At 42.5% G+C, this 144,179-nt stretch overlaps 5 protein-coding genes across 5 annotated transcripts; 3 read left to right on the top strand and 2 right to left on the bottom strand.

Moving 5' to 3' along the window:
• Window positions 1-24,172: 24,172 nt before the first annotated feature.
• Window positions 24,173-47,366, bottom strand: LOC308297754 (vang-like protein 2). The gene is made up of 9 exons (XM_080741316.1): window positions 46,713-47,366; window positions 36,519-36,767; window positions 35,630-35,756; window positions 34,086-34,543; window positions 33,512-33,661; window positions 29,053-29,189; window positions 27,642-27,777; window positions 27,147-27,393; window positions 24,173-26,290 (listed from the first exon to the last, which is right to left on the bottom strand). The coding sequence occupies exons 2-9, from the start codon at window positions 36,587-36,589 to the stop codon at window positions 26,030-26,032; spliced, it is 1,587 nt and encodes a 528-aa protein (XP_080597442.1). The 5' UTR covers window positions 36,590-36,767; window positions 46,713-47,366; the 3' UTR covers window positions 24,173-26,029.
• Window positions 47,367-50,564: 3,198 nt separating this feature from the next.
• Window positions 50,565-93,334, bottom strand: arhgef11 (Rho guanine nucleotide exchange factor (GEF) 11). Its single transcript, XM_080741308.1, has 41 exons — window positions 92,987-93,334; window positions 91,669-92,062; window positions 87,103-87,194; window positions 86,853-86,957; window positions 86,270-86,319; window positions 85,145-85,202; window positions 84,687-84,892; window positions 83,668-83,739; window positions 83,331-83,438; window positions 83,099-83,147; window positions 82,869-82,906; window positions 82,148-82,255; window positions 81,413-81,481; window positions 81,112-81,216; window positions 80,348-80,446; window positions 80,122-80,164; window positions 79,405-79,501; window positions 78,627-78,749; window positions 77,743-77,766; window positions 77,321-77,450; window positions 77,125-77,218; window positions 76,181-76,210; window positions 75,408-75,531; window positions 74,070-74,294; window positions 73,416-73,463; window positions 71,709-71,857; window positions 71,171-71,311; window positions 68,504-68,580; window positions 66,577-66,702; window positions 65,796-65,913; window positions 64,706-64,854; window positions 64,165-64,243; window positions 62,672-62,854; window positions 61,731-61,812; window positions 61,374-61,454; window positions 61,220-61,275; window positions 60,560-60,712; window positions 59,983-60,225; window positions 56,911-57,260; window positions 55,850-55,982; window positions 50,565-55,095 (listed from the first exon to the last, which is right to left on the bottom strand). Exons 2-41 carry the CDS (start codon window positions 91,701-91,703, stop codon window positions 55,046-55,048), a joined length of 4,302 nt encoding a protein of 1,433 aa, XP_080597434.1. The 5' UTR covers window positions 91,704-92,062; window positions 92,987-93,334; the 3' UTR covers window positions 50,565-55,045.
• Window positions 93,335-101,068: 7,734 nt separating this feature from the next.
• LOC308298336 (myeloid-associated differentiation marker homolog) lies at window positions 101,069-101,923 on the top strand (the record flags this gene model as incomplete). The annotated part of the gene is made up of 1 exon (XM_080741919.1): window positions 101,069-101,923. One exon carries the CDS (start codon window positions 101,069-101,071, stop codon window positions 101,921-101,923), a length of 855 nt encoding a protein of 284 aa, XP_080598045.1.
• A 12,645-nt stretch (window positions 101,924-114,568) lies between these two features.
• ltb4r2a (leukotriene B4 receptor 2a) lies at window positions 114,569-118,320 on the top strand (the record flags this gene model as incomplete). Its single annotated transcript, XM_080741444.1, has 3 exons — window positions 114,569-115,171; window positions 115,883-116,109; window positions 118,008-118,320. 3 exons carry the CDS (start codon window positions 114,569-114,571, stop codon window positions 118,318-118,320), a joined length of 1,143 nt encoding a protein of 380 aa, XP_080597570.1.
• A 7,224-nt stretch (window positions 118,321-125,544) lies between these two features.
• On the top strand, window positions 125,545-133,422 carry LOC308297877 (uncharacterized protein; the record flags this gene model as incomplete). The annotated part of the gene is made up of 6 exons (XM_080741443.1): window positions 125,545-126,047; window positions 126,706-126,979; window positions 128,470-128,795; window positions 131,377-131,838; window positions 132,296-132,569; window positions 133,024-133,422. The coding sequence occupies 6 exons, from the start codon at window positions 125,545-125,547 to the stop codon at window positions 133,420-133,422; spliced, it is 2,238 nt and encodes a 745-aa protein (XP_080597569.1).
• Window positions 133,423-144,179: the final 10,757 nt, after the last annotated feature.

The following is a 144,179-nucleotide window of genomic DNA, read 5'->3' as shown; positions in this document are numbered from 1 at the left end:
CACCCATTTTCAATATTGAACTATGTCATTAATATACCTTAGAGGAGTTGTGTGGAAATAAAAAAAAAAGTTCCCCCTCTTCTGTGTTGCCTAGAACTGGAGGATTGATTTTGGGGTTTGTAATGTAAAGTACAACTTGATGACATCACACATTGTACTTTACAATACAAACCCCAACATCTATCTTCCAGTTCTAGGCAGTGGCGCAATGGTGATTCAATGTTTGGGGGGTCGCGAACGTACACCTACAGGTCTATTGATATGCATATAGGCTTGTTTCTTTGTTAAAACAGTTGTCGAGGTGTGATCTTGGGGGGGGTGCGAGACCCCGGCTCAGAAAAGATATGGGTCGTCAGGGGCGCGCTACCCAAGACCACGGCAACACTGGTTCTAGGCAACACAGAAGGGGGGGAACTTTTTTTTTAATTTCCACCCAACTCCTCTAAGGTATGTTAATGACATAGTTCAATATTGAAAATGGGTGGTCTTCCCCTTTAAGTAAAAAATGTGAGTACTATTTTTCATCCACTGGAGTGGAAACTGTACAACTAATACAGTAGTAAAAACCTCTGTATAGGAACATCTTATGCTGTTCTAATGGCTCCACCTAGTGGCTAAAACATGTAGTAACATTTTGAGTAGCCAGCATTGAAGGCTCCCAGCTACTTCATCCCTAGCCTTGGATCGCTTCCAATTTCGGGCTTTTGATCCGGTCGGGAGCGGAAGACGTCCTACGTCATTTTGTATTCAAAACGGACTACAATTTGGCCGGAACTACCGACCGGAATCAGTTTTAACCTGGTTTTGCGCATCATGTGCTAACTTGGATAAAACTGATTCCGGTCGGTAGTTCCGGCCAAAGTGTAGTCCGTTTTGAATACAAAATGACGTAAGATATCATCTGGTCTAGACCGGATCAGACGACCTGTTTAGTAAACGAATACCAGGCTTTCTCTCAGGAAAGCCTGGTGAGGCGAGGTTAATTCATCCCTGAGTGCTGAGTTGGCATCACACTGCATCTGGTTATAATTTCTTTTCCCATTTCATTCTCATTGAACACACTTTAAAAGTATTTGCCCATTACACATGACTGAAAACTTTGAACTATTCAAAACCATCAAACTTCAGTCTAATTAGTATTCTTCTAAGCTATAAAAAAAATGGCTACCTGCAATTCTGGAAAAGAAAAAAATAATAATGCAGTATATCACCACAAAACATGTGCTTTACATTAAAAATAATACAAGAGGGAAAAGATATTTAGAGGAAAATCTTAACCAAAAAATTAAATTTGATTCATTGAATATTTTATTAACAGTTTTCATTTAGTACAGTGGTAGGACTTTACAATGACGCTAAAAGGATATAGTCAGGTTCATTATATATTTTTGTCGGATGTTTTTGGAGATTTGTAAAACTATACATTTTTGGAATCTTCAGAGCATGGGGAATCCAAAAATCAATGTTCCCATTTGCACAGACACCGGGAAAGCCGCCATTTTGGACGTTCAAAATGGCCGACATGAAATACATAATTTGTGCTATCTTGGCCTCTAGACAACCTAGAAACTTAATTAAACATGCCAATCCTATGTTTTCTGGGTCAAGGAATTGAATGAGTAAATGATGGGTGTAAAATGTTCCGGACCCCCACCCCCTTTCTGGGGGTTATCTATTTTGGGACCTCCCAGAACAGTACGCCAGCCAGTTAATTTCCTTTTTTCATAATATTAGTTGTTTTGTAGGTTTTAAAACATCCTGAATTCATTTATTACACTTTTAAAGCAGCCAGAATAACCCTTCTGACTTTTGGTTGGGGTCTTTCCTCACCTGGGACCCCCCAAACAGACCCCTGAGCCTATCTCAGTAATCGCTCTGCTCCTGCTCCAGAACAATGTTAAATTAGATCATAACTGAACCATAAAAGTTGTTGTAGCTGGGCTCTAAAAACAAAAAGGAATAGTAGCAAATAACAGGGGTCTTCCACAGGGGGTCCGAGACCCCTGGGGGTCCTCAGAGTTACTACAGGGGGCCCGACAAATCTTGATGGGATCTTTTTTTTTTTTTTTCTTTTTTTTTTACATTTGAAACTTTTAATGATTTTTTGTATTCTGGGTTTTTGTATTGTACTTTGATGGTTTATTAGTATTCTCATTATTATTTATAACGGTTTTGTGTTAGACAGTTATGTTTGACAGCTGTTACTTACTGCAGGATTTGCAATAATTAAGGTATTGCAACATCTCACTTTGGGCGCGCAGAACAACGTGTCCATTTATTGCACTGCACTCACACTGACAAGACAACACACACACCTCTTTGTTATTGTCACCCCCAAACCCCCACCCTATCCTCTTAAAGAGCCCATGGTCAATTATGCCCAAAGGGATTCACTATACAGTAATTTCAGACATGCAGGATCTATTCATCTTTATCATCGTCATCTTCAATGTCCAACCTAATAGTGTTGACACAGTCTCCACCATAGCATAGAGTGAAAGGCAGGTTATCTGAGCAGCTGCACCGTCCCTTGCAACCTGCTTTACAGCCACATTTGATGAGCTCAAGTATTGCCTTTGGAGCAGGGATGGCAGGACACTTGACTGGAACATAACCTCCACTCTCTGATTTCCATCTATTTTCTTCGATTGGTGGAGCTCAGGGCTCATTTGTCATGTATGATTTATCCCGCATTGTGACATAGTTGGCATGTCTTTTTGGAGATTCTAAGAAATGTTCTTACCCAGTCAGCACCAGAAAAACTATGTAGGCTGTAACCCTTGAGTTTTTTGTTGTACCTTGGATTTGACTGTTGCAAATTTCAGAGAAGTATAAAGCAGTCAGTGTCGGGTGACCAAAAACATATGTCTAGCAAAGCACCATAAGCAGTAGAGGCAAGGACTTGATGAGGAATCAGGGTATCAGTCTCTTCATGTGTACAACAATACAAACATAACGGTAACAGCCCTTAATTAATCACAGCTAAAGAGACGGCTCACCTAAACAATATCAGCTGGGGAGAAATTGGAAGTAAAGTGTCACTGCAAGAACATCTGCAGGAACACAAAAGGTAAAAATACATCAAGCCAGGACCAAGTGTGGAGAGAAGGGGTCACAGGTGCAGCGCACAACTTGGTTGGTGAGTTGGTGAGATGAAGGAGAGCTCCAGGAAGGAATAACCCCACAGTACTGGAGAATTCTATGCACCTGTGTCACCTCAAGACCTCAGGAGGGACCTACCCAATACCTCCCCAGAGGAGCCTCTTGTTGGGAAAAAAAATAGAGCAGGAGAAGAGAGTTTAGCCTTGGCCAGGAGGAGGAGATGGGCAGCGATTTGGCCACCACTGTCAACCCTGCCATCACGAGGGTGTAGTTCAAGGGTCGAAACACCTGATGATCGATGGTTACCGCCTGAAGACATCACATTTTCCTTGCCAAGGCTACATTCACCAAACGTGAATGGAGGAGAAGCATTGTTAGATGTAATTACAATCATGTGCCGTGCACTTCGTCAAAATCATGTTCCTTGATGAAGGTATCATAATTATGATGCCTACTTTTTCATACCTGACAAATTCCCCTGAGCTTCCATCAATCGACGAAAATAGATGGAATTCAGAGAGTGAAGGGTATGATCCAGTCAGTTGTCTTGCCCTCCCTCCAACAAAGGCTTTTTTTATTGATTTGATTGAAGTATTCATTAGAGGTTTTGCATAGGAAAATGTACAGTTTCATGACAGCACAGTTCACTGATACAAGGTCAACAAAAAGTAAACTCAGGTAAGGCGTAAGACGTTGAGGTCCTTCGCTTTAACTCATATACCGGTACATATAGGCAATACTTGAGCTAATCATATGTGGCTTTAAAGCAGATTGCTAGGGACGGTGCAGCTGCTTAAACAATACAAACAAAGACTGTCAACACTATTAGGGAGGACATGTATTGTAATGAATCTCTTTGGACATAATTGACCATGAGCTCTTTAAGAGGATAGGGTGAGGGTTTTGGGGTTATGATAACAAAGAGGTACGTGTGTGTTGTGTTGTCAGTGCAATAAATGGACACGTTAGTCTGCACACCCAAAGTGAGAAGTTGCAATACCTTAATTATTGCAATCCCTGCCGTAATACCTGTCAACCATAACTGTCCAACACAAACATTTTATACACCAGTAAGACTCCCTAATCGGGAGATAAGCGACCGTTGGTCGCTTATCTCCACAAATAGGCCAAAAGTTTGTTTTACCAATTATCAAGACATACGGGCAGTTGACAGTTTGCCATGGTTACTCATTGAAGTTGAATCTCCATATATGGAGATAACCTACGCATCACACTAAGTCTGACCTCACCAGCCCATATTTGGGCAACTTATGTCTCCATATATGGAGATATGATGACATCACACAGTCCTCAGCCGATGATGTGGCGTGATGTCATACAATACACAAACGAGCCCTACAGTATAAAGGGGCAATTCTTGCCAGGAAAGAAGCATTTCTTCGACTCAGACCTTATCGCCAGGGTTGGCTTATAGCAGCTGTCGGTAGGACCATATATGGATTCTGTTAGTGTGGATCTCCTAACAGGGCATCATCTGGGATACAATCCCTTTTATGCCCATATATGGAGATCCCTAACAGAATCCCTTTCATGCCCATATATGGAGATCCCTAACAGAATCCCTTTTATGCCCATATATGGAGATCCCTAACAGCATCCCTTTTATGCCCATATATGGAGATCACTAACAGCTAACAGAATCCCTTTTATGCCCATATATGGAGATCCCTAACAGAATCCCTTTTATGCCCATATATGGAGATCCCTAACAGAATCCCTTTTATGCCCATATATGGAGATCCCTAACAGAATCCCTTTTATGCCCATATATGGAGATCCCTAACAGAATCCCTTGTATGCCCATATATGGAGATCCCTAACAGAATCCCTTTTATGCCCATATATGGAGATCCCTAACAGAATCCCTTTTATGCCCATATATTATGGAGAAATCCCTGCTCTGAGTATCTGACATCAGTGTGATGTCACCTGTTTATGCCCATATATGGAGATCCCTGCTCTGCGTATCTGGTTGCTATGGTAAACAGTTGGTTGCTAGGGTAAAAAAACATGGTTGCTATGGTAAACAGTTGGTTGTTAGGGTAAACAGTTGGTTGCTAGGGTAAAACCATGGTTGCTAAGGTGGTTGCTAACGTACACTAACAGACCAGCAACAACAGACTGTTGCCACAGCAACGTACACAAAGGTTTGTGTACACATGTGGTGTGATGTCATACTGATGCGGAGATATGAGCAGGGCAAAGGTGTGACGTGTGACGTGTGACGGACGGACGGACGGACGGACGGACGGACGGCCGGTGGAGGTTTTCATAGTAAACTGCTCCCTGACGGTCGCAATAATACTGAGAATACTAATAAACCATCAAAGTACAATACACCAGTAAGACTCCCTAATCGGGAGATAAGCGACCGTTGGTCGCTTATCTCCACAAATAGGCCAAAAGTTTGTTTTACCAATTATCAAGACATACGGGCAGTTGACAGTTTGCCATGGTTACTCATTGAAGTTGAATCTCCATATATGGAGATAACCTACGCATCACACTAAGTCTGACCTCACCAGCCCATATTTGGGCATGAGCAACTTATGTCTCCATATATGGAGATATGATGACATCACACAGTCCTCAGCCGATGATGTGGCGTGATGATGTCATCACACAGTCCTCAGCCGATGATGTGGCGTGATGTCATACAATACACAAACGAGCCCTACAGTATAAAGGGGCAATTCTTGCCAGGAAAGAAGCATTTCTTCGACTCAGACCTTATCGCCAGGGTTGGCGATTACCAGGAAAGAAGCATTTCTTCGACTCAGACCTTATCGCCAGGGTTGGCTTATAGCAGCTGTCGGTAGGACCATATATGGATTCTGTTAGTGTGGATCTCCTAACAGGGCATCATCTGGGATACAATCCCTTTTATGCCCATATATGGAGATCCCTAACAGAATCCCTTTCATGCCCATATATGGAGATCCCTAACAGAATCCCTTTTATGCCCATATATGGAGATCCCTAACAGCATCCCTTTTATGCTCATATATGGAGATCACTAACAGCTAACAGAATCCCTTTTATGCCCATATATGGAGATCCCTAACAGAATCCCCTTTATGCCCATATATGGAGATCCCTAACAGAATCCCTTTTATGCCCATATATGGAGATCCCTAACAGAATCCCTTTTATGCCCATATATGGAGATCCCTAACAGAATCCCTTTTATGCCCATATATGGAGATCCCTAACAGAATCCCTTGTATGCCCATATATGGAGATCCCTAACAGAATCCCTTTATGCCCATATATGGAGATCCCTAACAGAATCCCTTTTATGCCCATATATTATGGAGAAATCCCTGCTCTGAGTATCTGACATCAGTGTGATGTCACCTGTTTATGCCCATATATGGGGATCCCTCCTCTGCGTATCTGGTTGCTATGGTAAACAGTTGGTTGCTAGGGTAAAAAAACATGGTTGCTATGGTAAACAGTTGGTTGCTAGGGTAAACAGTTGGTTGCTAGGGTAAAACCATGGTTGCTAAGGTGGTTGCTAACGTACACTAACAGACCAGCAACAACAGACTGTTGCCACAGCAACGTACACAAAGGTTTGTGTACACATGTGGTGTGATGTCATACTGATGCGGAGATATGAGCAGGGCAAAGGTGTGACGTGTGACCGACCGACCGACCGACCGACCGACCGACGGACAGCCGGTGGAGGTTTTGATACTAAACTGCGACCTACGGCCGCAATAAACCCAGGATACATACCAGTAAGACTCCCTAATCGGGAGATAAGCGACCGTTGGTCGCTTATCTCCACAAATAGGCCAAAAGTTTGTTTTACCAGCCCATACTTGGGCATGGACGACTTATATCTCCATATACGGAGATGGCCATATATGGAGATACGATGACATCACAGAGTCCACAGCTGATGATGTGGCGTGATGTCATACAATACACAAACAAGCCCTATATAAAGGGGCAATTCTCACCAGGGAAGAGAGCATTGCCTGGAATGTTGAATCTCCATATATGGAGATAACCTACGCATCACACAAAGTCTGACCTCACCAGCCCATACTTGGGCATGGACGACTTATATCTCCATATACGGAGATGGCCATATATGGAGATACGATGACATCACAGAGTCCACAGCTGATGATGTGGCGTGATGTCATACAATAAACAAACAAGCCCTATATACTGATGCGGAGATATGAGCAGGGCAAAGGTGTGACGTGTGACGTGTGACCGACCGACCGACCGACCGACCGACGGACGGACGGGCGGCCGGTGGAGGTTTTCATAGTAAACTGCTCCCTGACGGTCGCAAAAAACATTCAAAGTTTCAAATCCCATCAAGATTTGGCGGGCCCCCTGTAGTAACTCTGGGGACCCCCCCTGGGGTCCCGGACCCCCGTGGAAGACCCCTGGTATTTGCTACTACTCCTATTTTTTTTTCAGAGCCCAGCTACAACAACTTTATGCTTCAATTATGATCTAATTTAACATTGTTCTGGAGCAGGAGCAGAGTGATTACTGAGATAGGCTCAGGGGTCTGTTTGGGGGGTCCCAGGTGAGGAAAGACCCCAACCAAAAGTTATTCTGGCTGCTTTAAAAGTGTAATAAATGAACTCAGGATGTTTTAAAACCTATAAAAGAACTCAAATATTATGAAAAAAGGACATTAACTGGCTGGCGTACTGTTCTGGGAGGTCCCAAAATAGAAAACCCCCAGAAAGGGGGTGGGGGTCCGGAACGTTTTACACCCATCATTTACTCATTCAATTCCTTGACCCAGAAAACATAGGATTTGCATGTTTAATTAAGTTTCTAGGTTGTCTAGAAGCCAAGATAGCACAAATTATGTATTTCATGTCGGCCATTTTGAACGTCCAAAATGGCAGCTTTGCCGGTGTCTGTGCAAATGGGAACATTGATTTTTGAATTCCCCATGCTCTGAAGATTCGAAAAATGTATAGTTTTACAAATCTCCAAAAAAATCCGACAAACATACATTTCTTAATATAATGAAACTGACTAAATGGTGGATCTCTCATTTTACAGATCAGTCCAACATGGCGGAGAGACAACAGCTACTGAGCAGTTTTGAGCTGTCACAGAACATCCATAACCTGAGTGAACAGAAAGACCAGTTACTGAGCAGTTTGGAAAACCTTGAGAACAAGTTAGAGGTCAGGTATGCAGGGGTGTCACACCAAATTCTGGGCCCTGGGTACAAGGATTCACTGCAGATTGGGAACGCATTATTAAGCATTATTTTGTGCTTTAACTATTGAAAAATAGCAGATATACAAGCTCACATCGATTTGTGCAAGTCTTTGAATATTTCAAATCCTTCTAAGGTTTTTTTAAAAAACCTACAGGTATATGTTTCTTTTTCTTTTAGATTTGTTTTTGGGCTTTTTATGCCTTTATTCGATAGGACAGTAGACTGACAGGAAATGGGGAGAGAGAGATGGGGAATGACATGTGGCAAAGGTCGTCAGGATCGGGAATCGAACCGGCGACGCCAGCAGGCATCATAGCCTAGTATATGGTACGTGCCTTGACCACCAGGCCAGCGGGCGCCCCAAAATAACCTATATGTTTCTATGTCAGTGGTGCTCAAACCTTTTCATGTGAAGGACCCCCAAAATGATATGAATTTGGCCACGGAGACCCATCTCAGAAGCAAAATTTTAGTTGCAAATGTTCGCTTAAAAAATACATATATTCAAAGATTTTCACACATTTTCACATTTGGTGCCGCGCTGTGAGCTTGTAGATCTGCTATTTTTCAATTGCTAAAGTATAAAATAATGAAGGTCCCCTATAGTAACTCAGACCCACTTTTCCCCCCCTTGTGACGCCCCTGCAGGTATGAAAAGCTAGAGGCCAGGCGTGACAAGTTGGAGACCACCCTGATTGAAGAGCGAGAGCAATTCCAAACCGTGATCAATGACCTGAAGATGAGACTCTGTGGCCAGTGAGACGTCACTGTTTGTATTCATTGTTACATCATGTTGTTCATTGGTCATTCAATGTGCACTAATGTGTCATTTGAGCCAAAAGAATAAAAGAAAAAAATGATAATATATATATATATATATATATATATATATATATATATATATATATATATATATATATATATATATATATATATATATAACATTATTGTTGTGTTGTAAGAATGGCAAGAATTTGACAGAGGTCTCTACTGTTTTATTTTTAGAACAACATGGATTGTCATTTAGTGATGGTCTGTGTTACTACATCTCTACTGAGAAGAAAACCTGGGCGGAGAGCAGACAGTGGTGTCGAGACAGACAAGCCGACCTGATGATCATAAAGAGCAAAGCAAAACAGGTATATGGTGTGTGTGTGCGTGTGTGAGTGCGTGCGTGCGTGCGTGCGTGTGTGCACATTGGTGTATGTACATCAGTAACCAGCAGCTGTTCTGTCCAGGACTTGGTTGCCAGTTTCAACAAGAGAGTGTGGCTGGGTCTGACCGACAGAGAGACAGAAGGATCGTTCCAGTGGGTGGATGGATCACCAATGACCACACCAACGTAAGACTGATCATCTTCATTTTACCTTCATATAGTGTACTGTTATTAAATGTTTACAAATCTACTGCACTGTCACTAATCTACTGCACTGTCACTAAGACTTCTGAGTCTACTTCACTATCCAGTTAATGTGCATCTAATATCTAGAACAGTACTAGAACAGGGTGTGTCGTGTCGTCCACTGATGAGTCATGAGCAGAGTTGGGCAGTAACAAGTTATTTACTGTAGTAATATATTACTGTAATATACTTTCCCCAGTAACAGTAGTGTAATATTATTATTATTACATTACTGATCCAAGTAACTTTGAGTTACTTCCAGGGCTAATCCAGGGCTGGATTAACCCTTTTTGGTGTCCGGAGCTACGACACGTTTCATGCCCCTGAAATGGGTCACGATGAATTGAGTACAATGGACCACAATGGAAACAAGCTCCCTGTGGCTTTATGTGTTATCATTTTAACATAACCTTGACTTTACGACCTGTTCTAAAAACAATCCTGTTAATAAATTATTCAAACGATCAATCAAGCCTATATTTGGTCCGTGCGTGGCTCAAAAATGAAGCCACCTCCACATAGAACACAAATACAGAAATACTTTAACATTTGGAAGTATTGACATTATTTTTAGTTTATTTCAGTCAAAGACACAGACATTGTTGTCCATTGTAGAGTTTGTTTTACTCCTCCTGTAAGGATCATTAATTCTTATCTGTCTGGCAGAAACCTTGTATCTCCATATTTTAACCTTTTATATTTTTATTTCCTACTTCATTATACAAGAAAGAGGGTCTCACAAAAGTAGTGAAAGTAGCAGATCTACAAGCCCAGAATTCATTGTGATACGTTGTGAGCTTGTAGATCTGTTATTTTCACTATTTTAAAAGGTTTTTAAATAATAATGAAAAAGGAACAGTTTTGGACACCTGGGTTTCCACCTGATAGCAACGATATGGAATATGAAGAAAAACAGGAAACACAAGTAATATGTAATATATATATATATATATATATATATATATATAAGTTTATTCCTCTTTATACCAAGTCAGATAATTATTATAGGAGTAACAAGTAATTTAGTTTTGTAATTATGCCCAACACTGGTCTTCAGATGCAGGTGAAACTATATGGATAGTTATTCAGAAATATAAAATAAATACAAATAATTGTGTTTTTTATTTAATTTACTATATCAGTACTTTGCGTGCATTCAATTCTCAATCCAAAATAATCTTTTTTATATTTTATATTAATCTGCAAAGCTCACAACACTACAAGCAAACTTGTAGATCGTCAAATTTCACCATGAATACTGTTGTTATATTCAGTGGTTTGAAAACCACTGAATATAAAATGAGGTCATGATTAAAAATTAACACCTGTGTGAACTGAGCGGTGGAGGCCTGCGCACCTTGAGGTATATGCAGGGGTTGAGGTATATGTAGTAGAAGTAAAACTGTTGGAAATACTCAAGTAAAGTACAACTACAAATACCTTAAAATGATCTAATCCAACTCTCTTTTTTATTCCAACTCTCTAAAGGGCTAGTGAAATTTGTGTGTGTGTGTGTGTGTGTGTGTGTGTGTGTGTGTGTGTGTGTGTGTGTGTGTGTGTGTGTGTGTGTGTGTGTGTGTGTGTGTGTGTGCGCGCGCGCGCGCGCGCGTGTGCGTGTGTGTGTGCGTGTGTGTGTGGGGTCATAAGAGGTATTGCCAGGTTACAGACATACACACAAAGTGAGCCAGCCAGCCACAGACATAGCGAAACAGAGGAGCGCTTCCACCGCTCAAAAACAAACGATTTAGAGTGAAAAGGCATCCTTGTAAAAGTACTGTAATAATGATATGTTCCTACAGGTACTGGATGTCTGGTCAGCCTCATGCTGAAAGCGACAACAACCCTAATGCAGAACAAGACTGTGTTGAGTATTATGATGGGTCTCAGTCTAGCTTTCCTAACAGAGGATGGAACGATGCACGGTGTTCTATCTCTAAATACTGGATGTGTGAAAGAAGTTATGCATCTATTTTCTCACCTGTTTTAATTGAATGAATTTACATTTTATTTAAATCTTGAGGTCTCAGTTGGAACTGTTACCCCCGCGACCTGATTCCGGATAAGCGGTTGAAGATGGATGGATGGATGGATTACCATTTAACCACTTTCTTATTGATTGATTATGTGCTTTACATAACCATTTAAACCCTATGTTGTACTTCGGCTATTAGAAAAGAGCAGATCTACAAGCTCACCATGATGTGTTCTTGTGTTGTGAGGTTGTAGATCTACAACGAGAGCTTTTTGTGTTATCCTTTTAGCGTCATTGTAAAATCCTACCACTGTACTGTTAATAAACTGTTTATAAACTGTACAATTCAAAACTGAACAGTGGTGCAAACTGTTAATAAAATATCCAATCAAATGTTATTCTTTTGGTTAAGATTTTCCTCTAAATCCTTTTCCCCCTCTTGTAATATGTTTAATGTAAAGCACTAATTACATGTTTTGTGGTGATATACTGCATTATTATTATAATCATTATAATTATCATCATTATTATTATGTCTATATTCATTATGAATGAACACTTTAATGAGACAAAGCTTTCATATGCAAGACCGTTTATATCAATGTTTATAAAGTATAGGTCGTGGGCATGTACATAATATTCTCACATAATTACTGTATGCTCTAATGTGAGCTCTCTTATTATGGCGCTTTAACAACAAGGAAATGATAGAAGTACTCTAGCACCACCTTGTGGATGTTGAATGTTTCACTACGTACCAGATGAAAGAAGAGTTTTGAATTGATTGAATTTATTAGAAGTTTGCAACAGGAAAAAGTACAGTTTCATTACAGCACAAATTACCGGTACAAGGTCAACTAAAAGGAGATCCTAGTAAGCTTTAAGGCTTATTTACTCAGGAAACACACAAAGTAACTGACAGAGTAGGCCTACAGCATCTTGCAATGGGCCTGGTGTACCTGACAAACTACTTCCTAAAGGTCAAGGATGTCCACGATCACAACACCAGAAGCAGCTCCACTAATCATGTTCAACCTAGATTTAACACTATAAAAGGCTGTAATTCGTTCTCCAGCTACCACCGACATGTGGAACGCCCTTCCGCAAGCCTTAAAGGAGTGCAAATCCCTAGCCTCCTTCAAAATTGGTCTGAAAAGTCACCTACAGGCGGCTGCTACTCGAGACCTGTAAATAGACTAAAGGCCTGTCCATACTTTGACCGAAACCGCCCTTTTCAGTCAAAAGGTCCTTTTCGGTCAAAAGGTCCTTTTCGACCATAAAATTATGTCCCTTGCGACTTCTGAAAAGCATTAGACCGAATGAGAGTTCATAAATTTGCACGTCGGAAAACACAACTCACCGAACATTTCAGAGAAAGTATGAACAGGCCTTAAGCCCCCATGTTTCCACCCACCCTTTTCTGCTTTTGTAATTGATGTTATCCTATGCAAAGTATTCTGTTCTATCCGTTTGTCTTTCAATGTTATATGAGATATATGCGATTATATGAGTGGTTCCTGCGTAAATAAGCCGAAAAGCTTACTATCTCCCTTTAGTTGACCTTGTACCAGTTTGTGCTGTAATGAAACTGTACTTTTTCCACACATATACATATATTTAAAACACCCATGATTCGAACCCAGGTCTCCCACATTAATGTCCAATATCTTAACCATTGATCCAATGGGACATCTATGTGCACTGAAGGAGATACTAGAATTTTGACGCCATCAGGTTGAGGCAGTGAGACGCCCCACTACACACACACGCACACACAAACACAGACACACACATATATATATATATATTAGGGCATTAACAAAAAAGTCGACAAGTTGACTGAGTCGACTTCATTACACAAGTTGACTCCCACCAGAGAAAGTCCAAGTTGAAAAAAAAAATCTTTTGTATTTTTTTCTATCATTATTTTTGCTCCATGTGTGCGTCTGTACAGCATTCAAACAGTATAGGATTGCTTATTGTCAGGGACGGAATGATCCAATATTACAGTGCTACATTACATTTGGTATAACATGGTTCTATAGTGAAAATAGCAGAGAAAGCAGGGTAAAGTGGGTAAGTGGTTAAATTCAATGATATCTGTAGAATTATAAGTACTAGACCTTACCCGTTCGAAGATATGTGCTCCAAAATATGTCAAACGCACCCGGTGAAAGTGTGTGAGAGAGAGAGAGAGAGAGAGAGAAACATTCCTAACTGTGAGAGAAAGGGGTGTGTGTGTGTGGGGCTACAGATCCCATGGCCTGGAGGAACGGACCGTAACCCTGGCAACAGACAGCAGAGTTCAACAGAAGTGGTTAAGAAAACGCTAAAAAACTGCTTTAATTTGGGAGAAATGAAATTCGGGCTCCGTCAGTGTTGGTATAATGCTAATGGCCAATACCATGTGAACTTTGGGATCAGTTGCTGAAGCGAGTGAATAGATAAACGTAGATAAGCGTGAGCGTTAGAGCGTGAGTGAGTTGAGCGTTAGAGCGTGAGTTTGGAAAATTATATGTAGGATATAAATAGAAAACATAACTACCCACGGGGCTTTTAAGCCGTGACATCATTTTGTAGTCAGACCTCCAAGCAGATTTATTGTCAATATCTGTCCTTCGCTATTTCAACAGATCCGAGACAAAAATAACGACTAAAGTATAATTCTACCACTTTCCTTTCAACAACAAAGAGAAGAAAAATGAGTAAATAGTAAAAAGATTCGCTTTTTTGGGGGCCAAAAGTTCTCCTCTGCCTACAAAATGATGTCAGACTTAACAGCTCCATAAGCAACCTGAGATAGCTCAAAGTGTTAAGATACTGTGTATACAATCAAGAGGTTGAGAGTTTGAGTCTCATTCTAGACTTTACTGAAGCTTAACTTTGCAGACTGACTACCAGAAGAACAACTTCAAAGAGCACAGAAAGCTGAGCTAATCATGTTGTTAAGTTTATACAATGGATCAATCACATGATTTATATACCGGTAGAATACTATATAGGTGTGTACTGGTTCAAATCCAGTCACCTCCAACTAGTTTGAGAGAGAGAGAGTAGGCCTATACCTGCCAACCCTCCTGTTTTAGGAAGAAGTCTCCTGTTATTTGACCATGTCTCCTGTTCCAGAATGTACCCCAAAACAGGAGATTTTCACCCTTTTTCATTTTTGTAAGTGGCCTTAGTAGTAGTTTTTTCTTTTTCTTTTATCATTTCTCATTTCACACTTGTGTGATAAGTAGGCTAATGTGTCCCCTAAATAGAAATCTTGTTGATTCTGACATTCTTATGTTGCCAACCCTGCATATGGTCTAGTGGACTGATGATTGGTCTCTCAGATCAGAGCAGCCATGTTCAAATCCCCGCTGGTGCTTTTGAGTTGTTCTCTTCTATTTTAGCCTTGAAAAGGCCAAAGCACTACAGGAATGGATTTGAACATGTGACCTCTGGATTCAGAAGCTGATGTTTAAACCACCACACCATGTCCCACACCAGACTTTATCTGGTGCTTTTGAATAGTTCTTTTGTATTTTAACCTTGAAAAGTAACAACAATGATCTGTATGAGAACTCAGATTTGAAAATGAGACCTCTGAACTATTTGAACCTAGAACCTCAGCACTGAGAGGCTGATCTTTAGACCACTAGAGTAGACCATCTCTCATCAGAGCTATTAACTTTATTCCTAGTAGGACTCGGATTAGAACATATGGATCCTCTGAACTGAGAGTCCAATCACCTAAACCATAAACCAATACAGATATTTTGAGAAGTCCTTTTGTATTTTAATGTTGAAAATGTATTACAACAATGTGGGAGGACTAAGATTTGAACATGGGACCTCTGCACTGAGAGTCTGATCTTTATACAACTACATCATCTCTCACCATGCCTACCAACCCTCCTGTTTTAGCAACAGGTCTCCTGTTATTTGACCATGTCTCTTGTTCCAGAATGTACCCCAAAACAGGAGATTTTGTAAGTAGCCTTAGTAGTAGTTTTTTCTTTTTCTTTTACCATTTCTCATTTCACACTTTTTGTGTGATAAGTAGGCTAATGTGTCAAAGACCCACTGATATGCAGCCACTGCCATTATAATGTGGGGGGGGGGGGGGGGGGGGTATTTGATTGTTCTTTTTGTTGAAAGGTGTGAGATCTTGCTCTCTCTCTCTAAAATCAAGGTGAAAAAAGTGAGTCCTATCAAGGCGAAACACCCGGAGGAAAAAAAAACTCATGCGGTCCAAGTCAGCCTAGAATCTCTCGATTACAGACAGATTGGCCTTCTAGAGGTCTGACTTTTTTTTCCTCCGGGTGTTTCGCCTTGATGGGACTCACTTTTCTCCGGGTGTTTCACCTTGATGGGACTCACTTTTCTCCGGGTGTTTCACCTTGATGGGACTCACTTTTCTCCGGGTGTTTCACCTTGATGGGACTCACTTTTCTCCGGGTGTTTCACCTTGATGGGACTCACTTTTCTCCGGGTGTTTCGCCTTGATGGGACTCACTTTGCTCCGGGTGTTTCGCCTTGATGGGACTCACTTTGCTCCGGGTGTTTCGTCTTGATGGGACTCACCTTTTTCCAGGCGTTTCGTCTTGATGGGACTCACCTTTTTCCAGGTGTTTTGCCTTGATTTTGGGACTCACTTTTTTGGGGATATTTGGGTATTTTGGGACTCACTTTTCTCTGGGTGTTTCGCCTTGATGGGACTCACTTTTTTCCAGGTGTTCCGCCTTGATTTTGGGACTCACTTTTTGGGTATTTTTTGGTATTTTGGGACTCACTTTCTCCGGGTGTTTCACCTTGATGGGACTCACTTTTCTCTGGGTGTTTCGCCTTGATTTTGGGACATACTTAACAGAAATATTAATATTTCCCTGTGTTCTGTTACATTTTTTTTACATGTTTGATACTTTTATCAGGTTTGCTTTAGCGTGGGTACAATTTCAGCCTTAAAATGCCAAATGGTGTACAGATTTGATGCAAAGTAAGACATCTTGACTTCTCATCTTCAATGATTACTTAAGTGAATATGTGTATGATCTTCCATGCATTGCCAACACACCCCAAGCAGACACCACCTCGACCATGGCCAGATTTGAACAAACCTATTAAAGGTGTTCTACTTCACAGACCTCATTACTAGTCCGCTGCGCCAGCACAGCGAGGTTATCTCACAGTTCTTTCTGAACTGGTTTTGAAGTTATACTGCTGGTCTTTAAAGTAAGATCTTCCTCTGTATCATTAGATCAGTATCCTAACTCATTAAGCTACTTGTTGTTTGAAATCACCTTGTCTTTTTTCTTATTAGACAAACAACAAACAAATTGCTGGAGGTGTCAAACTCCCAAAATTCACCAGAACACTGGAAATTACATCTACTATGTTAATAGTAGACACCCCCCCCCCCCCCCTTAAAGGGTGGGGCCATTGCATGCCGTCATACACAGATATTCATTTAAGTCATGACTGCATTATTATTAAAGATGGGTCTTACATTGCTTAAGTCATCAAAAAAAAATCTGTGCACCTACTTTTTGCAGTCATGACCCCCCCACCCTCCCCCAAGAAATCTCCTGGTTTCTGACGGGCTGAGGTAGAAGGAAAGCTACACTTTGGCAACATATGCTGATAGCTCAATATTGGTCCGGGTACTACAAGGTGCTGGTTATAAGAACCAAAGGTTGAGGGTTTGATTCCCATTCTGATCTTTACTGTGAAACTATCCTTTACAGGCTGAATACCAGAAGAACAAGGCAGAATGGATTGTCCTGGTGAGCTGGCACAACGGATACATCATGTGACATCCATAGAATTCCCACATGAGCATGTGCCAGTTCAAAACCAGCAATCCTGAAATGGAAACAGATATATAGAGACATTTTTGAGCAAATTATTATTTTTAAGATCATCCAAGGCAAGATTAAATTAAGTACAATAAATGTCAGTGGTGTAAAGCAAAGTAGATTTTATTTTAGCAAATTTTGAGGTAATTGTACTTTACTTGAGTATTTCCGTCCATTGCATCTCAGGCAAATATTGTACTTTTACTCCACTACAATTATTTGACGACTTGTAGATTTCCAGCCCCATTGTACCCAGGGGGCAAAGGAAGGTGTGCTGCATTTGCCCCGACATACAAAGTTGTCCACCAGAAATATTATCTATGACCCAGTAGGATCACAACCTATATGGACAACCCGGTCAATTTGTACAACAAAGTCCAATATGGCCGCCTTTAGTTTTAATGGGGGGTGAATAGGGCAAAATTTTAAACTGAGGAATATTTCCACGAAACTTCACAGGTTGATCAATGGTATACATATGAACATTTTTTGTATTGCAAGTTTCCATGAAATCCAATATGGCCGCCACAATATGGCCACCATAATGTAAGGACCCAGAAAATAGGTTTTGCCTCTAACTTCTGAACCAGATGAGCTAGAAATGCAAACTTGGTGTCTATTTCATGGTGTCTGACCATGGGAAACTCAATGGAACAGCTAAGTTTATTATTGGATGTGTCTGGACCTTTATTGTGCATATTTGCAAGATGGTGGACTCCCAAAATAGAGCTTTAACATAATTTCTACCATGATTGTTGACTGCTTTTGCAAATACAAGCAATATGAATCCATTTGCTAAGATTTATGGCACAGAAGGGACTTATACCTATTAGTATTTATATAGTATAGTATTATTCTTGAGTTTGCCTGTTGTCAAAATGGCTGTAAACGAGATATTATATTTACTGTCCGATTCTACTGTATGTAGTTGTAGCAATGACTTCAGATAAAATCAGAGACCAAAACAATGTATCTTAGAAATTATTTTTTAATTAAAAAAAAAGAAATAAAGAGAGAGATTATCTCAATGAAATGAATGCAACTGCCTTTTTGGGCCTTTCACACATAGACATGCACATGCTTTCCAACAACTTCAGCTTCAGGGAAATTATAATGAACACATGATTAAAACAGGCTGCATTATAGTCACTATCACTGTCATGTGTACCTATCCTGCTGCATCTTGTCTCCAGTCCTTGGCAACGACACCCCAAGTAGCATGCAATTCCCTTCTTCGCACATGAACAGTTTTTCTGGCAGCCTTTGATACAGCTACATGATATTGCCTTGTCCATTGATATAGGCCAGGCTGGCTCTGTAGATGGACAGGGGACTGCCTTCCCATCACTGAGAGACCATCCATATTCAGTGAAGCAAGGGATGTCTGGCTTTGCGATGTGTGCAGTTTTATCTATTATGGCTGCTAGAGCAGCTCTTTTCAGGTGCAGGCCAAAGGCATTTTCTGTAGGTGGCAGCAGCTTCTACAGGGTTGATCGGTTATTTAGGAACTTGTACACTCTCAGCTTTGCCAGGTCAAAGTCCTCCGAATGGTCAGCTTTTGATGCATATACAGCTATTGTGAGGTCTCTAGCCTGATTCTTGACATCCTCTGAGAGGGAATAAGAGGAATTTTCACCTAGGGATAGCTGGTGGTATCTCTGCCACTCAGGCTGTGAATAAAGGGCAGGGCACGACACTGTGCGAGTCCAAGGGCTGAGACCATGTGATGGATAGGAAGATATGCATCCTGCTCTGTTCTCACCCACAGCTCTGGAAGGTCTAGGAGGTGGGTGGCAGCATGATATAGGCACATGATGATGATGTCTGTGTCATTAGCATGGATGACAACTCTGTCAACTTTGTGAGCCTGGACACTGTAGATGGTGTGTAGAATTACCCTTGTGTCGGCCTCCTGTTGTGTTGACTCTAGTGCAGGGACATCAACAACACACCCCTCCTTGATCACCACACTCCTTGTCTCTTCTTTAATTCCTCCACTCAGGTAAAGATGGGTTGTACCAAGAGCAGACTTAAGTGTCTCATTTTGACACCATTCTTCACAGAGGAATCTTAGAAGGTTTGCTTTGTTTTCAGAGACAGCAAAAAACTTGAGGATCAGGAGCTGTATATTGTGCAGAGACTTCATATTCTTTTGCAGGTTTTGAATGGACATACCTGTGTTCCTGCTCAGCTGTCTTAAGACTGTGTCCACTGTACCGGTCACAGCAAAAGTGTATGATGTCTGTGTTGGCCGGCACATCCTTTAACAGTAGACGTTGGTACCATTCAGCGATTGCTCCAAAGGCTTCACCTTTCTTCAAAGTTGACAGAGTTGTCATCCATGCTAATGACACAGACATCATCATCATGTGCTTATATCATGCTGCCACCCACCTCCTAGACCTTCCAGAGCTGTAGGTGAGAACAGAGCAGGATGCATATATTTCTATCCATCACATGGTCACAGTGTCGTGCCCTGCCCTTTATTCACAGCCTGAGTGGCAGAGATACCACCAGCTATCCCTTTTTCACTGGAAAGAAGGCATGGTTCAAGACCAGCATGGGTCTAGATCTCCCTGCACTTCAGGAGTTTGGTGAAAATTCCTCTTATTCCCTCTCAGAGGATGTCAAGAATCAGGCTAGAGACCTCACAATAGCTGTATATGCATCAAAAGCTGACCATTCGGAGGACTTTGACCTGGCAAAGCTGAGAGTGTACAAGTTCCTAAATAACCGATCAACCCTGTTGAAGCTGCTGCCACCTACAGAAAATGCCTTTGGCCTGCACCTGAAAAGAGCTTCTCTAGCAGCCATAATAGATAAAACTGCACACATCGCGAAGCCAGACATCCCTTGCTTCACTGAATATGGATGGTCTCTCAGTGATGGGAAGGCAGTCCCCTGTCCATCTACAGAGCCAGCCTGGCCTATATCAATGGACAAGGCAATATCATGTAGACAAGATGCAGCAGGATAGGTACACATGACAGTGATAGTGACTAGCAATTATTTGCATTATAATGCAGCCTGTTTTAATCATGTGTTCATTATAATTTCCCTGAAGCTGAAGTTGTTGGAAAGCATGTGCATGTCTATGTGTGAAAGACCCAAAAAGGCAGTTGCATTCATTTCATTGAGATAATCTCTCTCTTTTTTTCTTTTTTTTTTAATTAAAAAATAATTTCTAAGATACATTGTTTTGGTCTCTGATTTTATCTGAAGTCATTGCTACAACTACATACAGTAGAATCGGACAGGAAATATAATATCTCGTTTACAGCCATTTTGACAACATGCAAACTCAAGAATAATAGTCCTTCTGTGCCAATCCAATGGATTCATATTGCTTGTATTTGCAAAAGCAGTCAACAATCATGGTAGAAATTATTTTAAAGCTCTATTTTGGGAGTCCACCATCTTGCAAATATGCACAATAAAGGTCCAGACACACCCAATAATAAAATTAGCTATTCCATTGAGTCTCCCATGGTCAGACACCATGAAATAGACACCAAGTTTGCGTTTCTAGCTCATCTGGTTCAGAAGTTAGAGGCAAAACCTATTTTCTGGGTCCTTACATTATGGCGGCCATATTGTGGCGGCCATATTGGATTTCATGGAAACTTGCATTACAAAAAATTTTCATATGTATACCATTGATCAACCTGTGAAGTTTCGTGGAAATATCCCTCAGTTTAAAATTTTGCCCTATTGACCCCCCATTAAAACTAAAGGCGGCCATATTGGACTTTGTTGTACAAATTGACCGGGTTGTCCATATAGGTTGTGATCCTACTGGGTCATAGATAATATTTCTGGTGGACAACTTTGTATGTCGGGGCAAATGCAGGTTTCCTAAAAAAAGGCTGGTTTGCCCCCTGGGTATTGGTTAATATGATGTATTTTCTAAAGCACTTCTCTCTGTCCACTGGGGGGCACACACACTCAGCGTACGGACGCCGTCCATGCGCCGTCTGATCAGGACCTCCATACGACGTGGAAGCCAGACCAGCGCACACAACCAGCAGGCACGGCCGTCCTACCAGGACGCCCATACGACGTCGCTACGACCTCGTCCCAAAAACAAGCATTTTTCGCTGCTTGGTCAGGCTCTCACCACCAGGCAGCGGACGCCAGGTCGTGTGCCCCCCAGTGGACAGAGAGGAATGCTGCAGAAAATACATAATTATTAACCGAAATGTAGGCTTGATAATTAAAATCTACAAAGTAACTAGTAACTAAAGTTAATTGTCAAATAATTTTAGTGGAGTACAATATTTGCCTCTGAGATGCAATGGATGGAAATACTCAAGTATTAACCTCAAAATTGTAGCCTACTTAAGTACAATACATCTACTTTGCTTTGTACTGACAACAACTTCACTGATTATTGTTTTTCATTTAATCTTGCCTTGGATGATCTTAAAAATAATTATTTGCTTGACTTTATGATCTATCAATCAATAAAAGTCTCTATCTACCTAACTCTGATTCCATTATTGGATTGGATTTGAACTGGCACACTCGTGTATGAGAATTCTATGGATGTGTCTCTTGATGTATCCACTGTGCCATCTTACCAGGCCAATTTGTTTTGCCTTCTGTTCTCATTACAAGTTGTTCTTCATGGTATTCAGCCTGCAAAGGATAGCTTCCTAAAATGGGGTTCGTACCCTTGACCTCTGGTGCTTATACACAGCACCTCAACATGTTCAGCTATCAACAGGTTGTCAAATCATAGTTTTTTTTTTTTTTCTGATTTGAATTTCCATCCATACTCTCTCTCAAACTATACAGTAGGTGGAGGTGGCTGGATTTGAACCAATACACACCTACATGGTATTCTATATATACCAGTACATGTATATGTCATGTGATTGATCCATTGTCCCAACTTAACATGATTAACTCAGCTTCCTATGCTCCTTTAAAGTTGTTCTTCTGGTAGTCAGCCTGCAAAGCTACACTTCAGCAAAGTCTAGAATGGGACTCAAACCCTCAACCTCTGGATGTTATACTATACACAGCAGTGTACTTCACTCCTTATACTTATCCTACAGATATCATTGAATTTAACCACTTACCCACTTTACCCTGCTTTCTGTGCTGTAGTCAGTCTGCAAAGGAAAGCTTCACAGTAAAAAGGACAGGCTTTGAACACTTGACCCCAGGATCAGGCAGTCATGGAACCTCAGCACTGAGAGTTTGATCTTTAGACTACTGGACCATCTCTCCCGCTAGGCGACTACAGAACTCTTCAGGTGCTTTTGAGTAATTCTTTTGTATTTTAACGCATGGAGGGGAGGCACTTCTCATTTCAACTTTCATTTATTTAAAACATTTAATTTGTTTCCTTTAAAATCAACTCAGTCCTAAATGCATCAAATATAAAAAAAAGAAAGAAGAAAAAAAAGACAAGCAATTGTAACAGCAGTACAATATTTTTACAAGACATTCTTTTAGAAAAATGGGTTAGGAACTTGGGATCAGTAAAAATAATACTTTAAAAAAAGTTTGAATTCAAATGCGCAATGCTATTTTGTCAGTGTTTTTAGGAAAATGACAGTCAATTATTATAGAAAAGACATCTTTGTCTATCAGAACAATACATATAAAAGTGCACACACCTGTGCCTATACATCACACGCACACACATGCACTCACACACTCTCTCAATCTCTTTCTCAACTATTAAACAAATACCAGTCACTTGTGTCAAACAATGCTACCATAGTTGTTGAGCTGCCAACAAGACGCACATTGGCCAGACTTGACAATTGTGCTATAGATCGAAAGATGTCAATATTAAAGTCCTACTTATATTTGGATAAGCAAACGTATCCACCACCAGTGTCTATGTATGTACAGCAGGTCACACTATATTGTGGCACATTGGTCATACTTGAGAACTGTGCTGGAGAGAGAAGGAAAAACAAAAGGTGCCAGCGACGGGTCTAATTTTACACTCTCAGAGTGTATTCTTCCTGTGTACGAAGTTTGTGCTTCTCAGCAATGCTGCAATCACGACATTAAATCAATTCTGCGTTCAAAAACTGCAAAGTCATATCCGCAGTGGCACTGCGAGCTGAGCAAACAGAATAAAAAGAAACTATTACAATCACGTGTTTACAATTGTTCATCCAGTGTTGGAATTTCTCTGTGGTGTGACTGTTCAACAAACACATACAGTTGATTTCAGAATGACACAAGACATTCAAAACCTGAATTACCCTGATGCAAACGTCTCATTTAGGACAATGAAGTAATGCATTTTAGGCAATGAAAACTGGAGGAAGTAGTGCTTGAGCATACTTCAGCTTTAACCCTATTGGGGAACCAGGGTTCCCCAATAGGCGGCCCGCAGGGGTTACTGTCTGGCCCCCACCAACCCCAGTAATAATGGTGGTATAAGAGCAGCAACAACACTAGTATATCGTCGTATCTCCAAATTTGTACGTTCTTTCGCAAAGCAAAGCCCTGCTTCATCATACAAGGCTGTCGCACAAAAGTAGTGAAAACAGCAGATCTACAAGCACACAGCGCCTCGCACGTGCGAGGCGTTGTGTGCTTGTAGATCGGCTGTTTTCACTAGTTTAAATCATTTTTAAAATAATAAATGCAGAGTCGTTGTGTGCTTGTAGATCGTCTGTTTTCACTAGTTTAAATCATTTTTAAAATGATAAATGCAAAACGAACGGTTTTGGACATAGGCCTACAAGATTTTCACCCGACAACGACGATATCTGAACTGTCGCTGGAGTAGCGGGAATGCCACTGTCGCCCCCTGCAATGTTGCGGCCCTTGGCTTGGTACCCTAGACATAATAATTCAGCCCTTGGGGAAAACTAATTGGGGAACCCTGCTATAGACTGTGTAAGTGGAGTTTGCGTTGCTAGGGAACAGTTTGGGTTCAAGTCGATTTATTTTCAGCTATTGGTATTTACTGAGGAAAGAGGAAATAAACTTGGAGCCATTTTTGTTTGGAATCTTTACGTTGAGTGAACTGGTCCATGAGTTCATCTCTATTGGTGTTACCAGGGTAATAGTCAGGGCCAGACAGTGCACGAAACAAAACAGTGCCAAAAGCAATACAAATTAAGCTACACACGTAAGCTTTGAATGAACAATGAATGTCGTAGCGTATAGGCTATGTGCTATTTGGAGTAGCACTGGGCACATTCTTATAGTTGCAATAGGATATTTGAATGACACATTGTAACTAACCTCAACAGAGACAGGAGACATTTTGCATATTTCAGCTTAAGGGGTCATGTCCACAAAGTATTCTTTGTATCTATGTCATTAGTAGTGTTGGGCAGTAACTAGTTACAAGTAATATATTACTTGTAATGTTATTACTTTACCCAGTAACGAGTAGTGTAAGGCAGGGGTCTTCGACGTTTTCAGTTTACACGCCAAGGACCCCTTAGCCGAGAGAGAGATGAAGCAGGGACCCCCAAACCCATAGATACCATATAGTTTAGTTTCATCATTTGACAGCACAATCATCAGTGTATTTTGGGTTCATCTAAATTTGTGTTTCCAGATATTTAACCACTTGAACCGAAAAAACTTAATAAACTTGACATATCACTCTGTACGTAGTCTGCTCTTTTTCCCCCTCTACACAAAACCTCTGTGGCCGAAAACAGCCGATCTACAAGCTCACAACGCCTCGTGCTTGTGAGCTTGAAGATCTGCTATTTTTGGCTAAAGTTCTCAGAATATGGATGCTAGGGTTCAAGTGGTTAATATGGTTAATAAGTGGCACAAATAGCCTATATAGCTAAAACAACAGTAAACATGGACCTTCTCATGGTTGTGGTAACGATGCAATGTCAGGCCTTAAATGAGTTGTCAGACACAGCCAGGAGGATTAAATGAGACATTGAACTCCTCTCCAAAAGCTTAACTATTTTCAGTTTTGAGCTGCTTGGGCAGTCCCCAAACAGTCTGTTTGCAATGCGGGAACTGAAAGCTGCAAGCAGTGCATTGTCGTGGTAAACAGGAGAACCCAACGCTTCAAAGTATCAAAAAAGGCACACACAAACAAAAGAAATGACAGGACATCAGAGTGGATCGAGGTCGGTGCCGCGGACGTCCTCCAGCTTTTTCTAAACAAACCACGTCTGCTTTCTGTTCCACACATGGGAGATGCACACACACACAGTCTCACACCTGGAACTTCTTCACATAAACAAAGAAACAAACAGACAAACCAGATCATCCATGAACTAAACTGATCTATTTAGTGATTGATTTTAGATGTATTTTGTCCTGATGCCAGCAAATGGTTTTACACGTTTACAGGGGCCAACGGGTGTGAAGAAGGAAGGTTCTCATGGCAGCATCGCAGACGACTCACACAAGCAACTTTGGCCTGCGTGTATCTACACACCATACCGCGCTTCCTTCTCACTGTCTGCCTACTGTGCTCGTAATCTCAAATCCGCCACCTCCCCTCCTGCTCCTTCTCTCGCCTACACGGAGGTCTCTGACTGCAATCTCATGACGAACTTGTGGCTCTTGGGGTCGATAAACTCTTCCCCTAGTCGCAGGAAGGGGAGGGGCGTCACCGTGACGACCAGGGAGAAGTCGAGGCGCCTCAGCGAGAAGACCAGGTCCTGCCGCAGGGCGGACGTCACCGGCTCCTCGCTCACCAGCGTCCAATGTCGCCCCCTGTCGTTCTCCTTCTGGTACTGCAGGGTGGGGCCGGGTGTGAGGTAGCGCTCAAGGAAGGCCTGGGAGGTAGTGGGACACACAAACACACACACACGCACGCACACACACGCACGCGCACACACACACACACACACACACACACACACACACATACACAGCCCATGTAAACACATAGAAACATCCATCAGATCCATCAAAAACCCACTGGTGGGTTTTTGCACTAATTGTAAATAGTTGATTTACCATTTGAAAATAGCCGATAAGATCACAAAGCATTGCGATGCGATCACAACGCTTTGTGAAATGTTGTGGGCTTGTAGACCTGCTGGTTTGAAAAAAATATTTGAACAACCCAAATCTTCCCATTAAAAACGGGAAAGCATCCGTGTAATTTTAGATTTTAGCATTAACTATTAAAAAAAATAGCATATATACAAGCTCAGAGCGCGTCACTTGGTGCCGCGCTACTAGCTTGTACATCTGCTATTAAAACCCATTTAGGCCTAGAATTATTGAATGCTTTAACTATTGAAAAATAGCAGATATACAAGCTCACAGCGCGGCACAGAGTGCTGCGCTGCGAGCTTGTAGCGAGCTGCTATTTTTGAAAAGTCGTAAACATTTTAGCAAATCTTTGAAATGCGTCTTTTTAAAGTGAACATTTGTAACTCAAATCTTGCTTCTGGGGGTCCTTTGAACTAAATATTTTGAGATGGGGGTCCTTGACACGAAAAGGTTTGAGAAACACTGACATAGAAACATGTTGTTTTTTTTTTGCATTAACTATTTTTTAATAGTTAATGCATAAAATAGTGGTTAAAGTGGTTCAAATCTCAAGTGACACAGATTTGCGTTCAGGCCTAAATGGCTAAAAAGTGAGTAGAATGGGCCCCTGGTGAAAGTGTCTCAGCTCACCTTGGGGCTCATGTTGTGGGTGATGCAGAACTGCAGGTGGTTGATGATGCTCTCCATGCTGTGGTAGGGCTGCTGCCGGGTGGTCCTCAGGAACTTCTGCATGGCGCGGGCCATGGGCGCGAAGATGGCCTGGGCCGCCTCCCGCGGGTCCATGGCCTCCCGCGGGTTCTTGGCCGAGGACACGGCCAGCTCGTCCTCCTGGAGACGCTTGATGTGGGTGAAGGCCTCCTCTACTGCCACCACCAGTCTGGGAGGAGAAAGGGCAGTGTCTAAATCTGTGTGTGTGTGTGTGCAGTCTGTGCACTTGGTGTGAGAGTCTGCGCTGCTGTGGATAGCACTGCTGACTCTTAACGACGTCAGGCCTAATTACAATCAATGTAAACATATTGTGCAGTGTGTGTGTGTGTGTGTGTGTGTGTGTGTGTGTGTGTGTGTGTGTGTGTGTGTGTGTGTGTGTGTGTGCGCGCGCGCGCGCGCGCGCGTGTGCGTCCCTACCTGGCCTTGCGCTTGCGGACTCTGCGGTCCAGCTCAGCCTCCTCATAGTAAAACTCGTTGTGGGAGTTGTCTCGTCTCCGAGCAGCGGCGGCGATCATGGCTCTGGACTGACCGGTGGAGTTGTTGGTGCTGCTCTCTGCAGACACAAATGACACAGTGCTCAGCATTCAGCCCACAAAAGCCAGTTTTCGACTGCAGCTTTAGCACCACACCACACCGCACCACACCACACCACACCACACCGCACCACATAAAAATATCCACATTTTCCATTACACAAAAGTACCCCTATCGGTAAGAAACAAATTGACCCTTTTAACTGTGATTATAATACAATATAAATGTGTATTACAACTATCCTAAATTATAATACACTATAATGGATTATAACTCTATTATCATGTATTACAACTATATCCTGGTGGTCTAAATGAAAAGTCAGTGAGTGATCAGTCATTATGAAGTGTTTGGCCCTGTTTGGCCTAGCTCAGACCTGCTCTAGACTGGATACTTTTTAGTACCCTGTTTAATACCACTTTCACACCACTCTACCCAGTTCCTTGTAGTGGAAAACCTGACACAAGTGGGCGGTGTGGTGTGGAGTGGTGTGGTGTTGGGCCTGGGCCTGTGGAAAATGCGCTTTAGTGTTGCAGGTACCAGGATATGGCACCAAACAACAGATATATATGTACCTGGAAAACAGGTTGAAATGCTAAAAAGAAGTGGAGGCAGCAAACGTGTTGACTGTTTTTCACCGTGAGTCCTCGGGTTATGAAAAGGAACAGTGCATGCACCATACTACACTCAGGTGAACCAGTTCTCAAACATGGAACAACACTGCCACCTATTGACCAAAGGTTGTTATTGTTTTAGGAAATAGATTATAATGGCACAAACTGGGGTTTTATCAGGAAAAACACTTTGACACATAAAACAATCACACTAATTGTGATCACACTTAGGGGCATCACATTAGTTCAGATTCAAGTGCATTTTAATCAAATATAATACAGACGAAAGTCTCTAGAGCACTGGTTCCCAAACACTGGGCATTATGCATGGGACCCTTTATTTTTGGTTTCCTACATTTCGTTTTTAATTATTGCTATTTCAAAACATGTTTAAAAAACATTCCCAAAAAAGCAAAATGTTTAGATGAATTCAAATGATTTTCCGTAATTTCATGAAGAAATGAAAGAAAAAATTAATCAGAAAACAAATGTTTAAGAGCTTGTGAAAAAATAGCCGATCTACAAGCTCACAGCGCTGCGCGAAGCGACACGTTTGTGAGCTTGTATATCTGCTATTTTTACTGGTTTCAAACGTCTAATTTCTCTTTTGGGTGACTTGAGCTAAAAGGTTTTGGGACCGCTGCTCTAGAGGGAAGTGTAGAAGAGACGGTGTGGCTCACCTTCTCCGAGATTGTAAACCTTGAAGCCGGTCATCTTCTTTGTGAGGATGGACTTTGGCAGATTGAGCAAGGCAGGGTTGTAGACCGGGAAGTCACTGTAGTACTGGTCCAGGACCCAGACCGCAGCACGCTGGATGCTGCATGGAACAACAGAGTAACACAAGAATTGTGTGTCAAAACTTCCACTCGTCCTGGACAATTCACCCTCCTGGCCCCCAAACTGTGGAAAAAACTCCTTGTCGCACTTCGAACAACACAGTGGCATCGGTTCAGAAAAAGCTACGGTATGGCAACATGACTGGTGTCTTGCACGTGCGTCTTCACGCGCGCGCAAGACACGAGTCATGTTGCCATACCTTAAGAAGTATATTCTATATTTCCCCCCGTTTCTACGGTTTCTTGGGCTGGATATGGCAGCCTGGAATGGTTGTTCAAGTGCTTGGGATGTTAGTAAACGTGCCACAATACCTTGTTAAAGTGACCATTTTGTAAAATGTTGTAGTTATTTTACTGTAATTTAACAACATAATACAGATAGTCAAAGAGACATTCATATTTAAAGGTAACTTTTATTTCCCCCCCTGGACCCAGGCCAGTGTATGGCAGCTGCATACCCCTGCCATACCCAATTGATGCCCCTGGAACAACAGACTCACTCCCTAGCTTCCGCTGTGGCCTGAAGACTCACCTCTTCAGACTCCTAAGCCCATAGCACTTACCGTAGAACTCGCCTACCCCCAATGACCATACATGAAAGCTTAATTTTAGGTTTTTATGTAAAACTTTTTACTGATTAGGTGCTCGGTCTGCCAACGATATTTTGTCTAGATTGATATTTCTATGCATTTGATGTATTGATGTTGTTGTATTGATGTATTACCTTGCTTATTGTAAATCGCTCTGGATTAAGAGTGTCTGCTAAACGCCTAACTGAACACACCAGAGAGCAGGCAGTAATTACCCATCATTGGTCACATAATGTCCTATTAAATGTGTGCTGTGAGCACCCTTCACATCAGAAACAACAACGCGGCTCCTCTGAAGTATGAACATGTTTGAACAGGAAGCGAGCCCGCTCTTCCCTACACCACTTCACGTAGCCCTTGCTTCCCCTGCCTCCCCGTTCGTTCGCCTTCCCCGTTTGTCACCATACAAAAACATGACACAGTCATGGCGCAAGATTAGTAATTGTAAAGGAAATCATTGTGATTAACACATTAAATGTGTTTTGGGCATTGAACATTGGAACATTAATAAGTAATACTAATAATTTAACTTTTACAGAGTGAAAAGCATGAACCAAATGGACCTGTAAGGTGATCCTTGCAAATAAAACGTTTGAGAACCACCACATGTCTGCATTATTTAAATACATCTCTCTATTTTTGTCAAAGATAGATATAGGCTACTGTATAGCGAATATTAGAGCCATATAACCCCCCAAAGGACTATACATGCACCTAATTGCATTAAAATTGCAATATATATCTCCATTTTAAATTGTTAATCACACAATTTCCTTTACAATTACATCTTGCATTGTGACGGTGTCATGTTTTTGTATATTGAATATTCTGCCCTTATATTGTATCTGTAAAATACTAGACAGATAGTGAACAAAAAAATCCACTTCTCCAAAGAAGAGGACAACGCTTAACTTTTCTTAAACTTTACTCGAAGAATGTCAGATCAAATCCGTAAAAAAGACAAACGTTTCCAAGGCCCTAAGTTTAAACAAAAAACAGCATATTGGCAGGAGAAGGAAAACAAAACTGTGTGGCTGGAGCAGTGTGACTCAAGTTACTTCTACTGAGGAAAAAAAATCCCACCTGCTACTTACTACTGCCATCGCATTTGTCACACCTGTTACTAGATGAAGACCAAAGCTTTGTACATTTGTATCCATAATACCAAAAACAGCCACAAGAGGGAGTTATCCTTACAGAATCATAGTAGGTAAATAAGAAAACATATGAATACAATAAATGCATGGAAAATAACAATTATTAAAGAAAAGGCATCACAGTGACAGACGGGGAAGACGAACAGGGAGGCGGGGGAAGCGAGGGAGCTACGCAAACTGGTGTAGGGAAGAGTGGCTTGTCCGTGCAGGAACTAGCATGACCACAGCTGCAGGGTGTGTGGTCAAGGAGTCAACTATACACAGTGGTGGAAAAAGTACTCACATGTTTTACTTAAAGGAGCCATAGTCAACTTTTTCTTGAAAAACGGATGCTAAAATAAAAATAATGTTTCGAAAATGTTTTATAAAAAAATAAGCTTCATATATGTGTTTCAATTCAAAAATGACCACAAAAAGCGAAACATTATGATAAAATAATCATTGTGGCCATTGTCGGGCCGACACTTTGTTTACATCCTAGTCTAACACTATCAAAGAATAGACTAGAATGTAAACAAAGTGTCGGTCTGACAATGGCCAAAATGATTATTTTATCATTATTTTACGTTTTTTGTGGTCATTTTTTAATAGAAACACATGTATGAAGCTTATTCTTTTATAAAATATTTTAGAAACATTATTTTTATGTTAGCATCCGTTTTTCAAGAAAAAGTTGACTATAGATCCTTTAAGTAAAAGTATCAATACTGCAATATAGAAATACTCTGTTACAAGTAGAAGTACGGAATTCAAAATGTACTTGAGTAAAAGTATAAAAGTATTGGCATCAATAAGTACTTAAAGTACCAAAAGTAAAAGTACAAAATGTTTGAAAATATATACCGTATTTTCAAATATCCCTGGTATAAAATAGGGCTGAAGTGGATTAATATATGTTTTATAATATAATCATTTATATCTAGGAGAGCTGTGGGTGGGTCAAATCCTTCCACCGGTGACATCATCAATGGGAAATGCAAGCTAAAAGAAACTGCAGGCTTTCTATTCCTGAAAAGTTGCAATGTTAAAGTTGAAGCCATTGTTCTCGTGATCTTTTTTTTTTTTTTTTTCAAAAATATTGTTTAAAAGAAATCTGTCAAACGATGATGTCACCAGTGGAAGATTTTGACAGCTCTCCTATGAGACCCAGACTGAGTAGGAAAAAATTGTGATATTTTATTATGAACATTAGTGAGGACCTATTATATGAAGACAGGTTGAAAAGTGGTGAAGTCCTCCTTTAAGTACAATAAATGTACTTAGTCACTTTACACCACTGGCTGCTGGGTGTGGTCAAGAGATACACAGACCCGACAGTGAACTCTGCTCTGCAGACCAGCAGCAGTGTAGAGTAGACTATAGGCTAATGTTTCAACTCCACTATATACGTTGTGTTGTTGTTTGTTCTTGTTCTTTTCAGAACTTGGTACAAAGACAACAGGGAGATCAGATGTCATGAGACGGTCACAAAATGCATGAAACCAAAGCACATAATAGATTCATGACGCCATGTATGAATGACCACATTTCTAAAATTGTACTTTCAGAATGCCAATAATTCTAAAACATGGCGGGCAGTAAGAAAACAATGCCTTGCTCAAATTGCACTGCTGTACATTGTATATCGTCGTTGTCGTGTGAAAACCCTGTATGTCCAAAACCGTTCGTTTTGCATTTATCATTTTAAAAATGATTTAAACTGGTGAAAACAGCAGATCTACAAGCACACAACGCCTCACGGTGCGAGGCGTTGTGTGCTTGTAGATCTACTGTTTTCACTACTTTTGTGCGACGGTCTTGTATGATGAAGCAGGGCTTTGCGAAAGAACGTACACATTTGAAACTTGGAGATACGAGGTTTCGTTCGGTTTTGTTGTCCAAAAGTGCTGGAAATAAACTAAACTGAACTGAAAACATAAACTTGCAATTAAATACACACACACACACACACACACACACACACACACACACACACACACACACACACACACACACACACACACACACACACACACACACACACACACACACACACACACACACACACACACACACACACACACACACACACACACGGTTCGTGTCCCAGTCCCAGCTGTGTACTGAAGTGTCCCTGAGCATAACGTTTGCCGCTCTGACATCACGCTCTGGCTTCACTGTGATGTCACACTAACAGAATACATATATGGTCAAGACAGATGTCCTAGACAGCCCATATCTGTGTGGCTGGTTCAACAGACAGGGATCTCCATGTATGGGCATAAAAGGGTATGATGTCAGATGTCATAGACGTCATAGGACTTTCACAAAACGAATAACTGAGTGAGCATGTTTGGGCTCTCACAGCATATCTCCATATACAGTACATGGATCTCCATTATGGGTAGCAGGGGTCTCCATATATGGGTAACTGGTCCGATGCATGTCGCCCTGAGGCGTCTTACTAGTGGTATAGTGGTTTAAATCTAAAGTGAAACAGATTTGCGTTCAGGCCTAAATGGCTTAAATCTAAAGTGAAACAGATTTGCGTTCAGGCCTAAATGGCTTTTAACCAACCTGAGATGGCCCACGTTGTAGAAGCGGCTGGCCCCGTCGGTGCTCCTCACCACCTTGAGGCAGAAGGCGGGCTGCAGGTGCCGGACCTCCAGCAGCACCAGCGCCAGGTACTGGATGAAGAGCAGCGCGTCCACCAGCGACGCCGCGTACCTAGAGGGTCGTCACCATTAGGACATTTTACATGACGATTCATTGTCACTCAAATAATTCTCGATTTAATTGTGTTTTTTGTCGTTGACCATTACATTTCCGTTTGGCTTGTAGTCTTTGAAGTTGCATATGGCAGATATGACACATAACCTATATACAAAGAAATTACTAACATATTTGACAACTTTAAACTTAAAAAAGAACATTGATAGTGGAAATAGCCGATCTACAAGCTCACAACGTGTTGCATCGCGACGCATTGTGAGCTTGTAGATCTGCTATTCCCACTATTTATTTTTTATGTTTGAAAAAATGAACATTTTTCAACATGTAAACAATTATGACGATTATGGCTAAACAATTGCGAATATGTCAAGTAATTGCGATTAGACGATTGATTATGTAATAATTGTGACAGGCGTACCCCACGATCCCCCGGTAGTCGCGCTCCCGGGGCTCCAGCACGCGCACGCCGTAGAAGAGCCAGTAGGACGCCACGAACAGGAAGACCAGCGCCGCCAGCAGGCAGCGGAACACGAAGAGGCGCGGCAGCGCGGCCCGCGGCGGCCGCAGGAACAGCGCCCACGTGCTGATGAGCAGCACCAGCAGCTTGAAGGCCAGCGAGACGTATAGGCCCTCGCACGGCGTGCCGCACGGGTCCAGCGTGTCACGCCACAGCAGCTGCGGCAGCGCCAGGAAGGCCAAGGGGGTGACCAGGGCGAAGAGGCCCAGCACGGCGCCCAGCGCGGGGCCCAGGAAGCGCCGGCACTCCAGCGGCGAGGACTCCTCCAGGTCCTTGGAGAGGCGCGTCAGGTCCTCGTTGGAGACGCTGTCCACCGACGTGCCTGTCACCACCGTGGTGGTCTCGCCCCAGTTGTCATCCTGCAAGGGGGGAGAGGGTTTAAGGCACTCTTCATGCATAGATTATCCCATTTGGGCCTAGGATTATTGACTGCTTTAAAGAGGTGGTGCCATGATTCCCCCCCCCCTCTAAAACATGATTATCAGGTATTATGATTATACTAGGAGGAAGATTTTTTCCAAAAAAGTATACAGAAAGAGTTCAAATTGGGTTTTTATGTGGCCACACCCCCAGTTCATTAAGTATGCATGGATGGCATGGTGGGTGGTGACCCAGCTGATATAGCCACACCCCACAGTGTTGGGTGAATGGAGGAGTTGATACTGTGACACACTTAGTATCTGTGTGGCAGCCTCCAAGAGAAAACAAACAAATACTAAGAGAATACATAATTTCTCAAAAAAAAACACATCAGGTGGTCTAATGAAGTACTTTCAACCTCCTAGACACATGAAAAACAGAAAAAGTACAAAACTATGGCACCACCTCTTTAACTATTGAAAAATAGCAGATAAGCTCACAGCGAGCTTGTAGATCTGCAATTTTTTGAAAAATCATGAAAATTAGAATTTTGACCCGATTCTATAAGTGTCGTTTGACTCCTTCCAAGATTTTTTTGAAAAACCGATGTTTCTATGTAAGCAATCTGGCCAGCCATCGTCAAAGAAAAGGTCCTTTTCACTTAACTGGAGCTCAGTTAGTCTGTTCTTGAGAGACTACCATGTCAGTGGTTCTCAAACCTTTTCATGTGAAGGACCCCCAAAATGATATGTATTTGACCACGGACCCGCATCTCAAAATATTTAGTTCCAGGGACCACCCAGAAGCAAAGTTTGAGTTACAAACATTCGCTTTAAAAATACATATATTCAAAGATTTGCACACATTTTCACGACTTTTTCAAAAAATAGCAGATCTACAAGCTCGCAGCGCGGCACTCGGTGCCGCGCTGTGAGCTTGTATATCTGCTATTTTTCAATAGTTAAAGCATTCAAAAGCAAACAATGTGTGTGTGTGTGTGTGTGTGTGTGTGTGTGTGTGTGTGCGTGCGTGCGTGCGTGCGTGCGTGCGTGCGTGCGTGTGTGCGCGTGCGTGTGAACTCTGACCCTATCATCTCCTCTGGTGGACTCGGTGTCCAGCAGGGGCTCTCCGGGTGCCTGGATGGTGACAGACTTGTCCCCGCGGACGCTGCTGCCATCTCGGCTCTTAGAGCGATGCTTGTCCCTCCTTTCCCTGTGGAAACACACACACATAGTATTAGTCACACAACAGTGGGACACAAATAGTCAAACCCTATATTAAAATATATGCACAGTATTTTGTATTTTCTTCATGTTATTGTTTTTGTACACAACAGTAGGGAGATCAGAAGACATTAGATGGCCGACATTTAAAAAATTGCCTTTCAGAACGCCAATAATTCAAAAACACACGCATAATCATACAATCAAGGGAAACAATAATAGTAGTCAAAACCTATAAACCCTATATACTAAAAATCAATGTGAAAGTGCTGTATTTTGTATTTTTGGCTTGCACCCTCTGCTATTTTCAGTAGATCTGCTATTTTCAAACATTTTGTACTTTTACTTTTGGCACGTTAAGTACATTTTGATGCCAACACTTTCACACTTTTACTCAAGTAGTTTAGGCCGTGACCCCCAAAATAAACATATTTGAACTGGGGACCCCCACCCTGACAAGCACTTGGAATTGTAGGTATTACATTTAATGTGACTCGGTTACGCAGATAAATATTGTGAAAATAGCAGATCTACATGCTCACAACGCCTCGCAATGTTCGCCTCATGCTTACTTAATTTTTGACAGTTTGGCCAGTCCTGTCGAATAATCGACAATTCGAATACTTTGAGGTCGAATAATTCAAATACTAAAAATCACTATTCGTGAATGCCCTAGTGTACGGACACGTTGATGACCCCTGCCTACAGATCTTGTTGTTGTTGTTGTTGTTGTTGTTGTTGTTGTTTTTACCTGGTTTTGCGGGAGCTCCGGGAGTGGGAGGACTTGTAGGAGTAGCTGGAGTACGTGGACTCGTTGTCCATGTCGGAGGCTAGCGTCGGCGGGCGGGCTTTGCGGCCTCCTCCGCCCTTCTCTCCGAGCGTGACCCTCAGCTGGCTCTCCCTCTTCTTCTGCTCGATGGACCTGGAGAGGGGCAGCGGGAGGCGCAGCAGCTCCACTTTACTCCTGAGGGAATCTATCTTGGAGGTGCTGGAGTAGAGCCTGCATGTGCAAAAACAAAACAGAATTAGGGATGGGACGATATGAAAATTTCATATCACGATTATTGTGACCAAAGATATCGCGATTTACAATCAAAATATCCCCAACATCCATTATCCTGGGGGGAACATTTGCCAAAAAAATGTCGATCTACAAGCTCACAACGTGTTGGGGGAAATCTCGATATTTCGGCTTCCCATTAGTCCGACAAAGGGTTAGGGTTACGTTTAGGCATAGTTTTACTGAGGTTAGGGTTAGGTTTAGGCATAGCAGCATTCACCAGGTTAACATTCACCACGATAGCATTCACCAGGTTGGCATTCACCAGTGTCGGCAGGTTAGCATTTCACCAGGTTAGCATTCACCAGCATCGGACTAATGGAACGTCCTACTATCGAACGTCGCTTGTAGATCTGCTATTTTCACTAGCTTTGTGTGTGTGTGTCTAGTATGATGAAGCAAGGCTTTACTTTACCAAAAAAAAATTGAAACTTGGAGATACGACAGAGACAAGTTAGAAACAATAACCGAGAAGCCCTTTTTTGGTCTTATACTGTATCAATGGATCGATCAACGAATTGACCAAACGTCACTCACTAGTCACTATATATATTTACAGTAATGGACATCAAACTACGGTTTGAAATAATCCTGAAACTGAAGCCTTATGGCCCAGCCCTCGGTGCTGGAGCGAGGGGCGGGGTAAGAGGGTGTCTGTGGGGGGTGAGGGAGAACAGAGGGGAGGAGGAGGAGAAGAAGGGGGGAGGAGAACCAAGCCTGCATGCGAGAAGAAAAGAGGGGAAGGGGGTGCAAGATGGAGCGGGAGAGATAGGGTAGAGGAGGAGGGGTGAGGATTAGGGGAGGTGGGTGTGTGTGTGTGTGTGTGCGTGTGCGTGTGTGTGTGGGGGATGTAAGTTGGATGTTGGGCCAGGTGGAGGGGGTGGAGGGGCATGTATGAGCGAGCGAGCGAGCGAGAGAGAGATAGAGAGAGAGAGAGAGAGAGAGAGCGAGAGAGAGTGAGAGTTTGAGGAGGAGAAAGGAGAGATGATTTGTCACATCAGACAGGCTCTGGATAAAACAAGAGGCTCTGAATGAAACAGTATGAGTGTGAGTGAGTGAGTGAGTGAGTGAGTGAGTGAGTGAGTGAGTGAGTGAGTGAGTGAGTGAGTGAGTGAGTGAGTGAGTGTGTGTGTGTGTGTGTGTGTGTGTGTGTGTGTGTGTGTGTGTGTGTGTGTGTGTGTGTGCGCGCGCGCGCGTGCGTGCGTGCGTGCGTGCGTGCGTGCGTGCGTGCGTGCGTGCGCCTTTCGAGAATGACGTAAGTGAAAATGGCCAGGGCGTGCATGGAAGACTGCAATCACTCTCAATGTTCTGATGATTACGCAGGAACAGACCCAAGTTCAACGGGGTCTGCTCCTGTCTAATATGTTGCTCTGAAATGATATTAAGGGATAAAGGACGACAGCAGCACACCTCAGAGTCTCTCGCACACACACAGCAGCAGCGTTTCACAACAGGGCAAAATGATATCTAATTTATTTTCGCGTGAGCTAAGCTTGTTTCTCATCCACTCCCCAAATGTGCATTCCTGCCCTTCAGTGACACACACACACATATACACGCACGCACAGTCGCTCTCACACACACACACACACACACACACACACACACACAGTCGCTCTCACACACACACACACACGCACACACAGTCGCTCACACACACACATCACATACTCCTACCATCCCTGTGGTCTCTAGGGGCAACAGAGCACCGCTATTACAATGGAGATGAATGGGAGGCTATGGGGAGGGGGGTTACCATGGGAACCGGAGCATCAACTCCCCAACCATCTCCTCCCCCCGTCTAGGCCTGTATCCCCCGTATACCACCCCCCCCCACTCACACATACACTCAATGTGGTCACATGTGATACAATGATTATTTATTAACAGTTCACTTGAAAGGTGGTGTGGGTGATATTGTTTCGTTAAAACAAAGGTTTCATTGTGTGAAACTGTTAAAAGCGTTACATTGTGTTAGTAATCATTGCTATACGGTGTTTGTTCAGTAACAGGGGTCTCCCTCTGTCTCTCCAGCTCTTTAAACTGAATATACATTTTCAGGTGGGTTGCCAGTGCCATCCAATCAGGGGAAAGTGCCTGTTTGGCTTCAATTTTATACGGTTTCGTTACACTTTTGTCTGCTCATTTCAGTAATTTCTTTGTTTCATCACTTTTAATTCCAATTTCACTTGTTTATCCCCTATCCTGTGTGAGTCATCTCAACTGGCAGGATAAAATTGGCATCCTGGCCTGAAAATGCATTTTCTGTTGCATCAACAGAAAATGATGGGGGAAGACCACTGTTACTGAACAAACAATTCAAAGGAGCTTTACTGGCACGAGAAGACATAGAGTATGTTTACATTGCCAAAGCAAGTGTCATATAATATAACACACAACTTCAACGTTTTCAGGCCAAGGACCCCTTAGTTGAGAGAGAGATGAAGCAGGGACCCCTACAACCTTTTCATAGATTCTATATAGTTTCATCGTTTGACAGCGCAATCATCAGTGTATTTTGGATTCATGTTAATGTGTTTTCAGATATTTAACCACTTGAACTGTCAATACTAAATGAACTTGACCTTTCACTATGTACTTAGTCTGCTCTTTTTCCCCTCACCAAAGCTCTTTGCCGAAAATATTTTTGGCTAAAGTTCTCAGAATATGGACGCTAGGGTTCAAGTGGTTAATATAAAAAAGGAGAAAAAAAAGGTTTCTATCACTCAAAGATTTGGAGGACCCCCTGTAGTAACTCTGAGGACCCCCTAGGGGTCCCGGACCCCCTGTTGAAGACCCCTGACATAGAGTATGTTTACATTACCAAAGCAAGTCATCATATAACTATTAACAAACAATCTATAGCTATGATTACAATCAGAATGTTGAGCTATTTAACTCGTAAACTCAGTGACTGCACCTTTCTTGAAGCCCCTCACCTCAACTTTTACCGGCCGCCTCCCCATTCAAGCTGTGGTCCCCACAGTGTGCGTTTCTGAACTGGAGAGCCAGCGCAGTGGCTTGATCATCAGGCAGGTACTTTCCTGAATCTAAATAATCCTAATCTAATATAGGCTAACGACTATAACCACCTCGCGCTCACTATTTTGGTCTCCCTCTGTCTCTTGCTCTCTTACAGGGACAGCATGATATGTTCCTAGTCGGGACAACAACTGCTTTTTGGATGTTGTAATGAGTTTCATGTGAGTGAGTGAGAGACACAAGACATTTGATTATAGCAACGGCGTGCACGCGCACACGTGCTGCTAACTTGCACATGAATGAGGCCATGAATACATGTTTACACTTGCGTGCGTGCATCATGTGCTTGCACGCACGCACGCACACATGTTAAAGCACAGCACAACCCTCATAAACATTACTCTTTGTGCCATGCATGCTTCAGTGTGTGTGTGAGTGTTGTCACTGTTGTGTACAGTACATAGTGGTCATGTGTTTACAAGTACAGTCAGCCAGCCTGTCACTTATGTCAACAACACTTGCAGAAGTCTTTAGGGTGGACCCTGGCCTGAACAGATCGAGTCAAACTAAATGTAATGCCAACTCCTACAATTCGAAGTGCTTGTCATTTGGGGGGTCCCCAGTTGAAAAGGTTGAGAACCACTGATTTTGATTAGATCATCTTTCTGTCATTACGGCTGACAATACTTGCTATTGCACATGTGCAGCTCTCAGCAAAGACTATAGGAAGGAAGAGAGGTGGCTCACTCCTTAGCTTAGCTACAATAGCTCCAGGGGAGAGAAAAAAACATTTAATTCAGCACGTTATTCAGCAAGTGTGAAAATAACGAGTGATCAGTTGCCAACTACTTAACAAGTATTACATTTGTTGCCAACTTCGATTTTGGTCATCACCTTTGTGACTGTGTGCGTTCTCACAACATTTCTTGGCATGTTGTTCATTGAGTTATTTTAATGTTATTTCTGAAATTGGCCACATGCGTCCGGAGGCTTAAAAACAAGTCTTGTGCAGGCTGCACCAATGCTAGGCACATTCACGCAGTAAAACATACTCCATTTGTGGGGAGCTTGCTGGCCTAGCGTCTAGGCGCATACCACTTAGGCTCTGATGCCTGACAGCGGAATGCAGGTTTGAGTCCCGAATCCCGATCCCTACGAACTTTGCTGCATGTCACTCCCCATCTCTCTCTCCCCATTTCCTGTCAGCCAACTGTCCTATCAATAAAGCATAAAGCCCCCCCCCCCCCCCCCCCAAAAAAAACATACTCCATTGGGTTTCTCAATTACCCTTTGATTCTCCAAACAGGGAGAAAACCACACTGTGCTGGTACTACTGTACATACAGAATAGAACAATCTAACAGTTACTTAAGCAATATTTAAAAAAGTAGTAGCTCACCAAAAACAATTACTTCTTTCATTCATTCATTCCTAATCTGATCATTCGATGACTGGCGGAGTCAAAGAGTTTCCTACTGCTTGACAGATGACCCGGTCATCAAATTATTGTCTCAAGATTGGAATGCGACGAAAAAATAGACTGCTCTCAGTCGAGGCCTGCTGTGCGCCCGCAGAGCGTGCAAGTACTGCGATCGGCGCTGGGTATGTGACGACACTTGGTGGGTGGTGACGTCTCTCGATGACCTCACATCTACAGTGAGGGTTATTTACTGTATACAGGGTTCCCACAAATGTTTACCAATTAATTTCCAAAACTTTTCCAAAACTTTTCCAGAATATTTAACCCAATTTCCAGGACTATACAATAATTGAGCTCAATAACAAGTCGCTTACTCCTATGCGCAATGCCTAAAGACAGGTAGTGTATGACAGTGGTTCTCAACCTTTTCAGGCTGTGACCCCCGAAATAATCATATTTTAATTGGGGCACCCTGACGAGCACTAAGAGTTGAGGAATTTTGTTGCGAGGCGTTGTGAGCATGCAGATCTGCTATTTTCACAATTTCTGCCTCTAATGACAATTTGGCCAATGTTTAATTTGTCATTTCTGAGCTATTAACAAAATCAATAACCAAAGACAATGCATAACTATTTTTTCCAGGACCTTCCAGGACCCTTGATACACATTCAACTCTGATCTGAATTAGTTTTTAATCCAAAAGCCAAAGATACAGTATAAAAGACAGACCTAAAGATGTCAAGAAAGAAATTACTTGAGGTCTTGAATGTCTGCCCTCCCAAGTCGTCTGCAAACTTTTAATTGTCTTATTATGAAGGGAAATTATCCTGGTCAGGGAGCCAACGCTCCCCAGTGTATGATGCAGGAAATTAGCTCTGGTTCATTAGTGTCTCTCTCACAAGACCGATGCCCCCACTCTATTGTACCAGAGGGAAATGTATGCTGGCAACGTGCCACTGACTCGCAACTGAGGCAGGCTACTGAAGCTGTCAATCACAGAAGAAATGTGCATGTTGAATGCCATAGTGATTATGCCACTCATTTTCAGAGTCACATAATATGCTGTTCATGAACATTTTTGCAAATCTTTGAATGTACAGTATATTTTTCAAAGCGAACTTTTGTATCTCAAATTTCTGCTGCTGGGGGGTCCCTGGAACAACATATTTTGAGATGGGGGTCCGCTACCAAATTTTGAGTGTCCACTGACATGAAAAGGTTTGAGAACCACTGATTTAGAAGAAGGATTTAGAAGACATTTATAGAATCAGGTCAAAATATTCAAACACTTTTCATGATTTTTTCAAAATAGCAGCTCTACAAGCTCGCAACGCGGCACTCGGCGCTGCGAGCTTGTCTGCTATTTTAATAGTCAAAGCATAAAATAATAGTTAAAGTAATAATGCGTTCCAAGTTCTAAGTGGGTGCGGGGCACTGAGTGGTTGCCAAGAGATACTGTACCATTTCATTTGGGGTTTGTATTGCAAAGTACACCGTGATGACATCATCATGGTGTACTTTGCAATACATGTTTTTGTGGGCTTGTTTCTAAAGTGTAGTTGCTTATTCAGACTTATTTCCTAATGTTTAAACCTATGGTTCTCAAAAATGTTCACATCAAGAACCCCCCCAAATTAATACATATTTGTCCACAGACACCCAATCTAAAAGTACGTGCCATATAAGTTTAAAGTGCTGCTCATGTGTTACTTATGTAGTCGCTTCTTTTGTCCTTGTTTTCCCAGACCTGGTTGCTTTTAGTTATTTCTCTCGCAAACTTTCAGTTTCTCCTCACCTGTGACTGGAGAAGTGAGAAGTGTCAACCAGCTGAACCTACACACAGGACAGATAATCTCTCTTTGTATCCGTGTATGACATTCACACCGGAATGGTGTTGGTAGGCCAACCCTAATCCCGCCTGCATGAGAAAGCAAAGCATGCTTGCCAAAAGAAAACACCCTCACTGTTTTAGTAATCTGTTATTATACTTTTATTACTGCTCCTGATATTGATGATTTCCTGTATAGTATTGCATGTCTTTGAGTCTTGATGAATTGAATAGGACACAGGATCACAATGGAAACAAGCCACCATGCAGGGCTTTTTTTTTTGTTTTCCCTTTTAGCATTATTGTATAACTGTAGTTGTACTTTTAGCAAACTGCCAATAAAGTATTCAATCAGTCAATCAATGAAACAATTGATAACGATAGAGGCCCCTGCCTGGTTACTATAGATGGTATGCGCATGCATGAAGTGAATCGCAAATCCAGTGGCAAAGTGAGTTCAACGCCGTTGTTGAGTGTCCATCGGATATGACTTTTCTGTTTGGATGTATGGGCTGTCAAAGACAGAAAGTATTTTTTTGCCACTCAGTAGGCGTTCCTGCATAACTTCTGGTATAATGATGATATCACGTGCATACCCTATATAGGAAATACCAAATGTATATCGAGACAAACTTTTGGAGGTCATATACAGTATGTCAATGCAGAGTTGTTGTATAGTAGCCTACGAACCCTACTAACTAACAGACATGGTGGGCTACTCAGTGATTCTCTTTGGTGTGAAACTGTGAATGTCACAGTTGTCAAAGAACATCAGAATCAAAGTGTAAATAAACATGCAAGGCCTGTGGCCTTCCGCCATGTGTGTCATGGGGGCAACACACACACACACACACACACACACACAGACACACACACACACACACACACACACACACACACACACACACACACACACACACACACACACACACACACACACACACACACACACACACACACACACACACACAAACACACACACACACACACACACACACACACACACACAGTGCCCCGCATTGTTTTCCATTCCAAGCAGGAGGCCAGTGCAGTGGTGATGGTAGGAGTGGTCATGGGAGTGTGTGTTGTGGTGGATATTAAATTTCCTATTATTCTCTCCATTTCCTCCGACCGGGGCAGGTCTACATGGTGGAACGCTCCCCTCCCTGCAGACAGGCTACATTGTCACACTTGACTTTAATGTGCAATGTTTACCATCTACCGCTCTGTGCTAATGATAAACCCCTATAACCACAACACACACACATTCACTCTTAATTAAGATCAGTTCCACTGATTGCAGTTGCAAGCCTGCTCGCCGCCCCAATTCGCAACTGATTGATTTACATTGTTCTGCATGTGCACTATTTTGCAGTGGTTCTCAACCTGTAGGGGGGGTCCCCAAATTATTTTGGGGGTTCCCCAGATGATTAACATTGTTTTCTCACTCAACAGTAAACAAACCAACATTTATAACGTGTAAGGTTATAGAGGGAACTGCACATTTCTAAAGTATCAATTTAAGGACTTTAATTACAAATTAAATATTGGTCAAATTGTCAATTATGGAGGCAGAATAAAACGCTAGGCATTGTGAGCGTGTAGATCTGTTATTATCACAATAGAACCGTGTTATACAAAATGTAATGCCTCAGCTCTTAGTGCTCGTAGGGAGGGGGTCCCCAGACCCCCAGTTAAAATATTATTATTTTGGGGGTCGCCGCCTGAAAAGGTTGAGAACCACTGCACTATTAGACACTTTGCGCGTGCGTTATGAATACGACGCGACCAAAGTTGTGTGACTTTCACTTTTTATTTTTTCCAGCCAGGTGATAGTGCATGGTTTCTGGTCTTTCACGCACAAAACGTCCGAGGGCCTCGAAAGCCTCGGGGTGGCGGCGGGCCAGTGAGGCGTGGCGAGCGAGCCAAGCGTGACTACTGTAGGAAATCGAACCCCGGGCTTTGAGGCCTTATTCCATTACGCACTGGCTCTCTGTCGCCGCGGCGCCGACACCCCCTCCTGCCCGGCCTCAGCACATTCAGAACAACCGCAGTCTGCAAAAAAGCCTTGATTTCTGCTGAAACGAGCCCTGTGTTCACGATTTAAACATAGAGTAGCCTAGCATCCCTGGGTAGGCTTTGGGCTATGCGCACACGACACACAAAACAGCTGCGCCGCCGGTATGTATCGCAGAATGCAGACAGCAACAGTTTACAGACAGAGAGTCTGTATCCTGTATGTATGACTGGTAATATGACGCTTTCAAATTCACGTGTGTAGCCTACAGTACGCACAACTCCGGTGTTTATTTTTCCTAAACTGATCCATTTGGAATCCGATGCGTAAAACAGCAACATGAAGTGCATACAGTCAAAAGAAAAGAGTTAAAGCGACCCGGAGCTGCAATCTCTGCTGCAGATTCACACTGATGTAAACTGTAACTTAACAATCTTCTCGTATCAGGCGATCGGAATACTAGTCGGGAATCTATCAACTCACACAAATAAGCAATCTCACGGTGTAGCCAGACAAACTTGATTCATTGTCTAAAGCTTTCACACAGACATCCAGGGGCGGTTTTTATAAACTGGGGGCTCCCCACAAAGGTAGTAAAAGAGGCCCCCCCCCCCCATGAGCGCGCGTGAAAAATAGATATGCGTGAAAAAAAACATTATGCGTGCGTGCGAAGTGCAGGAATTAAAAATGCCACCCTCCAACTCAATACCTATTCTGAAAAAGTGATGATTTAGCATGACAAGACGATGAACTTGACAAGACAATGAAGAGCAGAGGCAGAGGAAGCCTATTTGTTGTCATTATGGTTGGTTTTAAATACCTAACCACAATCATTTTGGATCTATTTGATTAATTTAAGAAGAGTACAGTAAGGTAGCCTATATAGAGTAGGCCTATATGTATATTTTTATACAGGACATATTTGATGCAGGACAATAATTATTTTAATAACAATAAGGGAATATCAGTGAATAATAATACTTTAAAATTATATTTTAATTATTAATTATTTTATTTAATTATTATTTTTCAAAATTTTGATAAAATTAAAGCTGCAAGCAGCAATGACCGGGCCCTCGCAGCTCTACCCACGTCACAAGGGGCAACAGCCAATCAGAAGAGGGGACAGGACTAAGTTAAACCAATTAAGGTGAAGGACTCTTGATGAAGTCATATGACACCAGCCACAAGTCTGTACGACAAACGGTTCATGAGATATAGAGGCACTTCCTGTTTGGCGAAGGGCACTTCCTGTTTGGCGAAGGAAGCACCAATTAAGGTTAAGGACTCTTAATCAAGTCATATGACACCAGCCCCGAGTCTGTAAGACAAACGGTTCATGAGATATAGAGGCACTTCCTGTTTGGTGAAGGGCACTTCCTGTTTGGCGAAGGAAGTTTGATCTCTGTGTGAAACCTATTGACTCCAGTGAGCAGTTGGTCAATTCTTTAAACAATCATAACTTTTGACAGGAATGGGCTAGAGACTTACTTTTTTTTCCTAAATGCTCAGAATAATGAGCCCAACAGGGGGCCCCCTCTGCCTTGGGGCTCTACGCAGTTGCGTAGTCTGCGTAGAGCAAATGCCCGCCCCTGCAGACATCCACACTACAACAATGTTATTACGAAACAAAACTCACCTTAAAACGCGCTACCCGAACTGAAGAACATTCAATGGGAGCACAAAGGACCGACACAACAGCGCCGAGTTGAAATCCAAACCGCTTCCAAAAAAACCTCTCCTGAATTCAATTGCACCCTCTCGTTGCGCCCGGTTGGAGTTCAGCCCAAATAATAAGAGTCAATTGCAACTCGACTTCAGAACAATCTGCTCGTTTTCAACTTCAACTCGACAAGGATCAAACCATACAAAGGCACTGAGGTTGAGACGCATCCTGCATCTGTTGTTAGAGGAGCCCCGCTGCGCGGCTCCGCTCCGCCAAGCTGCGAGGCTTTGTGCCGCGTTTGGAAACAAAACTTCAGCCGGGTCTGCAAACAAACTCACAGTGCTGGAAAAAAATGTTTCAGTTCCACTTAAATTAAATTAAGTTCGGGAATGTCAGTGTTCCTTTGCGTGCTCTACAAATCCTCAGAAGACATGCAACAACACGTCGACTCCGGGACAATAATTATTGGACCCCCCTCTTCGCCCAAAAATGAAGAGTGAAATCTGGTTTCTTTCCGCTTTCGTTCCTTCGGCCAGGCGCTTTATGTTCTGTTTGTTGGTCCACTTTTAGTCAGACGGTTAGGGCTCTGCGCTTCCTGGTCAGAAATATACCAAAATTCAAAAGAAAATCCCGTCTCTTCACTCACTGTCCCGACTCCCAACTCCAAATGAATGGCCACACTGTCTCTCCCCCATTCGGTGCTCCGCCCCTCACATGAAGCCCCCTCTCTTCTTCCCACCCCCTCCCATGGTCCCAGCCCTGTTCACACCTTCCCATGGAGGCTAGTACAGTAGGCAGCCTAGGCTACAATAAATGTGGATTCAGGGACCGTATTCTGATTCTCTAGTTTGGCTCAGTAGCAGCACAACGCCAATTCTCTCATATTTGACCAACACACAAGTTCAGCCTGCCACCTTCCTTCAAACACCCGGCATCTGATCTCGGATTCTAGCAAATGTAAGATACTGGGTGTGGCAGGTTGACCTTGTTTGTCTTGGGATGCCCAGTTTGATCCCTATTCCTGTATAGTGTATTCCATATTTTAAAGCGGTGACTGGAGTGTGGTTCAGCTGCCATTAGTTGGCTTGTGGTGGACATTTTTGTCAAAATTCACATGTGCACATGAACATGAACTGATAATGTGCCATATAGAGTCATAGTAAATCTACAGTGTCATACATATGCTGAAGAACCAGGAGACTTATGCTCAAAATAAGAACATTATAGACATAATGGTGTGTAAAACAGAAAATCTAAAGTGTGCCATGGACAGGGCCAAGTCTTTGCCTCGGACACATTGCGTACAGACATAATTCATGACCTGTGGTTGGTTTCCCACATCTACAGGGCCCACCAACTCTGCTAAAAGTGCCCTTGCTCTTGAGCAAGGCAATGTAACACATGCATTAGCCTACTGCTGACTCTGCTTTGCAGATGCAAAGATGCAGGGCATACTATGTTGTTGCTGACACCTCATGATCACGTCCTGCATTGACATTCACAGCCTCTTTTGTTTTCCCTTGTGGCTGTCATCACAGTCATTGAATGTGTTCTTTCACTTTCAAATACAATTTCCAATCTTATTTACGGACGTCTTTCCCGTAGATCTAAATGCAAGGTGTGACTTTTGTCACTTTTCACATTGAAACACTCGCCAGTTGAGCAGCCTTTTGTGACTCCTGCCATCCCTGCTTTGGCAACAAACCCTCTTTCAGTCACTTGGATTTTTGAGGCTCGATCCACATTCAAGGTCCACTGGACCTGTTCAACAACACTATGCATAGGACAGACACAAACCACGGTAGGCTGTTGAAATGTAATTGATTCATTGTATCCTCATTCTGGATACACCTGTATGGAATAACACAGTTATTGTTTCTCCACTGTTATTTTTTACAGTCACTTAAATTGTTAGACGCCTCAGGGCGACACGCGACCTCCCCCTAAAGGGCAAGGTCACGCCAATTCTTGGCCATCTGGCCAGTGATGTACAGTAAATCGGACCAGTTACCTATATATGGAGGATTGGAGGCCACATACCACACTAACAGAATCCATATCATTATGGCCAAGATAGCCCATATCTGTGTGGCTGGTTCTACAGACAGGGATCTCCATGTATGGGCATAAAAGGGTATGATGTCAGATGTCATAGACGTCATAGGACTTTCACATAACGAGTACGCATGTTTGGGCTCTCACAGAATATCTCCATATACAGTACATGGATCTCCATATATGGGTACCAGGGGTCATCATGGGACTTCATTCTCATATGAAGTACTGTTAGATATGGCCTTAATATTGATGACATCAGGGAACTCCATATATGGGCATAAAAGGGATTCTGTTAGCGTGACATCACAGTGAAGCCAGAGCGTGATGTCAGAGCGACAAACCCATAGAACCAGTGTCAGGCGTGACAGAGATACATACATACATAAGGACAAGCTGTGACCGTTTACATACTAATCTGCGACCTATGGTCGCAATAACTTCATATACTCATTGTTGACTAGAATATTCATTCATAGGAAATATATACAGTATAGCAACAGATGTATATTCACTGAACATTTATAAAGGGTTCATATTCAGAGATCTAGGGCCAGCCTCTAATCTAATTGTATTTGTTTGATCCATCTTAAGTTTGGTTGCCGTTTGACATACCAAAATGAAAAGAAAACATACCATAACCTATGTTCTGTTGCCTACTTGGTTCACTTCACATGTTGACATTGTAGGCATTTAGCAGACAGCTAAATCCTGAGTGATCTATGACTAATTTATTTGAGTATAAGTGGTTCAAGACAGTATGACAGCATTAATAATTCAGCATGTCCTTATCCATATTGACTTTTACAGTACATGGACAGAGGTTGTAGGGATTGAATTACAGCATAACACATGGCAGTTCAAAGTATATAGGTTATGGGACATAATTTCTGAGCGGTAGCTTATTTAGGCCTAGAATTATTGAATGCTTTAAACAGTGAGAAATAGCAGATATACAAGCTCACAGCGCAGCACTCTGTGCCGCGCTGTGAGCTTGTATATCTGCTATTTTTGAAAAAGTCGTGAAAATGTGTGCAAATCTTTGACAATATGTATTTTCAAAGCGAACGTTTGTAACTCAAATTTTGCTTCTGGGGTGGTCTCTGGAACTATATATTTTGAGATGGGGGTCCGTGGTCAAATACATATCATTTTGGGGGTCCTTCACATGAAAAGGTTTGAGAACCACTGACATAGTAGTCTCTCAAGACTAGCAGAGCTCCATTTAAGTGAAAAACACCTTTTCTTTGACGATGGCGAGCCAGATTGCTGACATAGAAACATAGGTTTTTCAAAAAATCTTAGGATTCAAAAGACACTTATAGAATTGGGTCAAAATTATAATTGTCCCGATTTTTCAAAAATAGCAGATCTACAAGCTTGCAGTGCGGCACTCGGTGCCGCGCTGAGCTTGTATATCTGCTATTTTTCAATAGTTAAAGCATAAAATAATGATACACAATGTGTACCCGTTCCCAAAAATGCCCACACCAGGCATGTGTTCTTACAGGTAGTAGACAAATAATTAAAAAAACAGAAATAAACATATATGAAATATTTAAATAGAAGAAATGTTCAGATCTGAATGTAAAATCTATTTAACAAGCAAAACGGTCACCTAGATGTGCAATGCATTCTTTTAAGTGTACGCAAAACCCATCTGCACTGAGCAAATCATTTAAAATCAACCAACTCAAGCCTTTTGACCATTCACTGTCTATTTACACAGAGACAAAAACACATTTCAAACATTTTTTTTTGTATCCAGTTTTCTTTTTTTAATTTCACAAAACACGTGAATCCGAAACACGAGTTCATTTTTCCTTCTGTGCAGCTATCAATCTCACCATTTTTAAAAACAGGAGAAGAAAATAATTTACACATCTCTTAAAAATCATATCTACAAAAATAAAATCAAAAGATGAAGACTAAGGCTTTACAGAACAAACAAAAATGAAACCCAAGAAAACAAATGAACATGTATAAAACAAGTGGGGCTGGACTCTATATTACATTAGTGGACAAGATTGTTTTCTCTTTAAAAAGAATACAATGAGATGGGAGGTTAAAGACATGTGTATGCATACAGTAGTTTGCACTGTGCGGGGGAAGGGATTCTCTGTGCAATATTTTACAAAAAAAAAAGGTATAAAGATGTTATTTAGCTAAGTTATAGCTTCAACTGTCACATCATTTTAGAAGATAAAACTATAGAAAATAAAAGAAAAACACTGATGAGTATAAAGTTAAGCGAAAGAGGTAGAAATTCCAAAAAAATGAAGAATGCTGTAGGAATGAGAGGAAAATAATGGAAAACAATGTACATAATATGAACTGTGAAAAAAAAAGGATGCTGGTTTCCAACAGAATCTGTGCGTTTCAGTATGGGAGACACACAGCTTGCATTGATTTTCAACACAATGACAGCTTGAGACAATGCATATTTAGTCCTTTGTTAAAAAGAAAAATCAACCTGACATGACGGAGGAGTTGCTCGATATTTAGCAGCCTTAATTGTCCACTGACTGAACTCTCTTCAACTGATATCTCATTTAGATAAAAGTGTATTTATTATTCTAACTTTGTAGTGCATGCAGGTCTAGTGGAGTCCATGAGTGATCAAGAGCCAATACAGGCTTTTCTATTATTATTATTATTTCTTTCGAACCTCCTCTGTAAGTCATTTGAACTTGCTTGGGTAATGCATATTTTTTAAATGGTCCCTTGTTTAGTTTTTTTTTTCTTTCTTTTCAACCAGCACACATTTTTCTCCAGCGATTTACGTTTTTTTTTATTACATCTTAAAGTTTTTAACCACATAGCATTTGTTTTATCACAATGTGTGCAAAAATGAAACTCACTACAAATCTTGTATGCGCTAACAAGGGATTCGGAAGGGCGTTAGTGTCAGTTAATTTTCCCTCTCCTCGGGGCAAAAACATTCTCTACTCAAGCGAAACATCAGCTGAGTGACTGAATCGGTGATCTGATTAAACTCAGATAAGAGAAGCTTTACCTTAATTTTGGCAGTAATGTTTCCAGTTTCAAGGTTGGAAAAAAGAGCCTAGCTTAGTCAATAACTGTGCTCCTTTCCTCTTCAAGATATTTGAAACCAGTTCAAATGCAGAGTTAGATGTCAGTGTGTGTTGGCTCAGCTAGATGATGACAGTGTGATCCTCAACTTAGGACTTACAGACTAGAACCATGACAAAACCAAAAGCATATAATATAGCCTCGGTCTGTATGATATGAAATCCAAAAGTAAACATCTGAAAGCACACTGGTTGCAAAGACCCCATCGAAAGGCCTTACAAGATGACTTACACAACCTTCTTCTCAAATTCAAAGAAACTGCACACTGTGTTCCGCTCCAATACACGACGATACAGCAACGGGTACAATTAAATGGCAATTCAAATAACTTGTGCTGCTCCAATACACGATACAGCCCAAGTACAACGAGAAGACACTTCAACCAGTGCCGCGGATCAGAACAGAGCCATGCCATTACTTTCCCACATGTACAGACTCTCATCAAATGGAATCTTTCAGACTTGTTATCTCTGTACCGATCAGTGCTAAATGTCTTGTGCACACTACCAGTAGGCTATGTTTTTTCTTTGAATATATTATTAATATTGCTTTACTTTTTTAGAACTTTAATTTTACACTGGAAAAGTCGATGAAAACTTATGTGAACCGTTGCTCAATATGGGAGATGACTTCATAGTAACTGATGTCGATAAGACTGGCCACATTTCCTAGCGGAGATAGGCGCATGCACATTTCAAATTTTTTTTCGTCCTTTTCTCCCAATAAATATAAGTTGTTCTGTGCGCCAGGGGGAGAGGGAGTGCGTTGCTACAATGCTACTTGAAATATAACAGTCCCTTCATGGTTTTCAGGCTTGGGGCGAGAGATGCTTAGAGGAACATAAAACGCTATATCTATAGACAGTTGTGTCCCAACATGTGACATGGCGGGCGGGTATTCATTCCAACCAACGAAAGGCCCCACCAGATAAAAATCCCAGGTGCTGGACAGTGGAACAGTCCAAAGAAAAGGACATTTATATATCGTCGTTGTCGGGTGAAAACCTTGCATGTCCAAAACCGTTCGTTTTGCATTTAAAAATGTTTTCACTGGTTTTCACTACTTTTGAACGTACACATTTGGAACTTGGAGATACAAGGTTTCCACCCCGACAACGACAATATGCATGTATTTATAATATTTATTTATATGTATTTATTTTGCTGTTAATTCAGTTAAAACCCACCATGTCACATGACTGAATACCACTGATCTACCGGTATGCCTATTGCTCAGAGGGATGGCTGGTTCACATTTTGTTACACTCAATACAGTAGAGACAGGCCTGTCGCACAGGCAATTTCTAAGACAATGCTGAGATTCTACTTTTGACTTTTTTTGGCAAGCTGTTTTTTTTTTACTCATGGTAAAACCTGCCTCAGAGGGTTAAAGTTTTCAAGTTTTTTAATATATATATAAGCCTCCCCCATTCGGTTTCTAAGCACACTTAAAAATTACCTGTGTTCCATCTACCTTCTTAACAACAAACAAAACAAAAATAATATGATGCATACGACTATGTATTCACTGAAACGGTTCCTTTGTTGTGGTAATCCCTGTCGGTCTCTAGAACAGCGCTATATGGAAGGAGGGCCACACAACAACACAGCTCTTCAGTAGCAAACAGCGCAGTAGTAGCAGTAGTGTTTTCTTCAATAGTCTCTCGAAGTCAGACTGTCGACTCCCCAAAAATGTCAAATGCTTCCGTCATATACAGTCTGTGCAATGGAATCTCTGAAAAGCAATCCGGGAGTAGTTGAAGCAGATGTCCCGCCTACTCCCCCGTTTCCGTTTAGTCTTTGCATTTGCACAGATTTGTCCTAATGTAAATCTAAATAATCAAAGCCTATATAGCTTGTTGCTATATAAAAACATTTAAGATATTTTAAATATATTTTCGTGAATGGAAATGACGGCTTCCTTGCTTCCAGCTTTCGGGAGGTGTAGTTCCAGACTCTATAATAATAGCATTCTGAGATTGTGGAATGGTTGTCTGGCTACGCGAGACTATGTTTTCTATAACTTACATCTGTGATCAACAGGAGCGATATAGTGATCCATGTTTTGCACTGACGGCCAACGCTGACATGCGTAAAGCGCTTGTGTCCACAACGTCAGCGCGTTCCCAAAAATAACACACAAACAACATTTTTAGTGTCTCTGCCTACCACAGTGCTTCTCAAAGAGGGTTCCAAGGAACCTCTGGGTTTCTCAAGGGGGTTTCCAAATGGACCCTTGCAGGTCTGTAACTCAAGAGTGTACAAGATGGAACCTTAAGGTTCCATTTGTACACTCTCAGTCAAAAGGTTTGAGAACCACTGCTCTACCAGTTGTGAGGGAGGGGGAGAGCAAAAAATGGGGCCAGGGTGCGTGAATGACAGACAAAACGATGCGTGGGTGTTGTGTTATATTGGTATCCTCAACGATGACCCAGTGCAAATAACCTGAATTATATACAGACACAGTCCTTCGGCTTCAGCGGCAGGTGAATTCAGTGTAAAAGCAACTGGAGGGGGGGGGGGGGGGGGGGGGGGGCTAGGGATGCATAATTTGTGGGTAAAGTGCTGGGATTGCGGGGTCCCTTGGTTTATTTACTTGAACAATTCAACACTTTCCTGCTCCCGTTTTCCTTCAACCAGCTCAAAGTACGCGAGTCCTCCATCTTTCAAAATGTCGCCCACGGTTCTCCTTCATGAACCTCCCCCCCCGCACGCGCACACCTCTATTGTCCAGTCAAGGGTTCTTCCATCCTTTCCCCCCCTTGCTCTTCTAACAATCTTCCCTTCGCCGTTTCAACATTTCACTTATCCTTCTTTCTCTTTTTTAAGCGTTTTTTCCTTCATGTCCATCGACCTGGACTCCCTTTGCCTCCACGAGTGCAGGTGGTCATTGGGACCTCTGCGATCGCGCGGGGGGTCAGCCAGACTTCCTGGTATATCCCAGCACAAGGGACACGGTGACGTCAGCAGTCCTCCCTGGGTTGTGTTACAGTAGGTGTGCATGCAGAGGCTGGGGGAGGAGGGGGGTGCAAAGGGGTGAGGCTGAGGTGCCCGAGTCTGATCGCCAGGTACATACTGTATTATGTGCGTGTGTACGTGTTCTCTTCACGCCAGCGATCGAGAGTGTGTATCTGTCAGTTCACTGACAGTGAGGTGATGTCAGAATCCAGTGGACTGGATCTTGCGTTCTGCTGGACTGCCCTCCTTGCCTGGATTGGATTTAAAACAATAATAATCTGTTACTGTGTAAATTATATCAGCCCTTCTTTCTCAGATATTATCTATTTAGCAATTCTTCATTTAACCAAAGACAATCAAGTTAAAAAGGTTTGTAAAACAGCATACATAACACTATTTCTAGAAGGCAAGACAAGTCATTAAATAAAGTAATATTGCACAACTACAGATGGAGAGAACAGGCAAAAAAACTAAACAAACAAGTCTTCACTTCCAACGTAAAACATGTCTTCACTTACAAACGTTTAATGAATGCAGAAGGTTTCGGTCACTGACCTTCATCAGCTATCTGATGATACCTGATGAAGGCCAGCGACTGAAACAAGGCCTAACTTACGTGCCGTGCCAAACCCAGGTATAATATTTATGTCACAGAACCCCAACAACGTTATTAGTGTGGTTGCCCCTGCAGAGCAACCACAATATCTTTCCATCCACGTCAGATAAACTTTATTTTGCCGCACTACTCCTCCCACAGTTTTGATGGCACGCACTTGGGGCCATATGTCAAATCGACCGGCTTTATTGGGATAGGGTATTGGGATATGTATTTGTGAATTAATTTTCCCCATTGACTTGAATGGGGAAAATTCAAACGGCAAGTGTGACTCGCGTCACGGCATTGACGGCAACCACACTTGCATTTTCCAATTGCATCTTTCTACTTCACAATTGTTGCAACATTCAAACATAGACACGGTGAACTTTGACCCCCAGCCCACTCACCGTCCCCTGAGCCGCGGTCCAGAGACGGCGTCCTGGAGACGGTGGTCGGGGTGCATGGCTGCTCCTCTAACTCCTGATTGGCTGGGGACTCTCGGAGGGTCTTAAGGAGCTCCTGGTGCGCCATCTCTATATCCTGGGGATGGAGGGATGGATGGAGGGATGGACACAGACAGTGAGCTTAACCACTTTAACCATTATCTTATGCTTTTAACACATTTCTTCCCTTTTTCAAAAATCGCAGATATACAAGCTCATAGCGCACGCTGCAAGCTCATTGATCTGCTATTTTTGAAAAATCGTGACAATTTGCGCAAGCCTTTGAATATATTGACCCGATTCTATAAATGTCTTCTAAATCCTTCTAAGTAGGTGTGGTTCTCAAACGTTTTCATGTCAACGACCCCTAATTATATGTATTTGGCCGCCGACCCCCATCTCAATCATATTATGTATCACTGGGGATTTTTCCCCCTTGGGATAATAAAGGTATCTATCTATCTATCTATCTATCTATCTATCTTAGGGGTGGGCGATATGGTGATAATTATCGTTGTGACGATACAATGTCTCCACGATATGCCTTTTCAGAGGTATTGTATATATCGTGATACAATTGAGGAAGCCTTGTAAAAAATCCTGTTTAATCGTTAATACAGAGATTCATTGCAGATTTCAATTTAAAACTGCATTTTGGTCTAAATCAGTAGTTTTCAAACTTTAAAATGTCAAGGTCTCCACTTAACTCTGACAGTATACAAATGGAACCAAATGGACCCATAAGGGTCTATTTGGTTTCATTTGTATACTGTCAGAGTTACATAATTGTAAGGTTCAATTTAGACCTCCCAAAAGGAACCCAGAGTCTAGTTTTTGTCAAGTAACTTGAAAAATAACCATAAAGACCAACGTGAAAAAGAATCGTGATAAAATCGTGTATCGTGATACAGCTTGGGAAAATATTGTGATATTGTATTTTTCCATATCGCCCACCCCTAATCTATCTATCTATCTATCTATCTTTTGTCCAGCGCAATCGCGCAGCAGCACCTCACCCAACTCACCCTTAGCTGGTGCAACTTGCCCATCAGCACCTCGATGGTCTGGAAGATCTCGTCCACGTTTGTGATGACGTGACTCTGCGGGCCCGCCTGCTCCAAATGGCACAGCTCCACCTCCTGCTCCAGCTGCGTGGGGAGGTCCGACAGGTCGCTGTCTGCAACGCAGGCGGCCGTCGCTGCTGCTTCCTCCTCCTCCTCCCCAGGCTGGACCGGCGGCGGCGGCGGCGGTGGCAACGACAGCGCCTCCTCTGGCAGCAGAGGGAAGGTGTCGGCGGTGGGGGTGGTGGGGTCGTTGAGGTCGTCCGTGGCGCTCTCGCCGTGCTCCGTTGGCATCACCAAGTAGAACATGTTCCCTGTACGGCAGTGTCAAAATAAGGTAAAATCATGAAAATCGAAAGAAGACATGATCGTCGGATGTTACAAACAGCGTCTACAACACTCATCGCGGTCATGCCCGTGACTTTCATGGGTCCTTCAAAATAAGGTAAAATCATGAAAATCGCTGGCGGAGTTGCAAGTTATAAAAACTACCCGGCGGGAAATGTGTTTAAGTACAGTTTTAAAAGGGAACTTTTACTTTGCTTGAGTATGTCCATTTCTCAAAACGTTGTACTTCTACGCCACTACATAGGTAAATATTGGTACTTTTTTTACTCATTTAAAGCTTTAGTAAAATTTTTTTGCAGATTACATTATTATTACAAAATATACACTAACCAATTAAGGCCCAGTTTAGTCTATTATTAAAGTAAAACAATCTTCCACCACTGCATGGCATTCTCATTATGAGAGCATGCTGAGGGGTGCTGGTCCTAGATGTTTAGAGATACTTCCATGTGTAATCTAATCAATAACATGGACAAGAACTCTGCTGCATCATTTAGAACACTAATATAACACTAGAACTAAGGCTAAAAGTGCATCAACATTTTAAACAAAGTTTACAAAATTTCTTCTGTAGCAGGAGACTGAAGCGTGTTTATGACTAAATTGCTGTCTTTGTTTTAACCCACATGGATTACCAGCAGGGATGGAGTAAGCCGCATCAGGACTATACACGCAGTGTCAATTTAAGTTGTCATTTCCATAAAAAGAAATGTACTGTACAGTTAAAAATAAACTTTCAGATACTTTCCTGTGATTAACCAAGCTTTCTGAAACTCACTGTATACTATAGTGTGTTACGCAATACTCAGTCAGCACAAAAGAAGTTGAAAAACTAAACCAATACTATTTGATCCCAGTTTGGCAGAACGTTTTAAAAGACTACATGAAAATGTCTACAGGACACCATAACCCTAGGATGAGCGGGGCCAGACCCGGTTTCTGATTGGGGTAGAGAGCGCTCGGCTGTGTTCACTTTGACTGTGCGCGCAAGCCGAGGCGTGGTGTTGATATTTCGCAACGTACTTCGGGGCTCTTGCGCCTCCGTCGGGGTGTCCGAAAACAAGCGCTCCCGCGACACGCTCATCCTAGGAATACAAATCTAGCCTACAGGACAGTGTCCACTAGGACCGGTTACCATTACCCTGCTCTGTGGCCTCGCCTCTCGGCTCGGTTGATTGGTTGGAGGGGACATCATCAGTGATGTCATCAGGGATAGAAGGACAGCCCGCAACCACAGCTATGCACAGAGGATAGACGTGAAGAAGAATGGAGTGCATGTGTGTGGATGTGTGATTGTGTGTGTGTGTTTGAACATGTGTGGAAACAGATGGTACGTGTTTGTGAAGGAGTGAGGAGCAGGCAGAAAAAGAAGTAGCAGAAGAAGTGAATAAGAAATCACCTCAAAAGAATTATTCAGAGTGTGTGTGCGGAAATCATGCAGAGGAAGCCTTGCCATTGCAGAAAGTTTACCCACACTAGGGCATTCACCAAATATTCGAATATCAAAGTCACTATTCGACGTTGTTCACTGAAGTCAAATATTCGCTTATTTTTATTTTCTCTTTAAAAAATATATACCGGTAGTTTATAAAGCTTGGCTTTATAAACATAAGAATGAGTTGGTGGATGGTGGATGAATTTGTTAATGCTCTATACCAGGGGTTCTCAAACCATTTTAGGCCGTGACCCCCAAAATAAACATATTTGAACAGGGGACCCCCACACTGACAAGCACTTGGAATTGTAGGTATTACATTTAATGTGACTCTGTTCTGCAGATAAATATTGTGAAAATAGCCGATCTACAGGCTCAGTAGATCGGCTATTTTCACAATGCTCGCCTCTTGCTTACTTAATATTTGACAGTTTGGCCAGTCCTGTCGAATATTCGACTATTCGAATACTTTGAGGTCGAATAATTCGAATACTAAAAATCACTATTCGTGAATGCCCTAACCCACTCCACAAAGAGTCAGATGTCAAGTTCAGTCAAGACTTATATTCGACTCAATTCGGCTTTAATTCAGTCAATTTCAAATACTCTCAAATGCAGATAAGTGCAATAATTAATTGAATTGCAGCACCTTAAGGGTATATAGTGAATAATTAGCCTGACACTAAGCCTGAATTTTCATCTCGTTTCACTCCATTATCCAGTCTGAAAACCCTCAGATTGGGCCGGCTAGATTTTCAACCGAGAAAACCCCGCCTTTCTACAGCATCACCAGACCCTGAATGTGAGGCTAGTGAATAATACAGATCCATCTAAAAAACAGAATGTCGTTTAAAAAAGCAGCAGGTGCTGCATAGCCCCCCCCCCCCCCCCCAAATCATCACTGACTGCAGAAACCTGGACAACGTACTTCAGAAGCTTGACATTTCAGTATTATAAATTCTTGTTTTGAGTGGTCTTGTGTAATATTGTATTATTTTGAGACATGTATTTTGTATGCCATAAAAAATCAAAATTAAAACAAAAAGTGCTTGAATTTTTGAATTATATTATAGAAGAGCTTTTGCACAATATATTTTTAGATGGATCTGTATGTATGTATGTGTGATATACTGTATATATACATAAGGTATATATAAAGTTTTGTTGAATTGGCTGAATAGAAAGTGAATGGTCAACCATGGTGGACAGACTGGACAGATTACTCATCACGCTGCTTCATGAACAACCTTTACCTTTCCTCATGACCTGAAAGCTGCGCTGCTCCTGCTCCTCCACCTCCTCGGGAGGTGGAGGCGGAGGGAGGCAGTCGTCCTCGGGCTCGGCCTCCCATTGGTCGGTGCTGCAGCTGAGGACCGTCTCCAGGGACTCGGGCCTCTGCCTGTCATTGGCCGCCTCGTTGGTGGGCGTGTTGTCTGAGTCGTGGCTCCAGCTGTCCTCGTCCAAATCTCTGAAGATGAGCTGCCTTAGCGTTTCCACTGTGAACAGGCCAAGGAAAACATGCATGTGTAAGGAACAATTAACGCAGCCGCTGTCGACCCAGAATGGATTGTTGAAAAGTTGATTGCAACGGTTTCAATAACATAAGTTGTCAGAACCTCACGGATCCGTTTATTTTCACAACTAATTCTCTGATTGTTCAACTAATCCTACGATTGCTCAACAATGTCTGACACTGAATGAAAGTGACAACTAGATCTGAAAAAGCCCTGCTGATTGAAGGGGTAAAGTGACTAGACACCAGATCATTTCCCTGGCATGGTAATTAGTGGCGGTGGTACAACTGCCAACACCACAACCCTTCATTCTCACCGTCTTGGAGAGCGGCCTCTGCCACGCCAAGCGCCTGCCCATCACCGCAGAGGAAGGATCCCGATTGGTCCGTGGGTGTGGTGGGCGTGAGAGCGCCATCGCCATTGGAGGAATCCGTCCCCATGGAAACGGATCGCTCGGTCATAGAGTCATCTGGGAGACACGGAAGAGATTGTGAGCGGAGGCAGTGAAATAAAACCTCACCACTGAAAATGTTTGTATGAAGCGTGACATGAGGCGTGACTGACGCATGGACCATGTATGGGCATTCCCAGATATGGGCTTAATCTTGATGACATCAGGGATCTTGGCCATATATGGAGCGTGACCTGAGGCATGTAGCGTGACATGAGGCGTGATGCACGGACGGGCCGACGGAAATCAAATTAAATTCTCGGGTCTCGGGCAAAGCAACTGCTTTTTGGCTATTTTCACTGTGCAACATGCTTCCATAGAAGACATAAATGACTGAGATCTTTAATCCATGAGAACACTTTCATAAAGAAAGATCAAGTTAGGATCACATTATACTAGCGCTGTTTATCAGTGGAGAATAGATTATTTGTTGCTGACGATGATGGTTAGGAATGAAGGGTCGACTGAAATACTGTATAAATACTTTTGGTGCTAAAAATGTTAATGAGGAAGAATAAGTCTCACCTGAGGTGAGATGGCTGCTTGGAGAGACTGGTGAAGAATTGCCGATGCCAGGGGAACTGTGAGAAACAATAAGACAGATGAATATCTCTCATATTTACCAGTGCTTATGAGTTCAATAATTGAAAAAGCAAACAACATTCCTGTAGGCACTCACGATATAGGCGTGGATGTGTGATTAGTTAAAGGTGAGGAGCCGCCAGTCAGTAAGATGGTCTTTTCAAGTAGGTCTTTCCAACTGGAAAATTTCAAAACCCCAAGTAAGTCAGGACATGTTATAAACTGAAGACAGAGTTAGACTTTGCATAATGCTGTAAGAGTACAGTCCTCAGTAATGATCCTCAATAAATACAAGCACAAATAATCAAATGAAACAAAATACAACAACAACACCACAGCATAGCACCTTTTATGAATTTGGATCCTAAAAAATAAAAGCATAACAGCAGCGGTCAGCATTAAACAAAAAAAAAAGCACAGGCAGCCAATGTGTAGTATCCTCAAAAGTGCTTACGTGTTCTTCTCAGAGGAGGTCCCAGCCACTAGCTCATAGATCTGTCTCTCCATTGTGCTGATGACATAGAGGGCCTTATTGTCTGGGGGACAAAAAAAGACAAACAAATGTCATTGGAGGTCCAAAACAAATCAAAAACCCTGCTGCTTCTAGGTTATTTGATTAACCAACACGAGCAATATTAAGCCGGTTATTGGTTCTAAATATCGGTTTTGATCTGTATTTTGGGTTAACACATTTAGACCTGGAAAGCCACTAACCACTTAAACCATTATTTTATACTTCAGCTGTTCAAAGATAGTAGATCTACAAGCTCAAAGCACAGCACTCAGTACCGAGCTATGAGCTTGTAGATCTGCTAGTTTTCTTTAAATCGTGAAAATGTTGAACATAGATATTTTTAAAGCAAACATTTTTAACTCAAATCTTTGCTTCTGGGGGGGTCCCTGGAATAATTCTGAGGAGTCCTTGACATGAAAAGGATTGAACACCGCTCATATAGAACAGTGGTTCTCAACCTTTTCATGCCGCGACCCCAAAAATAATCATATTTTAACCGGGGACCACCCCGGGGACCCCCACCCCCCACCCTGACGAGCACTAAGAATTGAGGCATTACATTTTGTATAACACAGTTCTATTGTGAAAATGGCTGATCTACATGCTCATGTAGATCGGCTATTTTCACAATTTCTGCCTCTAATATTTGACAATTTGGCCAATGTCATTTTAGAGGTATTAAAAAGCCCTTAGATCACTTTAGAAATGTGCAGTTACCCTCTATACACTTAAACTGTATGTTGGTTTGTTTACTGTCGAGAGAGAAAACAATGTTGGACATTGAGTTAATCATCTGGGCACCCCCCAAAATAATTTGGGGACCCAGGTTGAGAACCACTGATATAGAAACCACAATGTTTTGTTCAGAGAAGTGGGCTGACCTGTGGCCACGTCGCGGACCAGCAGCGAGTCCAGCTTGATGAGGGGGCTGAAGGAGGTCTTGCTGTCGCCACCGCCGCCCACGCCTCCGCCCAGCCAGCGCGACGGGCAGCGCAGCAGCAGCCGCTCGTCCGGACCCCTCTGCAGCAGCACCAAGCAGTCTGACAGCAGCAACGCCTGGACCTCTGCAGGGTGGAGGGAGTAATAACAATGGTGAGAAGTTAAGATCAGGGTTCCCACACATTTTTACCAATACATTTCCAAACCTTTTCCAAAACCTTTCCAGAATATTTAACCCGATTTCCAGGACTATATAACATTAATTCAGCTCAATAACAAGTCGCTTACTCCTATGCGCAATGCACAAAGACAGGTAGTGTATGCCAGTGGTTCTCAACCTCAGGCCGTGACCCACAAAATAATCATATTTGAACTGGGGACCCCGGCACCCTGACGAGCACTAAGAGTTGAGGAATTTTGTATAACACGGTTTTATTGTGAAAATAGCCGATCTACATGCTCACAAGCTTGTAGATCTGCTATTTTCACGATTTCTGCCTTTAATATTTGACAATTTGGCCAATGTTTAATTCATTTCAGAGGTATTAACAAAATCAATAACCAAAGACAATGCATAGGTATTTTTTCCAGGACCTTCCAGGACCCTTGATCAATTCAAAAACTTTTCCAGTACTGGAAAAATATTTTTCTAATTTCAAAATATTTCCAGGAATGTCATGACTGTGGGAACCCTGGTGGAGGTAGTGGAGAATGGAGGCAGGTGTTTAGTTGAAGAGGCAACGAGAATCACAGTTTATGATTGGCCCGGTAATTAAAGCGATAACACTTAGTATGTGCTCCTTTGTGCAGTTGATTAGAAATTAATAATGGAACAATTGCATATATCGGATCCAGATTCAAATAGTAAAATCAACAGAAAGTTTAAAGTTTTCTTTAAAACAAACAACATACAGGGTTTTGCGATGTTATATATTGTCAAAATCAGCTTTGTTTCCGTTCGTTTATGTGCTAGAGTGAAGCCCTTTGCACACAGGTGCGTTTAACCGCACGGATAAAACGGACAATATCATTTTTTGAAAAGAAAACAATGATTCTCTATGACCTCATGCACACCGGCTCCGAATTAGCCGTGCGAAGAGTGGCTGCCGCCGTGCGATTTTTTCTCGATCGAACCCAGTTCGATTCGTGCGTCTTGTCGCATGCGGTAAAAAACTCATCACTCCTTTTATGACTCCTTTTTGGATCCGCAGCGCCGATTCCGCACAGCCTTGCACACCAAATCCAATGCGTTTTATTCATGCCGCAAACGAAAAAAACGCAACTGTCCTGTGTGCAAAGGGCTTTACTCAGTGCAGTTTCATCATAAAATGGAGGTCAACGAGTAAGCAATTTTTGGATAGGCTATTAATGTCCAATCAACTGTGCACTTGTGTTTTGTGTACTAATGTGTATCCGTATATATCTGACTCCGTACCTAACGGACTCTTTTCTTTGCTGACTTTCCAAGTGAGGGGACCCTCATGGATCATCGTCTTTGTGCTCAGGTTCAGACTCTGTTGGAAGAAGCAGCAGCACAAAACAACAACAAATTAGACATGGATACTAGGGATGGGACGATATGAAAATCACATGTTACGGTTTAAGATATCGCGATCATCAAAATCCATTATCCTGGGGCGTAACATTTGCCAAAATATAGCAGACCTACAAGCTCGCAACGCGACTCGTCGTGAGCTTGTAGATCTGCTTTTTTTTGGCAAAAAGATTTGGTAGAGTGAAAAAGAAAAAAGGACTGTATCAAGTATGTTATTTACTGGTCCGTTTTAAATGGTACCAGATATGCAACTCGGCATATAAAAGCTGACTTGATCCCAGTGCATGACGGAGGACAAATAAATACACGATAAATTAATAATAACGATTATCGTCTCATCCCAAACATGGGTGTGTCTGGACACACACACACACACGCACGCACACACACACACGCACACAAAATATATAAAGCTGTTCACCTTGAACTGAGGGGCGGCATCCAGCCTGCGCTGGTACTGGTGGAGCCGCTGCCTGTGTTCCGTTTCCCGGACCACCTCGTTGACAGCCTGCAGTATACCACGACAATATGCCTGGGCCTGCTGGAGGCAGGGGAGGTCCGGCGAGCCAGCTGTAGGAAAACCAGAGGGTCCATCTTTTTAGTTTTCTCCCAATTATAAGAATCACGGAATGTGCCTTGAGTTGCCCGGGTAGCACGTTAACCACTTAAGAGCCGTTTATAGTTCTGCATGTTTGATTTTGTGTACGTTTTGGGTGAGAGAGTAGGTGCAGTAATTATTGTACGTCAACATGCTTAGTTTGTGCATGCCGAGCCGCTTTCCGCTCCAATTCTCCCGTTGGGGCCGCGCGCCACATATTGCGCCTCGCAGCACAGAGCACACGAGAGATTCTCGTGATGCCCCGACCAGGATTTCACTCTAATGTCTCTGTCATCCACACAAGTCTTTTTATAAATACTTTGTGTCAATTAACGTTATATCACCAGCCAGTCAAAGGAAATGTTGCAAGGGAAACTTTTTTTTTTTTGGCTGAATGAACCACACTCACCTCGAGTAGCCACCATCTCTCGAATCTGGTGATTAATCAATAAGAGAATGGCGTTCAAGCCACAGAGCTTTCCATGTTGATATCAAAGAGGTATAAGAACGACATCTTTTCACTCTTTTTGCATAGGAAAAGTTATTTTCCTCACTACTGCCCCCACGGTTGACAAAAGTTCGCCACTGGTAGTTCATGCGTACGTACGTTTTAATCGGTTTTAATACGTCGGGTTGGGTGTTGTCCGCTAGCCTACGAACAGGGAGAAAGAACCAAACGGACCAAATGGAAGAAATCTCTCTCCCCCTCCGTTTCTAGTGTCAACCTGCGGTCCTTATGTATCACAACTATGCATGATACATTAATCGCAACGTCCAGTTTGATTCTGGATGTATACTTGTGTTGCATGTCTTTCCCCACCTGTGTGTGTGTGTGTGTGTGTGTGTGTGTGTGTGTGTGTGTGTGTGTGTGTGTGTGTGTTTGTGTGTGTGTGTGCGCGCCCCCTGCCCTCACCTTCCGTGTGTTTGATGATGTTGTCCAGCAGTAGAGGATACTTGGTTAGCCTCTGCATCTCTGACACCAGCAGGTCTTTGAGCTGTAGTCTCCTACAGTGAGGGCTGGCTTCACACTCCTATGCAAATAAAGCAACACATACACAGTGTACACAGTAAACAGTAAATGCTGTTTATTTATGACCTGTGCAAAAGTTGGACAAATTTAAACTCACAGAATCGGTGAAGGAAAAATATGTGTACAATATTATAATTTTACGTATACAATATTATCATTTTATTTTAAAAGCATTACCAATATTGGCACATTGCAGGTGACAATGCAGATTTTCAGAGGCAAGGCCTGATGTTATCGGTTGTCAGGGTGACACCAATTGGCGGACAGCTACATTTATACAGTTATGTGGCCCATTTATTTTTCTCTTCAGTGGGTTGGCACAGCAATCAATTTAACATTGTACTTAATTGACTTAGTATTGGCATATGCAGAGACTGATGAAGCAGACTCTTAACCAAAGCCATTAAGCCATTCATTAGCTCTTTTGCCATGGGATCTGCAGTCCCAGTCCCAATGTTTTGTTTTTGGTGCTACAGGAACAAGGCAATGTTGCAAAAATAAGACTAGGACTTTCTCGTGGACACACAGGCACCAAATTGTCCTTGTGGAAACTGAATCTCTTCAGTCTTATCCCTCAACAAACATGCTCCAATATTATTATACATGGTTTCACATGATATGTCATATCATAAAGATATTATGTTCGTTGGATGGTGTGTGTTACCTGGATAAGGTGGGCAAAGCGCGGATCTTTTCGCTGTTTGTTCTTGATGAGCTCCAGTGCCTCGGACTGCTGACTGCACAGCTGGGATGCGTGGTCCAAGAACTCTTCTCCTGCCGCCCCCTCAAACTGACACACACACACACACACACACACACACACACACACACACACACACACACACACACACACACACACACACACACACACACACACACACACACACACACACACACACACACACACACACACACACACACGTCGTGAATCCCTAAAATAAGCTTTACCATAACAACTAGGGATGGGACGTAGGGCTGTCACAATTATTACATAATCGTCTAATCGTGATTATTTGACATTATCGCAATTATTTTGTCATAATCGTCATAATCGTGAATGTTGAAAAATGTCAGAAATAGTGGAAATAGCAGATCTACAAGCTCACAACGCGTCGCATCGCGACGCGCTGTGAGCTTGTAGATCGGCTATTTCCACTATCAATGTTATTTTTGCGACCATAGGTCGCACTTACTACAGAAAGCTCCACCAGGTGTCCGTCTGTCCGTCCGTCACACACGTCACACTTTTGCCCTGCTCATATCTCCGCAACCGTTGCCCCGATCCATGCCAGATTTTGCACACACACTCCTTACCTGCCAAACTACAACCTCCAAGGACCCCCGGAGCTCCAGGGACCCCCAGCTCCCTGGGGGACCCCCAAGTGTAAAAAATGAGCACATGTGCAAAAATTACCAAATGACCACCCAACGGGGCTGCTCACGGGGAATTCCTGGGGACCACCCACTCCTGGTGCTCCAGAACGGATGCAAAAGTGGTGACGCCCCCAGTGGAGGACCCCCTGCCACTGCAGCTCACATAAAATGCCGTAACTCGGGCTAGGAGCGTCCGGGAGAGCCGGGGCCGGTACCTATTCGTATGCCAAGGCAACGCGAACACCCCACCCCTCATTTCTCACATGGCCCTCTTCTAGCGCCACCTACAGGCCGATTTTTAAAACACATTTTTGGCCACTGCTCCTACAGTTTTGGCCCTCAAATCACGAAAATCACTACACAGTATGTCTACACTCATGTCATCAACATGGATCAGGAAGTTTTTGGAAAAACAATTTTTTGCCCTATTTGTGGAGATAAGTGACCTACGGTCGCTTATCTCCCGATTAGGGAGTCTTACTGGTTTAAGTAGTAAGTTGTCAAATATGTCAGTAATTTCTTTATGTATTTAGGTTTTGTGTCATATCTGCCATGTGCAACTTCAAAGCCTAAAAGCCAAACAGAAATGTAATTGTCAATGACAAAAACACAATTAAATCGTTAATCGCCAATTATTTGAGTGACAATTAATCGTCATGTAAAATGTCATATCGTGACAGCCCTAATGGGACGTATGAACATTTTATGTCACGATTATTGTGACCAAAAGATTCCGATTTACGATTTTGTGAAAATATCCCCAACATCCATTATCATGTGGTGGAACATTTGCCAAAAAATTGTCGATCTACAAGCTCACAACGCGCTGTGAGCTTGTAGATCAGCTATTTTTTGGCAAAGAGATTTGGTAGAGAGTGAAAAAGAAGTATGTTATTTACAGGTCCGTTTTACCAATTATAGAGAGTTTAAACGGTACCGGATATGCAGCTCTGCAAATAAAAGGTGAATTGATCCCAGTGAATGATGGAGGACGATTTCGCGATGAATGAAATCTCCACAATACGATTATCGCAAGTGTTTTTTTATCACGATGAACGATAATAGTGGTTATCGTCCCATCCCTAATAACAACAATGAATTACTCAAGCTTACCCACGGAGAATCGCGTTCAACACTTTTGCATACAATGACATGCCCAAAGTAGGGAGGGCAGGTTGAAAGTGGGCGAGATGCAAGGGTTAGGATTAAAAACTCACCCTGGCAAACATGATGTCCCCGATTCTCTCAACGACGGGAGATTCCCTTCGCTTCTTCATCGCCTCACAGAGGTTCGCTGTAACATAACACCAAAACAACGATCAGAGAACTGAGAATGTTTTTTTTGATCCCCATCCAGAGTGACCAGCCACTAGGCTGGTCACTCTGGATGGCATTGTCGGTAATGCAGTCCATTCCCCACTTTAGTCTCAGACGTGACCTGAACTTAGCTTGAACACCAGCCTTGGCACTTGACAAGAAAATGGTGTTAATTATGAAAACCTGTTTTGCATTCAACATAAAGGCACAAGGGACCAATTTAGTTGATAATCTTGTAGGGAATCAAAAGCCTCATTGTGTGATACCACCCACTACTGGCAAACAAGGGGAATTACACTGTTGTGTTTAAAGGCATGGTTAACCCCCCAAATTACTTTTTTCTATCGATTACTCACCCAGTGTAGACTTAAATTCATGGATATATATAATTTTTTAATCTCATTCCTAAGTAATTTGAGGAGACCCTTTATGTCTCCATAGGGAACAAAGGAGGTGCGTTGTGTCTCCATAGGGAATCACTGCTGGTTATCAAATTATTGGCTTAGGATATCCATGAATTCAAGTCTCCATGGGTTGAGACATTAATTAAAAAAAAGAAAGAAAAGGTTAAAATTTGGGTGAGCTATCCCTTTAAAGAAGAAGCCAGATCTCCCCCCTTCTCCTTTAAAAGACGATAACCATCAAAGCTAGAAATGACGGGTCATTTACATTAGAGTTGGATAAGCAGGTGTACGGATAGGGAGGGGGTGAGGGAGGTTAACAGGGTAACAGGTGATGCAACAGTTGTGAGAGCGGCGACTTTGAACTACATGCTTTAGAACGCTAAAGAACAGTGTGGGACTTGGGCAGTAGTGAGTTTTAATATATTACTGTAATGTTATTATTTTATCCAGTAACAAGTAGTGTAAGGTATTACTTTGCCAAACCAGTAATATTCTTACATATTACTATGTAAAAAAGAAAAATAGTACATACTACATATTACAGGTTTTATAGGTTTTGTTAGCTGCCTTTTGAAAACATTTACTTAAAAAAAAAAAGGTCAAGAGAGATTGCGGCTTTATTTTATAGCTTTTTGGCTGATTGGTGAATCTTAATTATTATTATTACAAAAAAAGGAGCTGGCTAAACAGATTGTGGTGTTTTCTTTGTGTTTTTGGGTGGATGGAGGGCAAAAGTAAGAGTAAAAAAAGAGTAATATTGCCGAACACTGAGAGAAAAAAAACGAACATATCACTCAGTATTATGCCTCAATAAAACCTTCATCCAGCACGTGTGCCTCCATGTTGGGTCCATTAAATACAATAATCCATATTGACACTAGCTAGCGGACCTGTGAGCAGAGATTTACCTCTTACCACACACTGCTCTGAATACATATTTGCTCCGAGTCTGAATACATATTGACTCAAATGACAATTGGCTTCGGCATACACAAAGCAGAGCCAGTGTTACTAATGCAGGCATGGTACAGTATGAGAGGAGACAGACACGCGCAGCAAAGGACATGCATGCACAGAAACAAACACACATAACAGTACACATGCACGCTCATACACACACGTTGTGCTACTACTATACTTATGCGAGGATATTAAAAAAGATCTAGGACGACAATTTCATGAATGTTATTTTTAACTCTGACCCTAAAAGTAGGGCTGTCACGATTATGACATTTTACAGGACGATTAATTTTAACTTGAAATAATTGCGATTAAAGATTCAATTGTGTTTTTGGCGTTGAAAATTACATTTCTGTTTGGCTTGTAGCTTTGAAGTAGCACATGGCAGATATGACACGTAACTGAAATGACTGACATATTTTGTAACGTTGTACTTAAAAAAGGACAATGATGGTACAAATAGCAGATCTACAAGCTACCTAAAAGCTTATGTTACACGCCGGTGTCACATACATAGCTTGTGAGCTTGTTTAGAGCTGCTTTTTCAGTTTTCAACTTCATCAAGCAGATGGCTGCTCTGGCCACTAAACCTAACCTCTATATGCCTAATCCCAACCCCAACCCGAGAAAGCCTAAATGGAATAATATATATGTTTTTTTAACCATAAAATAAATATTTCTCTTGTGATGACTAGGAAACAATGTCCTTACAATGTCTATTCCTCAAATTCTGACTATACTGTTCTGGGGACATTTGGTCCTCAGTAGGGATGGGACAAAATGAACATTTCATGTCACGATTATTGTGACCAAAGAAATTGCGATTTACTATATTAATATAATAATAATCAAGATATCCCCAACATCCATTATCCTGGGGCGGAACATTTGCCAAAAATACCAGATATAAGTGTTGCGACGCGTTGTGTAGATCGGCTATTTTTGGCCAAAAGGATTTGGTAGAGAGTTAAAAGGAAATACTGTATCAAGTAAGTACATTATTTACAGGTCCGTTTTACCCATTATTAATACAGCTCGGCACATAAAAGGAGAATTCATCCCAATGCATGACGGAGGACGATTTCATGACACGATTAGTGTGAGTGTTTATCACGATAAAAGCAAATATCCTCCCATCCCTAGTCCTCAGTAAAGAAATACAAGCGTGCGCACACACGCACACACACGCACACGCACACACACCATGGAGCTCGTAGACTTGTTGCAGGTTGGGGAAGATGCAGGACAGCTCGTCTGGCCTCAGGACGTCCCTCATCTTCTGGAAGAACACCTGGTCCAGAACCCTCAGCGTCCGCAGGTGGGACGCCTCCGTCGTAAACAGCTCTACGGAGAGGAGCAGGGTCAGAGGAGACAGAAAATAAACCAAGGGGAATTCAGTTGTATTTAGTGTGGTTTCATACAGGGCAAACAGTCTACAGTTTTTGTCCAGCCTTATCATTTTATCTAGAGTAACCCCAAAAGTCTGACTTTTTCTGTAGCCTTTTCTGTAACCCGTAAACCCAAAAGTCCATTGAGTTCAATAGGCGTTTTGTCTTAACCCCACTGTTCTTGACCAGTGGCTCCCAAACTTTTAAGCTTGTGACCCAAAAGAGTAGAGACGTTTGCCCGGGACCCAAACTAGTGAAAATAGCTGATCTACAAGCTCACAACCCGGCGCTTCAGCTATTTTCACTACCTGTGCTCTAATTTGTGGGATTTTGTTGTAACGGTGGTGGTTTACCGTAGATGACGGCCTGTCTGTCCACCTCCCGCGGGCTGAGAGTGCAGAGGAGCTGGGGAGGCACCGTCTCCTGCCAGTTGTGACCGTCGCTCACCTCCTCCTCCAGGGCCGAGACGTCTGGGAGCAGGGCCAACGGAGACTCCATGCTCCTGCACACACACACACTCACTGTTAGGTCCCTGTGACGCTCAATTGTTTTTGGCACTCTTCATTGACATTTTGGCTACGATTCTGTCACATGCAAATACTGTAGATACACACGCAAACGCAGACAATAAATCCTCATTTCAAGTCATCCTGATTTTTCATAAACACTTGTGTCAGTTTAACTCAGTGTAAAAACTGGAGTGCAATCTCAAAGCTAAATGGCCATTATGGACTTGTGCAGTGTGGGAGCAACACAAAATTGGCACTCCTTTGGGGAAAGCCCTGAAATAATTTCCGGGCCTTAAAATTAGACAATTCTTGCCTGACCAATAATAGTCCAGTCATTTTAGGCCAAAATTAGGCTAAACCTCAAACAAATTGCAATAGTAGCAAACTCAACTGATTTTGTATCCTCAATATGTCCTTAGTGAGGGAAAAAAAGTCCCAAGGAATCCCACCAGGGCAAAGTTTTGAAAACGACCTACCTACCTTCACTTACTATACACTACAATATAAAGGAAAAAATGACTGAAAAAAAATCTGCTTTAAGTGGGATAAACTTAGGGGTTTTTAATTATTCTGAATCCATTGCAATCATTTGTTTTGCACGAAAAACATTCCTTGGGCAAGAAATGGCCACTCAAAACGATGGTTTAGTGATGAGTCATCAATTTTCACAGTCTTTTGGGGTCCGTTTTTAGCCCAAGGAATGTTTTTCATGCAAAACAAATGCTTGCAATGGATTCAGAATAATTAAAAACCCCTAGTTTGACCCCTCACATCCCACTTAAAGCAGATTTTTTTTTTCTTTTTTAATTTATCCCACGATTTTTGTAACCCATTTTTTCACCCGGTGCCAATTGCCTAAGCTGTGATCCTAGGCTCTACTCTCCCTCTGCCAACCTGGGGAGGGCCCCGAACTGAGCTCATGCTTCCTTCAATGCATGAGGAGTGAGCAGGCCGCTTCTTATCACCTGACAGGGGGAGCTTCCCCGGTTGGACGTAGCGCGTGGAAGGAACACGTTATTCCAACCAGTTCCATTCCCCTCCATCAGGCGCCCCGGCTGGCCAGGGGGAGGCTTTATAGAGACCAGGATTACTGCATGTTTTTGTGAGGGTATCTACCCTAGGAGACACGGGGAGAACATGCAAACTCCACACAGAAAGGCCCTTTTGCCAACCCCACCTAGGGTGTGGGCACTGATGACGCGGAGGAGGGAACACGCCCCCAGCACCCACAGTGTCCCCCGGCGGGAATCGAACCCAGGACCTTCTAGCTGTGAGGCGACAGCACTACTGACTGCGCCACCGTGCCTCCCAGATTTTTTTTTCAGTCATTTTTTCCTTTATATTGTAGTGTATAGTAATTGAAGGTAGGTAGGTCGTTTTCAAAACTTTGCCCCGATGGGATTCCTTGGGACTTTTTTTCCCTCACTAAGGACATAATGAGGATACAGAATCAGTTGAGTTTGCTACTATTGCAATTTGTTTGAGGTTTTTTCATATAATGACTGGACTATAAACCAATTGATCAATCTACGCGGGATTGCAGGAACTCACCTGCGCCTGGACCTGGGGGTGTATGGTGGTGTAGCAGTCTCTAGGGACCTGAGCATGAGGAAAGGTGGAGACATTAGAAGGGGAGCGAGAGCTATATATTGCTGAACGTTAATACAGTATATGAAAATAGGTTTGGCTGAACGGCTAACCAGAACTTGGTTTAAATATAGATCAAATGTCGGTAGGCTTCAAAATGTTCAGATCAGATGGAAATCTGAGCCTGTGTTATGTACTGGGAAACAACCAATCTACAGCAGATTTACAGTACATCTGCCATAATAAAAAAGGTGATGCCCTCTCCAGACCACACAAGCGGAGCGATTTTTAACGTAGCAGGGAGCTGGTTTATAAAAAAGTATGAACGAAATCGGAGCGAGGACCGCCTGCCACTCCAAGCCACTCTGGTTGGGGCCGTGCACCACATTTTTGAGCATGCCCGGTCGCACGGACGGACATAAAGAAATGATGAGGTGCAGAGTGCAGTGCACGTCCCTTATCAAGATATCATTCAAATTTCTCCAGCGGGATCAACATGAGCGAATAGCGAGCGTTGCAGCAGCACCCTTGAGCGAGGAGCAGCATTTCCCTTCCGCTCTGGTCCTCACAAGTATAGTAATACCATACCAACATGTGTGTGTGCGTGTGCATCCTCACCGTGCGGAGCTGCTGGAGGCAGACGAGGAGGCGCTGTGCTGCAGGGGCCTGAGGCCCGGCCCCTCCCTCTCCTCCCCGCCACAGTCCTCCATGTCCACGTCGCTACGGGAGCGAGGCACCGACTCCGGCCCCGAGACCACGCCGCCTACTCCTCCCCCCCGCCGCCGCCCCTCCCCCTGGGCCTTCAGTGACTCGCTGCGAGCCAGACGCACCGAGATGGTAGGACTGACACACAGACAGACAGACACACACACAGAGTGAAAGAGGGAGAAGGAAAAAAGATTGTTTAACACACTTGGGTATGACTTGAGAGAAAGATGGAGAGAAGGGAAAGTAATACAGAGCATAAAAATCTACTGGTATACATTTTAAGTACAAGTACAATAATGGAAATGAAGTATTTTTTGGGGGGGAAATTAAGTCTTACGATGGGATACATAAGGTTGGTTCATATTATTATAATTGTAATTATGTGATAAAGGCCGCAGTCAGGAGAAATTATCTAAAACGGTTAAAATCGGGAAAGCATCTGCAACGTTTTATACGCTGGCTATTCAAAAATGTACAAGCTCGTAGCGTCACTTTGTGTCGACAGTCTGTACTGGAACAAAATATTTTGAGATTGGTGTCTGTGGCCATTCTGGCCAAATACATATAATTTTGGGGGTCTTTGACATAAAAGATTTGAACAGCACTGATATAGCAACATAAGTATTTCAGAAAACTGTTTTAATTTGGTTTGCACACACACGAGCGCTCACAACCCCCCACACCTACTGTACGTACATACTGTATACTGCAGGGTTCCCCAATAGGCGGCCCGCGGGGGGCTACTGTCTGGCCCCCACCAAACCCAGTAATAATGGTGGTATAAGAGCAGCAACAACACTAGTATATCATCATTGTCGGGTGGAATTGTGGAAACCTCGTATCTCCAAATTTGTACGTTCTTTCGCAAAGTAAAGCCCTCCTTTATCATACAAGGCCGTCGCACAAAAGTAGTGAAAACAGCAGATCTACAAGCACACAACGCCTCGCGGTGCGAGGCGTTGTGTGCTTGTAGATCGGCTGTTGTCACTAGTTTAAATCATTTTTAAAATGATAAATGCAAAACGAACGGTTTTGGACATACAAGATTTTCACCCGACAACGACGATATCTGAACTGTCGCTGGAGTAGTGGGAACGCCACCGTCGCCCCCTGCAATGTTGTCGGCTTTGTACCCTAGACATAATTCGGCCTTTGGGGGAAACTAATTCCCCCAAAGACTAATAACGAACCCTGGTATACTGTATGAACACACACACATCCATCCACAAACAGTAGCCAGTCAGTCACCTGTCCATGCTGTTGTCTCCCAGGCTGCTGGTGGACAGTCTCTGGGTGTCGGGGCCCCCCTCCTCCCCTTCCTCCGTGTGGTTCTCAAACTGCTGGATGATGTTCCTCACATTGCCTGAACGCACTGCAACGCAACACCACACACACGTTTGTTGATTCTCTTGATTCTTGAATGCAAAAACCCTCCCCACATAAAACCATGACGAAGAACATGAACACACACAAACTGTTGCCAGGTCATTGTTGACCGGGCTCTCAACCTTTTCAGGCCGCGACCCCCAAAATAATCATATTTTAACTGGTGACCCCCCCACCCTGAAGAACACTAAGAGTTGAGGCATTACATTTTTGTTTAACACGGTTATATTGTGAAAATAGCTGATCTACATGCTCACAACACCTCGCAACGCGAGGCGTTGTGAGCATGTAGATCGGATATTTTCGGATAGATCGCATATTTTCACAATTTCTGGCAACATTGTTTTCTCACTCAACAGTAAACAAACCAACATGGTTATTCTACTGTTAGACTGATAATAGGTTATAGGATCCTAGAATACTATTTCTATGCATTTGATGTATTGCCTTGTGCTGTCCTTGCTTATTGTAAATCGCTCTGGATTTAGAGCGATTGCTAAATGCTTTTGTAATCGTAATAAACACACACGCAACAAAAACAAAACCACCTCAAAACAAAACTCAGAAAGAAGAGTAAGAGCCATAGATAAACTACGCAACAAGCAGGGGACAAAACAAGAGGAATGAATGTGTACCTTCAGTGGGAGACAGCGGGACATGGAATGCTGGGGGACCAAAACCAACCGGGAACAACAAAAATAAAATATACAATGAAATTAAAATAATGGGAAATCAGTGAAACATTGACCAATACAAAAATTAGAACACATGGGATGAGATGGAAATAAATGATGATAAAAAAAATAAAAAATAAATCTATATTGCTGATTGAAATCAATGAATGAGTGCATCTGGAATTTGCATCCAGTCAGTGGGGAATAATGGATAATATGTTTATTCTGCGTTCTAGTAATGGACAAGGTGGCGACCGTTCCTAATGCGTCCCATTTACAGATCTTCATCTGACATATGACTGAATGGCTGTGAAAAAGCACTTGGGTTGCTGTGTTGTGTTGTTGGTCAGCCTGGCATAGCCTTGGCCATAGTCTATTTAGCAATATTGAGTAGGATTCCATGTGTTTTGGATGGGCCATACAGTACGTCTCAAACACATATGACTGGATTATACCGCACACATACTTTGACAATTTGTTGTGAACAATTGTTTTCATGTCCTTTTAAATCACTGATCAAATTCATTATATCAAATATATATACTGTATAATACTTCGTAGCATAATGAATCCCTTTGAAATTAGTAAGTAAAGAGGAATACGGTATATTTTCTGAGTAAAAATAGTCGTCACTCGTCAGTCAATCCTGAAATTAAATATGGAGCTTAATCCCAGACCAAATGTATGTTGAAAGGTATCAATCATGTGATTGCGATGTTAAGCATTTTGTTTTGTTCATTTTGCCTTCAGTGTTGCAAATGGCAAAACTGATGATGTGCAACAAATTTCACAGCAATCACAATAAATAATCATCAATCGATAAAAAAAAGCCTGTGTGTGTGTGTGTGTGTGTGTGTGTGTGTGTGTGTGTGTGTGTGTGTGTGTGTGTGTGTGTGTGTAATTACTGGACTGCGAGGTGCTCCGTGGTTTGCCAATGTATTTCAGTATAGGGTTTCTCTTCTTATCCTCGCCATCCTTCTCTTTTTTGGTACCACTCAGCTACAAAGAGAACATGATAAATTCAGTTTATCCCAAAATATAAATCAAGCCTAAACATTGAGAGACAGGGCACAGCGCATGCATGCATCAAACCCCCATTACCTTCTTGGTCTTGGGGAAGAAGGCCAACCACTTCTCCCTCTCTGTGCTGAGTCCTGGGAAAACCTTGGAGTCCCTCAGCTTGATGCCGGCGTGGCGGAGATACAGCAATACCACTGAGGCCAGAGGAGAACTGTGAAGAGGAGAACATGGGAGGAGAGGAGGTGGGAGGGGAATGAGGGGAAAGAGAGGAGAGAAAACGAGGGAAGAGAATAGGCAGTGACACACGAGGCAGGAGAGAAAGAGAAGGGAAAAATAAGGAGGATCGATAAAGATTGAGAGATAAAGAGGGCGAAGGAGGGATGTGGTAAAGTGGTGTGCAAAAAAAGAAGACAAATGAACAATTGAAGAGTTGGAGGAGCAGAAGATTATTCACAAGTGTTTGAAAATCAATGTTACTGTGTAAAAATGGGGTCGGGTCTTACCTTCTGTCCTCTTCGTGTTTCGATCTGCGGCCGGAAAAGGAAGAGAGAGACGAGAAAGAAAGAAACGGTCATTAACTCCCTCCGCAGTGAAAAAACAGCTCTGACAATGAATGCTGGGACGATTCAAATGCGGGTCTCCATTTTATCCCAGTTACCTGCAGTTGATTCAGACACCACTGTGGAAAAACCGAGACTGGCTGGGAGGAGGTCAGTCATGTGATGGGAGTCGATCAGTGTGTGTGTGTGTCCCTGCATGTGTGTACAGTAGAAATGTCATGTGGTTCTGTGTGTGGCTGTGACCTTTGGTACTCTGCCTGGTTCTTGGCAATAACTTTTTTTTATTTTATTAGCCTGCTTATATTTGGGCCTGTTGCTTGGCAACCCTGTCTCACTAAAACCTGAACGCATGTGAGATTTCTGTTCGGACGATATTAGGATTCCTAATTCCAGCGCTGGTTTATGTCATGATGTCCTCCAATTTCTTTTGACTTGACATTGAGGAATTTCACTGGTGAAGGAGTGACGTACAGAGGAACACACTATCCTCCCCAGTTCCACTCCATGCGGAGCAGCCGCCTGGGCAAGCTGTATGTGTCAATAGTGCAGCAACAGAGACTGCCCTCCCCACCCGCGAACACAGGCAATTGTGTCCGTTAAAGTGCCTGGCCGAGCTGGAGGCACCGTGGAGGAAATTAAACCCATCTGTATCTATAACCAATACAACAGTGGACAGACAGTGGCGCAGGCGAGCAGAAAACCATGTGAACACACACACACACGCTTATACATCTTCCACACCCTGTCACACGATTTCACTCACACACTTGCATGTCACTCTCTCCCATCCTCACCCTCCCGTATGGTTTAAAAGCAGTAAGACTCACAGTATCTCCCAAAGGGCAGTGACCTGTCTGTCCACCACCTGTCTCTCTTTAGCTGGGTCTCCGTCGAGCTGTATCAGGTCCCCCTCTCCGAACAGAGAACCCAGGCCCATCATCTGCTTGTTCCTAGGAGACACACATTTTTCTTTTTTTTAAGTTTCGTTATAGGTCTAGAAACCTTATTTGTTCAGTGCAATATTGGCTAAGATATATTTCAGTAATGGTGGCACGAAATTGCAAGAAAGATGGTGCATGATGCCCCCTTTATTCGCAAACCCATTCAGGCCGGGAACACATTTTAGTGTATGGGAGGGGCTTACAGGTTTTTAGGTTTTTTAGAACTTTGATTATATTGTGTTTTTCGAGATAGATATCCATTTGCACTTGTTATATTGCTGTTGATGTACTGACATATTATCTTGTGATGTTTTTATATCTGCTTATTGTAAGTCGCTTTGGATTAAAAGCGTCTGCTAAATGCCTAAACTGTAAACTGTAAACTGTACAGTACATGTACAGTATGTAGCAAAATATTTGTTTTTGTAGGCTAATTTCTGATTTAGGCCTAACTATAGGTTTGGCCTAAATGGGTTATGACATGATTGTATCATACCAAATAAACAAATAAATTAAATGGACTATACTATAATCTAGTTTTACACAACTGTATGTTGTTCCGTTTGGATTCTTCTAAAAGTCTTTAAAAAAAAGATTATTTTTTAATAATAATCCAGCAGACATTATTTGGGAGTGACAGCCCAGCCCAAATGCATGATGGTACCTGTAGTCCTGTATCTGATCCTGGATGTCAGGGAGAACCTGCTGCTGGAGCTCAGAGAGAGGCCCTCGGATGTCCTCCTGGGCGTGGAGACGGCTCTCTGGACACACAGGGGACACACACAGTGAGTAGGTCTGCTCTCTGAACAGACATCACATCAGAGATACAGGGTTCCCACACATTTTTACCAATTCATTTCCCAAACTTTTCCAGAATATTTAACCCAATTTCCAGGACTATATAACAATAATTCAGCTCAATAACAGGTTGCTTACTCCTATGCGCAATGCCCAAAGACAATGCCGAAAAAAATCATGTTTTAACTGGGGACCCGGCACCCTGACGAGCACTAAGAGTTGAGGAATTTTGTATAACACGGTTCTATTGTGAAAATAGCAGATCTACATGCTCACAACGCCTCGCAAGCATGTAGATCGGGTATTTTCAAAATTTCTGCCTCTAATATTTGACAATTTGGCCCATGTTTAATTTGTCATTTCAGAGGTATTAACAAAATCAATAACCAAAGACAATGAATGCATAGCTATTTTTTCCAGGACCTTCCAGGACCCTTGATAAATTCCAAAACTTTTCCAGTACTGGAAAAATATTTTTCTAATTTAAAATTATTTGCAGGAATTTCATGACCGTGGGAACCCTGGAGATACCAGTAGTTTGTTAATTCCACAAGAAGAAGCAGACGACTGTAGGAAGTCTTACCTATGTCTGTGAGGTACTCCTCTCTTACTTTGATTTTCAGAGGCTGAAGGCAGAAAAGAGATACCCATGAATTAGTCAGACAGGTTGGGCGAGAAATACATGAGACACTGCAAAAGACGAAAAGCTTTATAGCATTTTCATTTCATAATTATACTGGCTAATATTATTAAACAGTTAAAAAATAGTCACTTGTACTTTGCTTTCAGTATATAAAACAAACACGTACAGCGTCAGGGTCCAGGAAGTGGGAGCAGATCTGAGGGGCAAGAGAGCGAGCGTCTTTGGGACTGGAACCTAGGTAGGCCTCCACAGACAAGTAGAACAACTGTCTCACAACACACACACACACACACACACACACACACACACACACACACACACACACACACACACACACACACACACACACACACACACACACACACACACACACACACACACACACACACACACACACACACACACACACACACACACACACACACACACACACGTCAATGTCACACAAGGCTCAAAAAATATCACTTAACATTTGGGGTGATAAAGCAACAGGTATATTATGAATGGAACAGACAGACAAATGAGACAGATAGACAGATTGACTTACTAACATACAGACAGACACTGAACAGTGGATTGGGGTACAGTAGCAAAGTGAAGACATATCTCATGAACACAGACAGACATGGAGGACAGACAGACAGACACTGACCAGTGGATTGGGGTCCAGTAGTTGAGTGAAGACATATCTCATGAACACAGACAGACATGGTGGACAGACAGACAGACAGACAGACAGACAGACAGACAGACAGACAGACAGACAGACAGACAGACAGACAGACAGACAGACAGACAGACACTGACCAGTGGATTGGGGTCCAGTAGTTGAGTGAAGACATATCTCATGAACACAGACAGACATGGTGGACAGACAGACAGACAGACAGACAGACAGACAGACAGACAGACAGACAGACAGACACTGACCAGTGGATTGGGGTCCAGTAGTTGAGTGAAGACATATCTCATGAACACTGTCATGTGTGCCGGCCGAGATTTTAACAGCTCTATGTCCTGGAACGGTCCGTCCATCTGAAGGGGGGTATTTAAGAGAGAGAGAGAGAGTTAGATGGTGAGAGAAAAGAGAGAAATGGGGGGGAAGGAATAGAAGCAAATGGGAAGAAGACGAGAGACAAGAGATGGCAGTATGGATAATGATGTTGAGCGAGAAATTATGCAGTACAGACGGGGATGGGATGGGATGGGAGGGGTGGGGGGGTTATGTTACCTCATTGAAGGCATAGCCATCTTCCTCTTCCTCCTCTTCCTCAGGGCCAATGATCTGTGCTTTCCCACCCTTCAGATAAACACACACATAAAATGACTGATGTCAGGACTGGGAGCTGCAATTGTCATATTACGAAGTGAAGGACAGTAGCTTTGCGAGTTCCTTCCACTGCTCCTGTCCACATGCATGTTTTAGTGTCTGCTGTGCATATAGTAGAATGTAGAACTGTCAAAATTATTACAGAATCGTCTAATCGCAATTATTTTGTCATAATCATCATAATCTTTACATGTTGACAAATCATGTATTTTCTAACCTTTTCAAAAATAGTGGAAATAGCAGATCTACAAGCTCACAACGCATCACGATGCGACACGTTGTGAGCTTATAGATCGGCTATTTCCACTATCAATGTCCTTTTTTAACTATGAAGTTGTCAAATATGTCGGTAATTTTTTTAGATATTTAGGTTATGTGTCATATCTGCCATGTGAAACTTCAAAGCCTACAAGCCAACCAGAAATGTTATTGTCAACGACAAAAACACAATTAAATTGTTCATCGCAATTATTTGAGTGACAATTAAATAGTCATGTAAAATGCGCCAGAGAGACAAGAGGCAGGAGACAGCAAGAGAGAGACACTGAGAGGATTATGAAGAACTGTGAGGAAAATAAAGCTGCAGGGACGAGACACAAAGGGACAAAAACAATGGCCGGCGATGTCAAGTCTCACCGAATCATAGGTGGTGTGTGTGTCGGAGCCCTGTCGCCTGTGTTGGGGGATCCTGAAGGAGGTGGAGGTGGATGAACAGGGGGAGGAGGAGTGGGGGCTCTCACAGGCCTGGTGGAGGAGCGAGGAGCAAGGGGATGGGGGGTGGGGGGGTTGTAATGAATGATTGGGAACGTCACATACATGCCAGGGCTGCACAGTCCATCAATCAACATGATCTTAACTGCAAAGGACGACTTCAGTTTGAAACTGTAGTTTAAAACTATTAACCTAAATAATTGCACAGAGATTTTTGGGGGGCCAAAATACCCCAAATTGAAAATGATTCAAAACCGCGAAATCAGGTGCTGCGATACATTACATTGCAATGAACGCATTCACTCGCTGTGATGTACATCCAGTAAGTGAACTGAGGAATCAGAGGCCAACTGGTATCGACAAACATGTAACCTAGACATTATTACAGTATATACAGTTAAGACTATCCCTGTAAAAACAGATACACTTGCTTTATTTGCAAAAGATGTCTAACCTGATCCTGCTTGTATTGTGTTTTTTCTTCTCTTATTTTTGTATTTAACATTTGGAATTGGTATTTAATTATAATTGTACTTAATAAGGAAGATTATCACAATCATTTTTATCATAATCGTGCAACCCTAGCACCATTTCACACACACATTAACAGGCAGTCGAGTGTCATTTTGTTGCAGATTCTGCTTACCTCCATGTCTCCTTCACTGGAGTCTACTGACAATCGACCTGCAAAAAAGACAACATACTTTTTACAACCAGTGCCGAGTTTAATTCACCATGCTTTACAATAACATAAATACACAATTAATGTCTGGATTAATCTCCCTCTGCAGTAACTTTTACATCCTGGTTTCTCCCCAAAAACATAACATAACATAAACACACTGTAAATAAAGATGAACATAATAGGATACAAACCTTCTCCTGCAATGAGATAGTTGGTCACGGATTCTGACCGGGTTCCCTCCTTGAGAAACAGAGGAGGATTCAGTTAAAAGAAGGTGAAAAGGCATCTATCCATACATTTTCTTACATTTCGGTATGCTTTAAACACCAGTGGGACAGCAATCCCTAACAGCATAGTGTACTAGACTATCGACATTGTAGATTAATTAAAAAACACATTGACAACAAGACAGGTCCTCCTCACCAGATCCTGCTGAATCTTGCCCCGTACTTGGTGAGTCCGCCTCTTGGCACTTGCGATTCTCTCCTCCAGCGACGGAGAGGGGTTTCGAGACAACTCCTCCATCAAGTCCTGTTGATTGGTCAGTGTTATGTGATTATTATTAGTCACGACTGGCCATGAAAAGCTGCAGTAGGTCAAAGAATGAAAACGTATATGCCGACTGGTTGAAGCAAATAATTAATCAATTAACTAGATTAATTTGAAGCCTAGAAGGCTGAAGATTTTGAAAGAAATGAAAAACAAAACAAAAACACAAACTATTACAGCCTTTGTGTGCGTGTGCGTGCGTGTGCTGTACCTGGAGCTCCGCCTCTCCCTGCTGTAACATTTTCCTGAGGATCTCACTGGCCTGTTTCTGTACCTGTGGGTCCTATACGACACAATTACAAAATGTTGAGGAGAAAAAGGGTTAATGAGACACTAAATATGTTTGATATTGGCTTAGGAATGCGACAAAAACAAAAAAATCGCCATGAATTCGAGGTGTGTAAATGATAGAAAATAAATACCTTTTTAGGAATGGGACGATCGTTTTTATCGTTTATCGTGATAAACTAGACCAGGTCAACCTGGTTGTGCCAGACCCCGGTTCTGCCAACCCCCTGTCTGTCATCATCATTTATGACATCATGCCTTTTGTAGGCATGTCATCATCATGTCATCATCATATATACCCTTTATATAGAAAACCCGGACAGACCGACATTTGCTTATGTAGGCCTACCCATTTCATGGGTCTGGCAAAAACACTCAAGATAATCGTATCACGGAGATTTACATTTATCGTGAAATGATCCTCCGTCATGCACTGGGATCAATTCACCTTTTTTTTTAACAAGCTGTAAATGGTAAATGGTAAATGGTGCATTTATATAGCGCTTTTAATCCAAAGCGCTTTACATAGATTGTGCATTACATTCACCCATTCACACACACATTCATACACCGGTGGCGGAGGAAGCCATGCAAGGCACCAACCTACTCACCGGAGGCAATTAGGGGTTCAGAGTCTTGCCCAAGGACCCTTCGACATTAACTCAGGGGGAGCCCGGATTCGAACTGGGAACCCTTCGGGATTTATACCCTTCGTGCTCTAATACCAGTTTCTCTACCCCTGAGCTATGCCGCCCCTACCCCTGAGCTATGCCGCCCCTAGCTGCATATCCGGTACCATTTAAAGGAGCATGGATGTTGGGACGTAAATCGCGATCTCTTTGGTCACAATAATCGTGACATGAAAATGTTCATATCGTACCATCCCTAGTCCTTTACTGGGTTATAGTGTGGAGGTGGAGTTGTGTACAGTAAGTGAATCACCTGTAGTGGTTTGGGTCCAGTGATTCTTTGGGAAGGGGTGCTGCTGCTGCTCAGCCCAGACGGCAGCGGAGGAGGAGGCGGGGGCGGGGCCTCCCCGCCCAGAGACGTCCTCTGATTGGGTAAGAGGTCAGTGGGGAGGGGCTCTAGGGGCAGGGCGGCCGCCGAAGGGGGCGGCCCTTGTAGCGTGAGAGCGACATAAGTCCCAGCTGGAGGATGACATGGAAGAATATGTTATTTTTTTTTTTATTACTGACATTAATGACCACTAGAGTCAAGCATAGGAGGGTAAGGCTGCGCAATACTAGAAAGATCCAAAATGTCGAGTACCTATGAAGTTGTAACAACACAGTGGCGTGTACTGTATGTACCAAAGTCTTGGTTTGTACTACTGACATTATGGTTTAGGGATTATGAATTGCAAGCATTTTGTTGCCATTTCACAAGTTGTCTGTACTCACATTTGATGAGCTTCACCACCTCTTGATGAGACATGGAGGACACCAGAGAGCCGTTCACCTGAGTGAGAGACAGATGAAGAGACAGAGAGATGAAGACTGTGTACAAGAAATGTAATCATCCCGACAGTTAGGGCTTCTACTGTAAGGCTAGGGGTTCACAAACTGGAACGGACCTTCAAATTACCATATCCTCTGGCCGTGGCCAACCTATCGGGACATCAAACATATAATTTTCCGAATGTCTGTCTGAGTGTCTGTCTGAGTGAGTGTCTGAGTGAGTGTCTGTCACAGCGTTTCTCCTCAGTGGCTGGAGCAATTGATCTGAAATCGCATCACCATTAGCATATGAACATACCTGACATAACTGTGAAGCCCGTTTGTCACTTTCACAAATCATATGCTGTATATTAGCATTTTTATGGTGTATCTATATCTATTTAGCCTACAGTACCTTTTGTGACCACACATGTTAAGGGAGGGGCGCTGTTGTTCAGGCCATGCACAATCACACACAAACCCACACACACACACACACACACACACACACACACGGGGGGGGGGGGGGGGGGGGGGGGGGGGCAGTGTGTGTGTGTGTGCAGGCGGGCGGGCGGGGGGGGGGGGGGGGGGGGGGGGGGGTTCTGGCCCTGTTACAGATGTTGTCCAAAAATCATGCAGATCGGTACACAGTATCTCTGTAGCCGTTAAATGGAACGGGTATTTCTTACATTGATGCTCCTACATATTAGCATGCAAGCACCAGTTAAAGTTACTTTCCATCCCTCATATACTGTGTGCACAGTGCACATCCCATAACCCACACACTGCACATCATTTCGGAGCTCATATCTTTGAACGGGTAAGGGCTAGTGGCTTTAAAAAAGAAAATAAATGGCAAAAATATACTTCCCATCTTCCCTATGCCAATTATTTGACCATAACACAATCATGTGTATGAATATTCTTTGTTTTCAGGGTTTCTTTTCCTCTCCTTTCCAATTGGCCCCGTTTTGAAAACCTGTGGTTTTATTTATTATTTGTTTATAATGCTAAGCATTTGTTCAGCTGTAACTGCTGTTAACATACAAAACATGTTGAAACAAACAAACACACTCATAAAAGAATAACCTTTATGATTCGATCCCCTTCGTGGACTCCTGCCTTGACCGCTGCTCCACCTGTAAGGAAAGTCATAGTCACAACAAGGCCAGGCCCAGAAGAAGACGATTAGGGATGGGACGATATGAAAATGTCATGTCATGATTATTGTAAAAAAAAAAGAAAAAAAAAAGGAATTTACAATATTATCACGATAATCAAAATATCCCCAACATAAATTATCCAGGGGCAGAACTTCTGGCAAAAAAATAGCTGATCTACAAGCTCACAACACGTCGCAACACGACGTGCTGTGAGCTTGTAGATCGGCCAAAGAGATTTGGTGGAGAGAAGAAAGAACTATCAAGTATGTTATTTCCAGGTCAGTTTTACCAATTATAGAGGGTTCAAATGGTACCGGATATGCAGCTCGGCAAATAAAAGGTGAATTGATCCCAGTGTATGAAGGAGGATCATTTCACGATAAATTTAAATCTCCACGATAAAATTATTGTGAGGGTTTTTTATCACGATAAACGATAATAACGATTATCGTCCCATCCCTAAAGATGATAAAGAAGACCAAAAGAATGGATGAAGAAATGCAGCTGACCTGGGCGGACGTTTTGAACCAGCTTGATCCTCTCTCCACACACAGTGAAGCCGAAGCCCAGCTGGTCCTTCTGAACCACCACACATCTCTGGATGAGACCCGGACCTGGGGAGTGAGGAGGGGCATGACATGTTAGCCAAGCAGACCCACCATGAAGTCTTCATTAGTTACTATAAAGCAGGGTTTCTCAAAGTGGGTGCCTTGGTACCATAGGGTGCCTCAGAAAGAAGTTTTAAACTCAAAGCCCTACCAGTGCTCTCAGCTGGGACGTCGGCCGTTGTCTCCCTCTGCTGGCTGCCAGAGGATTTGCGCTCGGAGTCCCCTATGGTCAGGCTGCTCAACCTGTGAAAGGAGGGGACGAGAGGAGACGAAAATGTGAGTATGGATGGACCGGTTGAGAAATAAAAAGTAACTGGGAGAGTGAAGGAAAGAGGTGTAACAGGTCATAACAGAGATGGGGGTGTGTCATGGGAATAGCATTATGCACACAGATGTACACGGAGTACAGGAGGGATGGAAAGGGAAGGGCAAAAAGTCAAAGTGATGAGATCAAGGAGTAAGAGACTTAGGAGCAGAAGACAGAGAGGCTAGAAACAAGGGTTGAACAGGTGCACACAAGAGAGAAACACACATGGCTGCCTGAATGGAGGGTCGGTATTATGGAAAACGTCTAGTCCAGGTATGGTTAGTAGAACGTTGGTGATAATGGGCCCTATTTTCATCGATGCCTTACCCCTTAACCCTAAACTCTTTTGCCATTTTTTTCTAAAAAAATAGTAAAAGAAAAAAGGCAAAGAGGTTTAGGGATAAGGGGAAAGGCTGCAGGCATGGACGAAGATATAGCTCATTGTCTCTAAGCCTATCACTACTGTTTGCCCCTAATGTGTTCAACCTTTTAATCCAATCATAAACATACAAACACATATTATGTAACTCAAATAAAATGAATGCAGCTCGTGACAGCTCGAGGTCAACAAGTTGGTCGTGGAACTGCCTCTGTGACTCTCAAACTATTGGAGCTCAGGGCACACCAAACTTCTTCATCCATACTTCCATAGCACCCATTAGACATTTAGCATTAACTGTATGAAGGGCTCTAATATAACCATTTGTGTCTTTATGATGACTATTACAATTTATTATTATTATCATATGATTATGATGACCACCACAACATGCAAACGATTGTGCACAGTTGAAAGGAGGCTGGGTCTCTCTCTCTATTTGTTGGTGTTTTTGTTTATCGCCTTGGATTTTCACCATTAATAAATGGGATGAGATTTTACAACACTGTTCTTGCATTGTTATCCGGGGCAACTGTGGCCTATTAATTTTATTTGCTGCCGGGCTACATTGTTACAATGTTGCAGTCACTCTGCTAGTGTAAAAAAGCAGGCCTCACCTACAGCTAGACGAGAGTATCAATGTCAGACCGGTTTCTGTTCAAATACAAAAATAATTCTAGGAGTAGGAACAAAATTCATCTCAAACTACACTACTAGTGCTGTGTTGCTTAAAATGCAATCTTTCTTCAGGTTCTCATGGCTTTCTAATTAGATCTTTCCTTGCCCCCCACAACGGGCGTATGGTACAATCTGTTGGACTGTCGCTGATGTGAACAATCTGAACATATGACTGAAACGGTGAGATAGCAAAAGAATGAACGTGTGAGAGGCAAGAGTGACAAAAACAGAGTCAGATAAGAAACTGAAAGGTGTACACAGAGCAGCGGTGAAACACTGGCGCTGACACAGTTACGAGCAATACCACTTGGCCTTTCTTTCATAAAAGAGGCATTTGGAGCAGTAAGGAAAGCGGTCAGTCAGACTCACCAAGCAGCGAAAGGGCTGAAAGCGAGGCATGGGCAGAAAAAGTTGGGGGCAGGGAAAGAAAGGAAAAAACACACACACAAAGAAGAAGAAAGCAGACATTAAGTATGAGGTGCACTCTAGAAGAAGCAAAACAGTGAGAGCATGCACAAATATAAAGGCCTTTACATCCCACTAGGGCTGCACAATTAATCCAAAATAACTGAAAACCGTGATTTTAGTTCAATCATGAAACAAACTTGTCAATTAGGCTAATTCACCATGTTATTTGATCAGCTGCTGCACTGTCTGTGCCCTTTTCTCCTTACCCTCACCTCACTCACACAAGTATTAAAAACCAGTACAACCCAATGAACCCATGTTCCCATCCACCAGCCTCACAGAGGCACAATGAAATCACAGAAGACATTGGATGACATGACACAGAGAAGCACAGTGAGCGACAAAAAACCTTTTCCAACAAAGAAAACTACAGTTTTTAGCTAACATAATAGGGATTATCATTGTAATCATAATCGTGCAGTCCTGCATCCCACACACATCTTCTACAGGCTGAATGATTGTCATTTTCTGATTAATAACTAAGCTGTGCTATTCACACCCCAACAGTATCCAGCATGCAAGGTCGCACAGCACATCACAGCTAGCTGAGTGTTGACTTGAATTACTTCATGTTAGATTGCCAACTAGTTTGTGAAATACATGCAATGTCAATTAACAATGGCACCATCATTTTCTGTTTTCAATAGAAACCCTGTCAACTGTGACTCATGCTTATAACACTTACTTGCTGAGTTAGTTACTGTAGCTAGATGATCTGAGGAATCTTTGAGCAAATGTGGGCCTCGTATCGATATCAAAATCAGATTTGTTTTTTTATTTTTTTAAATATCGATATTGGCCACATTAATCGGTTAGGTAAAGGTGTGTGTTTTTACATCTTCCAGTGGTTGCGAACTTATTCAGACAGCTCTCACTCTTCCTTCATTTAGTCAACACTAAGAAAATAATTTGAGCCCTTCCAAAACTTTTGCGATATACCTTTCCCCCAAAATCATGTACATCCTGTCTTTTATGGTCTTTTTAATTTTTTTCTTTTCCAAATCTTTTTATTTTCATTTTTCAATGACAGAAATCTTAGGTGTTTTTCATTTCTAAACAAGTGCACAACCATTGGAAAGGCAGAGCATGCAGCACAAGGCAGTATGTGTTGTGAAATGCTGCGAAACATCTGACACAGAGTCATAGTTTAATTAAAGTGCAGACCTCATAATGAGACGAAAAATTGATTACTCCACCATCACACACTTAATTGGATTAGCTCTGACCATACCCTTATTTGGGTTAAGGTAATCACAAAATACTGCTCACATCACATGGCAATTTCCTACTCAGACCATTGTCTCAATTGGGTTATTGAATATTGCAGTCCTTGTAATGGTAGTCACTCTGGCTGGCCCAAGTTAACGTATTCAAAATTCAATGAACAGCCTCAGCTGCAGCCCCGATGTTTTCATGCAGCAGTGGTGGTATTTTAGTGCCCATTCCACCTAGCGTTTAATGATTTTACTGTGTAGGTTGATTTTAAACATACACCTGTGTTTTTATACACACTGGTGCTTTGTTTTGTAGCTGTGGTGCCACTCCACTGCAGAATGAAAGCAGAGGAAATGTGTTAATGTTCTCACAGTAGCACTGACTGACACCCCCAACTCATTGCCATGACAAGGACTCCCACTGGTCAGCTGTCCTACCTGAGCAGGTGGGAGCGTTTCTTATTGGCTGGCCCACTGTCACGTGACATACACAGACACAGGGATGCAGTGTGCACAAGGAGACAAGACAATTGACAGGAAGACAAATAGCAAAAAAAAAGGCATCCTTCCAATTAACAGGACAAAAGCACAACAGGACAGATGATCACAGCCACAGTTGGGGGGGCTAACGTTGGTCAGTCACCAAACAGCAAACAAACTAAATGAGCAAGATCACCAGTCACGACACACAGATCAACGCACAGAGCAACTAAACAGCCAAACAGAATACATAGTTTGCACTTTAGACGCTAGCACTGAACACCAATGAATAATGACATCCTGAAATTGCAATTCTCCCATCTCTTTCTCCCTCAGTCCGTCTGACTCTGTTTCTGTCTTGATATTGAAGGGACTGGGAGCAAGCTTTCTATTGTTCTCTCTCTTCATGCAAAAGAGGGCAGTTTTAGCAACTCTAAGAAGCTGGCTTGCCCAACTTGTTCTTCCCAAAAAGGAGCCAGGCTGACTGACAGCGACTGACAAAGATAAAGAAATTGTAAATTGGTTGAGCTGGGAGAGCTGCATTTTTGGGAGCAAGGTGGTAAAAGTATCGTTATGCCCAGAAACCCAACAGCAATAAAGAACAAAACACAAGACTGAAGCTAGTCTAGCACAACAGAATCTGATTAGCATATCCCTTCAAAGAACGAGACCAATACGCTATCTATTGGTATCATAGCTTTAAATCTTATCACATAGTGTGTCCCTTTACAAATCTTAAAGTATAACATCCTCTCCAGCCTTGATCAGCTGCAACCTAAAAACAAACAGAACTATCAGTAACGGCCCATCAGCAAAAGCACTTTGACTGGGTGCCTGCCTTTCTTTCATTCTGGGGTCTTAATAGTATTTTAACATTCTACCCAACACTGCTCTCTCAAATGGTCAATATACCATCTATTATCTTCTACTGGGAGTTGTGGCTTGGAGCCCAGGACTCCTCTTTTACTCTAAATGTTCTTTGGAATATTTGCCAAAAAAAATAACATAAAAATGGGCTCAATGAATAATTTTAATTTTCTCTGGATGAGAGCATCAGCCTAAATGTCCCACCAGGCATTATGCTGCTTGTATCTATATGAGTGAGAAATGTCTAAAACATTTAAGGGATAAAACACATTTGGTTGGCTGGGTGGGATGGGATGCCAAATCCAAGCCAACAGCCTTTTTTACCTGTCCAGCGTGGAGGTGGGCTGGCGAAGACTCATGTCTGCAGCTTCGAGATGGTCGACCTCCACCCGCAGGTAGGACTGTGAGGTATATCCACAGGCCGCCCAGCTCTGTCACTGGACGACTGGCGACACCATCATTCACTTCCCTCTTCAAGGTTTATATCAGTCCACGGCGCAAAAAGGGGTTCTCCACCGGGCTTCAAAATGGAAGTCTCTAGTCCAAAATCTCCCACGTTGCTGTGTGCATCAGCTAGTGGGAAGGTGGTCTGATTCACCGACTCCTCTGAAGATGCCCTTCATGTTTTCGCCCAGCCTAGTGCTTCAGGTTTGTAACGACTGGCAGTTTTGGCCAAGGTGCTGTCAGTTAACAAAGTGCCACATCCGTCACAGGATGACTGTCAACAAAACACAAGTCCAATATAAGTCCAAAGACCTAATTCTTTTGTGACCTTACTGTCCTTTTTAATTACATTGTGCTGGTGCAAATGAATATAAGTCATCAAAGATGAATGAATTCTTAAGCAAGTACTGTGTTCGAAGCTTAATGTGGGGGTTTCCTTGTAGTCTTGACTGAAAAAAAGAAGAGCTCAGTTCCTCAGAGAGCTCATCAATTATGAATGACTGGGGTAAGTCTCACTGTGTTGCGAGGTCAACAACTCCCAGGCCACTTGCTGTCTACACGCTTAAACCAAACACAATTAACACACATCCAGCTGAGCGTACACTGCAGACGTGCAATTCTAAAATCACCCCAAAACAGTAGCTCGCGTAGTCTATGATGTTAGTTAGTTGGTATAATAGGAATATCGTAGTGCAAGTTAACAGGGCAATGTGTCCCTGTCATCTATTTAACAAACACCTTTACTTATTGTGGCTATGAATAAAGACAGTGGAAGACGTGGAGACCTAATGGCCCCATACAGGCACGAGTATGCTTCATTAATTTGTTTTATCAGTTAAGACCCTAGCTTGGCTAAAATTGGGCTGGCAGTCACAAATCAAATATCATCACAATAGCTTTCTAGTCTCATATCATGGTATATCAATACCAGTAAGACTCTGATACAGCTGATAGAATACCTACATTGGTAATGCTACTGAGTGCAGAAGAAAACGTTAATATATAACAACATAGTAGTAGATACATCCAGTCCAGTGCTAGTCAGGTCTATGACACCCAATGTAAACAGTGGCAGTGTACTGGCTCGCATACTGTAAACAAGCCTCTAGTGTTTACCTGTAAGCTTGGCTATATGAGACTCGATACTAAAATGGAGGCCTGTTAGGTCATGCAAACGATATTTACACAAAATAGTTACCCAGAAAACATCAACGACCATCTATAGCGAGGCCTGCCGAGCTGGGCCTGGGCCAGCGGCAATCCCCGGCGTCGCGTCGGGACCGAGGCCGACCAAGGACGCTGTCGGTCGGCGTCGACGTGCGCCACCGTGTCGGTAGTGCGGAACGGCTAACTTAGCTAGCTAGCTAGGGATGCAGGCAATGTATGGGCAGCCAGGCAGCAACGTTACTTTCCAGCTGCATGCGAGCGGTTTGTGTTATATTATCGCAGCATTTGAGGTTATTCGAATTTGGGTCCATTCAAACGCTCAAATGGTTGACGTTAAATCCATAGTGTCTTGTTGTTGTTTTCCATTCCGTGCAGTGTCTTCTTCTAACACCAACACTACTGCTTCTTCTTCGTGTGGTTCTGATGCAGATGGCATCCAACGCTGAACTACTGCAGTACTGCCACCAGTGGCGGAAAAAAGTACTCAAATGATTTTTTTTTAGTTTAGTTATTTATTTAGTTTTAGTTTTGTTTTTTAAATAAAAGTATCAATATTACTCTAGTGTAGAAGTACTCTGTTACAAGTAAAAGTCTTGAATTCTAAATATCTTGAGTAAAAGTACAAAAGTATTGGTATAAAAATGTACTTAAAGTACCAAAAGTACTCATCTTGCAGAATGTTTCAAATGTATAAAAATACATGTAAAATAGCAGATCTACAAGCTCGTAGACCGATCTGCTATTTACAACTGGTTAATGTATGTTTTGTAATCTATCTATAAATGCGAGAAGTCTCTGCGTGTGTGTTTGTAATCCGCGTATCTCGAGAACCGTTCGTCCCACCGGCTTCAGATTCGGCACGCGCGTTCCCCGCCGCGGCACGGAGTGGCGGTTTTCCCTAACCGGCGCGAAACGTTCGGAATCTCCTTATGCGGGGCTGATTGTTGACATCAGGCTGTTCCGGAGGAAATCGGCGCAAAATCGGTCATTGTGACATCACTGCAGTGCCGGGCGCAAGCGCTGACTCATTGTGACATCACTGCAGTGCCGGGCCTTGCCTCGAACCGACAGATATCTCCGTATATGGGCATAAGACTGAGAACTCCATATATGGGCATATGGGCAGATACAGAGATCTCCATACAGTATATGGGCATATATAGACAGATATCTCCGTATATAGGCATAAAAGGGACACAGACTGATACAGAGATCTCCATATATGGGCATATGGGCAGATACAGGGGCGGAAATCGGTGCAAGCGCTGACTCATTGTGAGATTTGTGACATCACCTCATAAAAGGCTCTGACATCACGTACGCCACATGAGTCAACAAAAAATCTCTGTGAGTGTGTATGTATGTAATCCGCATATCTCGAGAACCGTTCGTCCCACCGGCACGCGCGTTCTCCATATATGGGAATAAAATGAATGCCTGTATGCGGAGCTGATGTCTGACATCAGAGTTTTCCGCAACCGGTACTGTGTGTCCAGAGATCTTCATATATGGGCATAAGTGGACAAAGGCAAACAGATGGTCAAAACGGGTCCTATGACAACAGGTATATTGGGGTTTGCATTAAAGGGTGGGGCATTCATGGGGTTTGCATTAAAGGGTGGGGCATTCATTCCCTATTTCAAATTCGGCACACGCGTTCCCCACCACAGCAGGTAGTGCAGTGCTCGGCCTCGACCCGACCCGATACACGATTTTCTGTAACCAGCACGAAAGGTTCGGATTCTGATGTCTGACATCAGGATTTTCCGGAACTGACACTGTGTCTGCATAGATCTCCATATATGGGCATAAAATGGATGCAGACAGACAGATACAGATATCTCCATATATGGGCATAAATGGACACAGGCAAACAGATGGTGAAAGATCTCCATATATGGGCATAAAGTGGACGCAGACAGACAGATACAGATATCTCCATATATGGGCATAAATGGACACAGGCAAACAGATGGTCAAAACGGGTCCTATGACAACAGGTATAATGGGGTTTGCATTAAGTTTGTCTCCTCCTCCATCTGTTTGTCTGTGTCCCTTTATTCCCATTATGGAGATCTCTGTATCTGTCTGTGCCTCCGACTGTGTTGCAGACACAGTGCCGGTTCCCCCTTTAATGCAAACCCCAGGTTCGGATTCTGATGTCTGACATCAGCATTTTCCGGAACTGGCACTGTGTCTGCATAGATCTCCATATATGGGCATAAAATGGATGCAGACAGACAGATACATATATCTCCATATATGGACATAAATGGACACAGGCAAACAGATGGTCAAAGATCTCCATATATGGGCATAAAGTGGACGCAGACAGACAGATACAGATATCTCCATATATGGGCATAAATGGACACAGGCAAACAGATGGTCAAAACGGGTCCTATGACAACAGGTATAATGGGGTTTGCATTAAAGGGGGAACCGGCACTGTGTCTGCAACACAGTCGGAGGCACAGACAGATACTCCATATATGGGCATAAATGGACACAGGCAAACAGATGGTCAAAACGGGTCCTATGACAACAGGTATAATGGGGTTTGCATTAAAGGGGGAACCAGCACATGTGTCTGCAACACAGTCGGAGGCACAGACAGATACAGAGATCTCCATAATGGGGATAAAAGGGACACAGACAGACAGATACAGAGATCTCCATATATGGGCATAAAATGGACGCAGATAGACAGATAACTCCATATATGGGCATATATGGGCATAAAATGGACCCAGAACTATATCTGCAGTGATCTCCATATATGGACATAAAATGGACGCCGACAGACAGACAGATACAGATATCTCCATATATGGGCATAAATGGACACAGATGGTCAAAACGGGTCCTATGACAACAGTATAATGGGATTTGCATTAAAGGGCGGGGCATTCATTCCCTATTTACATAGTTCCCGAGTTGGCCAGGTCGCCGACTAGACGCTGGGCCGCCCGAAGGGCGGCCCATCTTCTAGTAATACTAATACAACAAAAAACACACACACACACACACACACACACACACACACACACACACACACACACACACACACACACACACACACACAGTATGACTGACCACACCGTGTAAGCTACTCAATCACAGAAACAATGTCGCCCTCCTCTGGGTAGACTTCGTTACAGCAAGCGACATGCAAATCACCAAGTTATCCTCTTGACTTGAGAGTTCATGTGTGTTTGTAATATTTATTTGTTCACTGTGAGTGTGGTCGGGTGTGAATATCTCAAAACGGGGTCGATAACAATATTGAGTGTCCCGAGTAGACCTCTAGACCTACTTTTATGAACACCCTGAATTTTAATTTGCTTGATTCAATATTTAGATATTTGATGTAAATATTATCAGGCCCTCCAGGCCCAGGGCCTCTCCCCATACACACCCATTGTAACTTCAAACTACATTTTAACCATGATAGATTCATTAAAAACACCAATTTTCTTTTTCTGGTGACTCATAATACCCTCCTAGTGAGCAGGCCGTTTTTTTTTTCATTTATTTTGTAGGCCTATAATTATTTTTTTAATTATTTTTTTTCCATTTTCCCAAAGAATGATCAAAAATAAATGAAAAGAGTAATCGAAAGGAGAGGAGGACCTGGTAACATTTACATCAAATATCTGAATATTGAATCAAGCAAATTAAAATCTGTTCAGGGTGTTCATGAAAGCCAAAATGACCAAAAGTTTTTTTGAAAGTGAAATATCCCAGTTTAAGCTATAATGGCCGCCTGACCTGCATTTGCTCAAGCTTTAAGTAATACACTGCAGGCAGCTTAACATATTATTTGCCTATCTCTCTACTCTAGTCTGCTACCGTTGGCGCGCGTGTGTGTGCGTCTATCTGATATGGCCTGGCTGGGAGCGAAGATAAATCGGTCTAGGCCTATAAACGCATAATTATTACGAAGTAGTAGGCCGGCCTAAAATGTTTCTCTTCTTTACTTGGCACACGGCATCGGCAATATTCTGACTCCTCTTTAGTTTAGTTTAGTCACTCGATCACGACCCCCCAAAACCAGTGTAGACTTGGCGAGAGGGATGAAGGCACAATACCAAATTTGGTCATCATGGGGCGTGGGGTACGAATGAGACAGACTTGCAGAAATGCAGAGCATTCACCAGAGGCGTCAATTGGGTATGGCAAGCTATGCCAGCTGCCATACCTTGGCTACAGGGGAAAATAATAAAATATACTGTAATCGTGCCTGTTGCTAAGGTATGGCAACATGACTGGTGTCTTGCACGCGCGCGAGTGCGCACGTGCAAGACACCAGTCATGTTGCCATACCTTAGGGTTTTTCTGAACTGACGCCGCTGACATTCACCAAGTGAATGTATGAGCCCCGGCACGTAAAGAAGTACGCAAGTCCAGATAGGAAGGAACATGGCAAGAGCACAAAATTATGAAACAGCAGAACCTCAGACCGGTAAGAAGAGTAATCTGTGCTTTTCGTTTATGCGATGGCAAGACTTTGCACGTTGAGTCAAGAATGTTCTTTCTTTTCTTTTCTTTTGTTTTAACATGTTCTTCTATCCTGCCATGCCATGGTTATTTCTAGAGCAATGAGCTATGACGGTGGCGTGTCCGCTATCGAAGCAGTCGCAGACTTGTATTGTCTTCTCCCGGCCTGGCGTTTCTATGACGTAAGAGAGTGAGTATCATTCATTTATTACTAACTAAACTTAAAATTAACAAATCCACCACAATAAGATTTCTGTTAGGCAACAATGTTACCTTTTAAATCTTTGTGTGCGAGTGTGCGTGTGTGTGCGTGCGTGTGGTTAGGCACTGAACCACACCTACCGCTATTGTGTTCAGCAGGGGGCAGGGCAACCTCATCCCCCCAAGTTACCAGAGTACTGTAGTGTTAGTTACTGTAACTAACTGTGTTCTTCTGCTCAAACAATCCCACACTGTAGCCTACAGCCAGTGGTTCTCAAACTTTTTAATTTCAATTGATTCCTTTTTTTCCCTTATTTTTTCCCCTTTAAAAAATATATATATATATATATTTTTTGTAAACCAATGTGTAGCCTACTCTCAGAGTTAACCTGTAAGGGTCCATTTAGTTTCATTTGTACTCTCAGAGAGGTAACCCGTAAGGGTCCATTTGGTTTCATTTGTACTCAGAGTTAACCTGTAAGGGTCCATTTAGTTTCATTCGTACTCTCAGAGTTAACCTGTAAGGGTCCATTTGGTTTCATTTCTCAGATTTACAAACCTGTAAGGGCCGATGTGTACAGTATTATATTGTGTAAAATTAGAAAAAAACAAATTCCAAAAAGAGTATATTTCGGTTCAGTTCTGGGAGTCACACAATCTCTGTGTTACCAAATGACTTCATATTGTAGTTTTATTTAGACAGGGCCAAACCAAAATAAATTCAGCTCTAAAAGTGGAGTATGTTGTCATGAGGACACGAATGGCACATAACTACCCCTTGACGACAACTTTGGGATTGTCTCTTGCATGAGCGGTAGAAATCTCATGCTACATAAAAGTTACGGATTGCAGCCTTAAACCCTGTTTGGTCTAAGAAACCATTTTATTTTTTGAGCTGAACGTGAATGAAAATAAAAGCTTGGGTACAGACGCTATTAGAAAGCATCAGTGAAGTTTGGTTTCAGGTTGGGCTGGGTGGTGCTCATGTGGGTTCCTGTGTGCAGGGGCGTCACAAGGGGTAGGAAAGTGGGACTGAGTTACTGGGGCCCAAGGTGGAGGGGTCCTAATAACTTTATCTATTGAAAAATAGCAGATATACAAGCTCACAGCGCGGCACCGAGTGCCGCGCTGCGAGCTTGTAGATCTTCTATTTTTGAAAAGTTGTGAAAATGTGTGAAAATCTTTGAATATATGTATTTTTTAAGCGAACATGTCTAACTCAAATTTTGCTTCTGGGGGTCCCTGGAACTAAATATTTTGAGATGGGGGTCCGTGGCCAAATACATATCATCTTGGGGGTCCTTGACATAGGTTTCTTGCACACATTTTCACGATTTTAAAAAAATAGCAGATATACAAGCTCGCAGCGCGGCACTCGGTGCCGCGCTGTGAGCTTGTATATCTGCTATTTTTCAATAGTTAACATTCATGGGGGGCCCGCAGTGAATCCTTGTACCCAGGGCCCATAATTTGGTGTGACGCCCCTGCCTGTGTGGATGTATGTGTTGTTAAGTGGCTTCCTGTGTTGCTGTGCATGAGTATTATTACAGAAAGGGGAAGTATGGCAATCACGAAATTCATGGCTAATGGACTGCGGTGTGCTCTGTAGCCTTTGGTCTGAATAAACAATAGGCCTATGGATTTGCAATACAAATGCATTTGATGCACGGCACACATCCAGAGGGACTTTAGACTTTGAGCATCTGTGCAGCAGTTGAGTCATCTTGAATTTCCAAGATCATCCAGGGATTGACACTAATAAGGCTTGCTCACCTGCCCCCGGCAGGTAAATGAAACTTTCGGGCAGGTGAAGTTTGCTTTCAGGTTGCCCGACCGGACACGTGCTCATTTGAGAGCGGACACAACAGTCTATAAACACAACGCCAGATATCTGTCTAAACACCTGAATGTGGCCAGAGCGCTCTGTCTTCTGGTCTGTGGAATGTAAAATAATAGCACTGTTTACCTGTAATGTGCTGTTTTTACTGTTGATACACTTAAAATGTAAAATAACTAGTGTGAAACCATATTCAATCATAGCTATGTAGATATTTGGATTTGGAAGTATTGAGATACAGTATGACTTTTTATCGCACAGACCCAGAAAGTAAAGAAATATGTGTTAAATTGAGCGTTTTAAAATCTTACCTAACATTTTTAAATGGATGATTTACTTTTCGGGCAAGTGGGCATGACCTTTGGGCAAGTAGAACATGACCTGTACTTGCCCGACGGGCACGTGCCTCTGAGACCTTAGTGTCAACCCCTGTCATCAACCTTATAAGCAACCAGCAGTTTAGAGGGTTTGGACAGAGTTTATATGGGTCGTATTCACAATGTAGATGGAACTTTCCATCTCTGTTCTGATCACATAATAATTATGATCACATATGAACTCAAAAAGCTAAACTAAAAGAACGGCTGACTCAAGTGAGCATACTATAGTTTAACTCTTTGAACATCTTTGTCGTAGCATCCTCTACCCCGGCCCCACCCTCCTTTCTCTGTAAATATACCTGTTGATGCTTAGCCCCATAAACCATCCTCCTCCGGAAATCTACATTTCATTTGCTTTCTAAAGGAAATGTAGATTTCCGGAGGAGGCTGGTTTACAAGGCTTGATGCTACTGAGTTTTCTACCAATATAATGTATTGTATTGCATTGTAATATAAGGTATTATTACTGATGAATTCAGTACAATGGTCAATCAATCAAATACATGATCAGACAAAGACTATGTTCAGCTCTATACATTTCAAAATATGACAATGAAAGTTCTATGCGCCATGAAGGTCAAAACAAATAAGAAAAGGTCTATTTGTCTGCATTCTCTCGAGACAGAGTCATGATCGCTTATACTTCTGAAGAGGGACAGACCTAGTGGCCAGTGGGCGTCCTCCTTTCTTTGACGATGGCTTGCCAGATTGATTTGTCTGAGGCTTAGATGTAGGAAACCCATTTCAATATCATGTGTAGACTGACTGCCAAAACACCATAATGTATACAGTAGATGGTGCTATAGTATCATTGTTGACTCCCCTCTGTGTCAGGGACTTTCCAAGCCCCTTGTGACCGGTGTACACACACACACACACACACGCACACACACACACGCACACGCACACGCACACACACACACACACACACACACACAAAAAGTGTGAGAACCACTGATTTAGAAGGCATTCGTAGAATCGGCCTCAGGTTTAAGTCGGCACACCAGCCTCCCATTATTCTTCTCATCATGCTCCGTTTTCCTTCTCTTGTCTTCTCGCAGAACATTTGCAGAGTGTGGACAAGGCATGTGATAAAGGACACAACACAGTGACAGAACCGTCTCACAGATATCAGTTCAAAAGGCTTCTCTGGACACCACCACCCACTGACCCTCTGACATTGACTCTCTCCACCATGCCACTGATCGTGCTGTCCACCTCCCAGCTGCTATGGGTTCGCCTGGCGGCCCTGGTGTTCACCTGCGTGGCCTTCAGCGTGGCGGCCCACGGCGCCACGCTCTCCCACGGCGGCATGGCCGACTGGTGCATCTTCTGCTGGGCCTTCAGCTTCGCCGGCACCCTGCTGGTCCTCCTGGTGGAGCAGTTCGGCCTCCAGGCCCGCGCCCCCGTGTCCTGGTCCAACTTCCCCATCACCATTGCCTGCTACGCCGCGCTGCTCTGCCTCTCCGCCTCTGTCCTCTTCCCCCTCTGGTTCCTCAAGGACCGCGACCGCGGCTACGGAGAGGTGCGCAGCTACCGCATCGTCTCCACGGTCTTCTCCTGCCTGGCGGCCGTGGCCTACGTCGGGGAGGTGAGCCTCTCTAAGGCCCGGCCAGGGGAGGTGGCGGGCTACATGCGCACGGCGCCGGGCCTGCTCAAGGTGTGCCAGACCTTCGTGGCCTGCGTCATCTTCATCCTGGTGAGCGACCCTCCGACATACGACAGCTACCCGGCGCTGGAGTGGTGCATGGCGGTGTACTGCATCTGCTTCATCCTGTCCATGGTCATCGTGGTGCTGTGCGTGGGCGAGTGCACAGGGTACCTCCCGGTGCCCTTCTCCAAGTTCCTGTCGGCGTACGGTCTCCTGGCGGTCCTCATGTACCTGACCGCCACCATCCTCTGGCCCGTGTTCCAGTTCGACAAGCAGTACGGGGGTCGCTACCCGAGGCAGAATAAGGTGATCGCCACAGCAGTGCTCACTGCAATCAACTTCTTGCTTTACCTGGCGGACCTCGCGTACTCTGCCAGACTGGTGTTTGTCAGCGTTTGACAGAACAGGGAAAGAAGAGTGTGCACTGTGGAGTAATAGAAATAGAAGGAAATACACCATCTTTTATTATTATTTATACAAATGAGTATCACCACAGAGAGAAAAGGAAGCCTGCCGTGGTTTTGTTCTGATGTCTCAGCTGATGTTATAGTACTAGTGAAATAGGACGCCAAGCGTTTTATTATTTTGTTTTCTGTCACGGATTTGAAATTATGAGCTATATGAGGTGAACCACTGAGAGGGAAACCCAGAAAGAAAATAAAGTAGAAAAAAGCTGACTTGTGTATGTGCTTGTGTAAACAGAAGCCGTGGTGGGACCATTTCATACCTCTGTTTATAAGGTATACAAACTATAATTTACCCATATGCGAAATTCAATTACAAAAACACGTGGAGGATTTTGCTTTGATCAATGACAGTACATCGAGGTAAAGACTTGCAAAGAGTTTTAAAACTGGCAGGAATCAGAGGAACATCCCAGCATAAAGAAATGTATGCTTTTTTTCTGTTCTTCTTTTCAACAACTTTATTATTTAAAAATGTCACCTGAACAAAGTCATGCCTCTCAATACGCATGAAGTTCCCAGACCAATTGTCACTAATACAGTGACACATAGGACAGAAGAATCTGCTGGCTTCACATTCGTGATCTGTTTTGGTTCCTTAAAGCACTCGTTCTCAACCTGTGGCCCATGGCCCACTGGTGGGCCGCGAGGGCATTGCAAGTGGGCCCCCAAATAATTGGCAAAACACTAAGATTAATTAATATTTAAAAGTGATACCAATACCAATAAATAAGAACTTAAAAGTATACTGCTATCCAAGTAGTGATCCAAGCCGTGAATGCTTTCAAGATGACATGTCGATGTATGCGTTCTTTGCTTGTTTTGACTGTTTTTGTTTTTTTAAATTGTACGGCAACCTTGAGTGTCCTGAAAGGCGCCCTCAAATAAAATGCATTATTATTATTATTATCATTAAGATTTTCAAGTGGGCCCCTGATCCAGAAAAGGTTGAGAACCACTGCATTGGAGCGCAAAGCCAAACCCCAGAGGCATCGCTGCTGTTGGGTAATGAACATGGGTCTTGGGAGTGTTTTCCCCTCTCGTTTATGACACCCAGAGGCCAAATGTAGACATATGGCGTAGTCTGGGTGTCATAAACAAGAGATTTATGAGAACCTCCTTATAAGTTCTATATGGAAGCTTCAGGTTTTAAGACAAACTTCCATAGGATTTCCATGGAAGCTTCAGGTGTATTCAAATACCATAATTCCTGTGCCTTGTATACCGTAATGCCTGTGCCTTGAATGTGAACTTTGAACCTGCATGGTCCAGTTTTGGTTTATCGGTTACAGATATTACATCCGCAACTAAATTATTTCGTATTATATATACAAGACTAATACGAAGAGTGAGTACACGTTCCAAGAAAATAGAATGAACTATGAAGTAAACCTGCTAAAATATATTTATATAAAGGTTGGGTTGCATTATCACGCTGTAATGCTCATCACTTGTACTGCTTGTTTATTTTGAAACTTATGAGGACATTTTGTGCTCTTGACACAAGGACTGACAACTTCGATAGCTACAGTATACGTGTTTCTTTTTTACATCTTTAAAATGGTAAATCAATCATTACATTTCTGTTGTTTGCAAATATTGTAGCAAAATTAGCCTGAGTATAACATCTGATAGCTGGATGGGAGGTTCATTAAGACTAAGTAAGTGAATAAACTACGGTATGTTTGTAGATAATTATAATGCCTTAAGTTTAAATACCTTCGCCTTAAATGTTCATGGCCTCTGAAATGTTTTTATCTGCTCATGCCCATCCACCTATTCTGTAGCCAAAGAGTTAATAAAGGAGCTTAAAGTGATATGTTTGTTAAAATAAGTGTTAGATGTTAGTTAGTAGTTGAAAAAAAAAGTAATCATTGCTCAGTGTTTCCCCTAGGATGAAGTTGTAGTAGTGGTGGTGAACAAAGTATATACAGTAATGAATTGTCTCAAGATTAAGAAAATAATTGTATTGAAACCAAAGCAGACAGCTGGAGAATGAATAATGTACCTGCAGTATTAGAGATCAAGGTTCCAGAAAACTAACTTGACTTGACATTTTTGACAACAGACACAATGAGTTGAGCCTTTTCAATCTTTTTTTCTTTTTTTTCTTCCAGGCCCCACTTTAGAGTGAGGGGGTGAGTAGGCTACTTTCAGGTATATCAGGTGACATAGTGGACATGCAGGCAGGCAATGGACACATGTTTATTTAAACCACACCAGTTTGGGAATTATATTGGAACATGTTGAAAGAATACAATATTCAATATTGGAAAGTTTTGTGCACAGTTTATTTCATTTTTTGAGAATAAATAAATATGATGCCTTAATTATACCCTGGATTTTGTTTGAATTTGTTGGATTTACATTGGATGGACACTATTGAAGATACTACTTGGTTTGTAAAGGAAAACAAATACGCAGAAATGTGTGTGTGTGTGTGTGTGTGTGTGTGTGTGTGTGTGTGTGTGTGTGTGTGTGTGTGTGTGTGTGTGTGTGTGTGTGTGTGTGTGTGTGTGTGTGTGTGTGTGTGTCTATTTAGTTTTTTATTTTTCTGAAAATGTTAGAATACTTACTGATATCTTTAATAACTTGGTGTTGTTGAAGGTTGAAATAGTTTTACTATTAGTTGACTTTTGAAGTTTTTGGTTACTTGCGGATATGAAATTTGCCTCGTAAGAAAATGAGGTTAATTTGAGGGTATTATCAAGATGTTATAAGCAATATACAGCAAAATATAACAAGGGAAATCATACATTTTTCCAAATAGGTTTACACACACATAAGGGTGTCACAACTCTAGAAAACCATTGTTCAATTGACTTAAAATGAGTCTTTGTTGGATTTTATAGATCACACTGTCAAAGCTTTTTACATGTGAGGAAACTTAAACAGAAGTTTAACGCAGTGGCTCTCAACCTTTTCAGGCTGCGACCCTCAAAATAATCATATTTTAACTGGGGACCCCCCCAACCTGACGAGCACTAAGAGTTGAGGCATTACATTTTGTATAACATGGTTCTATTGTGAAAATAGCAGATTTACATGCTCACACCGCCTTGTGCGGCGTTGTGAGCATGTAGATCGGCTATTTTCACAATCTCTGCCTCTAATATTTGAAAGGTTGGCCAATGTTTAATTTGTCTTTTTAGAGGTATTAAAAAATGGTATCTTTAGAAATGTGCAGACACCCTCAGATACACTTAAACTTTATGTTGGTTTGTTTACTGTTGAGTGAGAAAACAATGTTGCACATTAAGTTAATTATCTGGGGACCTCCAAAATAACCCTTCTGCCATCTAGTGGCTGCAGTGACAGTGTGCACTTCATGTCAAACAGCAGTCGAATTGACATCCCTGGCAATTAAGTCCAAAATAGGTGTAGGGTGATTTCATTATAGTTATGACAAAATGTGCAGTTTTATTTTTGTTGCAATGCTTATCCCCCTTATTTGGTTGATTATAATTTAGTATTTTAGTGGTATACTCCATCCTTTCCCCCAAAATGTATATCAATAAAGACATTCCAGTATGGTATTACAAAATCAAGGACTTAAAAATGTAGGCCCACTGTTTGGAAAACAGTGATTTACAGTTTAAACCTGCTATTATGTTCATCATGTATGTACCTTATGCCTATAACCCTCGTATGCTTCACCATATATGGCTTTTGTCATTAGCTGGGAAACCCAGGTAGACGCAAGGCTCTCAATCAGGGCCCAGGGCCACACAGAGAGAGGGGGGGGTGAGCAGTCAAAACAGACAGAGCAATGCAGTGGCACACTAGACAGGACCAGGGTTCCATGACAAGGGCAGGGCACACAGGGCATGGGCAGACTAGAGGCCAAGATCGTGACAACAGGCAAGTCAAATTCCCTCTGAATGAATGTTAGCAGCTGAACTGACTAATAAAATACTGTTCTTACCAGTAAGACTCCCTAATCGGGAGATAAGCGACCATCACGTCGCATACACAAACTTTAGATCAGGAGGGAATATGGGAAATGGGACAGATCCATGATGACATGACTTTAGAGATACTGTGTACCGCTTTGCGTGATTTTAGGGCAAAATCTGTTGGAGCAGTGTCAAAAAATTTGTTTTCATGGTGACTCTATATAAATGCGACACTTCCCTTGCCCCAGCATGCAACGCTGATGAAGGCTTAATGCCGAAACGCGTCCGCCTGCTGCTGCTCTGCAGCTTTCCATACCAACCTTAATTTAAAATAAAAAAGTGCCTTAAAAAGACTGATCCGTGAGTGCTGGTGTTGTCTTTTCAAAGGCGCTAGAAGAGGGCCATGTGAGAAATCAAGGCTGGAGGTTGTGGTTTGCCAGCCAATAGTGTGTGTGCAAAGTTTAGCATGGATAGGGGCAACGGTGCAGTGATAAGAGTATAGGGCCAAAAGTGTGACGTGATGGACAGACTGACTGACTGATGGAGGGACAGCCGGTGGAGCTTTTCATAATACTTGCGACCGTCATTAACTTGCGACCTGACGGTCGCAATAAAGGATATTTTGGTTATTCCAAATAAATGAAATAATCGTGTGGAAAGAAATTGTTTGTATATTAGGGAGCAAACATTAGTTTATGAAAAAAGTGGTAACTGTTTTATTTTTGTAGATGCACTGTAACTATACAGTATTGCAAAATGGTTATTCCAAATAAATGAAATAATTGTGTGGAAAGATCTTGTTTGTGTATTATTAGGGACCAAACATTTGTTTATGAAAGATTTACTGAAAGATTTACTTTATTTGTAGTAACGTTTTCTTTTCGTATAGATGAACTGTAATTATACTATATTATTGCAAATGGGACGCACCTAAATGAGAGAATATTTTGAAAGTGCTTTATTTAGAGGAAATTAAGACAATTGACAGACGTCCTTTAGTGAGTTGCACTTTTCCAGAGAAATATGAACAGCGATGCCCAAGAAATCCCTCTGGCAGGTCGTCAGAGACTCATCAACAGTCAACTTGATGATAGACAAATTGCTTTCTAAAGAATCTCAGGTTCCCTGGGGCGCTGGCCTACTGGTCCAGGCGCATACCACTTGGGCATTGCCACATTGGCATGGATGCCTGGCGGCGGCGCGTGTATGATTCCCGATCCAGACGACCTTTGCCGCGTGTCACTCCCCGTCTCTCCCCCTATTTCCTGTCAGTCTACTGTCCTATCAATAAAGGCATAAAAGACCCAAAACAAATCTGTAAAAAAAAGAATCCCAGGTTCCCAACTTGGCAGGCACGTGCACACATAGACATCAAAGGGGGCTTGAGCCCCTGCCCTTTTATCCGTCTGTAAAAAGTGCCCTCTCCAGACCATGAATGCAGTTTTTATTATGGCGAAAGAAATTAAAATGGCCTCTTTCCATGCCATACCTGAAGGCAGCATTCATGAAAACCTGTCAAAACCCCCCTGAACTTGAACGTTGCATTTTATGTTGAAAGAATTGCCCTCTCTGTGTAGGAATCCATGCCGTACACTGGTGTGGTATCAAGCACCGAAAATAGCTGACTTCCAAGCTCACAACGCGTCGCACAACGCGTCGCAGTGAGCTTGGAGGTATTTTCACCAAAAGGCCCTTTTAGAAATGTCAGCCCCCCCGCCTCTATAACATTCTCTGCACGTCCCTGCAACTTGGTGTTCAATATAGTTATTTCTACAAGCTCTACCTTTCTACATAATCTAGTTATCTAGAAGCTTCAGGCAGTTAGTGGCTGAGGAGAGACATCCCAGCATGCCTTGGGGCACGCCTATACATGTTTCACGTTCTGTTCTGTGTGTAATGCTTTTGGCAAACAATGAGACTTAAGGCTAGGGAGTGTGAACGAGTCTGTGGGAGTGAGCCCCAGGGGGGTCCAAACATCATTTGGGGGGAGGGTCCCAGTGAAGTGACAGTTTGTGAAAGGGCTTTTAAGACCTTTTTAATACCTCAAAAAGAACCAAAATAAATAACCAGTAAGACAAGACACTAAGGGCGAGGTCGCACTGAAACAACAGAGACTGACACAATATGTCCATAAATGGGCATAAAAGGGACAAGGACAGAATTAATTTATGTGGTTGCCGTGATGCGAGTCACACTTGCAAATTAATTCTGTCTTGGCCATATATGGAGTGACTGACTGAATGACATGAGCTGCAGGTTTTCATGAGAGACAGCCGCTGATACGAACGACCTACGGCCTGGTCGCGACCTAGGCCACGACCTGGAGGTCGTAGGTCCCGGTTCTGGAGGTCGTAGTTCGCGGTACATACTTGTTAGGTCGCGGCCGGTCTAGTTTCGCGACCCCCGGCCGTGGTTGCGCCACCTCGGTCGTCCCCGGGCCGTCTTTTTGCAGAATATTCTAGAGCAGCAGCGCTATTCAACCTTTTGAAGCTTGTGATTGGCTGAACCGGAGGTAGGAAGCGCTCCATTGTAGTCACTTGGACCGCGCGAGGTGCACCAAAACCTATCCTTAACCCTAACCCCAACTCTAACTCTAACCCTAACCTTAACCCTAACCCCAACTCTAACCCTAACCCTAACCCTAACCCTAACCCTAACCCTAACCCTAACCCTAACCCTAACCCTAACCTGCCGACACTGAGTAGCTAACCTGCCGACGCTGTTGAAAACGAGCGCTCCTTCCCTTAGCAAGCGTAGAGTTTCTAAACTCGCGTCCCTTCCCTTAGCAAGCGTAGAGTTTCGATCGCGGCGCTCCTTCCCTTAGCAAGCGTAGAGTTTCTAAACTCGCGTCCCTTCCCTTAGCAAGCGTAGAGTTTCGATCGCGGCGCTCCTTCCCTTAGCAAGCGTAGAGTTTCTAAACTCGCGTCCCTTCCCTTAGCAAGCGTAGAGTTTCGATCGCGGACTTCCCAGGTCGCTGAATTACGACCGAGATCGCGCAAAACCTCCAGAACCGGGACCTACGACCTCCAAGTCGTGGCCTAAGTCGCGACCAGGCCGTAGGTCGTTTGTATCAGCGGCTCTTGCTGGTTTTCATTGCGACTGTCAGGTAGCAGTTACTATGAAAACCTCCACCGGCTGTCTGTCAGTCAGTCAGTCCCTCCGTCAGTCAGGCGATTGTGTCTGTCTCTTGTGTCTGTTGAAAGGCATTGTGTCTACACAATCTTTGACCAGATTGTGTAGAGCCAATCTTTGACCAGATTGGACTCTACACAATGACTCTTAAGGTGAAGAGCTTGTAGATCTGCTATTTTCACAATATTTATCTGTGGAACCGAGTCCTACATAACTAAATATAATGCCTCCATAATATAACTCCTACATTCCAAGTGTTAGTCAGGTTGGGGTGCCACTTTTGTAGGGTTAGGGTTACCTGAGTTGAACAGACTGTGTTGACAGGAAAGAGATCTGTGACCTAGTGTCAGCTCAAGCTTGACCTCGGCTATCAGTCTGCATTCCAAGCAGTGCCACTGCTTACCTACATGTACGCACCCATGCAGTAGCCTATAACATTAGCAGCAACATTTGGCACATGTGGCCCATTTGGAATGATCAATCTGAATAACTGGCATATTAAAAATATATTTTTTAAATTGTTAACACAATTCTATGACACTATGTATGTTTGTATATTGTGTGTCACTGTCACCTATGAAGCACCACATGCACCACATCTGAAAAAGTACAAGAAATTTAACAAAAACATGAAAATATAATACAAAAAAGGTCTATTTGGAAGGATGAAAACATGACCAAACAGCACTATTTTGATTGACAGTGTCAATCAAAATAGTGCTGTTTGGTCATGTTTTCATGCAGGGAAGGTCTCGGATCCAATCAAATAGGTGCCGGATCCACCTGATCCAATCAAATAGGTGCCTGATCCAATCAAAGAGGTGAGGGAGCTTGTTCCCCCACAAATTAAGCAATGATTCCAAGCTATAGTGGATCAACAACTCACATTGGTTAGTAGCCTATATACAGTAGATGCACACAAGCAGGCAGGCATGCACAGACACACGCACGCACGCACGCACGCACGCACGCACGCACGCACACACGCACACACACACACACACACACACACACACACACACACACACACACACTCATAGAGGTACAGGTGTGTGTGTGTGTGTGTGTGTGTGTGTGTGTGTGTGTGTGTGTGTGTGTGTGTGTGTGTGTGTGTGCGTGCGTGCGTGCATGCGTGCATGCTCATGCACGGTGTGTGCGGTGCGTGTGTGGTGGGTGTGTATGGACAATGTTTGAAAAGACAGAGGCGGGCCACATATAGCAGCCAGGAACACACCCTCCTGTCCACAGCACGTTACAGCAAGCTTATGCTGTCAGTGTGGAGACAGAGAGAGTAATTAAGAGACTGAGAGAAACACACTAACTGTGGGGGCGAGGATGTTAAGATAAGAGAGAGAGAGAGAAAGGAAAGACACTGACTGCAACAGTTGTAAAATACTTTCATTCATTCTTCCCTGGACTTGGTGACACATTCTTTTTTCTGTGGTGGTTATTTGGTGAGTATACCGTTCTCTCTTGCTTGACATCTTTACCATGCCAAGATCCAGTGGTTTAATTTGTGGTTGACCCTTTATCTATTGGCAAGCCAGTGTATACTTTAGGCTAGTGACATCAATTGATTTGATGGGCCTTAAAGCATAAGGCATAGCTCTGTGGTTAAGCAAAAAGGTTGTGCCACATCAAAATCTACATTTCCATGCTTTTACTATTGTTGTGTCAAGCAAGTTTCACGCTGGCTTCCCAATTTATTTCCAGTCAGCAATTTTCCCTAAATACAACATAATACGCATGCATTTTGTGCTTGAATAGCTTATCTGTCTTCTTTTAATAGTCAATGTATAAAATAGGGATTTAGTGTTTAAGCCATTATTTTACAGAAGTTATTGCGGCTTGTAGTCACACTTTTTTACATTGTATTGTTCATTAGCATCCCAATCTTGTATAGCTAATTATTCTGAGATCCACAAAATATCACAGTAAATAAGATAACAGTAATAGTATTTACATATAGTCAACCAAAGTAATCTCTACAGAACCTGACCACAAAGTCACAAACATTATGTGCTACCTCCATTTTTCGTTTATTTTATTTTATAACCTTTATTTAACCAGGTTAGTCTTGTTGTTGAACATCTCTTTTGAAAGAGAGATCAGATGTGACCAAGAAAAACAGAGTTACACATACATGAACATTATACATCCACACTGGACACAATAGACTGTACACACACACTAACCTTAACCAGATGCAGATGCGAGAGAGGTAGTACTATGCCATTAAACATTTCTTTACCTTCTTTTTAAAACCGGTTTTACATATACTCTGTGGTAGACAATTATATGTTCAAGTCAGTTGTACAGGTTGTACAGGTTAGCTATTAAGAGTTTGGTTTCAGTTTAATTCAGTTCATTTGTACAATTGCTAAAAGAAAAAGAAAAAAGACAAGGAAAAAAAGGTAGCTTATAAATATATACGTTTTTATAAGCTAGAGTCCATTATGTTCCAATGAACATAACTCAACTATACAGAGCCGTTCTAATTGTAGTGCAGTGGTTCTCAAAGTGGATTCCAGGGACTCTGTGGGGTCCTTTAGAGGGGTCTAAATTGACCCATACAAATCTGTAACTCTGACAGTGTACGAATGGAACCATTTGTACACTGTCAGAGTTAAGGGGAGACCTTGAAATGTGAGTTTGAGAAACACTGTTGTAGTGTGTGAGGCCATGACTCAAAAATGACATCACAGCACTCACCTGGTACCAGGTCGACAGTGACAATGTCAACGCAGTTAACCATGCTTTCTGTAAACACCTGTGACCATGTGTTCATATTTCTATTTACTCATCTCCATGACAATCATTCAATCATACAAATGTGGTTTTCGATTCTGCATTGTGCGCACGCCTGTTAACAATCTCTCTAAACCCTATAACAATTCATAGCACAAACACAAGTTTGGTTGTTTCTCTGTCAAACTGGCTTGGTTAGTGTATACAGTAGGAGCGTTGTTTTTTCCGTGCGTTTTTTTAAACGAAGAGAGTTTTCCATGCTTGTGTGAATGTGTGTATGTGTGGGCGTGCAGTGTGTACACAGTGCAGTCTGTTCATGTATGAGTGGACCCGAAGGTGTGTCGGTTCACTGAGTAAGAGTTGAGATATGTTGGACAAGCAATGACATGCATTTCTGTATTACTTACAGTACATGCCAATAATGATGCAGTTGAAACTAATGGGGTGATTGACAGTACATGACACGTGCAAGGGCATCTGCCGTAACCTGCAAACGAAAACAAGTAAAATAAAAAGTAACATAATGCTCATACGTCATACCTGCATTTTGCCATTTCTTTTCATTAGATGATAGTGGACAACTTCCTCTATCAGTGTTAATTTTTTCAGCAAATTTTGATTTAGTCTTAGTCTTAGTCTTTTGAATAACACACCGTTTAGTCTTAGTCCTGTCTTAGTCTTCTGAAATAATTTTTGTCTAGTCTAGTCTTAGTCGACTAAATATCAAAACATTTTAGTCTTAGTCTTAGTCTTTTGAATAACACAAATAACAGTCTTAGTCTTAGTCTTTTGGAACTGTTTTAGTCTAGTTTTAGTCTATCAACAAAATATCAAAATCTTGTAGTCTTTTAGTCTTAGTCTTAGTCGACAAAATTAACACTGTCCTCTATAGCAGGGCTACTCAACTTAAGATGGCTCAGGGCCACTTAGCAAAATACAAAAAGTCAGAGGGCCGCAAGATTAAAATGACGGTCATATTTCGGACATTTAGTCTAGATAATGATTTTGTAACACACTGCATGAGTAGTCTAAAAGGAAATGCACTAGAAAACAGCCACATTTCCATCTGTAAGGACAAACCTCAAAGAACAAAAAGAAGAAATGATTAATGATGAAGTATGAAGAAGCAAAAGTCTTGTATAAAACAAGACAAAAATTGTTTCTTAGTGGTTTTGGAGAGTAACTGAAAAATTATCAGAAATTATTTGTCCACACTGAAAGTAGACAAAATATTTTTTTATTGGTATGACCATGGCAGGCCGCATAGACATGCTGCTGGGGCCACATGTGGCCCATGGGTCGCAGGTTGAATAGCGCTGCTCTATAGGCTGCAGTCTACACAATTTAATTTAATTTGCCTATGTTTTGGGGGGAGGGGGGCATAGAATGAATTACATAGTATAAAATATACACGGTTGAATAATATGGAGAGGCAGAAGCAGAGAGAGATAGAGATGTATAGCCTACTGTACTGTGTATATCTATACTGTACATGGCAAATGATAGAGTGGACTAACATGCATTTAAGTGTGAAAAAGAATGTGCCTTCCTTGACTCTAAATTATTTCTCAACCAATGCCATGGCTTAAGGAACTGCTGAACTCATGTTTGGTCTCGTCGCTGAAGAGCTACAGATTCCCCCGTTACAACCTGCCACCCTTACGACACACTCCCACAATACTGGAGTCTCTTCTCTCCCAGCGATGAATGCTGGAGGCTTTACAGAAGAGCCCTCGGTTAGTCAGCACATAGTACATGTGTTTGGATTCTAAATACTTGAATACGTGTTACAGCGTGGAAGGATATTGCCGAGAAATTACGTTGAGGGGCGATGATGTATGAGTGGGTACAATGTCCAGCTCCTGCATAAGCGATGATTAATTGGGTGCAGCAGTTAATCAAACTTATTGATTTAATCAACAATAAATCACAATAGATTTTTTGCAATTTTCAAAAAATAGCAAAAATAGCAGATCTACAAGCCTGTAGATCTGCTATTTTGTGTGACACTATGTTTAAGTATAAAATAGGGCATAAGTGGTTTAAGTGGTTAATGGACTAAATCGATGTATTTAGTCAATTATAAAACATTTATTAAACATTTTCATGTTGATTCATTGATACAATTTTGAGAAATTGTCCAAAAGCTACACTCAATTATTCGACTAATCAGAAAATTAATCGGATAATCACAAGAAGTTAAACAAGAGTTGCAGCCCCAATTATGAATAAGATCAGATAAGACCAAATGACATGCTGTAAAATAAAGTAGATATCACATAAACATTATAAGATTAACTGTTATTCATCTTGTGGGGAAGTAGGGCACATCTGAGACATTTTCCCAAGATGATTAGAAGCATAAGGTCACAGGATGAAGCTTTTAAAATCCTCACCTACAGAAGATGTTATTGTTCTGATCGGCCACTGTCAGTCATTTGGTGTCTTTGCTGCCTACACGTGACACAAGTACACCGATCTACCATCATTTGCTGCCCATTGAAGAACACGCATGCACGCACGCACGCACACAAACACGCACACACACACACGCACACACACACGCACACAGATTTGCCCTTGGCAGATTGGTTTGGCACTCCTCGATTTGAATCTCACCCCAGAGTTGTGGGTGACTAATCAGAGCCCACTATTCAAAAGTGGGACTTTTTTTGCTGTGACGTTTGAATCTGTTTTTAATATTAGTCTGGCCAGGCCAGGCTAAAACATGCAGTCATGTTGGTCAGCTACATTGTTCATCAAACCTAATAACCAACATTCTCTCTTTGGCAGATATACCTACAATGTCCCAAAACAACATCCCCGCGCTTAACCACTCACGCCATGCTCTGGTCACCTCTGTCCCCTTGGCCGGGCCTGTCAACACTACCACAGGCATAGTGAACGACACAGTCTCCACCACAGTGGGCGCCCTCATCCTGAGCTTAGTCTTCCTCCTGGGAGTGCCCGGCAACCTCTTCATCATCTGGAGCATCCTGGCGCGGGCCCGCAAGCGCTCCGTCACCACCCTCCTGATCCTCAACCTGGCCTTCGCCGACGGCTCCCTGATGGCCCTCACCCCGTTCTTCATCGCCTACCTGGTGCGGAAGTCGTGGTTGTTCGGGAACGTGATGTGCAAGGTCCTCTTCTACCTCTGCCTGGCCAACATGTACGCCTCCATACACCTCATCATGCTGATGAGCCTCCACCGCCTAGTGGCGGTGGTGTGGCCCCAGCGTGTCGGCGCCATCACTCGCCGGAAGACGGTGCGGCGGGTGCTGATGGGGCTCTGGGTCGTAGTGCTGGCCACCTCTGTTCCAGCTATCGTCTACAGGGAGCAAAGGTTCAAGCCTCGGGACAAGGAGCAACTGGAGTGCGCTTCATTCCATGACAACAAGTGGCAACACGTGAGTGAAGAGGGAAGGGGCAGGCAAGAGCACAGAGCAGTATTTATCAATATATGGGTTTGGAACCTATAATGGGTCGTGGAATGGTTAAATTGCCGTGCCGAACATTATGAAGGCTGTTAGAGCCGACTCAGCGCCATTCGAGTTATGTAGCGATAGGCACAGAATCGTAAATGACCCCCCCCCCCCCACCCACCCAAGACAAAAAGAACCCACCAAAACCTTTTTGATAGATTATTATTTTTGAATTAAAGTATTGCAAGTGATATAGTATTTTGTTCAAATAAAAAGGATTTGTGAAGCTCCATGTTCTGATTCTAATCATTGCTATGTGTTTCTTTAGTAATGGTTGTCTTCCTGTTTAATAAATGCAGGTATATTAACCTGAAAATGTCATGAAAAGTGAGAATACATGTTACTGAGCAAACAGTTATTACTATCAGAATATATAGCTATTTGGCAAAAGAACATAACCCTTTAACCTATTAAAACCAGGAGAAGCCTCTGTGATGGCTATTCAAAAATACCAGCTCTACAAGCCTGCCTGTACAGCTGCTATTTTTTGACATTTATTTTTAAAGTGTACGAACTACTGTTTTAGAAGGCATTTATAGAATTGGCCTATAAAAATGATCTTAACACATATTGTATCTGACCTGAATTTGTGATGTTGACAGCCGACTGACAAACTTCTCTACACATTCTCAACAGACGGTTCTCCAGTATGGATTAGAACTAGTGCTAGGATTCTTTCCCTATGGAGTGATTGTTGGCAGCTACATCTGCATCTTGCGCAGGATCCGACAGACCAAGTTTCGCCGGCGGATCCGCAGCGAGAAGCTCATCTTGGCCATTGTGGTGACCTTCTGTGTGTTTTGGTTACCCTACCATATAATCAACATGGTGCAGGTATGCAGGGTGATAAATAGGGATGAGAAGTTACAGAAAGATTTCAAAGGCTCTCAGATTTTTAAGCATTCAATTCGTTCTTGTCTTTGCAGATTGCAGCATCGCTATGTAACGAGGGCTCCATAAAGGCAAGGTATGTACCATGTGGCTCTGCGGATGCTCTGAGGATGCTAGCAATCTACAAGCGGCCCGGTTTGTCGGTTTGTCTGTGTGTCCAGAGCTAATCTCGCAAAATGTTGGATCAAACAGAGCCAAATGTCTTGTGCAAACTTCCAGTAGTCTTGTGCAAACTTCCAGTAGTCTATCGTTTTTGAATATCAAACTGGTGGTCCTTGACGTGAAAAACATTGTGAATCACTGTTGAAAGGAATGTGAAATGGCTACATTCACCAGAATGATCCTCTCTCAAGTGGGTGAAGATGCATTAGTGTCCACTGTGTTTAAGCCAACCCTTTTTTTTTAATTTATGCTCAGTAGTACAATGGTGTCGCCTGCCATACAAAAACCGATGCAACAGGTTGTTAGCTTGTAGTGTGACACATCTACACATCTGACACATCATTTACAAGCGACAGCCTTGTGCTATGAACCTCCATAGCAGGGCCGGTTCCTGGCATAAGCAACATAAGCGGTCGCTTAGGGCCACAACCATAAGGGGGCCACATCACAGGGAGAAGACTGCAACGCGTTTTGAGCTTGTAGATCAGCTATTTTTCACTATATGCATTGTGGAGTGAGTGTGAAGTGGCCCTCTCGACATGTGGCCAAGACCCGCAGGTTAATATCGGAATACGATATATTATTGATTTCAGCTGTTACCCACTTTAATTACTTCAGTCTATAGTAGTAGCATAATGACCAGTGCTATAGTCTTTTTTGTCAATGTATTTGCATTTCATAAAGTTAACATAAGAACATATATGTATTTGAAATTAAATAATAATGTTACATTTCAGGATTCCAGTAAAAAAAATAGCTAAAAAGAATACAGGATTCCAATTAAAAGAATTGTGAAAATAATGGATCATAGCAATGCTTGTAGATCTATTTTTTTGTGGCCCTCTGGAGTGATTGTGAAATATAGTGGCCCTCTCCATCATCTAAGTTGCCCACTCCTATACCCTATCCAAATGCTACTTATTATTTTAATGTGCAATCAAATTAAGATCTCACACAAGACACAACAGAATTGAAAATATGCCACATACTGTAGAGTTGAATAGGCCTACAAGTTGCAATTTGAGACCAAAAGAACACAGGATGAAGGTGTGTGATTTTGTATGAATCTGATTCAAATCAATTGTTGTTTTTTCTTGTTATAACATTACACTCATGTTTTTGGACAAATTAAACAGTGTCTAGAAATAGATATGTATTATAATAGTTTTATCTTGGTTTTGAAATGTTTTTCATTAGAGCATAGCCTACATGTTTCTGTTTTAATAGCTTTTAACTAACCAGAGAGAATGATCTAATAATGTTTTATCTGTGCCAAAATGCAGATTTCTATGCATTTCTGGGGTTTTGACCGCCCCTCAAAACCCCAATTTTTTTCGGCCGCCCGCCTTGCGGGCGGCCAGGATGTATCCCGTATTTGAATCTCTGGGAGTTGGCAACCCTATGTGTGTAGTTAGTAGATACATGCTTGAGTGCTAACAACAGACACCACATGTTCTACTAGATAGAAAAAGACGTTATTATTTATAACTTTGGTTTTGGCGATTCAAAGACAGTTAATAAGTGCACACGTCCGTCAGTGGGGGGCCACCTAAAATAATCTCGCTTAGGGCCACCTGTACCCTAGAACCGGCCCTGCTCCATAGCAATCTATAATGTCATCATAATATACAGTAATGCAATGGATACATTAATCATAAATGAATGTCACTTATCTGCCCCTCTCTTTAACATCTCCATCCATCACCAGTTTGGATCACATCTGGAAGAAGTACCGTGCCGTCACTTCCTCCGTGGCTTTTATCAGCAGCTGTGCCAACCCTGTGCTGTACGTCTTCGCTGGGAAGTCATACATCCGCCGGGACGGGCTGGCGTTCATGGCCCGTCTGTTCGAGGGCACGGGCCTGGACTCCGGGACCCGGAAGGGACGGCAGAACAGCCAGAACAACAGCCGAGAGAAGGACGCGGACGCTGTAATGATGAAGGACAGAGATCCAGAGTCTACGACCAGCGCCAACGCCAACTCCAACTCCAATGTCAAACCTTTGAAGAATGGAAAATAAAGGGTTGTTATATCGGATCAACGCGGATTGCACGGTGGACTTTCTGTATGCAATGTGCAGATGCGTGCAAACCAAGCTTTGTGCACAAACTATGGCTTTACAAGGCAAAGCTTATGGAAGAACTGGTTGCTGCACCTCTGAACCTAATTTTGAATTGGGTTACAGAGCTTATTAACATTTGACTGTGAACCTTAACCTATATGCAAATGGAGGCTTCATGCAGTGCAGTACCCCATTTGACCGCCAGAGGGAAGAGTACACCTCCTTGACTAAGTTGGCAGACTTGTTCAGTTTGAGGCAGTGCTGGGCAATAGGATTTTAAAGTTATATCACAAAAGGTCCAACATTCATGTCTCAATATGCTCATGGCTTCTCCGAACTTACTTCACCACTAAATTCAACAATGCAACACTGTGTCATTTATGTCTTCATTTACTGACATGAGGCCTCTGATGACTCTGTTGAAATATGTTCTCTTTACTCTGTGGGTAAGATATATTGAGATATATTATATTATTTTCATGTAGGCTATTGTACTGGAAAATGTGATACATTGTCCAGCGCTAGCTTGAACTTATGGAAGCACCTAGGCCTCTGTGGAGAAACACATAACAAACTTTTGGACACGTCTGGAGATGACAATTAAGATGTTCTCATTTTATTGCCAGGTCAAATTTTAAGTCATGTTTACAGTGCATATCGCATGATTACTGTGGGGAATTGTATGTAAACTGGTCGATGTGTATATTTGCCACTTTCCTACAGTCCTTTTGTTACTATTTTTCTACTTTTTGTACAGGTTTAACGAACGGTGAACGATAAATACTATCATGGTACGTAAATCTGAGATTGTGACCACATGTTTTTGTGCTCACCAGGTTTGTACACTTCAGTGGGTTCTTCAAAATATACCTGCTGTTTTTTTGTTCTGTTTAGTTTTTTCATGTACTGCCAAAACAGGGAGAAAAGAAACAACAAAATGTTTGTGAATAGATAGGCACGGATACACACACAGAGAAGACACATATGATACAGACAAGGGCAAAAACATATTTAACAATCTGGCATCATGATTATGAGATCATGATTACCAGAAATTAGAACAAAGCTTGACAAAACTGTACAATTAGTACAACCTCCGCTAATCTGGAAAGATGCCGGTATTTTATGCAATCTGGCACTTTGAAACGTACTGTTCTATAGTGAGATGAGGCAGGACCTTCGTGTTGCAACAGGAAAGTCATCGCTAATTTGTCAGACAGTTACACAGAGGCCTGCGGCGAGGAATTAGACTGTTTATGACTGAGGAAACTGTGATTCAGGGCTTAAGCAACAGCACATTTTCCTGCAGTTCTCTACAAACAGTTCCCCTCAGGATACTCTATCCATGCAGCAGCAGATTCTTTTCCCTTTTAAATTACATCACTCACAACATTCATTTTCTACCTCACCTGGGCTTCTCTTCCAACCTCTTTCAGTATAAGTTCAGTTTTTAGTTCCGCTATAGTGGCGAGGCTCTAAAGATGCCGATGTCAGTCAGTCAATCTGTATATTGGTCCACCACTTTGGGCCCAAACGACGTATTTCTAAAATGGATGTCATTTTCTGTGTATCTTCAAGCTTCCCAGAGGATGAACCCTACTGACTTGGTGACCCATGACCTTTCATCTAGTGCCACCCACCATTAGGGCCAAAAATGTACACATCTCAAATCTAAAGGGTAGAGTGCCATGATAGCGCAGGATCACAAGTCATGCTCCCGGGACCCCCAAGCCCTTTCCTTTTGCGCCACCATCACGGCAAAATGTAAACTTACATGATATCCTATAAACTAAATGACAAGTTTGCTGGAAAATGCCTACTGGTTTTGGTGAGTCTGGTCCCACCTGTAGGCCAACATGCCCACTTCAGTCAGGACAACTGGAACTGCTTTTTTAATAGGGAGGGAGCATAATTACACCAATTAGGACGACTTCCAAATCCCTAGTATTACATAAAAGCAGATCCAAAACAACAGGTGGTATCCATGGCTGAAGAAGAGCTGTAGCTGCTATACAGGCAGTAGCAGCATCACAACAAGCAAGCAAATAAGCAATGCAAACCTATCCGCTTAAATGGGCCATTTCATCAGTAGTGTATTATGTAATTGGCTGAAAATGGAAGTGTGGAGCTGAAGCCGACGATCGATCGGCCGCCAGTAATTGCAGTGTTTCTTGACTGAACTTGTGCTGTGCCTGTTCCATGATGGTCATTTGTTCTCTGATTTAAAGACACTTTGGATATATGCTTTGTATCGCTTTTTAATTATGGGAATTCCCTTTATGTCACTTGAAACCTTTTGTGGTTCTAAGGGTCTTTGCATATTGAGTGTGATGCAATTTTGTATTGGTCAATCTGTTTTATCGCATCCGGGGGAAAAAAAAACAGGGATCCAACTGGGTTCGTTTTATAAAAATCATGCACCATCACACCCACTCAGGCAATTTAGTGCTGTAGGTGCAGAAGAGCTCATAGAGAAGTGTGGGTTCATTTTAAATGTTTGTCTGTTCTTTCTCCTTCCAAATAAAACAAAATGTGTGTGTAAGGGACTTGAGGTTGGTTCAACTCACTTTGATCTGGTTGGGTGTAAAGAGCAGCATGGCAGCAAGGGGTCTTTTAGCCAGAGCCATCTCTGTACTAATCTGAGTCCCCAGAAGTTCTTCTTTTATCTCTGCACAGAAAGGGATGCAGTGGTACAGTAGGAATTAATTTGATAGAGCTACGTTATAATCATATGTCTAGCCCCTTAGTTTGCCATCTAGATGCCAACAAACCACATAAGAAGAAACTGATTTCTGTTTGATTATCATGTATTTAGATCAGACATATGTACTTTTTAAAAAACGTTATCTTGGATTGTACTTACTCTGTATGTAAGCAACTTTTCTACTTTTTTAAAGGTTCACATCAGGCACATGCACACATACAGATCAAGTGTGATCCAACTGGGTTCGTTTTATAAAAATCATGCACCATCACACCCACTCAGGCAATTTAGTGCTGTAGGTGCGGAAGAGCTCATAGAGAAGTGTGGGTTCATTTTAAATGTTTGTCTGTTCTTTCTCCTTCCAAATAAAACAAAATGTGTGTGTAAGGGACTTGAGGTTGGTTCAACTCACTTTGATCTGGTTGGGTGTAAAGAGCAGCATGGCAGCAAGGGGTCTTTTAGCCAGAGCCATCTCTGTACTAATCTGAGTCCCCAGAAGTTCTTCTTTTATCTCTGCACAGAAAGGGATGCAGTGGTACAGTAGGAATTAATTTGATAGAGCTACGTTATAATCATATGTCTAGCCCCTTAGTTTGCCATCTAGATGCCAACAAACCACATAAGAAGAAACTGATTTCTGTTTGATTATCATGTATTTAGATCAGACATATGTACTTTTTAAAAAACGTTATCTTGGATTGTACTTACTCTGTATGTAAGCAACTTTTCTACTTTTTTAAAGGTTCACATCAGGCACATGCACACATACAGATCAAGTGTGCCTGAGCACTTGACTAATTGCCTTCATGGGAGAAAGTGCCCTTTTTATTTCTGTTGCTCTCATTCAATACAAAGGCTAGCTTAGGTCATCTTGGTTCCCTGTCTGGCTAACATGTTAGTCCATACTCCATACCTGGGGGATGTGCACACCCAAACTATCTGAAGACTGGAGATTTGGGATCGCATCAGACACTGGCAAAAATATAAACTAAACTGCTTAAATTTGGGAAAAGTAAAAAATCAGCTTCAATCATTTTCAGATCGAATAATACGGCCATGCATTTGTATAAATAGCCTACTGCAGATTGCTCGTTGTGTTGCTGTAGTGCTACAGTAGGTTGTTGCTGACACTGTTGAAAATGTTTTGAAATTAAATATGTTGTACTTTATTAACCAGACACTATTAATTAGTGCAATAAGTCTATACCTTAAGTCTTTTTACTATTTATATTAATAATATTATTTCTTCACTTAATAATGATTGCCACGCTCATCTTTATGCAGATGACACGATCATATATTGTGTGGCTGATCAGCCCAGCTTGCCACCAAGAACTTAAAACTTGCTTTTAATGCTCTCCAGGTTGCCCTGGTTGAGCTTAGGCTGCTTTTAAATGCAAGCAAAACCAAGTTCATGGTATTCACTAGGGCTGAAGCTACCACCAGTGACAATTTAGCCATTATTTCCGCGAGTGGCTCTTCTATCGAGAGTGTCTCAGAGTACAAATACCTGGGGATCTGGCTCGATGAGAAATTATCGTTTAAATTTCATATTGAAAATCTTATTACTAAACTGAGACAAAAGATCGGATTTCTTTATAGAAACAAAGCATGCTTTCCTGCATCCTGTAAAAAGTCTATTATTGAAGCTACTTTTCTCTCTGTTTTAGATTATGGAGACATTATATATAGGATTGCTTCTCCTTCAATTTTAAAGCGCCTTGACACTGTGTACCACTCAGCACTAAGATGGATCACTGGTGACAGCTATGGAACCCACCATTGTACACTATATGGGAACTCAGGTTTATCCTCCTTATCTGAGAGGCGTGATAAACACTGGTATCTTTTTATTTTTTAAAGCTCTCTCAGAATTGCTCCCCCCTTATATTTGTTCAATGCTGAATCTGGACCCTAGTCCCTATCAGATGCGCTCAAGCGACATTTTGACGCTCGAGGTTCCATTTGCTCATACAGAGCTTGGCAAGGCAGCATTTTCTATCAGTGCTCCACTTGCATGGAACAAGCTCCAAAAATCATTAAAAATAAAATATCTGCCGGCCTTAGGCCAATTTAAGATGATGGTTTCTAATACCTTTGTTCTAAACTGTATATGTTTTAATTAATTTAGCTTTTAGTTTCTTGAACTTTCTACAGTTTTCAAGTATTCTCTTTTTGATTATTTCAAATGATGTCTGTAAATGTATATATATATATATATGTTGTTGTTCATTGTTGTATCTCGGTTGCATTGTAAATGAGTGCTTGCTCTCAACTGTATTTCCGAGTATATTGATTGATTGATTGATTGATTGAAGGCTTTATTAGAAGTTTGCATAGGAAAATGTACAGTTTCATGACGGTACAGTTCACTGGTACAAGGTCTCCATGAAAAGACTAAGCTTATTTCAACAGGAAACCATTTAAGTATCTCATATAACATTGAATGACAGACAAATAGAACACAGTACTATGCAGTAGATATGTAAAGAAAAGAAAGAAAAAAAACAGTAAGTCTAAACAAACAGTAAGTATATACAAGGAAGGGGCAGGGGAGGGTAGGGTTGGGCTATAAATAAAGGTAACAAACAAATACCGGATATGTGTATGCCTTTAAGGGTGTGGTGCTTGCTATGCATTTACCATGAAGGAAAGTAATTTGCACCGCAAGCTCTCTCTCTGCTGGTGTTAACCAAAAACATATCAGTACAGCCAATGCAGCAACTGAATGGTGATGAGTGAGTGAGGTGTGAGGTGTTTTTTAGGGCATGGCAAAACTAACACATCCATCGCCTGCACATATCGTTCCCGTGTGAACTTGTTCGTTTCTGTTGATGGGCTTTTTGACAGGCTAATCTCAGTCAAAACAAAATGGGCTTATCTACTAACCATTACTATACGTAATATTTATTTTCTATAGGCTATTGTGTTTTTATTCAGTCGTAAGTATCAGTAGGCCTAGCAGTTAGTATCAAAACCTACGCCTCATGTCACGCTCCATATGGCCATTCATTTATTAGTGAATACATTTTCCCCATTGACTTGAATGGGGAAAATTAAAATGGTAAGACAGAATTCATTTGCAAGTGTAACTCACTTATCTGGGAATGCCCATATATGGGCATATTGTGTCAGTCTCATGATAACCAGTGTGTTGTTGCCGCGACGCAAGTCACACTTGCTAATGAATTCCGTCCTTATCCCTTTTATGCCCATATAATATGGAGATTTTATGCCCATATATAGAGATTGTGACCTCGTCCTCGTGTCTTACTAGTTTAATAAACAATTAATTAGTGTGTGTGTGTGTGTGTGTGTGTGTGTGTGTGTGTGTGTGTGTGTGTGTGTGTGTGTGTGTGTGTGTGTGTGTGTGTGTGTGTGTGTGTGTGCGCGCGTGCGTGTACACGATGTGCGCGTGTTTGTGTGTGCATCGGGATTGGGAAGTGCAGGGGCCATGATTGGGTAATCTACATTATAGGACACAAAAGATCTGTGCAGTCTTGGCCCTGCTCGAAACATGCATGGATCTGAACGGAAACGGTGGCCCCATCATAAGTAGGCTAAATGAGTTGCAACATATTTCCTTTCTGTGGTGATCTTTATGACAAAATGATGATGCATTACTTTGAGCAACAGAAACAAGGAGGAACGTGTTGTACAGTAGAGTAGTAGCCACACAGGGACTCTAAACAAACCTGGGAGGTCAGCGGCAGAAGGTCTGTATTACGTGCTAAGAAGAGGTACATTTTGATTGTCAGAGTTTGGATTTCTCAGTTATGTTTAGTCCAGTTGTTTTGTGTAATTTGCAAATTTTGTTTTTCGTGACACATTGGCCTGAAAATATTTTTTGCATCTCAGTTTATTCGATACTTGTGAAAAGTCCAGATGTGATTTAACGATTGTATGCAGAAATGGTTTGACTTAATTCAAGCCTTAGCCTCTAGAGTCTATGTGAAGCATTTTATACATGAATTTGAAAATGTCTTGCCAAAATGAGATAAATATGTTTTATTACATTATAAACGACTTTATATTAATATTTCTAACATTTTACGAGTTGAACCCCATTCTCATAACCGCTTTCTGGTCTGCACAGTCCGTTCAGGCTAATTATTTATTTTTTAATTATTTATTTTTGTATATTTATTCGTGTTTAAATGATTGTCGCGTTGAATAACCAAATAACAGTACATTATGGAGTTTCAAAGTCCTAAACTTAACAACTACTCAGGTGTGGTAGTACTTTTGTAAGTTCCAGTATGGTAGGACAAAATTCAGATTCTAGTTAAACAAGTGAGAACATAATATGAAGAAAACACATGTCACAACTCGACATGATGGCACAACACAAACTGCTTATCCTGTTTGATGAACTCTTGTCCATTTCCCTCCCAAGGTCTGAGCTATTATAGGCCCTATCGTACAAGGGCCTGTTCACAAATCACATCCCCTTCAGATCCGCACCGTAACCAATCCTGATGGCAAACAGCAGTTTCCCCAGTCCACTCCTTCCGAGCGCAGCACGACCTGCACCTCCGCCCATCCCACTTTCAGCACAGGTTGGCATCGGCATCCTGACCCTGGCGTTCGTCCTGGGTTTTCCCGGTAACCTGTTCGTGGTGTGGTCGGTGTGGTGCCGGGTGAAGAAGCGCTCGGTCACCTGTCTGCTGGTCCTCAACCTGGCCGTGGCGGACGCTTTCGTGCTGCTCAGCGCCCCGCTCTTCATACGCTACCTGTCGGGGTTGCCACTGCGAGGCTGGGAGTTTGGCTCGACCGTGTGCAAGCTGGTCCACTACCTGTCCAGTGTGAACATGTACGTGTCCATCTACCTGATCTGCCTGATGAGCGCAGACCGCTGTCTGGCTGTCTCGCGGCCCTTCCTGTCCCAGAGGATGCGCACGAAACGCTCACTGATGATCATCTTACTGATAGTTTGGCTGATGGCCTTCTTCCTGTCCCTGCCCATGCCCTTCTACCGCAAGTGAGCCATCGTGTGTTTGGTGTATCCCGTTCTCACTCTCAAGGCGTCACATTTTGCAGCTCTGTCAGTATAGCCATGAAACGTAAAGTTTTGACAGGACGGGATGCAATGGCAATGTCGCATGTTGACAAAACTAAGCCTAAACCGAAACCTAATCCTAACCCTAACCTCAAAAAAATATACCTAAAGCTAACATTAATCAATAACCTCACAAAAGATATGTGGAGAGTTTCCTCTGTGGAATTTGATCACGAGAGGTCGAGGGTACTAGCCAAGCATTGCTACCAAAGCCACTGAGGCACCTGTCCAGCACTTTGCTTTGTGTGGTATTTGAAGCTCCAATGCATGCCTTTTAGAATTTGTAGTCCTGTAGGGAGTGAAAATGACAGAGCAGCAATAACTGACGCCTATCTGTGAGAATGGTTTGTGTGTGTGTGTGTGTGTGTGTGTGTGTGTGTGTGTGTGTGTGTGTGTGTGTGTGTGTGTGTGTGTGTGTGTGTGTGTACCTATAACCTGCCTTATATGTACTGTACCGGTATATGAAACATAACAAGTTTAACATAATACCAACACATTACTGCTTGACTTCAAATAAAGTGAATCTTATCTGTATCCTGAATTTGTACTTAATTCTTACTGTTAATTGTTTTATTCACAGCGTGGTACAACCCTACATACATAAAAACTTCACTTTGAGACTCTGCAATCCGCACTGGGCCAATGACGGTCATCGTGTTTTCCAGTACCTGTTTGAGACGGTCATGTCTTTCCTGCTGCCCTTCACCATCATCACCGTCTGCTACTCCATCGTCATCTGCCGTCTCCGCAGTGCCATGTTCCAGCGCAAAGGGCGGGGCAACCGTCTCATCCTCCTCATCGTTGGTTCCTTCGCCCTGTTCTGGCTGCCTTACCACATCACCAACATCCTAGAGGTAATGTGTGTATTTGTCTTTGGAAAATATGCCTTCAGAAAATTGCTTGTTTACCGGCAAACAACAATGTCGTACAACACATTATTTAAAACAGATTTGAGCAATTAAAAAAACAACGAATGTAGTATTTGTGGAATCCATGTGAAAGTGGTAAAGTGTGAAAGTATACCTCACCAGCGCCCCTTTCTTTTGCTGACGATATGCTTGCCATCTCAAGCTTGTGTTGTCTTCTGACGATTGATTGTGTATTTACTATACTAGAAGCTCGGCCGCCCTTTGGGCGGCCGAGCGTCTAGTCGGCGCCCTGGCCAACTCGGGAACAATGTAAATAGGGGATGAATGCCCCGCCCTTTAATGCAAACCCCTTTATACCTGTTGTCATAGGATCTGTTTTGACCATCTGTGTCCATTTATGCCCATGGCTTGTGAGATGCGTCGGTTATCTCCATATATAGAGATTCAACACGTGCAAAGTACAGGAGTGATGTCAGAATGAGTCAGCAGAAGTGATGTCAGAATGCCCATATGCCCATATATGGAGATCTCTGTATCTGTGTCCCCTTTATGCCCATATACAGAGATTGCGTCCATTTTATGTCACAATGAGTCAGCGCTTGCGCCGATACATCCATTTATGCCCATATATGGAGATGTGCGGCCGAGCGTCTAGTCGGCGCCCTAGCCAACTCGGGAACAATGTAAATATGCCCATATATGGAGATCTCTGTAGGACCCGTTTTGACCATCTGTTTGCCTGTTTGTCTTTGAGTCAGCAGAAGTGATGTCAGAATGCCCATATGCCCATATATGGAGATCTCTGTATCTGTGTCCCCTTTATGCCCATATACGGACATTGCGTCCATTGTATGTCACAATGAGTCAGCGCTTGCGCCGATACGTCCATTTATGCCCATATATGGAGATGGGCGGCCGAGCGTCTAGTCGGCGCCCTGGCCAACTCGGGAACAATGTAAATATGCCCGTGTTGTCATAGGAGTGTGGGGTCATGTGGTGTACGTGATGTCAGAGCCTTTTATGAAGTAATGTCACAATGACATGATTTCCTCCGGAACAGCCTGATGTCAACAATCAGCTCCGCATAAGGAGATTCCGAACGTTTTGCGCCGTTTCGGAAAAAACGTGCGTCGGGTCGGGTCGAGGCCCGGCACTGCACTCCGCGCCACGGCGGAGAACGTGCGTGCCGAATCTGAAGCCGGTGGGACGAACGGTTCTCGAGATACGCGGATTACAGACACACACGCAGACACGCAGAGACTTCTCGCATTTATAGATAGATATTCTTCTATAGATTGAAGCCACAAATAACACTTTTAACCCTATTTACTTCCCCTGGGTTCTAGGTCCACTAGTATTAGTACATTTTCCTCTACACCAAATCTCTAGCAGGATCTAGGGTTCATCATGTGAGAAAGTATCCATATGTGGACAACAAAGCTGATATTGCGTGCTGTCCTTTTATCTTCATGCAGGTGGTGGGCCTTCTGAATGGCAGTGCCACGTTGATCAGTGCTGCTAAGACGTCCCGGCCCAACGTCACGGCCTTCGCCTACTTCAGCAGTGCCATCAACCCTGTGCTCTACGTGTTCGCCGGCAGCTCGCACATCCGTCAGGCGGGCCTCAGCTTCATGGGCCGGCTCTTCGAGGCGACCAACTCAGAATCTAGGAAATCTTCCATGGCCTTGCACGGGACGCGCACCACGAGCCGCAGCGGCTCCCTTCCGGACGAAGGCTCAGCGCTTCGCTCGCTGTCCACTAAGCTGGCAAAGCCGTTCCGGGCCAAACATACGGAAACAGGGCACAGCGTTGCTGACAGTCAGGGCGTCAGGGCTGATTATAAGGACGGTTCTGAGCTTAAGACATTGGCTAGCATGGACGACCAATGCTAAGGAGGTTGTTATATTGACATGACTCTGACACACTGGAAACAGTGGGCCCCTGAAAACACTGGGGAGCATTTATTTTCATTTTTGATACATTGATTTATATTATATTCTATATATATAGAATATTTTACATTTACATTTATTGAATGAAGGGCCAAATACATAATAATACTTTTTTATTACATTTAAGGCTCAATATGTTTTGAGCCAATCTAATGCCCAAAATGTTTAGGTGCCCACTAGAAATGTATCTAGTTCCTGTATCTTACATTTGTATCGTACGATACGAAAACTGTGTGTATTATCATACAGCAGCAGACCAACAACCTTTCACTCTTTGGAACATGCAGCAAGTGTGATGTACAGTCTGTGTGAGATTGTATGTGAGCCCTATGGTCTTTGTATCTAGCTGGAAGCTTGGCTTGTCTCCCAGACCTAGTGCACGCCTGAAATTCGCCGTAAAATGTCATGAGTGAGTATGTCCATGCAGAACGCAAATATTATGCACCTATATTGCAACATAATTGTTATTCAGAACGAGGTTGATTAATATTTTGTGTTTATTCTATTCTATCACATTTGATTGTTTATTTGTCATGCTTACAGAGTTTAAAGACCATAAGAGTCTGGTAATTTGGAATCTCAATAGCCAAAGCCTAGCAAGCTAGCTGCTTAGTGCATTGTGAGCTTGGCAGCTTATATCGGCTATTTGTGGCAATAACACATGCAGCATGCAACCAAGTATGAATTAGGCATAACTGGATCTGGCTCTACGAGACCTAATGTTGTAGCCAGCTTCATTCTCACTGAGGTAACGCGACTGGACAGAATGACACATTTATTCTTTTACTGTTTACGGAGGGCTAGTTGCCTGTTGGCCTATTGACCTCAGGCAATAGGCCAAGTAAGTAAACATAGTAGTAAACAACCAACTTCCGTAATCCAGAAATGAACTGGTTTCCGGAAGAGGGCGGTTTACGAGGCTAACCAATGCAGCCCTGTTGATGTGAATGGGAGCATGTGAGCACCGATTGTGCTCTCTGTAGCTCCTCCTGTAGATGGTGAGTGCTCATAGAAGAGCTGCCCCCTAGTGGCCATAATCTGTGTAAACAATTGACTATTTATGCAATGTCTACAAATTGATTGATTTGTGTCAAATACGAGAAAGTTGGACCACTGGTCTGCTGTGGAACGCGACGCACACACACACACACACACACACACACACACACACACCCACACACACACACACACACACACACACACACACACACACACACACACACACACACACACACACACACACACACACACACACACACACACACACACACACACTATCGAGCTACACACGCACACACACACACGCGCACACACACACACACACACACACACACACACACACACACACGCCCTCCAATTATAGTACCGTAGATGTTTGCCTTATGTGCTGTTGTTTCAGTATTATCCTGTATATCTTTCTTTTTCAGTAGGCCTAAATAAATAAATATGAAATGGGATTCGAAATGTTTTCATTCGTACTTGCCTCTATATTTTCTCACCGTCAGCTCTCTCTCTCTCTCTCTCTCTCTCTCTCTCTCTCTTTTTTTTTTTAACTGGCAGCAGCCTTTTAGACTGCACCATTCAAAGGGGTGTTCTAAACCCAACCAAACATACAATAAATAACCCCCACAAGTATATTAAAAAGTCACCATGAACTACTTTTATAGCCTTATAGGCCTAATGATTCCTTCTTCACACTACAACATAATTAGAAATGACAAAAGCACATAATAACCCCCCTCTCTGCTATCCTGATATGGTCCAGCCCAATCAAACTGGGGGCAGAACCTTCTTATTATAACTCTATCAGAACAGCAACTATATAAATGGTACATGTTAAGCATTCAATTATCAACTTAACATTACAATTATAACACATTGCACTTTCTCTTAAAGATGCATTACACTTCCCATCATGACAACACCCCCCAAAAAAAAGTCTGTGTCACACACACACACACACACACACACACACACACACACACACACAGACACACACACACACACACACACACACACACACACACACACACACACACACACACAGGCTCACACCATTTATATTTAATCACATTTGGGCTGGATTTGGCGTGTGATGTCTGAACAGGGCCTCCTAGACTGGTCTACCAGTTTTTAAATATCTAGAGTTTAGCGTAGCCTTATGGTCAATGAGATCAAATTCAGGTTCTACAAATGTGAGAAGTTGAGAGACAAATGTTTTATGAAGAAAACACTGCATGACACAACCGACAACCCATCATGATTGCACAAGACCTTCAAACTGCTTCACCTATCCTGTTTGCTGTTTGGACAACTGTCTTTTCCCTGCCAAGTTGACGGTCTGAGGCTGAGCTGTTGTTATATTCCACAAATCATCAGATCTGCACCATAACCTTGAATGGCAAACACCAGTTTCCCTGGCGGCTCCAGTCCACCTGCGGCCTCGCCTCCACCCATCTCGGTTTCAGCGCAGGTTGGCATCGGCATCCTGACCCTGTCGTTCGTCCTGGGTTTTCCCGGTAACCTGTTCGTGGTGTGGTCGGTGTGGTTCCGGGTCAAGAAGCGCTCGGTCACCTGTCTGCTGGTCCTCAACCTGGCCGTGGCGGACGCTTTCGTGCTGCTCAGCGCCCCGCTGTTCCTGCGCTACCTGTCCGGCGGGCTGCGAGGCTGGGAGTTTGGCTCGGCCGTGTGCAAGCTGGTCCACTACCTGTGCAGTGTGAACATGTACGTGTCCATCTACCTGATCTGCCTGATGAGCGCAGACCGCTGTCTGGCCGTCACGCGGCCGTTCGTGTCCCAGACTATGCGCACAAAACGCTCACTGGTGGTTATCTTACTCATGGTTTGGCTGATGGCCTTCGTCCTGTCCCTGCCCATGCCCTTCTACCGCAGGTGAGGCATTGTGTGTTTGCGTGTGTGGGGGAAAAATCTTTATCCTACTCATAAATGTGGTCATGCTCACCTATGTGACTTGCTGCATGCAGGTGGTTGGATGGGTGAGTGTTTGTTTGATCAACACAACACTCATCCACCCACTCACCTCTCTGACCAAGTCAGAGAGAGAGAGAGGGAGAGAGAGAGAGAGAGAGAGAGAGAGAGAGAGAGAGAGAGAGAGAGAGAGAGAGAGAGAATTTGGTGATACTTCTACTTTACTTCATTTGCTTATTTGGTCAGGACAATATAGGCCTGTTAATAAAGTTTTGCTGGTGTAATACTGTACATGATTAGGTAGGCCTGCCTTATACTGTCAACATGCCAGATTTAGCGAATGATAGTACCCAAAAACATGACCAGACAATCACAACATAACAACAAGCGTGTGTGTTATTGTCCTTTGTTTTATTCACAGCGTGGTGCAACCGTACCTACACAAAAACATCACCGTGAGCCTCTGTGATCAGTACTGGACCAGCACGGGACATCGGGTTTTCCAGTACCTGTTTGAGACGGTCATGGCTTTCCTGCTGCCCTTCACCATCATCACCGTCTGCTACTCCTTCGTCATCTGCCGTCTCCGCAGTGCCATGTTCCAGCGCAAAGGGCGGGGCAACCGCCTCATCCTCCTCATCATCGGTACCTTCGCCCTGTTCTGGCTGCCTTACCACATAATCAATATCATGGAGGTATTGTGTGTATAAAGCCACCTCACCTAATGTCATTCATGTCGTGCAGCAAATAGGGTTTTATTGTTTTGTAAAGATTTGTTTTACGCTCTTCTGCCTTTATTGATATTGTTGATAGTTTGTGAAGATAGACAGGAAAGTGGGAGAGAGAGGGAGAGAGACATGCAGCAATTAAGGTCGTCGGGAACTAGCCTGGCGTTGCTCATACTAATTCTCACTGCGTATCGGATATTAGTCTGGAATTTTCATTTCCAAGGGGTGGGTTAAAAAAATGGCTCTGGACACGATTGGTTAGACCAGACCAATGCTGGGTCCTGATTGGTTCCTCCAAATTTTGGGGGAGAGGAAATGGATTTTTGCCTAGGCGGATTGGTCTGGTTCCAGGCTAGTCGGGAATGGGACTTGTTTTTATTACACAGCTGAAATTGTGTGTTGACTGTGCTCTTGTCTCCAGGTGGTGGGCCTTCTGCATGGCAGTACCACGTTGGTCGTTGCAGCTGAGACGGCCCGGCCCAACGCCACAGCCTTCGCCTACTTCAGCAGTGCCATCAACCCCGTGCTCTACGTGTTCGCCGGCAGCTCGCACATCCGACAGGCGGGCCTCAGCTTCATGGCCCGGCTCTTCGAGGTGACCAACTCAGAATCTAGGAGCGCTTCGATGGCCTCGCGCGGGACACGCACCGCCAGCCGCAGCGCTTCCGTCGCAGACGAAGGATCTGCACTTCGCTCGCTGTCCACCATGCTGGGGAAGCCGTTCAGGGCCAAGCACAAAGAAGTGGGACTTAGCAGAGCTGACAGTCAGGGCGCCGAGGCCAAGGCTGGTTCTGAATTAATGAACATGGCTTCCATTTAGGGGCTACAGTAGAGTATATGTGTTTCAAGTACCAAAACATGTGTTGCAGCCAGGCCTGGAATTTCGTCATTTTAGGGGCAAGGCCACTTGGCCTTTGGTGTTGTCAATTTTTGGAGGGCATAGAGGCCAAAATGCCAGGGCAGGAAGGCCATAAAATAAAACAAGATTTTAGTCCATTGAAAGAATTTGTTGAATTCATGATAACCTAATCTGCAGTGAAATAGATAAATGATGATATTTACAATCTGATGCATGCTCGGCCGGTCGGCCCTGCACCAATCAAAGTCACTGGATTGGTTTAAAGATGGGGACTTGGGGAGTTAGGAGTTAGGATTTCAGAATCTCAACAAAAGACACTGGTGTCTACATGATAAGAAAGAGACACCGGTGTCTACTGTCTACATACTGACAAGAAAGATAGAGGAGAAAGTGGTACAGTCAGCTGGGGCATTAAAGGAGTAGTTCACCCCCAAAATGACTTGTTTCTATTGATTAGTCATGCCATGGAGAGTAGAGTTCAATAATATTTTTTGTTTTTTGTCACATTCCTAAGAATGGGTCCCCATCCGGAATCAATGGGGGTAAATTTACTCGAATCAAATTTTGTCTTAGGAATGTGACAAAAACCAAAAAATATTATTGAACTCTACTCTCCATGGCATGACTAATCAATAGAAAAGGGTTAGTCATTTTGGGGGTGAACTACTCCTTTAAGGCCACTGTGGCCTCAGGTCATGCCATTGGTTTGAGGGGCACAAGGCCAAACTGAGGGGCAACGATGGCCTCCATGAAATTCCTCACAAGGCTATGTAGAGTAGTGTACATAATAGTTATGTACTGTGATGCATCATATCAGCAACACATTACTGCAGGCAAACTGCTGTATTTAAATGTAGGCCTATCCATGAAAGCCATATCAGTTATTTCACTTTGTTTTTATGGAAATGTGTACTGTGTCATCAGTCGTTGTTTATCTTGTTCTAAAAGGATGTAGGTGTGGGTTGCACAAGCTGCACCAGGAAGTCAGCTTGTGTACGCTGTGTATTGGGTGTAATGTTATATGTCTGTTAATTCCGTTTGATAGTTTCCTCACTTGTGTTTGGCAACAGTTTGGCACATACAGTACACATGTATGCAATGCTGTTAACGACATGAACCCTGGTATCCATCATTTCTGAGCATGTCATAAGAGGCAAACAATCTGCAAAAATAGGTGAACATTCGCCAAAAAATGCAGATCTACAAGCTCACCATGTGCTGCAACGTGGGACGTTGTCAGGTTGTAGGTAGCTATTCTCGGCAAAGAGATTTTATGAAGACAGAAAAAAGTACTGGGCCAAGTACACATACCTGGGGGACCTCAATGAATGAACTTCAATATATAGGATGAGTGGGTAAAAGCCAAGTTTGTGTTTATAGTCCAGAATGTGTATTAGCTTAGAGGATAATTAACACACATGTTTGCAATGCTCAAAACTATTTCTTATGTAGAAAATCTTTTTAACAAGGACACGCACGTAGCAGAGGACATTGCATTAACATCATTTCACAACGGAATCCTCCCTTCCCCTGTTTCGTAACATCCATGGTGATATAATGTAGGCATAACGTCAAAGCATATCTGATCGCTGTACTAAATCTCTGTTCAAGATTGGGGTTTACCTCACACAGGAACATCAAACATTTGATTAGTGCACATTAATCTGTCTTTATTTTCCTTTTTGGAACACAGGATTTAAATTACAGTAAAAGCAAAACAAAACAAAAAGTAATGTTTTTAAAGTGTACACAAATTGTACAAAAAGTGATCATTAACAGGAGGCTTAAAGTGCTGGTGCCATGATTTCCCCCCTATAAAACATGATTATCTACTATTATGATTATACTAGGAGGAAGAATTTCTCCAAAAAAGTGTACAGAAAGAGTTAAAACTAGAAGCAGTGCTCTTCCGAGCACAGGTCTCCACCAGGCCACACAAATCGGCCTGTTATAGCGCCACCATGAGGCTGATTTAAAAAATGTGGGGCAGAGGTTCTGAATTAGCATCCAGGGAGTGTGTGTGCTCAGTTTGGCAGCGATCGGGCCAACGGCGCCGGAGATTAGCTGGTAACAACCAGGCCACACAAATCGGCCTGTTATAGCGCCACCATGAGGCTGATTTGAAAAATGTGGGGCAGAGGTTCTAGATTGGCATCCAGGGAGTGTGTGTGCTCAGTTTGGCAGCGATCGGGCCAACGGTGACTGAGATTAGCTGCTCACAAACTGCGAGGACGCACGCACGGACGGACGGACGGACGCACGGACGGACGGACGGACGGACGGACGGAGGGGAAAACATACTCTCCCTCAGCCTTCGGCTGGTGGAGACAATTATGTTTTCATGTGGCCACACCCACCAGTTCATTGGTATGCGTGGTTGTCATGGTGGGTGGTGACCCAGCTGAAGTTAGCCACACCCACGTGTGTTGGGTGAATGGTAATTAGGGTAGGGGTTGATTCTGTGATGTAATAAGTATCAGTGTTTTTGGAACGGCACGTTTGACCCAGCAGGTGGCATCCTCCAGCTAAAAACCCAAATAAAAAGAGAATGCATGATTGCTCATAACAACTACACCAGTGGGTCTAATGAAGCACTGTCAACCTCCTAGACACATGAAAACCAGAAAAAGTACAAAACTATGGCACCGCCTCTTTAAAGTAATTGATGAAAGATATATAACGAATAATAATAGCATATTCATATGAATATTGATTTGAAGTTACAATGTTGGCTTCAGCAGTCATCACCGTGGTTCTCAATCTGTCAAAAACACAAACATATGATAAAATATGGCAAAACCAAAAATGTTTTCAGTATAACCATATAATTTACAGTCTAAATAGTTCAGTATAGTTTATGTAAGGCTGGTGTTACCTTCAAAAGTGTTCAAAAGCAAAACATGTAATAGAGGGTATGCGCATGCATAAAGTGAGTGAGTGGCAAATCGAGTGGCAATCGTTGTTTAATGCAATCAGATAGGACTTCCCTCCTTTTCTGTGTGGATGTATGGGCTGTCAAGGCCAGAAATTCGTTTTTAGCCACTCAGTAGGCGTTCCCGCATAACTTCCGGGTATGATGATGATGTCACCCGCAATACCCTCTATGGGGCTGTTAAGTATGACATCATTTTGTAGGCAGGGGAGAATTTCTGCCCCCAGTTTCCGTGAATCTTTTTACTATTTTTACTATTTACACATTTTTCTTCTCTTTGTTGTTGAAAGGAAAGTGTTAGAATTATACTTTAGTCGTTATTTTTGTCTCGGATCTGTTGAAAATAGCGAGGGACAGAAAATGCTCTGGGGGCAGATTCTCCTCTGCCTACAAAATGATGTCACGGCTTAAAAGCCCCATTGTAGTTTGTGGTTTCCCATTTTGTTGAAACTCGTTTGGGACCAAACTCTTTAATTCAATAGGTACAGGAGCCTACTGTATGATGATTCTACATAACTAGAAAATGGTACATAATAAATGGTGTTAAATAGCATTACAATGGATATTTGGCGTGTATAGCAGGGGAACCTCTTTAGTAGTTTTTTTTTTCTATATAGCAACAGCTGCTGTGGTCCTAAGGTGTAGAAAGCAAGAGCCCCCTCTGACTTTCTGAGTGACAGTAGAGGAGGATCCATAAACGCATTAACTCACCGTCACGGCCACGCTCGCAGACAAAGTTGAGCGTCTCACTGGTGTTCACGTAGGACCAACGATAGGGACACCCTCTCTCCATCGCCGCACTCGTCCCACACATCTCCCTGGGGGGCTCAGAGCTCCAGTTGGGCCCGAGGTGACAGCCGTAGGACTGGCCGCTGAGCCAGTACCAGAAGTCCAGGGTGCAGGTGTAGTGCAGGCCCAGCCACACCCGGGTAGTGGTGGCCCGCTGGGCTTTCTTCTGCACACATCTCAGCATGACCTCATTGGTGATGGAGACCAGCTCATAGTGGTGCTCCCTGCAGTAGTCTACGGCCTCTGCCCACGTCTTGTTTTGGATGACCAGGACTAATGGTGGACAGGCAACTAGAAGACAGAAGGACACACGAACGCGTGCACGCATGCACGCACGCACGCACGCACGCACGCACGCACGCACACACACACACACACACACACACATGCATTCAAAAGGACATAACAAGAAATGTAACGAATGCCTGAAGAAGAGCCTTTTGCTAAATACTCTGCGAGTCATGTGAAATTGTCAATACTTATTTATTTTGAAAATATTATACATTTTTGTTGAGGTCATACAACAGACTGCCATCAGTGCCATGTAAGCCTAAATAAGAAAATAAATGGATAACAATAGAAATGTAATACACAATGGAATGTTGCTGGAACCTACCAGTGTTAGGCCTATTCTGGCACAGAAATGGACTGTTGGGATGACAATAATTGTCATTCCACGCTCCTTTCCATGTTTTGTCGAATCTTGCTTCTACACATTTCTCATTTTTATTATTCCCCTCTTTTTTATCCCAATGTTGAAAATGGAAATCACTCCCATCAGACCAGGTCCAGTTCAGACTGACATTTTCCCTTTGTAAACCTATCCAGATCCATGACAAACCCGAGTTTTTGTATTCACCACTTTGTGTTAACATCTTAATAATTTCACAATTGTCTTCCTCGTCTTCAACTGTGGCCAAGTCGTGAAACCTTTCTTTGCAGTAGGACTGGGCATCGGTCCAGTTCTTTTTCTCATCAACCAAATGGTACTGACGAATTCTGTTGTCATACTGATTACCACTGATCCCTGTTTTCAACAAGCAAGATAGACAAACAAGCAGCACAATTAAATGTACTGTACAGTATACAGTACAGTTGTGGATATTATTCTTATAACATTACGCAGCACTTATAATATTAATACAATAATAAGACAACTCTGACCTCAGCTTCCTATTATCAATAATCGAAATAAAGCTAAATCTTTCTGCTAAGAGATGTGGGTTGAGTTTGCCCTATAATGGAACGTGTATTTTGAAATTAATGTGCTGTATGTATAGAGAGTAACTAATGTGTAGAGTGATACCTCCCCTTGGGTATGTGTGTGTATTTCTGTAAGTTTTGTTTGTATTGTTTGTCTTGGCTTTTGTTTTCTCTGTCTTTCTGTAGTGGTTTACACGAAAAATACAATAAAACATTAAAAAAAATAAAGCTAAATCTGTAAAATGTGCCCGACAACCAAACAAAGATACTGACCTGAGACCAGCAGGAGTAGGCCAACAAGGTATTTCATTGCTGTTGAATTAACAGAAGGCATTTTTATTGACGAATATTGTATTTCTATTGCTGGATTTTCCTGCTGTCCAATTCTTTATTGAATGATTGAACTGTTACAGTAGGCCTACTGTATTCATAATAAAAAACAACAACTAAATAAGAAAAGGCTCAATTCACAGGCTTATACACTTTACCACATAACACGTGAAATCAAACCAAACCAAATAAAACCAAATAAACACGCCCACATGTAAATAATATATTTACCCATGTATTTGGCAGGTACTCTAAAGTGAACCTTAGCATGAAAGTGCAATTCATCGATTGTACATACTGTAAGTCAACAAAACAGACAAAAATATTGAATGGTTTATTTAGCTGTACAGACATAAAGAACACTTGTATTTGTTCCTTAAGTATATTACAGATACTACTATAACAAGAAAAGAAAATCCATATTTAACTGCATGTCTAGTTTGTCTACAGTATATTACTATGTTTTAATGGCATATAATCCTTACCTTGCTTCATACTGTGTAAAACAATATCATGTCCTCATGTGGCTCTGTCTCACTCAATGGTTAACCTGTAGCCTACCTGTATTTTTCCAAGCAACATATTTGTATATGAAAATTGAATCCTCATATAACTCATTTGTATGTACTCATTTGCAATGTATTTGTATATCTTGTATGCCATGGCTTGCCAAATCAACATGGAGCCCAGTTGGTTCTCAAATGGGGGGGGGGGGGGTCAAAACTGTAATCAGACTTTCTAATCGCAGCAACTTTTTACAGTGACTGCAGAATTTCGTTTTTGGTGCCATTGTATTCCTAAGCTGTATAAGGACAGCGACTCCTTGAACCGAGTCACTGTGTCTGTGACCTCCTGAATCCCGTCCCAGGCCAGTGACTGCATTGTGACCTTATGACCTCACTCAGACTTATAGTCACTGTGTGTGACAATGTCCTCACCACATATAACATGAGAGACAGCACATTCACACAGAAAGCGATGAGTCAGCCTTGAAGGTAACCTCGCGTAGCCAGGCTTGCTCAACTGCAAAGAGAAAAGCCTAGTCACGACATAAGGCAGAGAGTGAAAGGTGGGACTTCTGCAGTGTGAATTTCCCTGGAAGTTGTCTTTTTTCACAGTTCACTGTTCCTGCAAACGTATTCCCGGTTGAAAAAAAGATTGGTTCTGTTCTGATGCTCCTTCAGTTGCGCTTGCAATAAAACACATCCAAACAAAACATGGATTTTAGTTATACCTATTAAGAGTGAGTTAAGCGCTACAATCAATTTTTGACGTAACTTCCCTTAAACAGCAGCACTTCTGCCAATAGTGGGTTGGCTTAACAAAATTATCGAAACGAAGCGGTAAAAAGCGCCAAACTATTTTTTTTGGCTTCTTTAGGACCTAACGATGGATTTTAGCCTTGGGTACCAAACTTTATTTTGAAAATTACCCAGAGAATTATCCATATCAAGTTGGGCTCCCATCGACTTTCTATAAAGGAGGAAAATACACAGAAAGAAATCTGCTTCAAGTAGGATGTGAGGGGTCTAACTAGGGGTTTGTCATGATTCTGATTCCATTGCAAGCATAAGTTTTGCACAAAACACTTTCCTTGGGCTAGAAATGGCCAGACAAAACGATGGTTAGTGATGAGTCATCACTTTTCACAGTTTTTTGGGTGTTTTTGTATACAAAAAAATACTATAAGCGGTGAGTATACAACGTATCTTAAGTAATCAGCTACCATCAACGCATACATCACCTTAACATTCACAGTTGCCAAATATTTCGAATATATATTTAGTAACATTAATAAATAATCATCTATTTATATATCAGGTAAAGTGGAAAGTTCCAGGAGGTTGCTCCTATCACAGATAAAGCTGACAACTGTTATACAGTTGCCACTTGAAGCTGCTCTGGTCGGTCTGCTGCAGTTCTGTATTGTCTCACACACACACACACACACACACGCGCACGCGCACACGCACACACACACACACACACACACACACACACACACACACACACACACACACACACACACACACACACACACACACACACACACAGCTGGTTAAACATGTTGCCTCATGCTAGAATAGATGCAGAATAGATATGCCTCATGCTAGATGCAGAATAGATATAGATACACCATAAAAATGCGAATATACAGCATATGATTTGTGAAAGTGACAAACGGGCTTCACAGTTATGTTAGGTGTGTTCATATGCTAATGGCGATGCGATTTCAGGTCAATTGCTCCAGCCACTGAGGAGAAACGCTGTTACAGACAGACAGACACTCACTCACTCACTCAGACAGACATTCGGAAAATTATATGTTTGATATTGTACTTTTTTTTTTACACACACTTTACATAATTAAAATCATTAACCCTAGAACACAAACGCGATTTTTGTTACACCAACACTAACGCCAGATATATTGTACCTGAAAATATTCCATTAAAAAAACACTTCTCGTGAAAATATATTAAAGTACAACAATACTGTACATGGCAAGGTACTCTTCTTTAATATTTCAACATGAAATTTCACAAAAAAAGGAAAAAAAAGGAAAAACACATCATGATGTGGGGGAACGGGGGGGCTATCATGGAGGGGGCAAAATTGGTGAAAGAATTGGGTATTGTTTTAAAACTTCTCCTTTGGTCCAGCCATTCCTGGCAAATTTGAGAATGGTCCAATGAAGGCACAGTCAACTATGTTTTCTTTTAATCCTCTATCACTAACACTGGGTGAAATTCACCCAGACACCTGTTGACCTGTAGAAAAAAATAGACCAGGTCACCTGGTTGTGCCAGACCCGCAATGAAAACTAGTATGGCACTGAACTAACACATGAACACACAGGATTTTATAGTCTCAGCAACAAAGCGTAGTGAGCTTGTAGATCGGCTGTTTTCACTAGTATGGCACTGAACTAACACATGAACACACAGGATTTTATAGTCTCAGCAACAAAGCGTAGTGAGCTTGTAGATCGGCTGTTTTGACTAGTATGGCACTGAACTAACACATGAACACACAGGATTTTATAGGCTGAGCAGCTGGAAATGTTTGTGAGCTTGTAGATGGGCTGTTTTCACTAGTATGGCTGTGGGGCAAATGTTTTGCAGCACTGAACTAACACATGAACACACAGGAATTTATAGTCTCAGCAGCTCGTCAGCCAACTCAACTCAGCTGGTCCCGTACAGGTGACGGCACTCAAGGCAATCAGCCGAGCAAGGGAAGGGAGGGGCAGATGAGCAGTCAGAGGCAAACAGTGAGGAAAAAGGGACACTGAGGAAAAGAGGGACCGACCGACAGACCGACAAAGCCTTATGTAGGCCGACCCTCTGGGTCTGGCAAATATAATGAGGGCAGGGTAACAAACCTACCTTCTATGATGTCACTGAGCATCCTGAAGGTACCCAAGGACCCATGACATCAGCAACATTATGAAAATCACATAAACATAATTGTCCGGGTGAAAAACACCCCCAGCGTTAGTGTTCTAGAGTTAAAGGTCGCAAAACGTACAATCTTGTTGACTATTTAGTCGAATATGCGGCAAAGATGGTACAATATTTACTTTTTATCAAAGATTTTCAGGGTCAGATTGTAATGAAACTCAACTTGTTTGTTTGAACATTTCAGATATACAATATAGAGAAATGGGCCGGGGCGGCATAGCTGAATGGTTAGGGAGCCCACCTGCAGGGGAACCAGATGCCCTGGTTGTCCTAGGTTCAACTCCAGGCCAGGGTAGCAATGTAGATGTGTGTCCCTGAGCAAGACTCTAAACCTCTAATTGCTCACACGCTCCTTGTGGGCAGCGAATCAGCTGGGTTGGGCTGAAAATACTGAATTTCCCTCGTGGGAGGAAATAGGTATCTACTATATATATTTATTTTTATATAGGCAGGGTGGAAAATAAGCCTGCATTTAATTCATACAGGCCTTGAAGAAGATATAATTGATTAAATAATGCATATTATTAATGTATTTTTACCTATCAACTGAAGAATTTTAGAGTTGCAAAATAATTTCACAATGATGACCTGTTTTGGGAATGGTCTTGCAAAAATTACATGACTGTAATACAGGCAAGATACAAAATACTAGGTAATAAACGGTGAGTATACAATGTATCAGCTACCGTCAACACATTCATCACCTTAACATTCACAGTTGCCAAATATTTCCAATGTATACCGGTATGTAGTAACACTATATGCGTACAAAATGATCATCTGATTAATATTTCGTCACTGTCGGGTGGAAACCTTGTATGTCCAAAACAGTTTCTTTTTTTATTATTAAGAGTTAATGCGAGGCGTTGTGTGCTTGTAATCTGCTATTTTCACTACTTTTGCGCAACACTCTTGTATGATGAAGTAGGGCTTTAATTTACAAAAGAAAATACTATTTTGAAACTTGAGGTTTCTGCCCGACATGTGACGATTTCCTATGTTCAGAACGCCCGGGCGGGGGCGTGCGAGCAAAGAAGCTAATGAAGGGAGGGAGTCCCCTGCTCCTGAAGGTATAAATTAGAACCGAGTGGTTCAGATGAAGCAGTGTAAATAAAGCTTCAGAAGACAGCCCTGCATTCATCTGGAATAATTGGAGAAACAACGGGACTATGTGAGTTATAAATAATATGTTTGGCCTATTTAAAGGACAACTTTGTTTTTTTACAACAAGGGTTCATATTTATATAGTCATTAGAGAAAAGAAAAGATGAGTGTTAAAATGTTTTCATTTACTTCTTTCTATTGTTTTAGTGATTTTAACGATTTTGATTTGCATGCATGTCCCTGTATTTTTAGACACAATAAGCCCATTCCCAAGATGCACCACAATCTTTCATGGGCAGATGTGACTTATGGCAGCTGGTGTGAATAGTAACAAAGAAATTGCCGGCTTATTGTGTCTAAAAATACATATTTAGCCACTTGTACGAATGCCCCACCCACTGAAATCAAAATACTAAAATCACTAAAACAATAGAAAGTTGAAAACATTTTAACACCCATCTTTTCTTTTCTCTAATTACAATCTAAAATATGAACCCTTGTTGTAAAAAAAAAAACAAGTTATCCTTTATTGCTGTTAATTATTTCATGTACGTAGTAGTGGTATCTTATTTGATGGGGACAAATACAGTGTACAGTACATTGATGCAAGTACCGGTATGATTGTTTATGCTTCATTCATTTCAAACACCAGCCCCTAGAAGGGCTTTTTTGAAACTAAGAAATTAAAAACCAGGTAAACAAAGGAGGTAAACCTGATAAAACAAGTATAGTAATAACATAGCCTTATGGTTACAGGTGGGTTGTGTTGCTGAATTAACCAAGATTCGTTAAGTCCCTTGAAAGTGGTGACGTTTGCCACAAACTCCAAGTGATCATCAGGTAAGGAAAGTTCCAGGAGGTTGCTCCTTTCACAGATAAAGCTGATTAAATACTGT

Source organism: Nannobrachium achirus (genome assembly GCF_963921795.1).
Source record: "Nannobrachium achirus genome assembly, chromosome: 14".
NCBI classification, from domain to species: Eukaryota; Metazoa; Chordata; class Actinopteri; order Myctophiformes; family Myctophidae; genus Nannobrachium; species Nannobrachium achirus.
This window is presented reverse-complemented; position numbering and strand designations above follow the sequence as displayed.

Excerpts from the sequence above, each read along its gene's own strand:
- LOC308297754 (XM_080741316.1), bottom strand. The coding sequence starts at position 36,589 with ATGGACAACGAGTCCACGTACTCCAGCTACTCCTACAAGTCCTCCCAC. Across the intron at positions 34,544-35,629 it reads CCACCAGAGGAGATGATAGG|GATGACAACTGGGGCGAGAC; the intron begins GTCAGAGTTCAC and ends CCCCCCTTGCAG. Across the intron at positions 26,291-27,146 it reads CCCACAACATGAGCCCCAAG|GCCTTCCTTGAGCGCTACCT; the intron begins GTGAGCTGAGAC and ends ACTACCTCCCAG.
- arhgef11 (XM_080741308.1), bottom strand. The coding sequence starts at position 91,703 with ATGAGTCTTCGCCAGCCCACCTCCACGCTGGACAG. Across the intron at positions 81,482-82,147 it reads CACACACCACCTATGATTCG|GGTGGGAAAGCACAGATCAT; the intron begins GTGAGACTTGAC and ends GTTTATCTGAAG. Across the intron at positions 66,703-68,503 it reads GGGACATCATGTTTGCCAGG|TTTGAGGGGGCGGCAGGAGA; the intron begins GTGAGTTTTTAA and ends TGTGTGTGTCAG.